This window comes from Pongo abelii, chromosome 12 (assembly GCF_028885655.2).
Source record: "Pongo abelii isolate AG06213 chromosome 12, NHGRI_mPonAbe1-v2.0_pri, whole genome shotgun sequence".
Taxonomy (NCBI): domain Eukaryota; kingdom Metazoa; phylum Chordata; class Mammalia; order Primates; family Hominidae; genus Pongo; species Pongo abelii.
Genome location: NC_071997.2, coordinates 25,970,526 through 26,086,194, shown reverse-complemented (window position 1 = coordinate 26,086,194; position 115,669 = coordinate 25,970,526). Strand labels below are relative to the sequence as shown.

The window sequence follows — 115,669 nt, the reverse complement described above, 5'->3', positions numbered from 1 at the left end:
ACAGGGAGGGGCTGGGAAGGGAAAGACATCCCAGGTGGGCGGCTTTGATAACTCTCCTTTGGAGGAAGTAGGGAGGGAGAGTCCTTTTCCTATGTCCCTAGTCACCTCGGTCCCCAGGCGCTCAGAAAGACCCTTGAAGGGTAGCTGACCCAAGCTTTCTCACTTCCCCATCTGTGGGATGACGGCAGTCCTGGCTGCCTTGGAAATCCACCAGGCAGTGTTCATCAGAGAACCCAGTGTCCACCCCGGGCCTCCCTCTGGCTGCCTCAGGAGAGCTGGCAGGCGAGTAGCTCAAATGAAGGGCAGTGTGGCCCACAACCAACATCAAGAGATGGCGGGGGGAGGGGCTTGCTTTTCAGGAAAGACTCTTTAAGTCATCTCCAGGGGCTGGCCTGAGCTGCTGGGTGATCTTTGAAGACCCTTGAGAGTCATTTAGCACAATTTCTGTGTCTTTCCTTGACACGACCACAAGCAGTTGTCAAGGCCTGAGTCCCAAAGTGTGGATACCTTCCATAGAATATGGTAGGCCCTAGGGAGACTAGCCAGGTATGTGCACCTCCCCCCACCCCTGGTACCTGTATTAGTAATTTTTTTGTTAATTGAAGACCCAGAAATCCTTTTTTTCTGTCAGTTGTACTTTCATTTAGAAGTATCAATCATGAGCAAGTAGTCATGCAGGAAACTGTATCCTCTGCCCACCCACCCACAGAAAGGGCCAGTGCTGGAATGGACAGAACACAGCAGGAGGTGCATGAAGGTGGAAAAGGGGAGGGAGCTGGGAGCTTATCTCCGAGAGCGTTTGAGAGGATAGGCGCGTGCAGTCTGTTAGCTGGAGGCCTCTACATTCCTGGGCCTCCAGAACCCAAACGCCTGCCCCTGCCGCTGCCCTGCCGGTGAAACCAAACCGGTTGCCTTTTGAAACTTTCCACTGAGGCCACCTTGGAGTCAAAGCCAAAGAACTCAGGTCTCTCCTGGTAACCTTCACACCTAGAGGTGGGGGGATGGGGGAGCAGTGTTGAAGGTGAGGAAAAACAGCATGAAATGGAGCATTGTCAGGATAGATGGTGACTTTGTGGAAAAACAGAATCGGGAGTCCCAAGACCTGATTTAAAAATCTGACCTTTCCAGTCTGAGCAATATAGCGAGACCCTGTCCCGTGTGTGATGGTGTGCACCCGTAGTCTTGGGAGGCTGACGTGGGAGGACCACTTGAGCCCAGGAGTCCGAGGTTACATTGAGCCATGACTGTGCCACTGCACTCCAGACTGGGCAACAGAGTAAGACCCCGTTTCTAAAAAAGAAATTCTGACCTTTTTATCTCCATGACTTGGGGCTAGTTGTATAATCTTTTTTAATTATCTCCATGACTTGAGGCTAGTTGTTTAATCTTGTTGACTCATCTCCAAAAGGGGAGCAACAATACTTATTTTTTTAATTTTGTTGAGGCAGGGTCTCGCTCTACAGGCTGGAGTGCAATGGCACAATCACGGCTCACTGCAGCCTCAACCTCCTGGGCTCAAGCGACCCTCCCACTTCAGCCTCTTGAGTAGCTGGGACTTACAGATGCATGCCACCACGCTCCGCTAGTTTGTTTGTTTGTTTTTGAGACAGAGGAGTCTCGCTCTGTCGCCCAGGCTGGAGTGCAGTGGAGTGATCTTGGCTCACTACAAGCTCTGCCTCCTGGGTTCACGCCATTCTCCTGTCTCAGCCTCCCGAGTAGCTGGGATTACAGGCGCCTGCCACCACGCCCGGCTAATTTTTTTGTATTTTTAGTAGAGACAGGGTTTCACCATGTTAGCCAGGATGGTCTGGATCTCTTGACCTTGTGATCCGCCTGCCTCAGCCTCCCAAAGTGCTGGGATTACAGGCATGAGCCACCCCTCCCGGCCACACCCCGCTATTTTTTTTTTTTTAATTTGGGGCTGGGCGTAGTGGCTAATCCCAGCACTTTGGGAGGCCTAAGCGGGTGGGCCACCTGAGGTCAGGAGTTCAAGCCCAGCCTGACCAACACGGTGAAGTCCCATCTCTACTAAAAATACAAAAAATAGCTGGGCATGGTGGCGCATGCCTGGTCAACATGGTGAAACCCCGTCTCTACTAAAAATACAAAAATTAGCTGGGTGTGGTGGCAGGCACCTGTAATCCCAGCTGCTTGGGAGGCTGAGGCAGGAGAATCGCTTGAACCCAGGAGGTGGAGGTTGCAGTGAGCCGAGATCGCGCTGCTGCACTCCCGCCTGGGTGACAGAGTGAGACTCTGTCTCAAAAAAAAATAATAATTTCTTTTGTAGAGACAGGGTCTCAGTATGTTGCCCTGGCTGGTCTTGAACTCCTGGGGTCAAGTGATCCTCCCATCTCAGCCTCCCAAATTACTTACTTTTTAAAGGGTGGTCATAAGTAAGAAAATGTACAATAAGACAAGTTGCAAAAATCTAAAGCACAGAACACAAGTGAGGGCACTTGCATCTCAGTTTATCCCCTGCTTGAATAGATACGGGGAATAAACTAAACACGAGGGTGACACATCTTCTTCCACCTTGTCAGCTGAAGCAGGAGGCCTTCCCTGCCCACCCCATGGTCATTATCTCCAGCATCTCCAAGGCCACAGCTTTTTTTCTTTTTCCTAGTGGAAAAGAGCTGGGAAACGTGGCTTTGGCCAGCAAGGGAGAAGGGGCCATTATGTGTACCAGCAAAGACCCGATTGTTACTGAAACCAAACTGGGCTGCTTTTCTCAATTATCTCCACCACTCTTCTGGTCTCCACTTTTCAGATGCCAAGTTTTAACCCAGAACAAAAGCTGCTGTCGGACTGATTTATAATCCAGATCTGCTGATGCAGCCTGAAGTGTTCCTTCCCTCCAGGACTGCACCCTGGCTTAAAGTTACCTCCAAACCTCAGGACGTCAAGTCCCTTCACCTCTGCACTTTGCCCCTAGCCAGGAGGTAGCATCTGTCTCCAGGTGCCCGTGGGGTGTCCTCCATGAGGACCACCTCTTCTAACCACCTGCCCAGCTCAGAGGACCAGCTGGCAGGAAAGACGCTGCACCGCCCATGAGGCCAGAGCTACAAGTTGCTTCTAGGAGTGGCTGTGGGCGGAGGCTGGTGGTTCTGAAGGTGGCGGTGGTTCTGCAGCGTGGCTCCCCCCAGCCTCTTTCATCTGAACAGTAGGGCTCATGCCACTTGTTAATCAGCCTTCCAGTGGCACCAGGAGTCATTTTCTGGGGATAGGCGCTTTGCCCAAAGCGTGAGAAGCAGGAGCAGGCCCTTTCTGTTGACTGAAGGGTCTTCCTGGCTGGTGAAGCCCTTTCCAGACGTGAGGGCAGGGACCAGTGGTCCTCGGGGCCTAGAAAGAGGCAGAATTGGGGGCCAAAAGGCAGACCCCTCTGGTCCGCCCCAAAAGACGCCTCGGTTTCCCCAGCGTGCCTCCCCCGGATACTCGCCTCGACGTGGCTCGCCCGCGGTCGTTCCTGCAACTGCAGCATCGGGAGTCCCTCTCCCCAGCCCAGCCCGCCCGGGGTCTTCGGGGGACACTTCAGAAAGATCGGGTGAGTGTGATTCCCCCGTGGCCATACCCGGAGTCCCTCCTCCGCCCCACCTCCCTCCGGGCGCTGTGGCGCAGCCCGCGACTCCCAGCCCCGGGGCGGCTGGACACCCGGAGGGGCTGAGGTCCGGGCACCCGGAGGGGCGGAGGTCCGAGCCCCCACGCGGAGAGCGGGCGAGTCCACAGGTCGCTGCGGGTCGCAGCCCCCTCCTGAGCGAGCCTTCGCGGCCCGCCCCCAGCCTCCGCTCGACCCCCCCAGGCTGACGTCAAGGGGAAGGGGGCGGAGAGCAGCGGCCGCGCTGGAGAAAGAGCCGGCGCCCGCCGTGGTGGCGCGGGGAGCCCGAGCCTAGGGGCGCGGAGCCGGGCGGGGACGGAGGGACGGTGGCAGAGGGGCCGCGGAGGGCTGGCTGGCGAGCGCGGGCAGGCGGCGACGCGGGGGCAGGGGCGGACGGCAGTCGGAGCCGAACGCGAGGGCGGCGCCCGGGAACTGGAGCTGCGCGCAATAGGTGAGCGAGGCCGGGCTTGCGTGAGGCTGGAGCCGCGGGGCCCCGGAGCCACCGCTTTGTCCCCTTGCTTGGGCAGGGGCTGCCGGACGCGGGAGGGACAGGGGCGGGGGCGCGGGGAGCCGCGGCGGCGGAGACGGCTGTACGCGGGGATCCTTCCTGCGACCCCCGCGGCTGCTTCGCAGGGTCTCGGGAGTGGGACGCACAGCGCCTGCAGCCCCGCAGCCCTGGGGCCGGAGGGGCGCGCCAGCGAGGGTTCCTCGCGCGGTCCGGTCCGCGGCCGGGATCTTCGCCAGGCTCCTGGACTGCCCTCGGCGCTCCCACCCCCGATGGAAAGTTTGGGGCGGGCTTGGATCGAGGCCGATGTTGTGGGATCGGATTTCCCTGCCGCGGCCCCCCCGCCCGCCCGCCCATTCTGCTGGGGAGGCGGGTTGTCCCGGAAAGCCAGGCCCCCGGGCCGAGCCGGGCCGCGCCGTCCCCGGCTGGAGCGCTCGCCCTGCAGGGAGGGCCGCGGTCCTCGGCTGGCCGCTCGGGGTGGGCGAGGGTGTGGGGCGCCCCGCCTGGATCCCGCACCCCTCCCCCCCAACCCCTCCTCCCGGCTGCCCGTTTCCTCGCCCTGGGGGGAGCTGCGGGTGGGAGCACGGCTGCCGGGTGGATCCTCGGAGCACGCCACGGGGTGCGGCCCGATCCTCGGGTAAGGAGCCGAGATGTGGCCGGGGGCGTTTTGGGGGGCTGGTCTGGGGCGCAGCCCCCGCCCCCCGCCCTCCCGCGCCGGGGCTCTGGGCCGACAGGGGGCGTCCGCAGGCCGGGCTCGCCACGCTCCCCGCGCCGCCGCTTTGTTTGCGTTCAAATCCCTGGAGCTGGGGGAGGGGAGAACCCGGGGGGGACCCGGGACGGGGTCTTGGCGGGGACCTTTTGTTTGGGGGTGAGCAGGTCCCCAGCTTCTGCGTCTCCGCCCCTGGCACGGGAAGGCTGGAGCGGGGGAAGGCAATCCCGCTGGCCCGCCCAGGCCAGGGTCCCTGGGGCGCAGTCCCCGAGTTGGAAAGGTTCGTCAGAGTCGCGGGAGCGCAGCGGGTGCCGGCCGTGCGCGGCGCGTTGCCAGCGGCCCGGGAGGAACCCCCTCGCGTCCCCGCCCCTACCTCCCCCCGTCGCCTGCCCGCGCCGCCGGAGTCCCCGACTCGACCCGAGCTCGGTCCCCCCACCGCCCCTCCGCCAGAGGGCTGGTATCTCGGAGGAGGCAGTGCGAGGAACAGGATGAAGCCCTGGTCATTTCCACGCCCATCCCACCCACTTCCTGCCTCCCTCTTGGGCAACAAAGGGGCCTCGGGAAGCTGGGCCCCTTCGCTCCCGGCCCTTCTCCCACTCCTGCCCTGCTGATGTGGAACGGGGTTTGGGGTTCTGCAGGGCTATTGTCTGCGCTGGGGAAGGGGACAGGCCGGGACCGGGACCTCCGCTCGCAGCCGGCCGCACCAGGTTCCCCCTGTGGGGTTTTCCCGACCGCCTGACCCACCGCATGCCCTTGTCGCCCTAAGGAGTCTTCCTCCCAGAATTAGGTGTTGGCGGGGTCCGGAGGCCCAGTGGCTGCAAGGCCTGTGGCCTGAGGTTCTTTCAAGAAACTCTCAAACCTCTTAGGCCTGAGTGTGTATGTTGGGAGGGGGTCCCTTTTTTATTTCTCAAATGACTTCCTGTTGCGCAGAGGTAGTGGTGGGTCTGGAGGCCAGGGAGGGCTTCCCGGAGCCTGTTTAGCCTTCAGCCAACTCAACTCCTCCCCGCTTCCCAGGGAGACCCGTGGTCTTTTAGGCAGAGGCCAAGTGTGGGGACTTAGGTCCACCTCCAAAGAGAAGGGGAAGGAGGGCACCGGGGCTCCTGGAAGTCCTGATGAGGAGTCCCGTGGCCTTTCCTGCTGCGGGCCACTCTGGTTTGCTTTCTCTGGCTATGATTTCTGACCATGTCTTTTCCCTCGGCAGGACAGCTGGCCTGAAGCTCAGAGCGGGGGCGTGCGCCATGGCCCCACACTGGGCTGTCTGGCTGCTGGCAGCAAGGCTGTGGGGCCTGGGCATTGGGGCTGAGGTGTGGTGGAACCTTGTGCCGCGTAAAACAGTGTCTTCTGGGGGTGAGTGCCTGGAGGGGTGAGGAGGAAGTCAGGGACAGGCTGCTGAGGAGTTGCCCCCATAGGGTGCTGGCTTTATTCTCATGTGTGTGGCACAGCTTTCTAAGAAACCCGAGTGACCCCAGGGACCACGAACGGGCAGTGCGGGTTGGGACCTGGGATTAGCCTCCTCTGGGGGAGCTCTGTCCAACTCCCCACCCCAGACTGCCTGCCCAGGTGTGCGAGGGAGAGCCTTCTGCCTCGCCCTCTCCACGCCTCGCTTCTTGAACTGTCACTGGTGCTGGGAGCCTAAAGAGAAACTGGAACCGGAATAAATATAAACTGGAGGCTCTCTCCCCTGGATCCCCAGGGCCCCCCTAAGACCTCCTACTGCCCTGTACACATCATACCCTCTGGTGGCCCTGGAAGTGTGTGTGTATGTGCACATGCTCGCATGGTTGCCGGGGCACAGCGGGGACCCAGCAGTGCCCCCTGTGCACACACCCGTGTGAAAGGTGATGTCAGGTGTTTGTATCAGCCGTGCGCTCTGGGGACCTGGGATGAGCTCACCTCCCACAGGCTCCACTCGGGTGCCAGTGAAGCCCTGCCTTGCCGGTCTGTGTCTGGATCCATTGTTGCCTGCAAAGACTAAGGCTGGTTTGGGGGGACCCTGAGGACAGGTCGGCAGCCATATTTGGCAGCTGATGTAGGAATCACATGACTGTATAAATGTCGGGGTGCCCTGCATGCCGGGTGGCAGCAAGACTTCCCAGGCCCCAGCCCCATCTCTGCTCTCTGAGCCTCTGGTTTCTCCAGACCTCCTTGGCCTGGCTCACAGCCCAGCTCCCCTCCTGCCATCCCCACCTGTCCTAGTGGCCTGCTGTGCTCGCATCTCTGGCAGCCTGGATTGGGGTCCTGTTGGAGTGAAGGGTTTCCTGAGGCAGGGAGTCCTCATAGCCGTGTGTGCCTCCTGCCCTGCTGGACTCTGATAGAGGCAGTGGGCAGCAGGGCAAAGAAGGAAGCAGCCGCCAAGGAAGCGAGGGTGGGGTAGGGGTGCCCAGCCCTGCGGCCGGAGGTGCCATTGACCCTGAGAGCAAGAGCCATCAGTCTGATGGCTTCCTCTGGCCGGAAGCTGTGGCTGAGATATCCTTCCTTCCTCCCAGCAGCCTGGATTTGCCTCCTCCCAGGCTGGGAAAGGCTAGGGAGGCCCGGGTGGGGCTGTCAGGGCCAAAGGCTGTTTCAAAAGTGTCCTTTATTGCCAATCAGGGGGTTTGGCTGGCATCTGCTTGTGGCATGGGGTGCTGGCTTTTGTGGAGGAAGACTGAGGGCTGTCGAGCCCCAGGGGTCCTGCCCATCAGCAGCCATGCTTACCCCTGCAGAGCTGGCCACGGTAGTACGGCGGTTCTCCCAGACGGGCATCCAGGACTTCCTGACGCTGACGCTGACGGAGCAGACTGGGCTGCTGTACGTGGGGGCCCGAGAGGCCCTGTTTGCCTTCAGTATGGAGGCCTTGGAGCTGCAAGGAGCGGTGAGAGGTGGGGCAGCGGGAGGCAGTCGGGCCTGCCAGAGGGCAAGGCCCAGAGGGGCTGTGCTTGGCCAGGTGGTCCCTCAGCCTGGCTGCCCCCACAGAAGTGCTGCTGGGCATCCGGGGCCTGCCCTCTGGTTGGGGTCAGCATGCGGCATTCCTCTCCTCTCTGGCACTTACTGAATTCTGTGTAGTGGGGTGGTTTGGGGCTTCCATTCTGTACTGAAGGAAGCCCCCAGAGAATAGGGACCATGCCTCTGCACTGGGCGTCCCTGTGTTGCTGCTGCAGGCTGTGCTTGTGACACGTGCTCAGTCCGTACCTGTAACATGGCTGACGTCCCCTTCCCTTTCCCCAGATCTCCTGGGAGGCCCCCGTGGAGAAGAAGACTGAGTGTATCCAGAAAGGGAAGAACAACCAGGTGGGTGCTTGGACGCTGCTCCTGGTGCTGCCTTCGCCCCAGGACATCTCCTCCCATTCTGGCCCTCGCACTCTCACTAACCGGACATCTTTCTGCCCCCAGACCGAGTGCTTCAACTTCATCCGCTTCCTGCAGCCCTACAATGCCTCCCACCTGTACGTCTGTGGCACCTACGCCTTCCAGCCCAAGTGCACCTACGTCGTGAGTGCTGCCCTCCTACCTCGGTGTCCCCAGCCCCCCACCCTCCTCACCCTTCTCTGGACTCGTGGATGTGGCCCACAGGGCCTGCCCTTAAGCATCTCCTCATCACCTCTGTCTCTGTCCCTAGAACATGCTCACCTTCACTTTGGAGCGTGGAGAGTTTGAAGATGGGAAGGGCAAGTGTCCCTATGACCCAGCTAAGGGCCACGCTGGCCTTCTTGTGGGTGAGTGGCTGCCCCCCATGCAGGCTGGGTGAGTCCTTTGGGCTTGGTTCCACTTGGGGCTGTGTTGGCCGGATGTGTCCATACCTCATGTGTGGCCTAGCTGACCTCTGTCTCCCATAGATGGTGAGCTGTACTCGGCCACACTCAACAACTTCCTGGGCACGGAACCCATTATCCTGCGTAACATGGGGCCCCACCACTCCATGAAGACAGAGTACCTGGCCTTTTGGCTCAATGGTGAGCCCCCGGGGGGCCTGTGGGAGCCATGGGTGGGAGGCCCCCCGGGGGCCAGCCCCTCCCTGCTGACCTCCTCCCCTTCCCACAGAACCTCACTTTGTAGGCTCTGCCTATGTACCTGAGAGTGTGGGCAGCTTCACGGGGGACGACGACAAGGTCTACTTCTTCTTCAGGGAGCGGGCAGTGGAGTCCGACTGCTATGCCGAGCAGGTGGTGGCTCGTGTGGCCCGCGTCTGCAAGGTACCGAGTCTCACAGCGGTGGGCCCTGGGAGCCCTGCTGGCCCAGCGGGGCTGACCGGTAGTGTCCCCTTGCCGTCTGCCAGGGCGATATGGGGGGCGCACGGACCCTGCAGAAGAAGTGGACCACGTTCCTGAAGGCGCGGCTGGCGTGCTCTGCCCCGAACTGGCAGCTCTACTTCAACCAGCTGCAGGCGATGCACACCCTGCAGGACACCTCCTGGCACAACACCACCTTCTTTGGGGTTTTTCAAGCACAGTGGTGAGTTGGCCAGGGCTCCCACAGAGTGGGGAGGAGCTAGGGTTCAGGTCAGGGACGGTACATGGGTGGGAGCCTGGACCGGGCCTCAGAGACAGTCCCGGAAGCCAGGTGTCCAGAAGCCAAGGAGAATGCTGGCACCTGCCCCTTTCAGAGCTGCCTGTGAAGGGGCAGGGCCCCATGCCAGGTGGCACTTGAGCTGCCAGGGCATTCTGGTACCCATGGCCAGTTTGTGCCGGGCCCTGCCTTCCTGCTGCTTGCCCTTAGCTGGGGTGGGAAGAGATAAGGTGGGTACCTGACCCTGGGCTCCCTCTCGCTGTGACAGGGGTGACATGTACCTGTCGGCCGTCTGTGAGTACCAGTTGGAAGAGATCCAGCGGGTGTTTGAGGGCCCCTATAAGGAGTACCATGAGGAAGCCCAGAAGTGGGACCGCTACACCGACCCTGTACCCAGCCCTCGGCCTGGCTCGGTGAGTGCTAAGGCAGGGATGCATCTCCCCACCCAGCTGCGGTGCCATCCCACCCTGCTGATGGCCTGCCCCCCACATCCTGCCCCCAGTGCATTAACAACTGGCATCGGCGCCACGGCTACACCAGCTCCCTGGAACTACCCGACAACATCCTCAACTTCGTCAAGAAGCACCCGCTGATGGAGGAGCAGGTGGGGCCTCGGTGGAGCCGCCCCCTGCTCGTGAAGAAGGGCACCAACTTCACCCACCTGGTGGCCGACCGGGTTACAGGACTTGATGGAGCCACCTATACAGTGCTGTTCATTGGCACAGGTGGGTGCTTGGGTATGCAGGCATGCTGCTCAAGGCTGGGCAGAAGCCCATGTGCCCAGGGCAGGGAGATTTGGAGCTGCCTCACGGCCTTGTGCCCTCTCATTTACACCTTCTCCTCTGCACCCCCCAGGAGACGGCTGGCTGCTCAAGGCCGTGAGCCTGGGGCCCTGGGTTCACCTGATTGAGGAGCTGCAGCTGTTTGACCAGGAGCCCATGAGAAGCCTGGTGCTGTCTCAGAGCAAGGTAGTAAGTTGGGTCCTATCTGCCACTGTCCCCAGCACTATCCCATCTCGCTCTCTCTGTCTGGCTGCTTCTCCCAGTTGGGCCTATGTGCTTGGCCAGTGCAGAGTTAGGAACACACACACATATGGATGCACACCTTACCTAACTTGGGGTGGGTTCCTGGAACGAGAATGAAAACAGAATGGAATCTGCACTGCACAGGGCCATTATATATAGCCAGGTCACGGGGCTGTGCTCTCAGCATCAAGCCTTGGCAACTGCTCCCATGTTTCTTTCAGACCCTCCAAGCTGTGCTGTGGTTCTGGCTCTGGTTTCCCTGACCATGCCCCTGTGATCAGACCTCCCAGGCTGTGAGATGTTTATGATGCCCTCACCGTGGTGGTTTCCTTCCAGCCCCCAGTTGCTCTCTGGTCCCAGCCCTCCATTTCCGTGACTGTTTCCCTGAAGTGCTTGCATTATACCCTTGTGCAATACTCTTTTTGGTTTTTTTTTGAGATGGAGTCTCACTCTGTCACCCAGGCTGGAGTGCAGTGATGCGATCTCAGCTCACTGCCACCGCCACCTCCCAGGTTGAAGCTATTCTCATGCTTCAGCCTCCTGAGTAGCTGGGATTACAAGTGCCTGCCACTATGCCCAGCTAAAGGTTTTTTGTTTTTGTTTTTGTGTTCTTTGAGATGGAATCTCTCACTCTGTCGCCCAGGCTGGAGTGCGGTGGCATGATCTCAGCTCACTGCAACCTCCACCTCCCGGGTTCAAGCAATTCTGCCTCAGCCTCCCAAGTAACTGGGACTACAGGCACGTGCCACCATGCCCAGCTAATTTTTTTTTTTTTTTTTGAGACGGAGTCTCGCTCTGTCACCCAGGCTGGAGTGCAGTGGTGCAATCTTGGCTCACTACAAGCTCTGCCTCGCGGGTTCACGCCATTCTCCTGCCTCAGCCTTCCAGGTAGCTGGGACTACCGGCTCCCACCACCACGCCAGCTAATTTTTTGTATTTTTAGTAGAGACGGGGTTTCACCGTGTTAGCCAGGATAGTCTCAATCTCCTGACCTCGTGATCCGCCCGCCTCGGCCTCCCAAAGTGCTGGGATTACAGGCATGAGCCACTGCGCCTGGCCAGCCAGCTAATTTTTGTATTTTTAGTAGAGACAAGGTTTTACCATGTTGGCCAGGCTGGTCTTGAACTCCTAACCTCAAGTGATTTGCCCACCTCAGCCTCCCAAAGTGCTGGGATTCCAGGCATGACCTGCTGTGCCTAGTTGCCTTGTGCAATACTCTTGTGGCATATTTGCTACACCTCCTGAACTTTGATTTGTTTGCCTTTTACCAGCTATTATGACTCAAAATTGTCCCCTAGAACATGGAATAATGGCAGAAAGAAAGTGTGTGGTTGAATAAACACACAGATTGGCATCCACCGTTGAAACAGGAAAACATGTTATGCTGCTGCTGTTGTGAGGGCTGATGGGCCTTGAGAGAAATGTATTTCCTGCACTATGTGTGTGTGAGTGTGTGTGATTATACTTTTTGGCCTCACAGCCCCATCATCCCTTTCTAATAAGGTCACGTCTATAAGGGGCTTAGGATTGCATCTGGCCTGTGTAAGCCCTCTGAGTTCTGCGGTTCTTAGAGTTCCCTTTTCAGCACTACAGCTCTGCCTTGTTCCCTTGTTCCTCCTTCTGGCGCCCCGTCCTGTGCCCCCTGCAGGAGTCCAAGCTGTCCCCGTGCTGCGTTCTGGTCCGGCCGCCCCTCCCGTGGTGTGGCCCTGGCTGACCCCCCTCCTGCACCCCGCTTCTCTCGCAGAAGCTGCTCTTTGCCGGCTCCCATTCTCAGCTGGTGCAGCTGCCCGTGGCCGACTGCATGAAGTATCGCTCCTGTGCAGACTGTGTCCTCGCCCGGGACCCCTATTGCGCCTGGAGCGTCAACACCAGCCGCTGTGTGGCCGTGGGTGGCCACTCTGGGTGAGTTGGGCTCTACATAGGCCAGGACCTCCAGGGACTCAGGGTGGTTGGAGCCAGGCTGCTGATGCACCCTACATCCCCTACCAGATCTCTACTGATCCAGCATGTGATGATCTCGGACACTTCAGGCATCTGCAACCTCCGTGGCGGTAAGAAAGGTGAGCTTTTTCATTCCCCTCGCATCAGGCTGAGCCCTGGACCAGAGCTGGAGTTTCTGTTCTCCTCTTCCCCAGCCCTGCTTTCCTGCACTAACATGCACTCTCTTTTCTCTGCCACTACAGTCAGGCCCACTCCCAAAAACATCACGGTGGTGGCGGGCACAGACCTGGTGCTGCCCTGCCACCTCTCCTCCAACTTGGCCCATGCCCGCTGGACCTTTGGGGGCCGGGACCTGCCTGCGGAACAGCCCGGGTCCTTCCTCTACGATGCCCGGCTCCAGGCCCTGGTTGTGATGGCCGCCCAGCCCCGCCACGCCGGGGCCTATCACTGCTTTTCAGAGGAGCAGGGGGCGCGGCTGGCTGCTGAAGGCTACCTTGTGGCTGTCGTGGCAGGCCCGTCGGTGACCTTGGAAGCCCGGGCCCCCCTGGAAAACCTGGGGCTGGTGTGGCTGGCGGTGGTGGCCCTGGGGGCCGTGTGCCTGGTGCTGCTGCTGCTGGTGCTGTCATTGCGCCGGCGGCTGCGGGAAGAGCTAGAGAAAGGGGCCAAGGCTACTGAGAGGACCTTGGTGTACCCCCTGGAGCTGCCCAAGGAGCCCACCAGTCCCCCCTTCCGGCCCTGTCCTGAACCAGATGAGAAACTTTGGGATCCTGTCGGCTACTACTATTCAGATGGCTCCCTTAAGATAGTACCTGGGCATGCCCGGTGCCAGCCCGGCGGGGGGCCCCCTTCGCCACCTCCAGGCATCCCAGGCCAGCCTCTGCCTTCTCCAACTCGGCTTCACCTGGGGGGTGGGCGGAACTCAAATGCCAATGGTTACGTGCGCTTACAACTAGGAGGGGAGGACCGGGGAGGGCTCGGGCACCCCCTGCCTGAGCTCGCGGATGAACTGAGACGCAAACTGCAGCAACGCCAGCCACTGCCCGACTCCAACCCCGAGGAGTCATCAGTATGAGGGGAACCCCCACCACGTCGGCGGGAAGCGTGGGAGGTATAGCTCCTACTTTTGCACAGGCACCAGCTACCTCAGGGACATGGCACGGGCACCTGCTCTGTCTGGGACAGATACTGCCCAGCACCCACCCGGCCATGAGGACCTGCTCTGCTCAGCACGGGCACTGCCACTTGGAGTGGCTCACCAGGGCACCAGCCTCGCAGAAGGCATCTTCCTCCTCTCTGTGAATCACAGACACGCGGGACCCCAGCTGCCAAAACTTTTAAAGGCAGAAGTTTCAAGATGTGTGTGTTTGTATTTGCACGTGTGTTTGTGTGTGTGTGTATGTGTGTGTGCACGCGCGTGTGCGCTTGTGGCATAGCCTTCCTGTTTCTGTCAAGTCTTCCCTTGGCCTGGGTCGTCCTGGTGAGTCATTGGAGCTATGAAGGGGAAGGGGTCGTATCACTTTGTCTCTCCAACCCCCACTGTCCCGAGTGTCGGGCAGCGATGTACATATGGGGGTGGGGTGGACAGGGTGCTGTGCCCCTTCAGGGGGAGTGCAGGGCTCGGGGTGGGCCTAGTCCTGCTCCTAGGGCTGTGAATGTTTTCAGGGTGGGGGGAGGGAGATGGAGCCTCCTGTGTGTTTTGGGGGAAGGGTGGGTGGGGCCTCCCACTTGGCCCTGGGGTTCGGTGGTATTTTATAGTTGCCTTCTTCCTGTACAGGGCTGGGAAAGGCTGTGTGAGGGGAGAGAAGGGAGAGAGGGTGGGCCTGTTGTGGACAATGGCATACTCTCTTCCAGCCCTAGGAGGAAGGCTCCTAACGGTGTAACTTATTGTGTCCCCGCGTATTTATTTGTTGTAAATATTTGAGTATTTTTATATTGACAAATAAAATGGAGAAAATGAAATGACTGCTCTGATGGGGCTAAGATGTTTGGGCTAAAGCCCTTCTGGGTACCAGGAGAGAAGGCTCTCTGGGTGGAGGGAGGCTGGACTGGGCCTTCCCTGCAATCCCAGGGCAGCCACAATGTTTGTGGTCCCTGCCTGCCTGTGGGAGGGGACAGCCCAGCTCTAGTGTTTTCCCACAGTGATGGCTGCGGGGCTGGGAACGAGACCATGGCCACAGCCCTTTGGGAGCCAGCCTTGGCTTCTGGCCAGAAGGAGAAGTCAGGGCACTGGGAGTCCAGGGGAGAAGCGGAGTGGGAGGGGGGGTGCCTTCCCAGAACTCAGGACGGGTAGTGGGAATGAGGGGCCAAAGGAGTGGAAGGTTGTGGAGATGAGATCGTTGTTTGTGTGAGGATGGGGTTCTCCACCAGCTTAGGCGAGGAGAAATGACTTCCAGCCCTCTACCCACCAGGAATGCTAGGGTCTTCAGTGCCCCAACTAGGGGGGGAAGGAGCTTACACCCAGTGTGCACCAGACCACTGTCTTGGAGAGGGACTGGCACAGAACCCAACCTGCATTCTGTCGTTCATGCACTCTTTCTAAGCCGATCAGGCGGTGGAAGTGAGGTTTCCCCAGTACACTTGATCGTGGCTTGAGCAGGCAGCTGCCTGGGTTTTAACTGGGAATTGAGAAGGCTGGGGTCCGCTGAGGAGCACGCTGCGCGGGTGCACGGTCCGCAGACGGCCGCCCGGAGGGTTTTGATCATGAAGACCGATTCCGTAAACTCAGCGCCCACTGTGGGGCCAGGGGGTTCTGCACAAACCAAGGCCCTGCCCCTGCCCTGAGGTGGAGCTACAAGCAGGACAAGTTGTGGCCACCTGCCCTTTGCTGGACTTGTAAGGAAGAGCAGGGTACGGGGAGGGGCATCTCGAGGCCTTTCCAGCCGTCACTTTGCCGCTGCCCCGGGGGCGGTCGACCTTGGTCCGGGGTGGTGCCAGGAAAAGGGGGTAAAGACCGTGGAGCGCGCCCCGGCCCAATGGCTCACGCCTGTAATCCCAGCACTTTGGGAGGCCAAGGCGAGAGCGGATCACGAGGTCAAAAGATCGAGACCATCCTGGCGAAACCCCGTCTCTACTAAAAAATACAAAAAATTAGCCGGGCGTGGTGGCGGGCGCCTGTGGTCCCAGCTACTCAGGAGTCTGACGCAGGAGAATCGCTTGAACCCGGGAGGCGGAGGTTGCAGTGATCCGAGATCGCACCACTGCACACAAGTCTGGGTGACAGCGAGACTCCATCTCAAAAAAAAAAAAAAAAAAAAAAGACCGTGGAGTGCGTGGCGCCTCCCTGCCCTAGGAGCCCGGCGGGACTAGGGGCGGTAAAGAGAGGAGCCTGCCAGGTGGCTGGAGGGCTGGGTCATGGCGAAGGTAACGGGAAAGCTCCCGACCGGACCCAGCCGCCTCATCCCCACAGCCTGCAAGGCCAGGCGGGCCCTGCGGCCTTCCAGCTGCGCGCGGCTCCCGGAACCCAGCGCCTCAGTCCTCTGCTTAGCCTTGGACGCCCTCGCGCGGCGGCCTCGGGGCATGGCCGGGCGCAACAATCCCCGCCCTACCGCTGCAATTGGTTCTCGAGCTAAGGCCTAGGGTTTGATTGGTCGGCTTTGGCGGGGAGGCGGGACTAGGACGACAGCCGCCGACGCCGAGCGGCCAGATCCCGGACGCGGGGCGGGCCCTGCGTCCGCCCCTCCCGCCGAGGCCGAGCCTGAGACCCGGGGCGGTTCGGCTGGCGCCGGGGCTGGGATGGCGACGCCGCGGCCCTGCGAGGATGGGCCCTGCTGCTCGCATCCCAGCGCGGTACTTGGCGTACAGCAGACGCTGGAGGAGATGGACTTCGAGAGGGGTGAGGCGGCCGCGCGGCCCTGGTGGCTCTCCCCAGGCCCCGGCCCAAGGAGGCGGCGTGGGGCCAAGGAGAGGCGGGTGAACTGGGTCCCGAGAGCCTGGGGCCTGGTGCGGGAGGGCGGGCGAGATTCGCGGTTCCCGCGTACTGAGAGCCTGCCAGGGCCCCGCACGAGCTCGGCCAGGAGACCCTGTCCCGCGGGCGGCGAGTAAGCCGAGGCACTGGTTTCCGTAACCCTCCCGAGTAGCGGGGGACGACCTCCCCTGGGAGACACAAGCCTGCTCAGGTGTCGGAGAGAGGGCCCGGGGAGCAGAATCTGCACCTGGGGCATTGCACCCAACCTTAGGGGCATGGAGCTGCAGGCCTGGGGGCTGCGCGGTGAAGGAGAGCAGTGGCCCTTGTTTGGCCCCGGGTGCCAGGCAGCCTGCATGCTTTAAAGATGGCAAGAGCTTCGCACGGGCAGCCTTCGAGGCAGGGCACAGTATCTCATCTGTGGGACCCAGAGAGGTAACACGTTTGACCCAGATTATACGGAGATTACGGTGCCAATAGCAACAGAGGAAGGCGGGAAACCAAGGTGCTTCTTGTGAGTATTGGGAACCACTGTGCTACTGTGCTGTGTCATCTGCCCTTGTGGATGCAGCCCTCGATTGCCACTGCTGTGTAAGCATTCTCATGGAACTCTTCCTTTACCATGGTTCTGGCACCTGCCTACTTCCCTCCGCCCCTCCTACCGCTGTCCTCTGCACTGCTGAAGTGGTTGCCTCAGAGGGTCTTTCCGCTTCCACGGTTACCTTCCTACAGGGTTTTCTACTCTCACATAGCAGCCGGAGCGGCTTTTTGAAAATTAGAAATCACATCATTCCCTGTTATGGCCTACAAAGCTCTGTAGACCCACCCCTGCCGGCTCTACTTCTCCTCATTTTATTTCTCATGCTTTTCTTCTCCCAGTCACTACGCCGCAGCCACACTGGTCTTGTTTTGGTGTCTCAAATGTGCAAGACCTTTTCCTGAGTTAAGGCCGTTGGACTTGCTGTCCCACCTCCTTAGAATGAACTTCCTACAACCGTTAAGCTAGCTGATGCTTTTCTTCAGATCCCAGCTCCAATGTCATCTCCTCAGAGACCCTCCCTAAACACCCCAGTTCTCAACTGGGGGCAGTTCTGCCCTTTAAGGGACTTTGGGAATATCTGGAGACATTTTGGGTTGTCACAATCGGGAGGGTGCTACAGGCGTGTAGTAGGTAGAGACGAGATGCTGTATACATGGTACAATGCACAGGACAGCTCGCTACAATAATCATCCGGCCCATAAGTGTCAATTGTGCTGTTAAGAAGTAAACATTGCCTTATCCAAAGTTAGGCCAGTTACTCTGATGTACCCATCATCTTGGTTTTTTGTTTTTTTTTTGAGACGGAGTCTCCCCCTTTTGTCCAGGCTGGGGTTCAGTAGCGCAATCTCGGCTCACTGCAACCTCCGCCTTCTGGGTTCAAGTGATTCTCCTATTCTCCTGAGTAGCTGGGATTACAGGCGCGTACCACCACAGCCGGCTAGTTTTTGTATTTTTAGTAGAGACCGGGGTTTCACCATATTGGTCAGGCTGGTCTCGGAACTCCTGACCTCATGATCCGCCCGCTTTGGCCTCCCAAAGTGCTGGGATTACAGGCATGAGCCACCGCACCTGGCATCTTGCTTTCATAAAAAACAATTTTTACCGCAAACAATTTCCTCATTTTTTTGTGCAAACAAATACATTCTTTAAAACATTAATGGCAAGAGTGTATTTGATAAGCCAATTTTAGCTACTGTTGTCACCAATAAAAGAAACTACGTGAGATTTGTTAATCTGCTTCACTATAGTAACCCTTTGTTGTTGTTGTTGTTGTTGTTGTTGAGTTGGAGTCTTGCTCTGTCCCCAGGCTGCAGGGGCGCAATCTCGGCTCATTGCAACTCCACCTCCCAGGTTCACGCCATTCTCCTGCCTCAGCCTCCCAAGCAGCTGGGACTACAGGCGCCCGCCACCACGCCCGGCTAATTTTGTTTTGTATTTTTAGTAGAGATGAGGTTTCACCATATCAGCCACGATGGTCTTGATCTCCTGACCTTGTGATCTGCCCGCCTCAGCCTCCCGAAGTGTTGGGATTACAGGCGTGAGCCACCCTCGCGCCCAGCCTATAGTACCCCTTTTACTACCTATATGTATCCCATAACATCGTGTTGTAAAACTCATATATATGCAATACAATTTATTTTTAAAGTAAAAACAAAAAACAAAAACTACCTTAACAAAAGAAAAGGTACATGTTCTTGGTTGGGAAGACTTAACATAGGAATATCACCTCTCTTACAAATAATATTAACTTTAATACATTAAAAAAAAACAATTTTTTTTTTTTTTTTTTTTTTTTTTTTTTTTTTTTTTTAGTATTTATTGATGATTCTTGGGTGTTTCTCAGGAGAGGGGGATATGGCAGGGTCATAGGATAATAGTGGAGAGAAGGTCAGGAGACAAACACATGAACAAAGGTCTCTGGTTTTCCTAGGCAGAGGTCCCTGCGGCCTTCTGCAGTGTTTGTGCCCCTGGGTACTTGAGATTAGGGAGTGGTGATGACTCTTAAAGAGCATGCTGCCTTCAAGCATCTGTTTAACAAAGCACATCTTGCACCGCCCTTAATCCATTTAACCCTGAGTTGACACAGCACATGTTTCAGAGAGCACGGGGCTGGGGGCAAGGCCATAGATCAACAGCATCCCAAGGCAGAAGAACTTCTCCTAGTCAGAACAAAATGGAGTCTCCTATGCCCACCTCTTTCTACACAGACAGAGCAACAATCTGATCTCTCTTTCCTTTCCCCACACTTCCCCCTCTTCTTTTCAACAAAACCGTCATCGTCCTCATGGCCCACTCCCGATGGTCGCTGTCCCGATGGTCGCTGTTGGGTACACCTCCCAGACAGGGCGGCCGGGCAGAGGCGCTCCTCACTTCCCAGAAGGGGCGGCCGGGCAGAGACACTCCTCACCTCCTAGACGGGGCGGCCGGGCAGAGGTGCTCCTCACTTCCTCCCAGCCGGGTGGCAGCCAGGCAGAGGCGCTCCTCACCTCCCAGACAGGGCGGTCGGGCAGAGGCGCTCCTCACCTCCCAGAGGGGGCAGCCGGGCAGAGGCGCTCCTCACTTCCCAGAGGGGGCGGCCGGGCAGAGGCGCTCCTCACTTCCCAGACCGGGCGGCCGGGCGGAGGCGCTCCTCACTTCCCAGACGGGGCGGCCGGGCAGAGGCGCTCCTCACTTCCTCCCAGACGGGGTGGCGGCCAGGCAGAGGCACTCCTCACTTCCCAGATGGGGCGGCTGGGCAGAGGGGCTCCTCACATCCCAGACGATGGGCGGCCAGGCAGAGACGCTCCTCACTTCCTAGACGGGGTGGCGGCGGGGCAGAGGCTGTAATCGTAGCAGTTTAAGAGGCCAAGGCAGGAGGCCGGTAGGTGGAGGTTGTAGCGAGCCGAGATCACGCCACTGCCCTCCAGCCTGAGCAACATTGAGCATTGAGTGAGCGAGACTCCGTCTGCAATCCCAGCACCTCGGGAGGCCGAGGCAGGCAGATCACTCGAGGCCAGGAGCTGGAGACCAGCCCGGTCAACACGGCAAAACCCTGTCTCCACCAAAAACACAAAAACCATCCAGGCGTGGTGGCGCGCGCCTGCAATCCCAGGCACCCGGCAGGCCAAGGCAGGAGTCACAGGAGCCCGAGGCAGGGAGGTTGCAGAGAGCCAAGATCACGGCAGCACAGTCCAGCTTCGGCAACAGAGGGAGGCCGAAAAAAGAAGGAGAGGGAGACCGAAGAAAGGGGAGAGGGGGAGGGGGAGGGGCAAAAAAAACCAATTTTTACTTTTTTTTTTGAGACTGAGTTTTGCTCTTGTCACCCAGGCTAGAGTGCAGTGGCGCAATCTCGGCTCACTGCAACCTCTGCCTCCCAGGTTCAGGTGATTCTCCTCCCTCGGCCTCCCCAGTAGCTGAGATTACAGGTGCCAGCCACCATGCCTGGCTAATTTCGTATTTTTAGTAGAGACGGGGTTTCACCATGTTGGCCAGGCTGGTCTCAAACTCCCGACCTCAGGTGATCCGCCCACCTTGGCCTCCCAAAGCGCTGGGATTTACAGGTGTGAGCCACCGTGCCCAGCCTTTATAATCTTACGTTATTTTGTTTGCTTACTCATTTATTATCTATTTCCTACACGTGGAAATGATCCTTATCTATTTTGTTTTGTGGGCTTTTTTTATTTTTAATTTTTTTGTAGAGACAAGGCCTCCCTATGTTGCTTAGGCTGGTCTTGGATTCCTGGTCTCAAGCGATCCTCCTTCCTCAGCTTTCCAAAATGCTGAGATGATAGGCATGAGCCACCATGCCCGGCCTGTTGTGTGGATTTTTTTTAAGTCATATCATCTTTCTGGGTTTATTGTCCCTCCCATTTTATTGTGCCTGTATTTATTGTGCTTCTTCTCCCACTGTATCCAGTTCCCCTCTCTCTTTTTTTTTGAACTTTTTTTTTTTTTGAGATGGAGTCTCAGAAAAAACCACCACTGCCTCCTGGGTTCAAGCAGTTCTCCTGCCTCAGCCTCCCAAGTAGCTGGGATTACAGGCACCCACCACCACGCCCGGGTAATTTTTTGCATATTTAGTAGAGACAGGGTTTTACCATGTTCGCCAGGCTTGTCTTGAACTCCTGACCTCAAGTGATCTGCCCGCTTCGGCCTCCCAAAGTGCCAGGATTACAGGCATGAGCCACCGTGCCCAGCCTTTTTTGAACTTCTATTAGACATATGTTGGTACATTGTCTTCCATGTTTCTTTACCACTCTTTAATATTTTTCTGTAACACAACAAAAAAACCCATAGGCCAATATCTCTAATGAACATAGATACAAAAATCCTCAGTAAAAATAGTATCAAACCAAATTTAGTGGCACATTAAAAATATCATTCACTGGCCGGGTGTGCTGGCTCACGCCTGTAATCCCAGCACTTTGGGAGGCCGAGGTAGATGGATCACTTGAGGTCAGGAGTTCAAGACCAGCCTGACCAACATGGTGAAACCCTGTCTCTACTAAAAATAGAAAAATTTGCCGGGCATGGTGGTGGGCACCTGTAATCGCAGCCCGAATTTCACTCTAGATCCAAACATTTTAAACATTACTTCATCCAGCACTTCTCTGTTTGAAGTGGGATGGAGATGTCTGTGTCCGCCCAGTTCTACTGTCCTGATGAGATGCGCCCCTGTCTGTCTTGTTCACAGCTAAGTCACCAGCATTCAGAACAAACCTTGACACAGAGGAGGTGCTCGGTTGATATTTGTTGAAGGAATGAATATTCTCCACTTTATAGACAAGAAAACTGAGGTCAAGAGGCAAAGCGAGCACTGAAACTGCCATTCAGCATCATTCAGTCCTTTGGTTGCCTTTCTGCAGGAATCTGGTCGGCAGCCCTGAATGGAGACCTGGGCCGAGTGAAGCATTTAATCCAGAAGGCCGAGGACCCAAGTCAGCCGGACTCGGCCGGCTACACTGCGCTGGTGAGCTAGGGAGGAGCACAGGGTCAGGAGACAGAAGCGTTAACTCAGGATACACCTGCTCTCTGAGGAGGGGGATTGATGGTTACCTTTTACCTCCTCCCTCCCTTTCTTCTCTTCCAGCAAAATTTCTCTTTTTAAGCATCATATGAAACTGGATTTTTTAAATTAGTGTGAGAGCTTTACATCAATAATTTAGGTTTTGTTTTGTTTTGAGATGAAGTCTTGCTCTGTTACCCAGGCTGGAGTGCAGTGATGCGATCTCAGCTCACTGCAACCTCCGCCTCCCAGGTTCAAGCGATTCTCCTGCTTCAGCCTCCCGAGTAGCTGAGACTACAGGCATGCGCCACCACACCCAGCTAATTTTTGTATTCTTAGTAGAGATGGGGTTTCACCATGTTGACCAGGCTGGTCTCGAACTCCTGACTTCAGGTGATCCGCCTGCCTCGGCCTCCCAAAGTGCTGGGATTACAGGCGTGAGCCACTGTGCCCAGCCGATGATTTAGGTTTATTTTCGTAACAATTCTGTGAGATACGAATGATCATTTTCCCCATTTTTCAGTTGAACAAACTCAAGTTAGTCATGCAGAAGCTTGCCCAGGTCACACGACTGCTGGGGTTGGCACCTGAGATGATTCCAGGCCCCTTGCTGCAGGGGGGCCATGCTCTCACCTCTCCACCACCCTTGTCGCCTGCCTGGCTTCTCCCATCTGACCTCGGTCTCTGTTCCCTGCAGCACTATGCCAGCCGCAATGGGCACTACGCTGTGTGCCAGTTCCTGCTGGAAAGCGGAGCTAAGTGTGATGCGCAGACCCACGGGGGTGCCACTGCTCTGCACCGAGCCAGCTACTGCGGGCACACTGAAATCGCACGGCTCCTGCTATCACATGGGTCCAACCCCAGGGTGGTGGATGACGACGGCATGACCAGTCTGCATAAGGTGGGCCCGTTCCCCCTTCCAAAAATGTCGTTTCCTTATTTTTAAAGTTATAGCATGTTCATGTAGAACATGGGGAAAACAGGAAATCAGAGAGAAGACAATTAAAATCATTTGTAATCCCCTTGCTCACCTGTCATCACTTTAGGACTAATGGCTAATTCTCCAGCCTTTTTTCTGAGCGTGTAAATTAAAATGTAGAGTGGCACTTTAGTTTCCTTTCCCTTAGAGACATGTCATGAAGCCTTTTCCATATAGTTTTCTGAAACTTATACATACTCTTGCCTGTCCCTGTAGTCCACTTGCTGTATGTTAGCCTGAGTGATCATTTAATTAAACTCTTTCTAGCTGGAAATATATGCACATGGTAAACAATCTGAAGAGTCTACAAGGGCATGCCATGAAAGCGAGTTTCCCTCCCACCCAGCTCCTCATCCCTCAGCCTTCTAGGCCTGTCCTTTGAGGCATTCACTTTACCGATTGCTTTTCCTTTTTTGTGGGGAATGGGGTCTCAATGTGTTGCCCAGGCTGGTCTCAAACTCCTGGGCTCAATTGATCCTCCTGCCTCTGCCTCCCTAAGTGCTGAGATTATGGGTGTGAGCTACCCTGCTCGGCCACTTTACTGAGTTTGCAAGCACCTTTGAGAGGCGGTCTATGCGTATGTGGCATATGTGTATAAATCATATATGTATGTAAATCATGTGTAAATCTAGTCCCCTCTTGCCCTTTTGATTTTCTCCAGAGTGATGGTTGAAAGCAGTTCTGATCATGCCACGCCCCCACTTGGAGTCCTTGAGGCTTGCTTTTTCCAGGTCCATGAGTTATTGTGAAGGTTTCCTGGGGTTTGCTCCTGCCCCCTTCTCCAGTTTTGTTTTGTTTTTTTTCTTTTTTTTCTTTTTTCCCCACCCCTCCAGTTTTCTCCTCAGCTCTTGTCCCCTGGTCTCTTACACTCAGAGGCCCTACTAATAATTTTTCTTTTTTCTTCTCTCTTTTTTTTTTTTTGAGACAGGGTCTCACTCTGTCACCCAGGTTGGAGTACAGTGGCATGATTACAGCTCACTGCAGCCCCGACTTCCTGGGCTTGAGTGATCCTCCCACCTCAGCCTCCTGAGTAGCTGGGACTATACATTCCTGCACCATCATGACCAGCTAATGTATTTTATTTTATTTTATTTTTGAGACAGGGTCTCACTTTTTCACCCAGGCTGGAGTACACTTGCACGATCACAGCTCACTTGTAGCCTCGACCTCCTGGGCTCAAGCAATACTCCTACCTCAGCCTCCCAAGTAGCTGGGACGACTACAGGTGCATGCCACCATGCCTGGCTAATTTTTGTAAAAACAGCTTCACCACATTGCCCAGGCTTTTAGAATTATTATTAGTAGTAGTAGAGACAGGGTTTCTCACTATCGTCTCGACTCCTGGGCCCAAGCAATCCTCCCACAAGTGCTGGGATTACAGGCATGAGCTACCACATCCAGCCATTTTAATTTTCTTGAACCTACTACTCTGTCCCCGCAGAGCCATATATAACAAGTTATCCCCTGTCTGGGTGCCTCTCCCCTCCCGTTTTTTATGTGGCTTGTTTCTACCCTTTCTTCTGGATCTCAGCTTACACATCACACCCCACAAGAGCCTTTCCTGATCCCTAGACATGGTTAGCTCACTTGGATATATGCCCAGCTGTATGCCATGGACTCAACTTTTCCTAATTCCTATACCCCTGGAAATTCCCTGTTTGGGGTCTGCGTGTCTCAGTAGAGACAGCTGGGGCTTTGTCCTGTTTAAATTGTTGCAGCATGGCTGGGCGCAAAGGCTCACACCTGTAATCCCAGCCCTTTGGGAGGCCAAGGCAGGCCAATTGCTTGAGTCCAGGAGTTCGAGACCAGGCTGGGCAACATGGCAAAACCCATCTCTACTAACAATACAAAAATTAGGCTGGGTGTGGTGGCTCACACCTGTAACCCCAGCACTTTGGGAGGCTGAGGTGGGCAGATCACCTGAGGTCAGGAGTTCAAGACCAGCCTGACCAACGTGGAGAAACCCCGTTTCTACTAAAAATACAAAATTAGGCGGGCGTGGTAGCACGTGCCTGTAATCACAGCTACTCGGGAGGCTGAGGCAGGAGAATCACTTGAACCTGGGAGGTAGAGGTTGCTGTGAGCCAAGACCGCGCCATTGCACTCCAGCCTGGGCAACAAGAGTGAAACTCCGTCTCAAAAAAAAAAAAAAACAAAAGCCAGGTGTGGTGGCACAGACCTGTAATTCCAGCTACTAGGGAGACTGAGGCACGAGAATTGCTTGAATCCACGAGGTGGAGGCTCCAGTGAACTGAGATTGTGCCACTGGGCTCTAGCCTGGGTGACACAGAGATATTCCGTCTCAAAAAAACCCAAAAAAACATTGCAGGCTTAGCATTTAGCACAGGTGCCCAGTGAATATGTGTTGAGTGAACAGCTGAATGTTGGGTTTTTAAATAAATCATTGCCAATTGGATAGACAGATTGTTTATTTTTAATGGTGTTGCTCAGACATTTTACTGCTACAACTCACATGACAGATATAAACAGCCAGGATGCTGTTGTGGGTATACCTGGCTGGTGTTACCCATAGTTAGGTGCATCTCCATCCCTTTTTCTCTCATGCAGATAATGCAAATGTGAGATATGTGAATTTTTCTTTATTGTGTATGTTTTTGTTTTTGTTTTGTTTTGTTTTTTTTAGATAGAGTCTCGCTCTGTTGCCCAGGCTGGAGTGCAGTGGCACGATCTCGGCTCACTGCAACCTCTGCCTCCTGGGTTCAGGCAATTCTCCTGCCTCAGCCTCCCAAGTAGCTGGGATTACAGGCATGCGCCACCATGCCCAGCTAATTTTTTATATTTTTAGTACAGACAGAGTTTCACCATGTTGGCTAGGCTGGTCTCGATCTCCTGACCTCAGGTGATCCCCCCCCTCCACCGCCTCAGCCTCCCAAAGTTCTGGGATTACAGGCGTGAGCCACCGCACCTGGCCTGTGTATGTGTCTTTTAAAACTATTTGCAAACATTGGTATTTTATTTTTTGTAAAAATTATTTGGGATGCATCTCACAACTGCTGACAATACCCCACTGCCTGAATTAAGGCAGTGGAATTGAGAGCTTTGTGTCTGTACTCATTAGGAGGACCAGCTGAGTAAAGATTTGGATTCAAATTTGGGATGGTGGTTGCCACTAGTGTTAATTTTGATACCTCTCAAAAGCCCCTGTAGTCTATCAATCTGTCTGTTGGGAGGAGTAGGAAATAATAGTGGTTCACAGAGTTGTTAAGAGTTCAGGCAAACCTGGTTTAGAATCCCAGGTGGACATGTTAGCCCTGTGACTTTGGGCAAGGCATTTATTAAGCCTACATTTCTTCATCTGTAAAGTGGGAATAATGATGATTCTTGCCTGTGAGAGCTATTTTGAAAATTAAATAAGATAGTCTATGTAAATCACTTAACTCTATTATTTTTTGGAGGAGGTAGGTTAGAAATTGACATCTGGATTGGGGTCTTCTACCTTAAAAGAGAAGAAGAGAACACAGGGAACTAGGCCCCAGCCTTTCCCTGACAGTCTAAAAGTTTCCTGGCCAGGCACTTTGGCTCATGCCTATAATCCCAGCACTTTGGGAGGCCAAGGTGGGAGGATAGCTTGAGTCCAGGAGCTCGAGACCAGCCTGGGCAACATGGCAAGACCCTGTCTCTATTTATTTTTATTTTTATTTTTTGAGATGGAGTCTCGCTCTGTCACCCAGGTTGGAGTGCAGTGGCATGATCTCAGCTCACTGCAACCTCTGCCTCCCAGGTTCAAGCGATTCTCGTGCCTCAGCCTCCCGAGTAGCTGGGATTACAAGCACATGCCACCACGCCTGGCTAATTTTTGTATCTTTAGTAGAGATGAGGTTTCACCATGTTGGCCAGGCTGGTTTTGAACTCCTGACCCCAAGTGATCTGTCCACCTCAGCCTCCCAAAGTGCTGGGATTACAGGCATAAGCCACTGCACCCAGCCCTGTCTCTATTTTTAAAAATTCAAAATAAATAATTTTTTTTTTAAAAAGTTTAGCCAAGTGTAGTGGTGCACACCTGTGATCTCAGCTACTTGAGAGACTGAGGCAGGAGGATCGCTTGAGCCCAGGAATTGCAGACTGCAGTGAGCTATAATTGCACTACTGAACTCCAGCCTGGGCAACAGAGTGAGACCCTGTCTCTAAAACGCAAAGATAAAAATTTAAAAATATAAGAAAATAAATAAAAGTTCCCAAAGGGTGGGGGCCATGTCTGGTGCCTCCAGTGCCCACAGTGCACAGCACCCTCTAGGTGATGTGTGCAGGTTTGTGAGAGATGCCTGGAGATACAAGGTGCTGTACTTGTTTTTAATGTGTAGGTCTGGCCAAAGACAGTTGGCAAAGGACACAAGAAAGAAAAACTCAGGCCAACTGCGAGAATGGCACTGGGATATTCCACAAATCAGAATAAAGTGATTGGGATTTGGTAGGAATTAGAAGAAATCTACTCAAACAGCTGTGTCTATTTCCATGAGGCCTCTTTTTTTTTTTGAGCTGGAGTCTTGCTCTGTCGCCCAGACTGGAGTGTAATGGCATGATCTCAGCTCACTGCAACCTCCGCCTCCCGGGTTCAAGCGATATTCCTGTCTCAGCCTCCTGAGTAGCTGGGATTATAGGCACGTGCCACCACACTTGGCTAATTTTTGTATTTTTAGTAGAGATGGGGTTTCACCATGTCAGGCTGGTCTTGAACTCCTGACCTTGTGATCCGCCTGCCTTGGCCTCCCAAAGTGCTGAGATTACAGGCGTGAGCCACTGCGCCCAGAGAGGCCTCTTTTTTAGAAGGAAGAACCCCTGAAAGTGGAACAAGAGAGAGCAGAGCCCAGTGGGGGGTATGCCCTTTGATTCCAGCCTCTCTCTCCGCAGGCTGCTGAGAGGGGTCACGGGGACATCTGCTCCCTCCTCCTGCAACACAGCCCAGCCCTGAAGGCCGTCCGGGACCGAAAGGCACGGCTAGCATGTGACCTGCTGCCTTGCAACAGTGACCTGCGGGAACTGCTATCCAGCTGAGCCGCCACCCTGTCTCCAGCTGCCTTTAAAGGGTACACAGACCAGTTCTCCAAGCCCCTGCCTTGGTCAGCATCCATGCTGCTGGGCAGGGAACTGAGGCCAGACCACTCAGGAAGAGCCCCAGTCTGGTCACTGTGGAAGCGAGGGAGTAGATTTGGTGTGGCTAAAAGTGTTTAAGACTGGACAGATGATCATATTCTAAATTAGTTCATATGAGACATCTATTCATTTGGAAAAAAATAAAGTTATATCCTTACTTCATCCCACACGCAAAGATAAATTGCAAGATTAAAGATCTAAATATAAAAACACAAAACTATGTAAGTATTAGAAGAAAGTAGGGACTATGTGAGAAGCTGCTTTCTAGCTGAATGCCCTTGGTAAAAGTCACTTTAGCTGTCTGCCCCTCCATTTCCTCTTCTGTAATGAGAGTGGTTATCATAGGGTCTGCCTCTGAGTCATTGTGGGACAAGGTGAGTGCGCACTGGGAGAGCCCTCGAAACAGTGCCTGGCACGTGGCAAGCAGCCTGAGGGAGGCCCACTTCCAGAGCTCCTCATCAGCACTTTGCGCATACCATGATTTCATTCATTGCAACAGCCCGATGGGAGAAAAATGCTGTTTCATTTTTCATTGCTGGTTACTAGTGTTACTAGTGAGGTTGAGCACCTGTATCTTCTGTGAGCTGCCTACCCATGCCAATTTTAGAAATGCTTATTGATTCATAGGAGTGTTTATGTTCTAGATCCTGATCCTTTGTTCTATATATGTACATTTAGTTTTTTCCCTTTTTTCTTTTATGCTGTCTCTTTCTTTTTTTTTTTTTTTTTTTTTTTTTTTTTTTTTGAGACGGAGTCTTGCTCTGTCACCCAGGCTGGAGTGCAGTGGCACGATCTTGGCTCACTGCAAGCTCCGCCTCCCAGGTTCACGCCATTCTTCTGCCTCAGCCTCCCAAGTAGCTGGGACTACAGGCGCCCGCCACCACGCCTGGCTAGTTTTTTGTATTTTTAGTAGAGACGGGATTTCACTGTGTTAGCCAGGATGGTCTCGATCTCCCGACCTCGTGATCCACCCGCCTCGGCCTCCCAAAGTGCTGTCTTTGTTTCTTGATATCCATTCGTGGGAATTGGTACAGCCACTGTAGATGGCAGTTTGACAGTATCTATTTAAATTTAAATGAGCAGAACCAATAATTTGATTTCTCCGTAGCTATGTGGAGAGATGTTCTTCCGTGGTTACAAAGATGTTTATTTACAGGAGCATTTACAAATATGTGCATTGGAGCATGGGGGGTAATGTTAAAAAAAAAAAGAACTGACTCCTCCCTGATAGGGAGTGGTTGAGTTCTGCAGATCCAAGTTCTCGGCTGCACAGCAGAGCGCAGCATGCTGACAGGATATTGCTGCTTGTGTCCACAGTGGGACTCCCTTCACACAGAACATGCCTGTAGAATGTGATTGCCTCTCAGCCTTTTGGCTAAGATCATGTATAAATGTATGGATCTATACGTGGATGTAGGCCAGGAGCAGTGGCTCACGCCTGTAAGCCCAGCACTTTGGGAGGCCAAGGTGGGAGGATCACCTAAGGTCAGGAGTTCGAGACCATCCTGGCCAACACAGTAAAACCCTGTCTCTACTAAAAATACAAAAATTAACCGGATGTGGTGGCAGGTGCCTCTAATCCCAGCTACTCTGGAGGCTGAGGCAGGGGAATCGCTTGAACCCGGGAGGTGGAGGTTGCAGTGAGCCGAGATTGCGCCATTACACTCCAGCCTGGGCAACAAGAGTGAGACCCTGTCTCAAAAGAAAAGAAAAACGTGGATGTGCATCCACAGAATGCACAGAGCGGAAGCAGGAGGGTGGCTGTTAAACTGCCTGGTTTCTCCTGGGCCATGTGGCAAGAGAGGTAGTCCAGGAGGTCCTGAGCCTTCTATTTATGTTTGAACTTTTAATAAGGAATCTTTTTTCCTTTCTTGTTCAACACACTGTTTCTGGCTTGATTTTTTTTTTTAAGTCAGAGTTAATACCAGTCATACGAGACAACTAACGGGTTTTCTATTGAGAAGTTCCCTGAAGCCTAGGGGTGCAAAACGCCCTCCTCCAGTGCCACGTGCTGAGGGGTGTTTGTGAGTTGGAGTGGACAGCGGTGGCCAGTCTTACTTTTTCTTGTTTCTTTGCACTCATTTTATTTTTTTTTTGAGACCGAGTCCCACTCTGTCATCTGGGCTGGAGTGCAGTGGTGCGATTTTGGCTCACCACAACCTCCACCTCCCGGGATCAAGTGATTCTTGTGCCTCAGCCTTCCAAGTAGCTGGGACTACAGGTGCCCGGCTAATTTTTATATTTTTAGTAGAGACGGGGTTTCACCATGTTGGCCAGGCTGGTCTTGAACTCTTGACCTCAGGTGATCTGCCCACCTCAGCCTCCCAAAGTACTGGGATTACAGGCGTGAGCCACCACGCCCGGCCCCTTTGCCCTCATTTTAGATGACTCTTTCCCTTCTCATAACCAAAAGCAAGGAACAGGCTGGGCGTCACCTGAGGTCGGGAGTTCAAGACCAGCCTGACCAACATGGAGAAACCCCATCTCTACTAAAAATACAAAATTAGCCAGGGTGGTGGCACGTGCCTGTAACCCCAGCTACTCGGGAGGCTGAGGCAGGAGAATCACTTGAACCGGGGAGGTGGAGGTTGCGGTGAGCCAAGATCGCGCCATTGCACTCCAGCCTGGGCAACAAGAGTGAAACTCCATCTCAAAAAGAAAAAAAAAAAAAGCAAGGAACACCTTTGTCTGAAAAAAGCACCCTAAATTTAGCCTAAGAACTAAGTTTTCAGCTGGGCGTGATAGCACAAGCCTGTAATCCCAGCACTCTGGGAGGCTGAGGCGGGTGAATCACAAGGTCAGGAGTTCAGGACCAGCCTGGCCAACATGGTGAAACACCGTCTCTACTAAAAATACAAAAAATTAGCTGAGCATAGTGGCAGGTGCCAGTAATCCCAGCTACTCGGGAGGCTGAGGCAGGAGAATCGCTTGAACCCGGGAGGTGGAGGTTGCAGTGAGCCGAGATCACGCCACTGCACTCTAGCCCAGGCCACAGAGCGAGATTCCGTCTCAAAAAAAAAAAAAAAAAAAAAGAGTTTTTTGTTTTTTTTTTAGACGGAGTCTCACTGTCGCCGGGCCAAGAGCTGAGTTTTCTAAGAAAGCTCTGTCTTTCCCTGAGTTCTCTGAAAATGTGGAAGCCCTTCCAAGAGGCCAGTTCTTTGGGAGCTGGGCAGCCATTTGGGGCCTGTGGCTGTCCTTGGCCACAGTTCTCCCTCCTTGTACCCTGGTCATGTCTGCTCAGGTTGCTCCGATTCTGGGGTCTTATTTACTGGCTGATTTCCTTGCAAAGGCCAAGGTGGAGTTCAAGGTCCAGCTGGGTGAAGGGCATGCCTGGCTTCCTGAGAATTAGGAAGGGTGACCGGTGGCTTGAGACACATTGCTCTGCAGCTGGATTTCATGGTTACTATTCCATCTCGGGACCTGACGAGGATCAGTCTCCCCTTTCCTGTGGCTGGAGGGGCACACTCCGTCCCTGGAGAGTGTCTGATAGGGGCCTGTGGAAGGGCGGGGAGGACTTCCAGAGGCCCGAGGACAGGGGCCAGGCTTGGCTCTGGGGCTGGGGCAGCTGCCATGTGCTCTCAGAGCACTGTGGGAGGAGCGGGGGAGCCCGGGGGCAAGAAACCCACAGCACAGGGAAGGGAAGGGCAGCCTTGAAACTGCAAGTTGGGAGATCACGGTTTCCTCGCATGGCCACCATGAGGGCTGAGGCTGTAGGCTGGCCGCTCCTGCCCCGCCCGACCACCCCCTCAGGTTTCCAGCCTCCCTGCTCAGCCACCTAGGCTGGGCTTTCAGGTTCGCAGGCAGCCGGCCCTACAGCATGGAGGCCCAGGCTGGGCTTTCTTCAGGAGTGGCATCTAATCTTAGGAGAGGGGAACACGTTTCACCCGAATCTGGGCTAGCAGTGTGTTGGTTAAATGGCCCCTGAGTGGGTGTGGGTCATGGCAGAGGTGCGGGAGTAGGTGTCCGAGGATATAGCCAACTCGACTCCAAACAGCTCCTTTTCCTTTCCCCAGTGGGCTGCATTCCCAGACTGGTATTTTGGTTGGTGTGACAGAGTCCCAGAGTCATCTGGCCCAGGTGCAAGCCCCTGGACCAGTCCTTCCCTGCTCACCCCTGCCTGCCCCCAGGCGCTCCTATAAAGGGCTGAGCAGTTCAGCTCTTCTCACTGGGGGGTGTGAGGAACAGGGGGGACCATGGACTTCATCAGCATTCGGCAGTTGGTAAGGATGTGGAACGGAGGTGGGAGGCACCCTAGGACCGGCTTGATAGGAGGAGGCTGGCTAGAGGAGGGCTGGCAGCTTCTTTCTGTGGTGTTAGGGTCAAGTCTTAGGTGCAAGGAAGCATGCAGTTCTTTTATAAAAATCTGTATTTTTTGAAACGGAGTCTTGCTATGTTGCCCAGCCTGGCCTTGAAGTCCCAGGCTCAAGCGATCCTCCCACCTGGGCCTCCTGAGTAGCTGGGACTCCAGGCGTCTACCACCACACCCGGCTGAGCGTGCAGTTCTTTCTGGTGTGTCTGCTCGGTTCTCACGTGAGGTGGTGAGGGGGTTAGGGAGCAAGAGAGGGAAGTCGAATGGGAAAGAAGACATGAAAATCCTTGAGTTCAGTGAGTTTTACCCTGGATAGTGATGGCGAAAGAGGAAGAGGAAATGGCAGGTTACTTTGGAAGATGCAAGTGTGGCTGTGGTGGTCGTAGTTCAGCTTAAGGACCATGATAGTTGTTGCTCTGGAAATGGCCAGAGGGCCTGGCTGCCTTGGGGGATGGGGAAGGGTGCTCTTGCGCTCCCTGTGCAGTGAGGGAAACAGTGACTCTTAGGGATGTCAGTTTGAGTGAGGAGGGGCCTGGAGGGTGTGAGGCCCAGCAAGCCCCTCTGTCGGCTGGTGGCCCCAGCGTGGTGCAGCCTCTGGCGGGAGGCAAATGGCAGGGAAGTGTTAGGTTGCTAGAGTTCTTTAGAAGGAATATGGTTCTACCTGGCTGGAAAGTCCTAGGATCTGTTACCCTATCATTCCAGCCTGTTATTTCCCCACAACATGCTGATTCCTCAGTGCTCCCCAGCTCCTGAACTCCTGAGGTGGGGCCCGGTGGGAGGAAGCATGGGTGTTTGCTACAGAGGCTTTGCCCCAGGCACAGGTTCCAATAACTCATAACCTCCACAACTCCTTTAGGCAAGTGCCTAAAGTGTTTGAGTTTACATGTAGCTTCAAAAGGAGCGGAGAACTGAACCCAGGCATTTAGAATTTTACTCCAGCAGGGACTTCTCCTCTGTCCCTCTGAGCTTGGTGTCAGGTGGCAGTCAGTATGATCTGGTAGGAATCTTAAGGACAACAACATGGGGGAAGCTAAGGTGTCATCTGCCCTGAGGCTACCTGGGCACATGCCCAGCAGTATAAATAGATTGTGGTCTCATGTCCTCCCAGCTGTGTTCCTGCTGACAGGAGCAGGGTAGGCGGGGATCGGTTGTCTCCCTGGGTGTCAGCCGATGACACAGTTGCAGAGCCCGCAGCACCCACGGGGTGAGGGAGCTTGTCAGCACTCTGGACTGCAGGAGCTTTGAGGCCAGCTCCCATCCCAGGCACCAGCCTTGTGACATCTGCCCTTGTAAGACAGCTCCCTGGTACTCCACAGCTCTGTTTTCTAAGGGTTCCTCCAATTTTCCCAACTCGGTACTCATATCCTGTTCCTACAGGTAAGTGGAGAAAGAGTTGAAGGGAAAGTGTTGGGATTTGGACATGGAGTTCCTGACCCTGGAGCCTGGCCTAGTGACTGGAGGAGGGGCCCCCAAGAGGCTGTGGCCCTGGAGAAGCTGAAATTGGAAGAAGAGAAGAAGAAGAAAGTGAGAGAGGGGCGGGGGCGGGGGTTGGGGGCAGTGGCTAATCCCTGAGGCCGGCTGAGCAGTGAGGCCTGGAGGGACTCTGGTGGGGCAGCCTGAGCAGCTGGTGTCTCCTGTTGGCAGGGAGAGAGATCTCTTGACCAGCGGCTGATGGCTGGCATGGTCTTGTCTTCTGCCCCAGCTTGAAAGATTTAACAGTTCCAGATTTAATCTGGATAACCTGGCTGACTTGGAAAACTTGGTTCAAAGACGGAAAAAGCGACTGAGACACAGAGTCCCCCCCAGGAAACCCGAGCCCCTGGTTAAGGTGAGTGGGAGGTCGGGGTTAGGGCAGTGCACATACCAGGGCCCCAGTTCCAGAGGAAGGGCTTGGGGCGGAGTGGGCACTGCAGGCCAGGACCACAGAGCCAGTGCCTGGGGAGCCCATGAAATCCACTCCAGAGCCCCCGTGGATGTGTCCGCCAGGGCTGCCATAACAAAGTCCCACAGCCTGGACAGCCTCAACAGCAGGTGTGTGTCACCTCGCAGTCCTGGGGGCTGGAAGGCTGAGAGGAAGGTGTTGGCGAGGCTGGTTCCCTCTGAGGGCAGTGAGGGAGAATCCCTTCATGCCTCTCCGGCTTCTGGTGGATGCTGGTGATCTTTGGCGTTCCTTGGCTTGTAGATGTATCACCAACTCTTGCCTTCATGTTTGCTGGGCGTTCTGCCTGTGTGCATGCCTGTGTCCACGTGTTCTCCCCGCTTTTTTTTTTTTTTTTTTTTTTGAGACGGAGTCTCACTCTGTCGCCCAGGCTGGAGGGCAGTGGCACGATCTCGGCTCACTGCAAGCTCTGCCTCCCGGGTTCACGCCATTCTCCTGCCTCAGCCTCCCCAGTAGCTGGGACCACAGGCACCCGCCACCACGCCCGGCTAATTTTTTTTTGTATTGTTAGTGGAGATGGGGTTTCACTGTGTTAGCCAGGATGGTCTCAATCTCCTGTCCTTGTGGTCCGCCCGCCTCGGCCTCCCAAAGTGCTGGGATTACAGGCATGAGCCACCGCACCCGGCCCACGTGTCCCCTTTCATAAGGACACCAGTCACACTGGATTAGAGCCCACTTTAACACAAGTTATATTGGTGAGGGACCCACCATACTCCGGTGTGACCTCATCTTAACTAATTACATCCTCAGTGACTCTGTTTCCAAATAAGGTCACATTCTGAGGTACCTGGGGTTAGGACTTCATATGCATCTTGGGGAGATACAAGTCAGTCCATAACACACACTCACACACACACAGTCTATTCAATCTCCTGGCGTGGGATTAGAATAAGAAACTGCATTAGTACGAGCCAGGAGTGTTCCTTGGTGGTCTGCGTGGGACCCGTGGGCCAGGCTGGTGAAGCTGTGACGTCTTGGACACCTGCGGCCTTCGGGAGTGATTTGGTCTTGTCTTCAACTGACCCAGCCACAGCCCCAGGCCCAGGCGGAGCCTGTGGGCCTGGAGATGTTCCTGAAGGCAGCTGCTGAGAACCAGGAGTACCTGATTGACAAGTACCTGACAGACGGAGGGGACCCCAATACCCATGACAAGGTAGCACAGGTTGGGTGAGTCGGCTGGCAGCAGCTGCAGCTGCAGGAGCGTTGCCTTCAGTGTGTTCAAGTCCTGGCCTAGGAGGCTGCAGGGATTTTCACTTTTATGGGCATGAATCCAGTGGTGCCTGCAGACGGAGGGGAGGGAGCGGCCCATCGCGTGGTGGGGGAAGCAGCAATTCCGTTCAGGGACCTGGCCCTGGGAAGGGGACCCCGTGGGGTTTCTAGGGGTGGCTGTACTCCCTCTGCCTAATCTTCCATCTCTGCCCCCAGCTCCACTGCACCGCCTTGCACTGGGCCTGTCTGAAGGGTCACAGCCGGCTGGTGAACAAGCTGCTGGTGGCAGGTGCCACAGTGGACGCGCGGGACTTGGTAAGGACAGCCTAAGGCCCAGCCTCTGGTCGACGCCCAGCTTCACATCCCAGCAGCTGAGTGCTTGGGTGCTTTTGTTTTGCAGCTGGACAGGACACCTGTGTTCTGGGCCTGCCGCGGAGGACATCTGGACATCCTCAAACAGCTGCTTAACCAGGGAGCCCAGGTCAATGCCCGGGACAAGGTGAGGGGCACGGTACTTTGGGGGCCTGTCGGGAACACAGGGGAGCAGACGCTGTTCCTGGAGAAGAGAGCACGTAGTCCCATGGGTTAGGGAGGCCTCACCAATCCAGACCCAGCACTGACCCCCACTTGCTCTCAGATCGGGAGCACCCCCCTGCACGTGGCAGTGCGCACCCGGCACCCCGACTGCCTGGAGCACCTCATCGAGTGTGGCGCCCACCTGAACGCACAGGATAAGGTAAGGCAGGCGCTTGGTCTTTTCCGTCTCGGGCAGCTCCAGAGGGGCAGGGACTGAGGAGCCCCAGGCAGGACCAGAGGTGCTGTCTGCTCTGCGACAGCAGCCCTGACCTTCCTGCATGAGGAGGGCAGCAGGCGGACGCAGAAGCTTGACTGCCTGCATTCTCAGCAGGAAGGGGACACGGCTCTGCACGAGGCCGTGCAGCACGGCAGCTACAAAGCCATGAAGCTACTGCTGCTCTATGGGGCCGAGCTGGGGGTGCGGAACGCGGTGAGTGTGGGCGCAGCCCTGGCTCCTGACCCGAGGGCGGGTGGAGCGCCTGCAAGGGACTGACCCACACCGTTGCTCCCAGGCCTCTGTGACTCCGGTGCAGCTGGCTCGAGACTGGCAGCGCGGCATCCGGGAGGCCCTGCAGGCCCACGTGGCGCATCCCCGCACCCGTTGCTGACCGCAGCCCCCGCCGCGCCTTGTGCACTGCCACCATTCCATCCTGTGCCCCGCCCCCGCGTCTGCACCTCTGTGGTTCCTGCCCTCGGCCCCAGTTCCTCCCTCTCCGGGCTGTGCCTCCTCAGCAGCCCTGGCAGAACTGAGGAGCAGCACCGGGCCCAACAGGCAGAGAGAGAGGCCTCCCTGGCTTCGAGTGTCAGGGGAGCCGCGTTCCCTCCCAGGGCTGGAGCAGAGGACCACGAGGCAGCAGAAAGCGCGGGTCCAGATGAGGGCCAGGAAGGAGAGGAGAGTGAGGGCCAAGAACGAGCCTGAAGGGAGCAGTCCCAAGCTGGAGCCACCCAGGGCTGGGTCTGGAAATCCTCAGTGTCCACTTGTCCCAGGTTAGGAGGCTTGCCTTGCTCTCCCCAGGGCCAGTCTCTGTGTGTGGGGACTCAGCCTGTGGCCGGCAGATGCCATCCAGGATGTACAAGGGACAGCCAAGGCAGGCCGTGCAGGGGCCGGGCCTGTCTGCAGCTGGTGGATGCCCGTGGGCACGGCTTTCTCCGGGGACCCCATTCCTGTCAGTAGCAACCCTGGCAGTGTCTGGAGCGGCTCTAGACAACTTTGGTCATAGGGACTCTGGAGGTGGGGTCTGGTCATCTGAGGTGGCTACTCAACAGGTTTGAGGCCCCACAGCAACAGAAGTCCAGGACCCACTAGGTTGCCTCAGAAGCCCTAAGATGATGAGCTGGAGCGCGTATTTGAGAGAAGCCTCGCACCCACTGTGTACTGGCCCCGCTCAGGCCGGCCTGGCACACTGTCACCTGCTGGCAGCTCTCATGTGTAAGTGCCTGGGCACTGGCGATTGCTTGTGGCCCACTCAACTCTTGGGGCGGTGGCCCGTAACCCTAGTTTGCCTGAGGCTCTTATGTCCCCTTATGTCCCTGGTACTGGAGCTTGAGCTCTTGCCTGGAACGCTGCAGCTGCGCCCACCCTGCCTGATCCCACCTGGGAGGCCAGGACACTGAGGGGCTCTGAACCCAGCCCACAGGGAAGCAGGGGAAGGTGAGCCCCCGCCGCCCGCCGGCCCTTCCCTGCTCCCTGGTGGTCTAAGGATCCAAGCTCCCTAGACTTCTTCCTCTTCCACTGTCTGTACGTTTCAAATTACACTGGTGTAGGCCTGTACTGCTGGCGGGGCTGGGCCCCTAAACGCCAGAAAGTGAATCTTAAGAAGCTCTGCCCTAAACTGAGAACCACATGCTAAGGGAAGGGCTGAAAGGTGAAGGCTCAGCCCCCCTCACATGGGTCCCGGGTTACATTAGGAACGGGGTGATAGGCATTTGGCCATGGTTCTTTTTCGTCTACCTTTGGTGGCCTTCTCAGGCCCAGAACAAGGCTGTTGTTACTATGTGGAAAAGCTCCACACTAGGGGCACACACCTTTCCATGAGCAGCTCCTGCCCTGTGGCGACAGCCAGCATGCATCCAGACGCTGGTGCCATGGCGAAGCAGGCGTTCAAGACCATGGAGAAGACAACTGCTCATCTAGAAAATGAGGACACCTCAGTGACAAACACACCTTTTTATACCAATCATCAGTATCCTCTGTTCATTAAAACTGGCTATCCATTACAGCCTAGCTGTCTTTCCTGGGCCGAGAGGAGCCCATGCTTCAGTCACCAGGGACTGTCTGGTAGGGCCCAGGCCTGTTAGCCATGCCGGCCGACAGCAAGATAGGCCGAGTGCAGAGTGGGCAGGATGCGGGGTCCTGGCACTAGGCTCTTGTGCTTAAAGCATCTCTGCTCACTGACGACAAGGTCAAAGAGCAGTGGTTCTCCACCTCAGCTGCTTATCAGAATCACCAGGAAGGTTTAAAAAGTCCTGATGTCCAGACCCTAAGTCAGAAGCTCTGAGGGGAGGATCCAGGTATTCTCATGCAGAGGCCATGCTTGTCTATGTGGGAAATCCTAGGAATCTATAGAAAGCAGACAACTAGGGAGTCCAGCAAAATCTCGGGTGCAAGATAAACACACAAAAACCTGTTTCTACCTCCTGGAAATGAACATGTAGACACAAAAGTTAAAAATATGTACTGTTTACAATTGCTGAAAAAGGCAAATACTTTGGTTTAAATCTAACAAAATATGCAAGGACTTGTATGCTGAAAATTATAAAACGTGATGAAATCAAAGATTTAAATAGACATGCCATGTTCATGGATTGTTAGACACAATAAAGATATCAATTCTCCTCAAATTAACATACAGGTTGAATACAGTTCCTATCAAAATCCTAGAAGATGTTTTGTAGATGTAGACAAGGTTATTCTAAAATTCACATAAAAATTTATAGCAAAAATATTTTGAAAAAGAATAGAGTGAGAGGAGGAATCAGTCCACCTGATTTCAAGATCTACTATATAGCTATGTGAACCAAGAGTACAATGCTGGCAGAGGGACAGACACACAGATCGACAGAGCCGAGATCATCACGGGAACAGGACCACACAAATATGCCCAGCTGACTTTAAGGTGCAAAAGTAATTCAATGGAGGAAGGACAGCCTTTCAACAAATGGTGCTGGGGCAGCTGGACCAGCTATAGGATTAAAAAAAAAAACTTTAGCCTAAGTCTTACACATTATACAAAAATTAATGTGGCTCACATACATACTTAAATGTAAAACTATAAAACTTTTAGGAAAAAACAGACAACCTTTGGGATCTAAGACTAGGTAGAGTTCTTAAATGCGACACTAAAAGCAACAGTCCATAAAGGAACAATCAGTAAAGTGGACTTTATCAAAACTGAAAATTTTTGATCTGTATAAAACCCTGTTAAGAGGGTGAAAACATGGCCGGGCACAGTGGCTCACACCTGTAATTGTAGTACTTTGGGAGGGTGAGGCAGGCAGATCACTTGAGCTCATGAGCTCGAGACCAGGTGTGGGCAACATGGTGAAACCCCATCTCTATAAAAAATTAGCTGGGCATAGACTGGGCATGGTGGCTCATGCCTGTAATTCCATCACTTTGGCAGGCTGAGGTGGGCAGATCACCTGAGTTAAGGAGTTTGAGACAAGCCTGACCAACATGGAGAAACCCCATCTCTACTGAAATTACAAAATTAGCCGGGCGTGGTGTCACATGCCTGTAATCCCAGCTACTCGGGAGGCTGAGGCAGGAGAATCGCTTGAACTCGGAGGCGGAGGTTGTGGTGAGCCGAGACCACACCATTGAACTCCAGCCTGGGCAACAAGAGTGAAACTACATCTCAAAAAAAAAAAAAAAAAAAAAAAAAAAAAAAATTAGCTGGGCATGGTGATAGTCCCATCTACTTGGGGAGCTGAAGAGGGAGAATTGCTTGAGTCCAGGAGTCAAGTATACAGTGAGCCAAGATTGTGCCACTGCACTCCACCGTGGGTGACAAAGTGAGACTCTCAGGGAAAAAAAAAAAAAAAAAAAAAAAGGTGAGGGGTAGGGGTGAAAAGATAAGCTACAGACCAATGCAAACCAAAAATCCCATAAAGGAATCTCAAACAACTCTCAAAACTCAACCGAAAAGACAATCCAATCAGAAAATGGATGAAAGACAGGGATATTCCACTGAAGCGAAACACAGGTGTCCACCACTGGGAAACGCAAATGAAAAACCACCGTGAGGCATCACAGCACACCTGTCAGAACGGCTGAAGTAAAAACATGACACCACTAAGTGCTGTGGAGGATTCAGGGAAGCTGATCATCCTAGGTTGCTGGTGAGAACATGAGTTTGACAGTTTGTGGCCAGGCGCGGTGGCTCATGCCTGTAATCCCAGAACTTTGGGAGGCTGAGGCAGGCGGATCACAAAGTCAGGAGATCGAGACCATCCTGGCTAACATGATGAAACCCCGTCTCTACTAAAAATACAAAAAATTAGCCGGGCGTGGTGGTAGGTGCCTGTAGTCCCAGCTACTCGGGAGGCTGAGGCAGGAGAATGGCGTGAACCCGGGAGGCGGAGCTTGCAGTGAGCCGAGATGGCGCCACTGCACTCCAGCCTGGGCAAAAGAGCGAGACTCCATCTCAAAAAAAAAAAAAAAAAAAAAAAAAAAAAAGAGTTTGATGGTTTAAAAAACGAAACACGCAACAACCCTATGACCAAGCATTTACACTCCTCGAAAACTAATCTTGACACAGAAACCTGTACGTGAATAGTCGTAGCAGCTTTATTTGGAATAGCCCCAAACTGGAAACATCCCAGGTGTCCTTCAGGGGGCCAATGCATACACCACGGAATACCACTCAGCAATAAAAAGGAGCAAACTGTTGACACATGCAACGCCTGATCTGCCGAGAATGATGCTGAGTGAAAAAAGACAATCCCGAATGCTTACACACTATGCTCCCATTTATACAACATTCTTGAAATGACAAAGTAAGAGATGAACGATTAGTGGTTACCAGGAGTTAGGGATGGTGGGGAGGGAGATCCTTGCGGGGATGGGACTTCTTTATCGTGATTGCAGTGGTAGTTACAGATGTACATGTGACAAATGATTTGGATTGTCCACCCACATTGCACCAGTGTCAAAGTCTTTGTTGGAATACTGCATTACAATCATATAAGATGTAACCATGGAGGGAAACTAGATGAAGGGTGTGTGGGGCCCTTTACAACTTCATATCATCTGAAATTATTTCAAAATATAAAGTTAGGAAAAAAGAAAGCAACAGCTCTAAGTGCAGTATGGCATCCTGGATTGGCTGCTGCAGCAGAAAAGGGACATTGGGAAAAATGGTAAAATCCAAATAAACTCTAGCTAATAGTATGATTGCACCTTTAGTTTTGATAAATGTGCCAAGGTTATATGTAAGATGTTAACATTAGGGGAACCTGGGTGAAAGGTGTATGAAACTCTTCTCTGAATCTGGGCACGGTGGCTCACGCCTGTAATCTCAACACTTTGGGAGGCCGAGGCAGGAGGATCGCTTGAGCCTAGGAGTTCGAGACTAGCCCAGGCAACATAATGAGACCCTCTCTCTACAAAAAAAATTAAAAGAATTAGCTGGGTGTGGTGGTGCCTACCTGTAGTCCCTACTACTCAGGAGGCAGGATGGCCTGAACCAGGGAGGTTGAGACTGCAGCAAGCTGTGATCACACCACTCCACTCCAGTCTGGGCGACAAAGCAAGATCTTGTCTCAAAAAATAATAATAAATAAATAAAATAAAAAATTGAAAACTCTGATGCCGACTCTGATTAAATCACAAGCTCTGTGATTTAATTTGTGGCGGGTCCACATATTTTTAATTTGCCAGGTGATTCTGGTGTGCAGCCAAGGTTAAGAATCCCTGATCTTAGCTCACACCTGTAATCCCAGCACTTTGGGAGGCCAAGGCAGGCAGATCACCTGAGGTCAGGAGTTCAAGATCAGCCTGGCCAACATGGTGAAACCTCGTTATCTACTAAAAATACAAAAATTAGCCGGGTGTGGTGGTGGGCACCTGTAATCCCAGCTACTCAGGGGGCTGAGACAGGAGAATGGCTTGAACCTGGGAGGTGGAGGTTGCAGTGAGCCAAGATCGCACCACTGCACTCCAGCCTGGGTGACAGAGTGAGACTCCGTCTCAAATAAACAAAAAAACCACTGCTCTGGAGAGAGGATTTTAAAGCATCTGTTTCCAACCTGGGCTTGCTCTGAGTTTATTCCTTGAGGACAATTTCTAAGCAAGGATACCACTGTTGTTTTGACCTTCAGTCCCATTTATAAAGGTCCAAATTCCTTTGAGAAAAGTTCCAGAAATCCTCCTCCCTCCCTACCCAATCTATGATCCTATGTCCTTGTGATGCCCCAGTTTCCACACAGCTGAAGAACTACGGAAGGAAAATGTAGTAAATTAGAAGAAAAAGACAAATGCCTTCATGTTCCCACTTTTCTAAAACCCCATAGCTAGGAACAGAAAAAAAGGAAAAGACTTGAAATGTTCTAGAGATATAACAAAAACGGATTTTTTTTTTTAAAGAGGATCCACCTGGTTCATAAACCCTCCCTCACTGTTCTCTGCACATCACGGCCACACAGCACCTGCAGGGCGGCTGTGGGGAGGTGTGGAGCAGGTGCAACAGGCAGCTACTCTCCCGGGGGCCACACAGCGGAGAGAGGATTCGATGCAGCATGACGATCCCTTCCTCCCAGGCATGACCTCTTCTCAGAACACAGGAACTGACAACGCTGCGAGTGGCAACTCAGCAGGTGGGCAGAGAAGCAGAAAGGGGCCCTCGGCACCACTAGGCCAGCTCTCAGAATCAGAAGAGCAGCCTCCAGGGAGGGAGCAGGGCTACAGGGACAGCCTACAGGCAGTGGAGCTTCTGGTTTGGCACATGGGAAAGGCTGGGGCGCATGCTCTGAAACATGACACCGTCAGGGAAGCCAGAAAGGAAACCATGGACAAGGCCATCGATTTGAACCCCCAGCCAAAATGGGTGCTCTCAGCTTGCTCAAAAAGTGCTGCCAGCAGCGATAGGTTGGCAAATTAAAAGCAAACGAATACAGGTCACGGCCACACAAAGGCAGTAACTGCACTCACAAGGTGGCTTGGCCCAAAGAGGTCTGAATCTGAGTATGCCGCACTGTCCCTGCCTCGGGGGAGAAGGGGAAGGCTGGGCCCTGGGGACTAGAGATGATGGCATTCCTTTTGTTCCTTCCTAACGCGGGCCTGGAGGGCTGTGCCCTAGTGACTCCTGTCTCCTAAAGGAGGGCAGGGCCGGCTGAAGGATCCAGGCATCGATGTCTAGTTCTGAGGACACCCAGGACCCGCATCTACAAGGGCCATCTAAAACGTGGCCTGGAGGGGATGGGGGCAGGCGGGCACGAAGCTTCTGCTCAGCTCACTCCAGCTCCCCACGTGCTCATCTGTTCCCCAGATCTGGGGCTGCCTAGTGAGCAGTTAAACGCCTGGGTTCCGCCCAGGGCTGCCTTCCACCGGGACGCCGGGCCTGCTGTGGCTGGACCCTACAGGAGACAAGGGAAGGAGAATTAACATCAAAGCTGGTAAAGGGTCCTGTCAAAACCAAGTGCCAAATCCTCTGTGGAACAGGAAGGGGCAGCTAAGACAGGGGCTTTGGGATGCCTTGGGAGGTATCAGAGCAGAAACAGGAGCGACTGGTTAGCAGATGGTCAGCCAACAGATGCCTTCCCTGGGAGATGGGGGAAGCTGGGGCTGTGGATTTCTGGCCCCGGGGGTCCCAGGTCATTATGCTGAACAAGAGGCACCTTCCCGGGACAATACAGCGCCCTGTGCTGGAAGGAAGCACCATTTTCCACAGTGGAGGAGTCTCATGACCCCTCCTGTCTGCCAGAAGGATGGAAGGGAGCGCCCACCCCGCACCCCTGGAGAAAAATGCCCCCCAGCCTGGGGAGCCGTGGGCGCTGCTCCTCCCTCAGCTGAAGGGCCAGGAAAGGGAAGTGAAGGGGCAGGGAGAGGGAAGATATTTACCTTGGGTGTGCTCTGAAAACAAAAAACGCGCACTAGTCCACAGTCATTTATCAACTGCAGTTTCCAACTGTGCCAAAGAGGGAAAGGTCTACTGGGAAGGCTAAAGAGAGCAGAGAGAGAAAGAAGAGGAGAAGCTATTGAGCAGAAATGGCTGTGCCTTTCAGCTCCGGGCAGCACCATGGAGAGGGCCGGTGCCCCGGGCAGGGGAAGCTGAGGGAGAGCCGGCAGCCGCAGTGCTGGCGCTGCGCTGCCCCACAGCCTGCGGCTCAGGATGGCAGAGGAAGCCAGGAGCACAGCATGGAGGGCTGCACAGTGTGGGGACTGCCTTTCCCTCGGCAATACAGTTCCATGAAGAACTGACGTGGAGGACCTACCCAGGATTTGAAATGGTAGGCCAGGGGTCAGACAACTTTTTCTGTAAAGGACCAATATTTTTAGTTTTTGTAGGTCATATGGTCTCTGTTACAGCTACTCAGCTCCACTGCTGTAACTCAAAGACAGCCATAGCAATCCACAAACAGATGTGTGGGTTCTCATAAAAGCTACATTCTCAAAAATAGGCTGCTAGCCAGATGTGGCCCTTGCACCACTATTTGCCAACTCCCGCTGAAGGCAATTTAAAATTATTGTGTCTTCCAGGTCTCAAAAAAGGCACTTCTCTGCTGGGAGTCTAGTGCCAAGGTCTCCAGAAACTGGCTCTCATCTGCACGATTTAAGCAATGCCCCACCAAAATCTCCAGGTGTGCAGCGGCCCTCTGCTCCTCCAGACAGTGAAGTGCCAAGCTCACGGGACAAAACCCAGGACAACCCGAGTTCACGCAAGAAACAGAAAGATGGCAGGCCAGCCTCACTGGAGCAACCGTCAGGTTGTACTTCGGTGAAAATAACCAACATTGTGTCTAGAGAATAATAACCCATTACAAAGAGGAAATGACCCACAAAGCCACTATAAACTGTTCTCTTACAGGATGGCCCAGTGATGACTGTTTAAAAATCTCTGGGTGTGCAACGACGGGAAGAGCATTATTCTGGGATTGGGTCTGTATCTTCAATACAACATGTGCAGTCTGAGTAGCAGTGAGCCAGAAAAAGGCTCACATGTGGGAAAACCAAAAGCAAAAGGCTCACATTTTGAAAACACAACACCTTGGCCCCTGAGACCCCAGTGTAATGTGACAATGTGAACTTCTGTAGAAGGGGCACCCCATATAATAAGAAACCATCACAGTGGGTAAGCACAGAAGCTTCAACAACCCTAAAAGGTGCGGCACTAGCTACTCGTCCAGGTACTTTGGAGGCTGAGGCAGGAGGATCACTTGAGCCCAGAGTATGAGGCCAGCCTGGGCACCATGGCAAGACCTTATCTCTTAAAAAAAAAGGGCCGCACCATCCTTAGAGAGATCTCTTTAGAAAGACATGCAACCCATCCCCAGATCCAAGACTTAAGCAGCACGACCTCACCTGCTGCCTTTTTGCCAACACCCAGATCTGGAGCCCACAGGGGCTGAAGCATCCACGTGGCCCAGGGTGGGATTTCTGTCTCTCGCACCTGCATGTCACCTCAATTCAGAAAGGACTATTAGAAAAACATGTTTGTGCTCTCAAGTGTGGGTATGAGTAGCCAGAGTGGCTCCACGGGAGGCCTACAGGAAGCAGGTCAGAGTCCCTGGGCCTCCTCTCTGGCTCTCATTCCTGCCCTGTAGAACAGGCAGAACAGCTAGCACCCCTCTGGCCACAGGGAGGTTAGCAGAGTTAGACATGGAAGCTTCTAGCGCAGTGCCTGGCAGAGGAAGCGCTGATAACAGCTGGGCAGGTGGGGGTGGGAGGAAGCAAGCCTGCAGCTCCCTCCACAGCCTCTCTGGAAGCCCCACCAGCTCTTCCAGGAATCTCAAGTTCAGGCATATCTCTGACCCCAACCTTAGGAACGCAATCAGAATTAAAGTATCTTCTTGAAAAACAAGAACAAGAAACCCTTCACCACTCCTACCCACAGCCTACACTTCAGACTCTTTCACCTCCCTCCTTGCAGTGCGGGGATGGGGTTCCATATCCCACAACCTTTAGTTCCATTTGCAAAATTTCTTCCAACACAATCTTCCTGCTCACAGTGGAGCACTGGATGGGCCACGCTTAAATATTAGTATGAACTGACCAAACTCTTCACAAATGCCCTTCTAGTGTCTAGGATGGTGTCTGCCAGCCACATACCCTCTAAGCCAGGGCCACTGCTGACTCCAAGTGACCTAAACGTAATCTTAAATGGCCAAAAGAGTGTCTGAACTAAAACTTATTCCCACTTCCCAACAATTATCTGATTAAGTCAATCCATTCTAAAAGGTCCTTGAGAGAAATACCGACTTACTATACTCTACTCTAAATACCAGTTAGTCTATAGTTTGGTGTCATCCATGCTATTAAAGACAGCAAGAAGTTCAAGTTGAATAATGAAGAATTAAAAAAAAAAAAAAAAAAGCAAGAAGGGGGTTGGGCACAGTGGCTCACGCCTGTAATCCCAGCACTTTGGGAAGCTGAGGCAGGCGGATCATCTGAGGTCAGGAGTTCAAGACCAGCCTGGTCAACGTGGTTCAAGACCAGCCTGGTCAACGTGGTGAAACCCCATCTCTACTAAAAATACAAAAATTGGCCAGGCATGGCGGTGGGCGCCTGTCATCCCAGCTACTCAGGAGTCTGAGACAGGAGAATTGCTTGAACCCAGGAGCTGGAGGTTGCAGTGAGCCGAGATCACACCATTGTACTCCAGCCTGGGCAACAGAGCAGCAGAGTAAGACTCCATCTCAAAAAAAAAAAATATATATATATATATACACACATATATATATATGGCAAGAAGGGAAAAGGATGGGGAGAAAAGAGAGAAAAAAGACAGAGGGCGGCGGGGGGGGCGGCGGCGAGAGTGCAAGTCTGTGTGTGTGAGCTCACGGCCCTCAGGTCCAGACACCACCTCGGCACTCACCTGCCGCTGTGGTGGTCTTCTCACCAAGGAGCCTGGTCTGGCTGCCTGGAATAACCTGCAGGTCAGTGTTCTCAGGGGACTGTGGCAGGTTCTGGGCTCGGGTAGCCAGGAGTGCGTTGAGGTACTGCAGCCGCGTAACCTGGAGGATGACAGCGTTACTGGAAGACCCAATTGGTGAAGCGAGACGCAGAAGGTAGGCAGGAAAGGTCACATCATGCCAGAAGAGGACAGAGGCACAACTTTAAGCTAGTTAAGGGCAGAGAAGAGCAACTGAGTCCAGTGTTTTTAAGACCTCGCATGGAAACTGGGTGCAAAGGTCTGTGTCCCTCAGGATGAGTGGAAGGCCTTGCTCTGGGCAGTCTCAGACCAGCTGGTCTAGCCACCTGTGACACAAAGTCGGCTAAAGCCAGCACCCACAAGCAGCCCAGGCAGTCACCTTGATGAGCTGCAGGTCAGAGAGCGCCCTCACGGTGTAGTCGGGACAATACGCAGATGAACGCGTGCCGTCACCTGGGTCGGGCTGCAGGTCATGGCGGATGGGCTGGAGCGAGGACACCGGGGACTGGTGAACTATCAAAGGAACAATCAGTGATGGCAGAAGCCAGTGCTGGCAGCTGGGAGCGCCCGCCCCTGGTGGGGACAACTGTACAGTTTCGAAGACCCACCCCACCAATCACTCTGGAGAGGTGATGTGCATGGGAAGCTGGGAGAGGAGGACAAACACAGCTGGGAGAGGTTTTTCAGGGCTGGAGTGGGCCACAAAGTTGAGCGATGAAGAATGCTGCCCTCCCTCCTGGAAGCCCAGGGGCCACACCACCTTGTGGGGTGGTGGGCTCAGGCGGAAGGAGAGGTGAGGAGGGGCACTGAGAGCCCAAGCGATGATGGGGGACAGGCTCTGCAGCCTCCACCCTGGCCCTCAGCACCAGCAGGGCCGTGGCTTACCCGAGGATGGCACAGTCAGGGCCGACACTCCATAGTACGTGAAGGCCCCATTCTCGAACTTCAGACCCTCCTTCCCGATCTCCACTTCAACCCTGCCCTGGGAGGAGTGGCAAGGAGAGAAACAGATGCGGCCAGATGACCCTTCCCGTCAGAAGACAGCGGAAAGAGAAACCCACCACCTCAACTGTTTGGGGCGGGAGGGTGCATATCCACATGCCCCTGCTCCCCTCTTCTCCTAGACCCTTCCCTGGCCTGAGGAAGCAGGAGGGACTCCAGGCCTGGGACCCACAGCTACCTGCAGGATGAGAATGAAGTAATCCACGGGCTGGCTGCGCTGGTACAGGTAGTGGTGTGTGGCCAGGCGGTTGCTCTCGTCAAACCTCACTTCCTGGTTGACGCTGGGATGCTTCAGCAGGTGCAGCAGGACCTTCTCAGAGATGCGCAGCGGGCTGAATACATCCACTTCTGCACGTGGTGGAAAAAAGGGACAGTGTCCACTGGGGCCTAGTGGCGGTGGAACCACACCCAACACTGTAGGCAATTTAAAGTTGTTGTGCCCACCAGGACTCTCCCAGGTGGCCTGTGAGCAGCTGCCCCTAACACCGCAACACAAGAGAACTGGACAGGGGCCAGGTGCGGCGGCTCACGCCTGTAATGCCAACACTTTGGGAGGCTGAGGCAGGTGGATCACCTGCAGTCAGGAGTTCGAGACCAGCCTGGCCAAGATACTAAAAATACAAAAATTAGCTGGGCGTGGTGATACACGCCTGTAATCCCAGCTACTTGGGAGGCTGAGGCAGGAGAATCGCTTGAACCCAGGAGGCGGAGGGTGCAGTGAGCCAACATCGTGCCACTGCACCACTCCAGCCTGGGTGACAGAGCGAGACCCTATCTTAAAAAAAAAAAAAAAAAAAAAAGAACTGGGCAGGGCTCCCCACACCCGCCCAACTGAGAGCTGAGGCCCCCTGGCTGTGGTGCACCAGGCGTGGCACTGGCCTGGCCCTGCTCTTGGTCATCTGGCAGAGAGGAGCTGTCTCTCCCATGACCCGAGATGCTGGCAGGGCTGCAGAGAACACAGAAGTCCTCAAGACGCACCCGCCTGCTAGGAGTGGGGAGCAGAGTCAGTGTTGGCCCTGGGCGGCCTCCTGGCCCACAGAACGGTGAGGAGAGCAGGGGGCATGGACCACCCTCCCGCCTCACCTCGGGACAGGAAGCGCTGGGTGGCCAAGAGCAGCTGAGGCGAGATTTTTACTTTATATTCATCATCAGACACCTTGAACAAGGAGAACTCCTCCTTCCGCATCAGAGGGGCCATCAGAGAAGCAGGCTTCCTCTTCACCACGGTGTCTCCTAAGATGGAAGAAGAGGGCGCGCTCAGACATCAGCCACCTGTCAGCCAACACGACCACACTAAGGGGCCGCGTCGCCTGCTACTTCCTCCTGAGGCCAGGGGGTCCTCGATGGAACAGCATCAGAGCCCCAGGGACGTGTCCTCAGCACCGCTCCCTCCACGGGGCCTGCTCCCACCCCAACCACACAGAGAGAGGGGTGGCTATCTGCCTTGGAGCTGGCTGAAGAGAATGCTGATATGATAACAAAGCAGCTTTTATAAAATAACAAGCATCCCTGATAGGTCACTGAATGTAGACTAAAAACTTTTTAAAATTTAGGCCAGATGTAGTGATTCACACCTGTAACCCCAGCACTTTAGGAGGCTGAGGCGGGAGGATCACTTAAGGCCAGAAGTTCAACACCAGCCTAGGCAACATAGAGAGACCATGTCTTTACAAAAAAATAAAATAATTAGACAGGGGTGGTGGCATGCGCCTGTAGTCCCAACTGCTCAGGAGGCTGAGGTGGGAGGAACACTTGAGCCTGGGAAGCTGAGGCTGCAGTGAGCCATGAATGCGCCACTGTACTCCAGCCTGGATGACAGAGCAAGACCGTCTCAAAAAAAAAAAAAAATTAAAAAATAATAATAACAGGCCTATCTGGCCACTGAAAAACTTCTCACTACAAAGCATGTATTCAAGGATTACCAATGCAAACGGGCAGCAATTAACCTGGAGACCCCATGCCTATGGCAGTCTCAGGAACGGAACTAGAAATGCTATGTTTGAAAATCGACGCATGAGTAAAGCGATACTTCTGGAAGCATGCAGGGCAGGCGGGCCGGCCATGACGCACAGGCTCTGTACAGCCCTGCGGTCCTCAGCCACCATCCTAACAGGCGGACACTTTTACCATGCAATCAAGGGCCCAGGATCAGCTGCTTTGGGAAGACTTATTTCCACCACCCCCAGTCTCTCAGGCTGGAGCGCAGTGGCGCGATCTCAACTCACTGCAACCTCTGCCTCCTAGGTTCAAGCGATTCTTCTGCCTCAGCCTCCTGAGTATGTGGGACTACAGGCGCGCACCACCACACCCAGCTAATGTTTGTATTTTTAGCAGAGATGGAGTTCCACCATATTGGCCAGGCTGGTCTCGAACTCCCGACCTCATGATCCGCCTGCCTGGGCCTCCCAAAGAGCTGGGATTACAGGCGTGAGCTACTGCATCCAGCCGGGAAGACTTCCTTCATGGCAAACAATGGGTTCTTTCAGGGGACATTTCTGTAATGTACAAAAGAACCTGCAAAAACAAAAGCACCTAGGGAGATAGGAGACTGGGAAAGGCCCATGAAGGGCAGAGCTCTCTCAGTAATGGAGGAAACTAATAGGACTGCTGCTAATGGAGCCCCAGGTGAGCCCTGGGATTGCAAGGCCACCGCTGGCACAGGCAACCATGCTTGTCTGGAGGTGCAGGCGTAAGCCCTCCTGCAAGGGGGCTCCCTGCCAGCGCCCATGCAGGGCTCAGAAGGGGGCCTGGATCTTGCTGGGTTCCAGCAGCACAGAGGCCCACTGGCCTCTGACGCAACATACGCCTGGGGAAGTGTGCGGGCCCAACGGAGACAGAACTGCCAAGAGTCTGGACTCACGGTAGTCTTCAGACTCGTCCAGGATCTCGGACCTGATGATCTCCTCGATCACGTCCTCCAGGGTGACCAGGCCCAGGACCTCGTAGAAGGGGTCGCCTTCACCCTCGTTGTTCACCTTCTGCACGATGGCCAGGTGGGACTTCCCTGTGGGGGGAGGACACTCATGGAACAGCTTGCTGGGTGCCTCCCAGTTTGATTCATCTCACCTGGTACAGGCCCACCAAAAGGACACGGCTAACGTTCACATTCCTACAACGTGCCAGGCACAGAGCCAGACTCTTTTCTAGGTTTTTACTTAAGACTCCCAGCATGATTATGAGAACTGGCCTTATTTTCACACAGGTTGAAAATGAAGCACTGGGCTCATGCTCATCTGCACAAGGCCCCCCAGGCAGAGGTGGCAGAGCTGGGATCCAGCTCCAGGTCCGTGCACCTCCATGCCATGGATGCAATTTAGACAAGGATGCATCCAGTGGAGAACACAAATGCCTCACGCAGCAGCCAGCCTGCATATGCAGGCTAACCAGGGCACTGACTCTGGAAACACAGGCTCTCCCGGGACAGTCCACACGGGGCAGCCGAGTGGGGCCACCCAGCCTGACTGTCCTTGGGAGGTTTTCCTAAGTCTTTTTTTTTTTTTTTTTTTTTACAGTAAATATATATGCTGTCCATCCTACATAAATGTGAACGGCTTCTTGTCCTTCTTTATGATAGAAATTAGAAAGAGATAGAAAGATAGACTGTGTGTGTGTCTATCTTTTGGTTTTCCTAATTCTTAAAGCTGCCCATTAGGGGCTGTCAGCCAGCAGATGAGATGAGTGGTAGCTGTGGCCACTCAGAAGCCAAGCTGTGCAGGGAGGAGGAGCACCAGGCTGAGATTTTCCACCTTACCCTATATGTCTTTCTCAGGTTAGCTTCCTATTTGGTTTGTTTGCTTAGTGAGGGAATGTAAGCTTGGAAAAAAGCCCAAGTCTTAGAGTGCTGGGGAATGCTGGGGAGGCTTCAGGAATTTACTATGTGTCAGATAAGTGCTTTTCATCCACACTACTTTAGACCCATCTGAAGAAAACAGAATGCAAGCCACCTAAGTAATTTAAAATCTGAATAGCTGCATTAAAAAAGTCAAAAGAAACACATAAAATTAAGTTTAATAATATATTGTAAGTAACCTAATATAGTCAAAATAGCATTTCAATACGTAATCAATACAAAAAATAGTCATAGACATTTTGTCTATTTTGCACTCTGAATCTGGTGTGTTTTATGCTCACAGCACATCTCAACTCAGACTCCACCTTTAGGTAGCACAGCCCCAGGTGGAGGGGGGCTGCCGGCCTGGGCGGCACAGGTCCAGGACACGGGGATGGGAGCAACTCATTCAACCAGGCCCTCGTTTGTCACTAGTGGAAACGCTGAGGGGAAACTGGCCTAATCCTGCCTGTGAGGGGGTACCTGCTTCAAGACTCTTTTGGGAAATCAAACAGTCAAGTTCGTGTTGCTGTGATTAAATAAAGCACAGTTCTCCAGGATGCTTGCATTGTCCCGGACAAAAAGCTGGAAATGGCCACATGAATCGTCTCCCCGCTTTCCGGGAGGAAAGCTAGGGCCCCTGGAGATTGCCACTCAGTCCTGCTGAACCGCATTTCTAGACACCTTCTAACCCTCAGTGCTTGTGCTGGGTGCCATCTCTACGTGGGCCACGGCTGCCCCACCAGAGTACAAACCTGTCAGGCCAGGCCAGGAAGGCCAAGCGCAACATGTGGTTTTGGTTAATGTCTTGGATTCCAGCACCAAAGCCCAGGATCTAAATGGCCACCTCAGCGCAGAGAGGCCTCATCTCGGCTCCCTTCTCCCAGGAAGCCAGCCCCTTTGGCAGGTTTCCTACAGAAAGGGACTCACTCCTTTGCTTTCAAACTTCTCTAGAACAAGGCACACAATTCTCCATGGCCTGCCACACTGGGATGATTCTATCACGAACAGAAGAAAGCAGGCCCTGGAAGATCTCCTGGAACAGTGGTCGTGTGACTGAATCCCAAGAAGAATGTCTGAGGGGTCTAGATGGCAGCCAAAGATGACAGCAGGGGGACAGAGCAAGAGCAGCTGGAGGGACTCAAGGTCACCTCTCATCTGCTGAGCCACCAGAGTGGAACCACTCACGCTGATGCCTGCCCACAGGCCAGCACCACGGAGCCACGAGCAGCTGACAGTGTGTCTTGCCAACGTCAGGCAGAAAGCCCTGGAAAAGCTTCAAGTTTAATTTTAGTTAGCAGGCTCCAGGGTACCCCAATTATTTGAATGCCAAAGTACCCTTTCATAATGCCCAATTTCTATGATGTTAATAACAGTTGGAAGTTGGAGGGTAAGTTCCTCTACCTTCTCTCTTCTGTTTCCTAAAGCACCTCGGTGAATGAATGAATACTGTGAGAAAGACAAAAGTAGTGTGCTGACGCTCCTCACCGCTGTTGGAGCTGGTCAGACTCTTTTCCGCATCATGGCAATCATCTGGCTCCCAGCAGACAGGAAACCAGAGCTGGGTTCCTTTAAAGCAGAGACTGCGGCCAGGCACTGTGGCGAACACCTGTAATCCTATCTCTTTCGGAAGCTGAGCTGGGAGGATCGCTTGAGGCCAGGAGTTTGAGACCAGCCTGGGCAACATAGGGAGACCCCAATCTCTACATAAAATTAAAAATTAGCTGGGCATGGTGGTGCTCACCTGTGGCCCCAGCTTACTCTGAGGTGGGAGTATCGCTTGAGCCCAGGAGGTAGAGGCTACAGTGAGCCACGATCACATCACTGCACTCCAACCCAGGTGACAGAGCCAAGACTCTGTCTCAAAAATAATAATAATAATGTTCTTGGCCAGGCGCAGTGGCTCACACCTGTAATCCCAGCACTTTGGGAGGCCGAGACGGGCGGATCATAAGGTCAAGAGATCAAGACTATCCTGGCCAACACTGTGAAACCCCGTCTCTCCTAAAAACACAAAAAAGTTAGCTGGGCGTGGTGGTGCACGCCTGTAGTCCCAGCTACTCAGGAGGCTGAGGCAGGAGAATCACTTGAACCTGGGAAGCAGAGGTTGCAGTGAGCCGAGATTGTGCCACTGCACTCCAGCCTGGCGACAGAGCAAGACTCCATCTCAAAAAAAAAAAAAAAAAAATAATAATAATAATAATAATATTCTTTTGTACATTAAGGTCCCTGACTTAACAATGGGTCAAATTACAATTTTTCAAATTTGATGGTTCAAAAGCAATATGCATTCAGTAGAAACCATACTTCAAACACATATAACCGTTCTGTTTTCACTTTCAGTACAGCAGTCAATAAATTACATGAGATATTCAACACTTTATTTTAAAACAGTTTTGTATTAGATGACTTTGCCCAACTGCAGGCTAAAGTAAGTGTTCTGAGCGTGTTTAAGGTGGGACAGGCTGAACTATTTGGTTTGGTAGGTTAGATGTATCAAACACATTTTTGACTTAAGGTATTTTCAACTTACAATGGGTTTATCAGGACATAACTCCATTTGTAAGTCAAGGAGCAGCTGTCCAAGTTATTTACTACGGCTCCAAAGCACTCACTCTTCCTGGTGACGTCTGCACAAAATAATCAGCACATCATCTCAAGTTGGCACTGATTGAGGGGCGCCTTGCTGGGGAGGTTACCTCGCCCCCAGACTACAAAGTTCCCTAGCAGACACAGCAAAAGAAACAAAACCTGGAATGAAAGCTGCCAAGATGGCAGGGACTCCAGCTCCACGAAATTCACAGGCTCATTAGCTTGGCAGAGAGATGGGAAGGGAATCGATTTTAAAAACCTCACGCGCCACAAAGACTGCAATATGCCCTTTGTTCCTAAGCGGAGGAATGCCTAAGAAGGTGAGGAAGGACAAAAAGGACTTTAACACGGAAAAAACAAAGATATTTGCCAAAGGACTGCACTGAACTAGAGAAGCAGAGAAAAAAGTTCTGGGATGTCACCAGAAAGACATGGCCAGTCTGCCCACGAATGGCCCTCACTCACCACAGGAGAGGGGAAGTCAAGCGGGATTAAAGAGCTCCCCATTTAACCTCCAGGTTCCAAAAACCTCCGCCACTGTCTTCCAAGGGGATCCGTTTCAGTGTGCTGTCATGCAGCTTTTAGAAAGGTCTGTTTCAAGCAGAGGCACTCATCCCCAAATCCTCCTGCATCGGGCTGCTTGTGACCTGCCTGGAGGCCACCCAGCCCAGAACAGGAGCAGCCTGGACCCTGGCCTCTCTAATTTCCTTCCTAGCTACATTTCAACCTGCATTTCAATCTGAACCTGCTGGACTCGCCCATCTTAAAACCAAACAGCAGAAGGCCTCCTCCCCTGTCCCACGTCCTCTGCCAGTCACTGCTCTCTGCAGTCACGCTCTGTGGAGGGCTGTCTACATTGGTTCTCGTACCTTTCCACACCTCATTCATTCCCCAAATGGCTCCCTTGCCGTGGCACCAAATCTGCTGTTGCAAAGGTCAACGGCATCCCGTTTGCTGGCCTCCTCTCCTGTCACTCACCTTCCCTGGGAAAGTGGTCTCTTCCCTTAGCTTCCAGGACGTTCCACATCTCGGGGTCTCCTCCTTCCTTAGTCTTGCCTCCTCCTGGCCAGCTTCTCCTGGGCTTCCCTTGCCCCTGACACACCTGTGCTCCTGGGAGGCTGAGGCTCTCTGCCTCCCTCCCATGACTTGAGAGACACTCCTATTCTGCCTCCCACTTGCATTTCACATCAACGGCCTGCTAGGAGTTTGCGTCTTGGGACGCTGCACAGACACAAATTCAATGGCCAAAACCTGCTCCCCACGCCCGGCCCTTAGTGAAGGTGCACCGCCACCACACAGCCAGAAATCTGGGCTTATCCTCAGCTGCTCCTCCTTGTTGCACAGCCCCACTGCCAGATACCCATCTTCCCAATTCCACCTCTGCTGCCCTCTTGGGGCTCCTCTCCAGGCCTGCCATGAACCTTGTTCAGGTTATCATCCCCTCTCACCTGGATCCCTCACACTGCTGGTCTCCCTGTGCTGGTGTCTACAATTGTTACTGATCTGTAAAAATAACTGATACTGCTGCTTGATACTCACGGCCCTGGTGATCAAGTCCAAGTTCCTTACACAGCACATAAGCCACCCCCCCCCAGGGGACATCCTGCCTCTGGGCTCCTTCCCAATGAACATGAACATTTTTTATTCTTCCCCAAGTGGAATCCCCAGCCACCCTGGACCAAGCTCATCCATCGCATCTGAAAGACAAGACCATGAAAGCGAAGATCCTGACACTAGCGATTTGGAAAATGAAAGACCACTTTCACCAACCACATCCTGAGCATCATGACCAACTACAAAAGTTGCCTTTAGTTCTGAACAGGACAACCCTTCCATTTCCGCTGCTCCAAATCTCTGCTTGGTGACTGCTCAACTGTTGAAAGCAGCAGCCGGCTGAAGCCAGACACCAGAGTGAGCTTTTTCTTAAAGAATCTAGAAACGTGAGTGCTTTGAACACCAAAAGGACAGCTACAGTCTTCCACATTTTCCCTAAAAAAAAGGAAGTCTGGTGACCTGCCTAGAAGAACGGAAATCTGCAATTCCAGGTTGACCCCTTGCTCCTGGATTGGCAAACAGCTCACCTACCAGCAGAGCCTGTCCTGGAGTAAGAACCACCTGCTAACGCCAAGCACACGGCACATGCATGCCAGGCACTGGCCAAAGTGCTTGATGAGTCTCCCCCAGCAGGTCCGTTTACCCACTCTTATCACTAACAGCAGAGGACCTTGCACTACAAGAGGCTGAGCAGCCTTCCAGGGCCTGGGAGCAGGCAAGGGCAGGATGGAACCTACTCCGCTGATTCCAGGGTTGCCCTGTTGGCCACCACACCAGGAGAACCACCCCTGCCTCAGGGGCTCCGGCAGCCCAGATGGAGTACTTACCACTGCAAGGCTCTGTCTGGACCCAAACCCAGGCTCCCTCCCCAGGGCAGGGTGGCATGGCCATGTTCTAGGGACACAGCCAGGAGCACCCAAGAGTCTAATAGTTAGAGCTGCCCACCCAAGCCTCCCACCCATTCCTGAGCTACAGTAGTAACAGTAACTTAGCACCCAAGCCTCCTGCAAGGAATGACAGACGAGATTACACAGAAAGTGCCCATCGGCTCCTGGCACACGGCAGTGCTCAGTCAGGAGTAGCAGTCATTACCACAAAGCCTGGCTTCCTGCACCGACAGGCCAGGGGCTCTCGACAGACGGTGCCAGAGACATCCTGCCACAAATACCAGGGGGCTTTGCCACTTCTTGGCCTTACAGCCGGCAGCCTTTAGGGTCAAGCCCATCCAGCACCCTGGGGTGCTCCCACCCTCACCCTACAGGAGTGCAGGTGTGAGAAGCATGGCTGTTGACCAGGGTCTGAGCACCAAACTCTGGGGAGCACCACTAAGGATGATGCTGGAGAGGATTGCAGAAGAAACCACACCTTCACATCTGGAAGGTACTGGTTTTACCTTCAACCTCCGAACTGCTCAGCTAAAACAGTGAAGGGAGGGATGAAAATGTGGAGTTACGGGAGAACTTGAGACCTCAGGGCTAGAAAAGAAGAGGTGAGGCTGGGTGTGGTGGCTCACGCCTGTAATCCCAACACTTTGGGAGACCAAGGTGGGAGGATCACTTGAGGTCAGGAGTTCGAGACCAGGCTGGGCAAAATAGTGAGACCCTGTTTCTACATAAAATTTTTAAAAACAGAAGATTAAAAAGCAAAAAAAAAAAAAAAAGGCCGGGCACAGTGGCTCACGCCTGCAATCCCAGCACTCTGGGAGAGCAAGGCAAGTAGATCACCTGGTCAGGAGTTCAAGACCAGCTTGGTCAACGTGGTGAAATCCCGTCTTTACTAAAAATACAAAAATTAGCCCAGAATGGTGGGGTGCATCTGTAGTCCCAGCTACTCGAAGGCTGAGGTAGGAGAACTGCTTGAACCTGGGAGGCGAAGGTTGCAGTGAGCTGAGATCGGCCACTGCACTCCAGCCTGCGCGACAGAGCCGGGAGAAAGGGAGACTAAGTCAACATAAATGGAGTTACTTTTGGTGAAAGCAAAGTGTAAGTTTCCCTGGCTTTACTGCAGATAAGGGATTGACACCTAAATACCCTTATCTGCAGTAAGGCCAGGGACCTTAAGAATGCTCTGAAGGAAACATTACAGGTCCAGTCAATTTGATATTACATGTGTGCAGACAACAATGTCCCAGATACCTGGAGACTACCTTCTTTTCTATGTTCTTCTAGTTTCTATCCAAAAATTTGGACCTGCTACTTTAAAGCCAAGCACACAGAAACACTCTGGGAGAGGGAAAGAGCTGGGGGATTAGAGGACAAGCGGACATACCCCTCCCTGCAAATGGGTGGGGGGGGGGCTATCCTGACGCCGGGGTTAAAGTGTTCGCTGTCTAAAGGATTCCTCCCACTCTGATCGATGGCCTTTAAGTATTTCAAAAGGTCATTCCAAGCTGCAAGGCCAATACCGTCTTGAAAAGGTACCTTAAAGGTCTCACTGCTCTCCACGGGGGTGGGACCCTTTCCTGAAGGCTTCCATAACTCTCCACCCCTTTTCAGGGAGAGGGCACTCGCACGGGCGTCCCCTGCACCATGCCCGGGCCGTTACCTCGCTTGAACTCCTCCAGGACAGCATCCAGCTTGGTGTCGTTGAAGACGAAGTGGAGCGGATGGTTGTAGAAACGAGTGATGGTGCTGAGCGGCGTGCAGTCTTCGGGATCCACGAAGGCCAAGTCCTTGAGGTACAGCATGTCCACGATGTTGGAGCGCTCCTCCTCGTACACGGGGATGCGCGTGTGGCCGCTCTGCATGATGCTGGCCAGGACGCCGAAGTCCAGCACGGTGCTGGCGTCCAGCATGAAGCAGTCTTCGAGGGGCGTGAGCACGTCCTCCACGGTCCGGCAGCGCAGCACGCCCTTGCTGAGATCGCTGTAGGGGTCGCCGCCGCCGCGCGCCAGCTCCAGCACCCGCTCCCGCAGCCGCCCGGGCCGCGCCGCCAGCTCCAGCAGCTGCCCCACGGGCAGCGCCACCGGCAGAGTGAGCAGAACGGCCAGGCGGCTGAGACCCAGCGCGCGCGGCGCCAGCGCCAGCGTCCAGCGCCCGCTCACGGCGGCCGGCACCACCTCTCCCACCAGGAACACGAGCCCCGCGCTGCCCAACACGGCGGGCACCGCACGCTGGCCGGCCGCGCGGTACAGCAGCACCGCCAGCGCCGCCTGCGCCAGGCTGGCCAGCAGCAGCAGCGCGCCCAAGGCGCAGCCGGCCCAGCGCCGCGCGGGCTCCAAACGCCGCGCCGCCGCACGCTCCGCCTCCGAGCCGCTCTCGCGCAGCACCTGCACCTCGGCAGGCGCCAGCGCCAGCGCGCTCAGCTGCAGGCCCCGCGCCAGCGCTGCCAGCGCCAGCAGCCCGGCCGCCCCCAAGCCCAGAGCCCAGGGCGGCGCCGCCTCCTCGGCCGCCCCGCCACCCGGCTCCACGCGCACCGCCAGCAGCGCCGAGTGCGGGCGCACGGCTTCGGCCCGCAGGCGCAAGCGCAGCAGCGCGCGCCACTCGCCCGCGGGGGCCGCCACCTCCTCCCGGCAGCCCGCCCCCTCCGGGGCCACCCAGGACCAAGAGCTGTTGGCGAAGCCCGGGCCGAAGAGGCGCAGGAGGAAGGTGGCGTCCGGCGTGTCCCGTGCCGCCCCTCCGCGTACCCACCCCGCGCCCGCCCCTCCATCCTCCTCCAGGCAGAAGCCCAGCACTCGCGGGCCCGGCGCGGCCTCCCCCGCGGCGTTGCCCAGGCAGAGCGCAGCGAACAACCAGCCTAACCGACCAGCCGCAGCTGCCGCCGCCGCCATCGCCTGCTGCCCCCTCTCGGCCTCTCGCGCAGCCTACCCCGCTCGCCCCGCGCCTCCCCGGGCCAATCGTTACGGCTCTTCGCGCCTCCTCGGCCAATAGGCGGTGGGCGGGGGCGGGCCCCAGGGTCGGACTAGGCTGCGCCGGGGAGTAAACAAGCGGCGGCCAGGGGCGGGCCGGGGGCGTGGGGCTCTGGGCCTCCCCGGGTCTGCCGCGGCTCCGGATGCGCTGGGTGGCAGTGGCCAGGAGGACGCGGGGCGGTGGGCAGGGCCTCCCAAGCCCGGCTGTCCTCGGCCCGTGCGCGGCGCCCAGAGTCCCACTCCTCCCGAGGCTGTCCCCCGCGCCCGGAGGCCGGGCCAATGCTCTGGGAAGTTCCTGGCTTGGGAGCGGAGCGGCCGCTCGGAAGAACCTCGGGTGCTGGCGCGCCTGAAGTTGCAGACCAGACTTAAATGTGCGAGACATGTGCCTTTTTCTTAGGAGAGGCCCCAGCTACCAGAAAGGTTTTCAGCGCGCCGACCTATGGGGCTAAGAGGGCTGAAATAAGAACCAGTGACTGAGCGCCCGGAGATTTACGGTTTATGGAAGATGTTCATCGCGCCGTACCCTACTAGAGGTCTGGGGACGTCGGACACAGCCCCTGCGTTCCCGCCGCGGACACCGTGATAAATACACAGACACACAAAATCACTACCGCCTTGAATCTGGACAGCTACCTCAGGTGGTTAATATCTTACAGGAGCAGAGTGGAGCTCAGAAAGACTCAGCATGGGTGCTGGGTTCCGGCGCGACCAGCCTGACACCTAGGTCAGCATCTCGGCCACACAAGGAGACGGGCAGTTCTGTCAGGAATTATTACATCTGGTGATTCCATTTCTCATAGCTCACCGCTGGGAGAATAATTCCTCAGGATTAACAAGATCTATTCCAGAGGATCCTCACTGCTGAAGCGATTTTAGAAGACAGTGTGGTCTGTTGACAGTATGGAATATTCTTTACCCATTAGATATGATCTGTATGTGATTGGAAGGAAATAGACCAGCTGCTAACAACACTTCTCTATAGATGTTCAGATTCAGTAATTTTTGTATTTTTCTCTACACTTTTGTTTTTTCAAATTTCCTAGCACAAGAAGACTTTGACTTACTGCACGTCATTTGAAATGACCTTTATAAAGACTCTATAGAAACAATTTGCTATGTCATTAAAGTAACAATCAAAAAAAGTGCAAACATTGTGGCCACAAAGTAAAACTTGTGTGGAAGGTAATGTGCAAAAAAATGAGTAAGCTGCTGGTGAATGACCAAAGGAAAAGGCTTTGTAAAAAACTTTTTTTTTTTTTTGTTTGAGACGGAGTCTCCCTCTGTCACCCAGGCTGGGGTGCAGCGGCGCAGTCTCGGCTCACTGCAAGCTCGGCCTCCCGGGTTCACGCCATTCTCCTGCCTCAGCCTCTCCGAGTAGCTGGGACTACAGGCGCCCGCCACCACGCCCGGCTAATTTTTTTGTATTTTTAGTAGAGACGGGGTTTCGATCGGTCTCCTGACCTCGTGATCCACTCGCCTCGGCCTCCCAAAGTGCTGGGATTACAAGCGTGAGCCACAGCGCCCGGCCTGTAAAAAACTTTTTAAAAGATGGTAATAGTGGGCCGGGCGCAGTGGCTCACGCCTGTAATTCCAGCACTTTGGGAGGCGGAGGCGGGCGGATCACGAGGTCAGGAGATCGAGACCATCCGGACTAACATGGTGAAACCCCGTCTGTACTAAAAATATAAAAAATTAGCCAGGTGTGGTGGCGTGCGCCTGTAGTCTCAGCTACACGGGAGGCTGAGGCAAGAGAATGGTGTGAACCCGGGAGGTGGAGCTTGCAGTGAGCTGAGACCACGCCACTGCACTCCAGCCTGGGCGACAGAGCGAGATTATGTCTCAAAAAAAAAAAAAAAATGGTAATAGTGGCCCGGCACGGTGGCTCATGCCTGTAATCCCAGCAGTTTGGGAGGCCAAGGCGGGCACATCACGAGGTCAGAAGATGGAGACCATCCTGGCTAACACGGTGAAACCCCGTCTCTACTAAAAATACAAAATACTAGCCGGGCGTGGTGGCGGGCGCCTGTAGTCCCAGCTACTGAGGAGGCTGAGACAGGAGAATCGCTTGAACCCGGGAGGCGGAGGTTGCAGTGAGCCAAGATCGTGCCACTGCACTCCAGCCTGGGTGACAGAGCGAGACTCCGTTTCAAAAAAAAAAAAAAGGTAATAGTGTATTTTTAAAAGATGGTAATAGTGTCTCTTCTGCATTGTAAACTCAAGAGCTGTGACTAGGCCAATGGGGCATCTCCGTGTTTTTTATTATCCAGATGATGTTCTGTGCCCTTTGAGTTTACCTTACTTTTGCAGATTACAGAGTAAGCCGCCAGCAGAAGCAATAAAGACATTACTGGGCCTTTCCACTGGAACATCATGCCTCTGAAGAAAAAAAAAGTGCAAACATTACAATAGATTCAGCTCCTTTAGTTCTCACTTCTGTCTCCAAGTCAAGATAAAATACTGACATTGAAATAGAGTGGATGACACGCTTGAAATGAGTCATGTGCCTGAAACGTCATTAACAAAAACAGTTCCAGAGGCAATCCAGGAAAAACTCCCCACGGACTTACAGACGGAGCTCTCACCTTTAACATGTTACTTTTTCCTTGTCTCAGGCTTCCTCGGAAAACAACCTATAACTAACTTTCTGGGAGTAAAGCTTCAGGTGGAAGAACAATTGGATCAAACTTGGAAAACATAAGTGGTCATTTAAATTGTCAGTACCCAAAGATACAAAAAAATCCAGTATGGGGCACGCAAAGCTGCTCCTGGAGTGGTTTCCTGTTTGCAGTAGAGGCCTCAACAGTCCTTGACCAGCTTCTCCTGTGGCTGTGCCATTCTTTACCCCACCCCTGGTTAGCATCAATGGAGACACAGCCACTTGACCTTCAGACCATTGTTGGCCCTCCCTGGGCCGTTTTCCTTACTGGTCTTTTGGATCAAGACATTTCCATGTTATATCTAAGTATTTATTCTTGAGTTTTAAACCCCCTTGCTAATTCCTGCTTATCTCTCAAGCCTTAGCTCATATGCTGCTCCCTCCGAGTGATCTTCCTTGACCCTCTTGACTAGGTTGGCTCAAGGTTATTGGAGCTATGTGCTCTCCCCATATCATCCAGTACATCCCCTGTTGTAACATGTATTCATTTATTCATTCAACAAGTATTTCCTGCATTGAGTCCCTGCAATGTACCAGGTACTGTTCTAGTGTTGGGACTGTAGTGGGAATAAAATTAAGTCCCTACCCTTGTGAGGCTAGATTCTAGCACAAGGACGATAGAAAATACCCAAGTCTATATTTCAATATCTGGTAGTAAGAGCTATGGAGGGAAAAAGGCAAGATAAAGAGACAGATGCTGGGGTGATGCTGATTGAGATGGGCTAATCGGAAGCCTTCTCAAGGAGATGGCATTTGAACTGAGGCTTAAATGAAATAAGGGGTGAGCCTCACCAAGACTTAGAGTTGTGTCCCAGGTCAGGGAGACTGCAAATGGAAAAGCTGTGTGTGACTGTCCCCCTTGGGGTGGTGGGAAGGTTCTTCACTAAATTCACAGAGGGCTTGGTAGTACCTGGCATGCGATAGGGGCTTAAACGTGTGGAACAGATAGATGAAGATAATTTACAAATCTTGCCCTAGACACAAACGTTGGCATGTGTACCTCTTTTATCTGGAATATCCTCTTTTCTTTGTTGCCTACCTAGATGCCCCCAGTTTGTCTACTCCATTGAACTTCGCATGCTTGGAGCCCCCGGCCTCAGCACACTCAATCACACAAGCCAGCCAGCAGCACCTATACAGCACCATGGGAGTCCCCTGCAGAGCTGCAACTTCGAGAGTGGGTATAGTGACGTAACTCAGTTTCTTCAACGGATGAACACTTCAACTTTGAAACCACTAGCCTGTAGGTGTGGACGAAAAGGCAGCTGCATGTTATAAAACAATATTACTCATACTTTTGGATCAAGCTACTTTCAGTCCCATGGGTAGGGAGGAGGGGCAATTTGCTGAAGCCCACTGCCCTTCCAGTGCTCACAAGCCAAGGGCCCTACGGGATCTGTTTCACAGGACTCATGCTTATGGCAGCTGAGCACATCTGTCCTGTATGTCTGCCAGCAGCCACGTCCCTCTCACTCCTGTGACGACAGCCTTGACTATATTTAGAAATTCCATTTCTGATTGCATTTCACTGCTGAATGGTCCTAGAATCCTTTATTGCCCCTAGCCCCATCACAAGAGACGGCCAGCCACAGCCATTTTTATCTCGACAACATACTGAATACTGACAGAACAAACAGGCAAGTTGTAGACTCACCAGGATTTATACATATTTGATTTTTTATTACCAATCAAAAATAAATTCCATATATCGTTTAGCAAATATTATCATTGTTTTGTGACAAAAGACACAAGAGTCATAACAACAAAACTCCCCGAGAGTCAAACTCATAACGCCAAAATAAATCACAAAAATATACAAATTAAAATATGCAAAATAAATACGGCGGCTGTCACCTGCCTACCCATTTGGATGCCATTTGCAAAGTTCTCCCTCACATGGAAGACACAGTGGGTGGGCCAGTTCCAGGGTATGGCTCATCCCAGGAACCAGAGGTTGAAATAGGAAGTGAAAAATTGCACTGGGAAGAGAAGTCATCAGACCAACAATATTTGGGAATAATGATGACCCTCTGTGAGAAGGGATGATCAGTGGGCCAGGGAAGAGGAGGAGGGCCAGCCAGTTGGTGGTAACCGTGTGCACAGAGGTCACTGTGGAGGTGTGTGCACCTGCCCCTTTTGCTTCACATACCCCCACCAATGTCTTTTGCTCCGCCTGGCAGTCAGGGCTGTCAGGAATATAGCTCTGCCAGCTTCCAAAAGGACTTGGGAGCAAGCTGCTCCTGTACAAGACTAAGGGCTTTCCTCCAATAGGGAACAAAAGTCTGGTGTCTTTTTTCCTTACAGTTGAGAACCCATGGGTGTCACCACCTCTCCAGGCTTCCAGGAGTCAGTTCTATGGCTAGGAGACCTCAGACTGGCCAGGGGTAGGCAAACTTGGTGCAAGACAATCCCTGGTCCTAAGAGTTAGGATTCTCTAGGCACCTGGAGAGCAGGGCACTTGGGGTGAGGAAAGGAGTGAATAAATAATACTCAGGCGGAAGGCCTGCAGAGTTTCACCTGCCAGGCTCTCGGGACCCAGCTCCTGCTGCACCCAGCGGAAGGACCAACGTGGACCTTGGTCCCACAGCCTCCCCAACTCTGGGAAGTCTGGAGTTTTGCAGCAGGGCCTGATTCAGCCCCAGGGAAGAGGCGCCAGGGCAGGAATTCACATGAGGGCAGAGCTCTTAGTACAGTACTACTAACTTCAGCAAGGGCAGGATGACCTCTCATGCTAGGATCACACGTGTGAGAAAGCGGGGTTGCAAGCTGCATGCCTTTAGGAGGACCCCTTCTCTCCTGAGGTTCTATAAGTGGGTGGATAAGGCCAGGTGAGCCTTGCCAGCCACAGAGGAAAGGACATAAAGAACCTGCTTCCGTGGTTTCCCACATGTCCTCTTGTCTCCACCCCCAAGAGGGACTGAAGCTTGGGGATTCGAAATAAGGGGTCTGGGAAAAAGGCTTCAGTCAACAAGTCAGCCTTGACTCTCATTGTGGGGCAGAGGTGGTACTGACTGCTAACAATGCAGATGCTGATGACTGACAGTTCCTTCTGGAACAAAAAGGAAGAACCCAGACAAATCACCTCCAACATAGATGCCCTCCCGCCGAGGGGGAACCTTTGGTAAAAGTGAGGGCAGGGCCTGGGGAGCAGGGGTGAGCAATCAAAGGCCTGAGACCCTGCCTAACGCTTGAGTCAGCCCTGTCACAAAGGGCCAGTTGTCCAAAGGGCCAGATGGGAGGCAGGGATGTGTCCTCAGCTGAGTCCCGACTCACCAGGAGAGGCTGTCGGCAGAGTTCTAGGAGATTTCTGGGTACAGCAGTTGACAGCAGATGTGCTCCTCTCCATAGCTCAGATTATCATGTCCCTGATCACAGCTACCCAGGAGCTCTTGGCCTCAGCATTGTCAGATAAGCTACAGCGCAGGTACCCAGGCAGCTGATCTCCATGCCATTTTGTTCTTTGCTTCTGTGAAGAGCTATCTTCCTCCCAAGAGATAAGCCTCCACTGGCAGGCTCTGGGATCCCACCTCCGGAGGAGGAGGAGGAGGAGGAGGAGGAGGAAGGGAGAGCTCCCTGAATCAGGGACATAAGCTGGAAGGCCATGGCTGGGAGAAGATTATGTCCATTGCTTCCCGGGACAAGAAACCCTTCCTCTTTTATAGTTTTTAGGAAAAAAAATTTTTTTTAAATAAAGTTCCTTAACCCTGTCTTCCCTTCCCAAAATGATATTTAAAAAAAAGAGCGATGAGCCTAGTTTAGAAATTCTCTCTGTAAAAAACAGCCTTTGCTTACAGTAGCTGGCCCACTGCCCCACCTATCCAGGGCTGGACAGTGCCACCTCAGAGCTACTCAGAGGTCCCTGGCAGAGGCCAGATCCCCCATAGGCTGGGGGCCATCTGGCTGTTCAGTCAGACAGGCTATCTATCTGCATCCTTTCTGGACTAATAGGTTCCCTCTCTTCATGTGGGCCCACTGGGGAGGCCCCCGCAGGGTGGGCGGGGGGCCCCGGGCCCTCCTGTCAGATGGCATTCTCGTGGGAGGCTTTGTGCAGCAAGGAGTTACGCTCGTTGAGAAGAGTTGTGGTCTCGTCCACCACGGGCAGCTCAGACTTCTCGGCCAAGTTCTCCATGTGGGTGGTGCACCCATCTATGGGAAACTGAGGGCTGTTCTCCATGCGCGAGGCCAGCAGCCCGTTCTGGTACTGCTGCCGAGTGATCTGCATGAGGAAGGGATGAGTTCATGGAGAGAGGGGCTGGGAGGCAGACCCTATCACCAGGCCTGGAGAAACAGGGCCAGGATTGAGGCTGTGAGTTGAGAGAGAACATGACCAGTCAGGGTCTCTGGAAGCCCTTACAAAGAACAAGGTGCACGAACAAGAGAAGAAAGCATCTCAGGGCTGGGCACGGTGGCTCACACCTGTAATCCCAGCACTTCGGGAGGCTGAGGCGGGCAGATCGCTTGAGCCCAGGAGTCTCAAGCCAACCCAGGCAACACAGTGAGACCCCATCTCTATAAGGGGAAAAAAAACAACCCGAAGCCACATGCACACCTGTAGTCCCAGCTACTCAGGAGGCTGAGGTGGGAGGAATCCTTGAGCCCAAGAGTTCAAGGCTGAAGTGGGCTATGATCACACCACTGCATTCCAGCCTGGACGACAGAGCAAGACCCTATCTCCAGAAGAAAAAGGCATCTCGGGTTTGGGCCCACCATGCTGGGTTTGGTGGATGAAAGAAGTAGCTGATTCCTGAGCAGAAGATGGCCCTGCCCAGACAGGGCGGTGAGGCACTCACCTTGATGTACTGCAAGTCCACGAGTGCCCGGACGCTGAAGTCAGAGATGTACTGGCCCAGGACAGAGCTGCCGAACTGGTTGCTGCTGCCTGCCAAGGTTGATGCAGTCGAGACGTCTGTGCGGTCTGGGTAACTGAGGGAGGCTGAGCGGCTGAGTGGGGTGGGGTGGGCTGGGGAACGGTCTGCAGGGAGAGCAGAGGTTGTCATGCCAGAGGCCACTCTGATGCCCACTCTCACCCTCATGTCCCACCTCATCCCATGGAAGCCCAGGGACACCCCACCCAGGAACAGGAAGTCATTCTTAGGGACAAACAGAAGCATGTAGAAGGTCTGGCTGCATAAGGTCTGACTTCGTTAAAACAAATGAATTAGTTTGTTTAGAACTATTGTGCAACAAGTACTAAAAAGTCTACCAAAACAAATCAACCAAACAGAAAATAAAAACCACAGACTCAGAAAGTTTATGGCTACAAAATCTCTCCCACAACAACCAATCAGTCAAGGGCAACACAATGATCATCTTAGCAGGACAGGCAAACTGCCATCCTTAGGCTGGGCACAGTGGTTCACATTTGTAATCCCAGCACTTTGGGAGGCCGAGGCAGGAGGATGACCTGAGGTCAGAGTTGGAGACCAGGCTGGCCAACATGGTGAAACCCCATCTCTACTAAAAATACAGAAATTAGCCAGGCGTGGTGGCAAACACCTGTAATCCCAGCTACTTGGGAGGCTGAGGCAGGAGAATCGCTTGAACCTGGGAGGTGGATGTTGCAGTGAGCCAAGCTCGCACACTGTACTCCAGCTTGGGTGACAGAGCGAGACTCTGTCTCGAAACAAACAAGCAAACTGCCATCCTTGTCTCAATACCAGCTTATATCAAGTGACATAAACTGCATACTTTTAAATAAAAAATATGCATTAAAAGGAAGAATGTATAGTTTGCACTCTCTCACTGTGAATACACACCCCACACATAAGATGCCCCGTCACACCTTTTTTTTGGAGACAGAGTCTTACTCTGTCACCCAGGCTGGAGTGCAGTGGCATGATTTTGGCTCACTGCAACCTCCGCCTCCCAGGTTTAAGCAATTCTGCTGCCTCAGCCTCCTGAGTAGCTGGGATTACAGGCGCCCAACACCACGCCCCAGATAATTTTTTTTCTTTTTCTTGTTTTTTTTTTTTTTTGAGACGGAGTCTCACTCTGTCGCCCAGGCACATTCCACCATGCCTGGCTAATTTTTTTTTTTTTGTATTTTTAGTAGAGACAGGGTTTCACTGTGTTAGCCAGGATGGTCTCGATCTTATGACTGCCGGTGATCCGCCTGCCTCAACCTCGCAAAGTGCTGGGATTACAGACAGGTGTGAGCCACTATGCCCTGCCAGCCCTGTCGCCTCTTAAAATGCTCTTATCGGGGGCTGGGCGAGGTGGCTCACACCTGTAAGCACCTTAGGAGGCCGATGCGGGCAGATTGCTTGAGCCGGAGTTCAAGACCAGCCTGGGCAACACAGCAAAACTGCATCTCTACAAAAAATACAAAAATTAGCCAGGCGTGGTGGCTCTTGGCCTGTGGCCCCAGCTCCTTGGGTGGCTGAGGTGGGAGGGTCACCTGAGCCTGGGGAGGCGGAGGTTGTAATGAGCCGAGATTGTACCACTACACTCTGTCCACCCACCGACCCCCCAAAAAAGAAAATGCTTTTATGGAGTCAAAAGTGTGTTTTGCACATAACCTACTCAGCATGAAACACAGTCCTACCCACTTCCACCTGCAACCCAGCCAGCCTGGCCGGGGCAGGTCAGGGTGACAGGCGCTTCTCCCCTCTCATGAGGCAGAGTTGTAACAATCTGGAATCTCCAATAAGAGTTGTAACAATCTTGAGTAAGGAAGAATGGGCTTCTTATTTCGAAAAAGAAACTGCTTTTTCAAATGATATACGTTACTGTATATCATTAACTTGTTTTTGAGAACACAGGAAACCATGAAATGCACAAAGAAGTTAATTGTGAAGGCATGCAGGATCGTTTTAAACAAACAGGAAGCGGACTAAGCTGATTTGCTTATTTAACTATTAAGTTACTAAGTTAGCCATTCTAACAAATTGCCAAGTGAAGAGAACAAACATACTGAATCTAGTGACTCAATGACCAATACAATTTCTAACTAAGTGCATGTGTGTGTGTGTGTGTGTGTTGGATAGCTAGGGAAGGAAGAAGAGTAGAGATGAAGAACAAAGGGGAAAATAAAAATTAAATGAGACAAAAGAGGGACCTGGTAAGGTCTTAGTGGGTCATGAACTGAGGATAATGATTAATTCAACTCTGAACCCAAGATCTAATTAAATAAAAAAAAAAAAGAGAGAGAAGTCTGAGTCCAAGTCTTTATGACTGACGTTATCAAAAGTGGTTTCATGTTTATGTAGCTCTGTATTTTGTAGATTTGAGAACATTTTAGCTGGAAAGCTAGTAATTTCATGCTCCCAAAACATCTAATTATTTTCATAAAACTGAAAAGGAGCCAGGGTATAACAATAGAGACTAAACTGAGTAATACTCTATCTTTGTGCTTAAGTAAAGCTTTGATTTTTATTTATAAAACTAGGAAACTATAGTTTCCTAGTTTACAGTTTATAGTTTATAGTTTCTCAGGAAACTGGCCATTCTATGATGAGGTTGTGGTAGTCCCATGCAAGAACAGGAAATATTTTAGAGGATCATTAGAGGATCAAGCGCAAGTATCTAATGAGTAACACCTCTGATTAAGTTCTAGGAAAAGCAGAAATACTAGGGGTATTACTTAATACTTCACATAGCTATCTGAATGATGGAATGCTTTTAATTAATGCTAACATTCTAGAAACAGGAACTGAATTTTATTTTTAAAATAAACAATTTTCTTTTTAAACTGAATTTATTTTATTATTATTATTATTTTTTAAAGGGTCTTGCTATGTTACCTCGGCTGGTCTCAAACTCCTGGGCTCAAGCAATCCTCCTGCCTCAGCCTCCCAAAGTGCTAGGATTACAGGAATGAGCCACCAAGCCTGGCCAAGAGACTGAATTTAAAACCAACACAAATTAGTGACATGGGCAGAGTGCGGTGGCTCACACCTGTAATCCCAGCACTTTGGGAGGCCAAGGCGGGCGGATCACCCAACATCAGGAGTTCAAGACCAGCCTGGCCAATATGGCAAAACCCTGTCTCTACTAAAAATACAAAATTTGGCCAGGCATGGTGGCTCACGCCTATAATCCCAGCACGTTGGGAGGCCGAGGCGGGTGGATCACAAGGTCAGGAGTTCAAGACCAGCCTGGCCAACATGGTGAAACCCTGTCTCTACTAAAGATACAAAAAATTAGCCAGGGGTGGTGGTGCATGCCTGTAATCCCAGCTACTCGGGAGGCTGAGGCAGGAAAGTCACTTGAACCTGGGAGGTGGAGGTTGCAGTGAGCCGAAATCGTGCCATTGCACTCCAGCCTGGGCGACAGGGCCAAGACTCCATCTCAAAAAAAAAAAAAAAAAAAAAAATTGATGACGTGACCTATTAAGATTAGAGGTCCGGCCAGGTGCAGTGGTTCATGCCTGTAATCCCAGTGCTTTGAGAGGCTGAGGTGTGGGGAGTCTAGGAGTTTGAGACCAGCCTGGATAACACAGTAAGACCCCCATCTCTACAAAAAGTTAAAAAAAAAAATTGCCCAGCATGGTGGCACCTGCCTGTAGTCCCAGCTACTTGGGAGGCTGAGGTGGGAGGGTCGCTTGAGCCCATGAGGTTGAGGCTGCAGTGAGCTATGATTGCACCACTGCTCTCTAGCCTGGGTGAGAGAAAAAGAACGTGTCTCTTAAAACAAACAAACAAAAAAAAGAGGTCCTAGAAAAAATTCACCAAAATCCATTTTGTCTCTGAGAGATGAAATTATGATGCTTTTTAATTTTTTCAATACTTTTTTCTATTTTCCCAATAAGCTACCTTACTTTTATGAGTAAAGCAAAAAATAAATAAAACAAAAACTGCAAGGTTTTTTTTTTTGTTTTCTTTTTTTTAAGACAGAGTTTCGCTCTTGCTGCCCAGGCTGGAGTGCAATGGCACGATCTCGGCTCACTGCAACCTCCGCCTCCTGGGTTCAAGCGATTCTCTTGCCTCAGCCTCCCAAGTAGCTGGGATTACAGGCACCTACCACCACGCCTGGCTAATTTTTGTATTTTTAGTAGAGATGGGGTTTCACCATGTTGGCCAAGCTGGTCTCGAACTCCTGACCTCAGGCAATCCACGCAAGCCTCGGCCTCCCAAAGTGCTGGGATTCCAGGCGTGAGCCACCGCGCCTGGCCAATTGCAAGGTTTTGACCTGGTAATTTTATGGCTGAAAGGATATCCTAAGGACATAACCTTAAACACAGGGAAAGTTTTTGCTTTTTTGCGTAAAAAAGTTTATATCATGGTATTGTTTATAATAAAGACCCCTATGAATATGCATAAAGCATAAAGCGGATAATTAATCAATGAGGGCACACCTGCTCTCAGGATTCAAACCACAGGTGCATCACCTCCCCACCATCCATGAAACCAGAGCGAGCCCAGAGGAGGGGAGGGAGGCTGAGGTCACACTGGGGAGGTTTGAAAGGGACAGGGAGTAACTGCTTCTAAGTCACCTTTTCATCTACTTATTTATTTATTAAACAGAGGGTCAAAATAGCAGAGTATACCTTGGAACAGTTCAGATGGAAGAAGGCCCAGCTGTACAAATGTAAAATGGAAATCCCCGGGCTGAGGTGACAGGTTTTTAGGGCAGTTGGGGTGTGAGGAGCTGAAAGATGCTGGTGCTGCTCCTGATGGGCACAGGCCACACCTGACGAGACCAGCACCGTCCTGTGCCCTCTGCGGCCTGGTTGCACACGGGAATCCCAGCAAGCCTCAAGCTGAATGAGTCTGACCCTATTCCCACCGACTCCCTGGACAGGCATCAGGAGCATGACACATCCAAGGCCAGAAGCAGCATATGGCACTGGCCTTTCCTGAAAGACTTTCTGGTTGGAACACCACATTTTCATTGTAATCAGGAAAAAATAGAAATAATAATAATTGAGACCTAACTCAACATTTTACATGAATTCTCCCACGTACTCTCCTGATAACTCTTATGAAGGGGGTACACACATTGTTCCCATTTCACAGAGGGGAAAGCAGAGACAAAGACTGTCGTTTAGCCAGCAACTGTGGAGGTGGCTCTTGAGTAGGCAGTCTGACCTGGGGCCATGCCCCTCACGGCCTCGCAGTTGCCTACCGGGCCAGCAGCTGAACGGGAAGCAAAGCTTGTGAAGAAAATTGGAAAGTCTTTTAGAGAAAGCTGATGAGATGACAAGTCACCCTGCCACGGTGTGTGGGTGGCCTGGAGCAGGAAGTGCTTACCCGCTGGGGTGCGTCTCGTCTTGGCCGCGGAGGGCAGCAGGCTGGCCGGCGCTCACTTGGCTGGGCCAGGAGCAACCCTCCACTCCCAGCCTATCCTCTATGTGTGCATGTGTGTGTGTGCATGTGTGTGTGTGCATGTGTGTATGTGTCTATGGATGTGTGTTTCGGTGTGTGGTATCTCTGTGTGTGTGTGTGTCTATGGGTGTATCTGTGTGCGTCTGTGTGTGGTATCTGTGTGTCTCTGTGTTTGTGTGTCTATGGGTGTATCTGTGTATATATACCTGTGTGTCTGTGTGTCTGTGTATGTGTCTATGGATGTGTATCTGTGTGTGTCTGTGTGTGTGCCTATGGGTGGGTGTTTCTGTGTGTGTCTGTGTGTGTCCATGGGTGTGTGTCTGTGTGTGTCTCTTTGTGTGTGTGCCTATGGGTGTGTGTGTGTCTATGACTGGTGTATCTGTGTGTGTATGTGTATCCCGGTATGTCTACGGGTGTGTGTTTCTCTGTGTGTGCCTCTGTGGCATCTGTGTGTCTACGGGTGTATCTGCGTGTGTGTTTCTGTGTGGTATCTCTGTCTATGGGTGTCTGTAGTATCTCTGTGTCTGTGTGTGTGCCTATGGGTGTGTGACTCTGTGTGTGGTATCTCTGTGTGTCTCTCTGGGTATGTGTATCCATGTGTGTCTCTGTGTGTATGTGTCTATGGATGGATGTATCTGTGTCTCTGTGTGTGTGGCCTCTCTGTGCGTGTGTGGTCTCTATGCGTGTGTGGTCTCTTTGTGCGTGTGTGGTCTGTGTGCTTGTGTGGTCTGTGTGTGTGGTCTCTCTGTGCGTGTGTGTTCTCTCTGCGTGTGTGGTCTCTCTGCGTGTGTGTGGTCTCTGTGTGTGTGGTCTCTGTGTGTGTGGTCTCTGCGTGTGTGTGGTCTCTGCGTGTGTGGTCTCTGCGTGTGTGTGGTCTCTCTGCGTGTGTGGTCTCTGTGTGTGTGTGGTCTGTCTCTGTGTGTGTGGTCTCTCTCTGTGTGTGTGGTCTCTGTGTGTGTGTTCTCTGTGTGTGTGTGGTATCTCTGTGTGGTCTCTCTGTGTGTGGTCTCTGTGTGTGTGGTCTCTGTGTGTATGGTCTCTCTGCGTGTGGTCTCTGTGTGTGTGGTATCTCACTATGTGTGTCTCTGCGTGTGTCTATGGCTATGTGTACCTGTGTGTGTATCTCTCTGTGTGTCTCTGTGTGTATGTGTCTATGATTGTGTGATCTCAAGGACTAAGAGATCTTTGGGGGCCCCTTCTAGAGCTGAGGCAGCAAAGCTGCCCAGAAATTGGGCCCCAGCCAAGCAGAGCCACTGAGGTCGGGCGGCCCACATTGAGCAGGGGGGCGTCCGGGTCCCTGTGGGGAGGTTAATGCAGCTGCAGTGTGCAGGCACAGGCAGCAGGTGGCAGCGTGACCCTCAGCTATGCCACGTTACCTGTGAGCCAGCAGAGCAGGGAGTTCCGCTTGCCAGGCGGACACCCGACCTGGACTGAAGGCACTGGAGCAAAAGAGAAGGTCAGTGATGGGCGCAGTCAGGAGACAGGACACGGAACCATAGGCACAGGACAGAGGCAGACCTGATGGGGCCAGGCTGCATTGGGCAGAGATGGGCCCAGTGGAGAAAGGGACATGGCTCTGCTGGGAAGGGTGCTCAGGGCATAGCGATGAGCCCTGTGCGGAGACAGGCAGAAGCTGGCTGAGCGTGCTCAGTCATCTCCCCTCCCTTCTGGCCACACCAAGTGGGAACAGAGAGACTATGGGTCGACGGACAGAGCCTGGGCCCTGACTGGGCCTCTGAGGCTTCACTGCACAAACAGCACCTGGGGGAAGCCTCCCGTGCCTGCCTGCCCTTCTGAATGAGATCTCCTCAAACTGAACAGAGAACAGCTGCTCTTGGAGGCACAGGAAGTCGTCCCCAGGCCTGAGGCATCTGGCAGGGTTAACCTGCCCAGAGCCCCGCTCTGGGGCCCTGTCTGTCCCCTGCCCAGGGAGCCTGCCATGCCCCACTCATCTGGTGGAGGGGCCGAGGACATGGTGGATAAGCCAAGCTGGGTGTCAATATTCATGGGTGCCCTACCCCCATTCCCCCTCGGGGTCCTTTTTGTCAAAGGACAGTGAGAGGCACAGCACAGAGGTTCTCTGGGAGCTGCAGCTCGTACCCCACTGGCGTGGCCTGTTCTCTAGCACCAAAGTGGACTTTCTCTCTCTACCCTGCAGCAACCTCGCCCCAGGACCGAAGGCTGGAGAGGAGCGAGGAGATGAGCTGGCAAGACCCGGTCCTGCGGGGCTTTGTCTGTGGGGCTCTGTGGGGAAAGCCTCAGCCACTCAGCACAGGAGAGGGCACTGGGGCGGCCAGAGCGGCGCATCCCCGGACTTTCCGTAACACCTCTCGGAGGGTGCCCAGTCTCCCTTTTGTCTGTCCCCAAGGCCCTTTATTCCATCGGAGCTGACCTCTAACCAAAACCCAGTAGCTGCGTCCTCCGAAAAGCCAAACCCATCTGCAGCCCGCCCTGGCCTGGCTCCTGACCCGGCTCCTGACCCCAGGCACTTTGGATGCTCAGACTCCCCTCCTGTCCTCAGGAGCAGGGCCCTGGGCCTTCCTCCCCACAGGCCTCCTCTCCAGGCAGGCTGGTCTTCTCACCTCTGGACATGCCCTCCGCTGCCTCCAGGCCTTTACTCTAAAATCCCTCACTCCTCTTTTCCCCTCCAGCTTCTGGACCCCATCCAAAGGGGCAGCTCCCTCTGCTCTTCCACACCACCCGCTCCGGGCCCTGGCGGCTCCCGCCTCACCAGCCTCCCTCTGCCCCAGCCAGCTGGCTATGAGCTCTCGGGCCCATGCTCAGTTCTGGTGTCGGTCCATGGCTCCCCAGCTGCAGGGGGGCCAGAGGGCAGCAAAGACCATGCCCAACCACTCACCGGAGGGGACCGAGGTCAGGGCCATAGTCCCATAGTAGGAGAAGGCGCCCGTCTCAAACTTCATGTTCTCCTTCCCTGCCTCCACCTCCACCTTCCCCTGAAAAAACACAGGGCTGGAGTTAGAGACAGAGTGAGGGAGGAAACAAAGGATGAGGCAGGATGGGGAGTGAGGAACAAGGGACGGTGGGGCAGGAGGAAGGGCCGGTACTGGAGCCCTGGAGAGCTCAGCGGCCTGACCTGCGAGATCAAGGGTGGCCTCTAAGGGAGAGGATGGCCACGTGGGGCAGGCGGGGCTCGAGGGCAGGCAGCAGGCTCCCCAGGCCGGGAAGCCACACACCTCCGCAGCAGGCGGGAGAGAGGGCCTGGGGGGTGCTGCAGTGCCAGGGGGAGCAGGTGGCAGGCCCAGGGCTGAGCGGGCTCACCTGCAGGATGAGGATGAAGTAGTCGGCCGGCTTATTTCGGGTGTACAGGTAATGGCGGGCGTAGTACTTATTGTGCTCGTCAAACTTGAGTTCCTGAATGACATCTGGGTACTTGAGTAGCCGCAGCAGGATCTTCTCTGATATCAGGGAGGGGCTAAACTGGGGGACCTCTGTAGGAGGAGAGAGAAGAGACCTCACACGGGGCTGGCCAGGTGGCCCTAAAGCTCGATCACTGCTGTGCCTCCACCCCAACCACAGCAGCCACGCTGTGCTCGGATGACTCCCACCCTGCTCGGCCGGCCCTCGGTTCTGCACCTCCCTGGGGAGGGAGCACGCTTGGCTTCTGACTGGTTGGATCCAAGGCTGCCTGCCTGCCTGGGCTTGAACAGTGGCTCCTGCAAGAACAGCACATGACCTTGGGCAAACTACTTAACCCATATCTCAGTTTCCTCATCTGTAATATGGGGGTAAAAGCTTCACAGGGTGGTTGTGAGGGCGAATGGGATAGCACATGGACAGTGCTTAGTATATGTGACTATAATTACTGCATCAGCATCAATATCCCACAGGAAAAATAATGGAGAGGGAATTACCACCCCTTAACAAGTAAGGGGTGGGAAGGAAGATGAATTGGGCTGGGGGAAGTGGGGGACAGAGCGGGCAGAGCAGAACCTGTCACCCAAGTCCCCAATGGAGCTTTGAATCAGGGCTGAAAAGAGAGAAATGTCTCTGAACTAGAGGTGAATTCCTGCGGGAACCAGCACACGTCTGCAGAAGGGAGGGCCGGAGAGATAAGAGCAGAGCTGGATACAAGCTCCTCAGAGTGGGTGAGCACACGAGGGGTCCAGCCGCACCCAGCAGGCCTGCAGAAGCGGAAGGGTCCCTTCTCCTTCCCATTCCTCAAGCCCTGATGGGCCTGGCCAGCCTAGGAGCCCACCTCAGTGGTTATTTTCTTCTTTGTTATTTTTGAGACAGAATCTTGTTCTGTGGCCCAGGCTGAGTGAAGTGGTGCATTCACAACTTACTGCAGCCTCAAACTCCTGGGCTCAAGCGGTCCTCCCACATCAGCCTCCTGAGTAGCTGGGACCACAGGCATGCAACTGTCCCACCTCACAGCCTCCCAAGTAGCTGGGACTACAGGAGGGCACCACGATGCCTGGCTTTTGTGTTTTTTGTAGAGATGGGGTCTCGCCATGTTGCTCAGGCTGGTCTCGAACTCCTGGGGTCATGCAATCCTCCTGCCTCGGCCTCCCAAAGTCCTGGGATTACAGGTGTGAACCATAGTGCCTACTCATTATTTCCCAAACTATTAAATATAGTAACTTGGATGCTTCCTAGAAGTTTGCAGTAGCCACCCATTAATGGCAAATGAATCGCAGGGAGATCCCCAGGGGTGGAGCAGACACCTGGCCCCTTCCAGGGGTGGCTGTGTTGTCTCTGCACCCCTCACCTGCTGCAGCCCTCATCCTATGGGGGGAAAGTAGCCGGAAACCCAGGACTTCTCCCCCTGTGACCATATTTCCACCAAGACCGGAAGGTCCTCCTCACGCTACCCGTGGCTAGGAAGCGATGAGCGGCCAGGAGGAGCTGCGGGGAGATTTTCACTTTGAGCTCATTGTCCGCATCCTTGAAGGCAGAGAAGTCACGCTTGTTCTTCTCAGACACCCGCTTCCGGCTTCGGTTGTCAGCTGCCAGAAGAAGAGCGTGGAATTGAGAACACAGACCCCTGAGGACTCAGGAAAAGACTGGAACCCACCCCACAGCTCCTGCTCTCCAGCCCCTAGTCCCACGCAGGAGCAGCGGGCTCTGGCTGGCAGGGTCCTGGGAGGACCCCGAGGCACAGAGGCCAAGGGTGAAGGCAGCCTCTGGGCACTGCTCTCAGCAACCTGCTTCCTGCTCACCCCGGCCAGTGCAGGGCACCCGGCCACTGGGCCTCCGGATGCTAGGCCTCCTGTGTCCCTGCACTATGGCCCTTCCAGCTAGGGACACCAGGTTTCGATCCAAGCAGGAAAGGGGTCCTGGGCCCTGTGGAAGGCTGGACTCACTGTACATGTCGGACTCGTCCAGGATCTCCGACTTGATGATCTCCTCGATCACGTCCTCCAGGGTGACCAGGCCCAGGACCTCGTAGAAGGGGTCACCCTCACCCTCGTTGTTTACCTTCTGCACGATGGCCAGGTGGGACTTCCCTGTGGGACAATGCAGCAGGTCAGACAAGAGCCCACAGGCCAGTCATGAGACTCCCTCAACCAAAACATTAACTCTAGACGTAGGGTCATAAGTCACCAGGATGGGGTCACGGTGGTTTTTATCTTTTCCATCTTTCCTGACGTTTCTACTGCAAACAGACATTGCTTTTATGAAAAGGAAAACTAAAAGCAATTTTTAAAAGCATGTCGTTAAGGACCGCTTTTTTGTTTTTCTCTTTTTTTGTGGGGGAAGGACAGGGTCTAGCTCTGTTACCCAGGCTGGAGTGCAGTGGCGCAATCATAGCTCACTGCAGCCTCCAACTTTTGGGCTCAAGAGATCCTCCCACCTCAGCCTCCCGAGTAGCTGAGACGACAGGCATGCTCCACCATGCCTGGTTAACTCTTTTATTTTTTGTAGAGATGGATCTCACTATGTTGCTCAAGCTGGTCTCAAACTCCTGGGCTCAAGCAGTCCTCCCATCTCAGCCTCCCAAAGTGCTGGGAATACAGGCATGAGCCACCACACCAGGCCAGGACTACTTGCTGAAATCGGATAAAAATGGCAATGCTGGGAGCAGTGGCTCACACCTGTAATTCCAGCACTTTGGAGGGGCTGAAGCGGGCAGATTGCTTGAGGCCAGGAGTTTGAGACCAGCCTGGCCAACACGGTAAAACCCCATCTCTACTAAAAATAAAAAATTAGCCAGTTGTGGTAGTACACACCTGTAGTCCCAGCTACTCAGGAGGCTGAGGCAGGAGAATTGCTTGAACCCGGGAGGCAGAGGTTGCAGTGAGCCAAGATCACGCCACTGCACTCCAGCCTGGGCAACAGAGCGAGACTCTCTCTCAAAAAAAAAAAAAAAAAAAAAAAAAACACCCTGCCTGGTATCACTTATCAGGGGCTTCTGGGACTCTTGGGGAGGGGAAAGACCCAAACTGACAAGGGCACAGAGAGGCCGAGCACTGTGATTAGGTGGGGCAGAGATTACAATTAGAGAGGGGCCACCCCCTCAACCCAAAGTGAGGGAAGGAGGCTGGGGTGGGGCAGGACCCTCCACAGAAACCCTGTGGGGTGGTGGGTCTTCCCAGACCCCTTTTTGAAGGCCACACCCTGCTCTTATGGCCCCAGCCCCAACGAGTGGCAAGAGGGGCCAGCCAAGAAGGGCCAGGTCCACAGTCTAGGCAGAATGAGTCCTGTGTGCTGTGCCCCACTCGCAGGAACACGGGTTTGGAGCAGCCTAGGAAGAAAGGCCCCCGGAGATCTGGGAAGGTCAGGTCAGGGTCTTCTGCATGGCTTCCCCTTCACAATCCAAGGGCCTCGCTCTAGGGACTGAAGAACTCATCCTAAATACGCTCGGTGGAGGATGTTTTCCAGGTCTTTAAGGCCACAGAAAATCCCCCAGCCCAAGATGGGCTGTTCAGAACTTCTAAGGGCCTCTTAGGGAGAGCAGAGAGAATGCGAGGTCTCATGACTAAAGTAAAAATTCTCACAATACACCCCATGTGATGGGGGGAGTACTGCATTGTGAAAATTTTTCACACACATGCCAGGGGCTATGATATATATATTTCCCACTACAGGTTCTGGTCAAAAAACATTTAGTGCCTTGCTAGACAGAGCCATGGCTGGACTCGATTGAAAACACCCCAGTATCTTCCTAGAGATGACCCAACAAGTTCAAGAGATCTGTGAGGCCCTCCAGCAGGGCGGCAGCGGGCCAGGCCAGGACCCTGGGGTCCGCCCCCAGGCCTCTGTGCCTGCTGGAGGCTGTCCGTACAGGAGTACCCTCAAGAAAGACAGTGCGCCTGGAAGGGCCTGGACATCTAGCTAAACAATGTCACCACATGGGGATGGGAATTAAAGCAAGGCAGCTTTGACAGGCTGAGTATCCCTTATTCCCCACTGGGGACCAGAAGTGTTTCAGATTTCAGATTTTTTTGGATTTTGGAATATTTGCAGAATACACGCCATTGAGCATCCCAAATCTGAAAATCTGAACTACAAAATGCTCCAATGAGCATTTCTTTTGAGCATCATGTTGGTACTCAAAAAGTTTTGGATTTTGAAGCATTTGGGATTTTGGATTTTTGGATTTGGGATGCCCAACCTGTACCCCCTTCCAGATGGGCACCCTCTAAAAAGCCTGGTAATGCCCAGTTATGGTGGAGGATGGGGAAGACAAACAGGCCCTCACATGTATCTGGTTGGTGGCCAGGTAAAAGGGTACAAAATTTCAGGGGGCCAGTTGGTCGGGATGTCACAAAATCAAGGGTTCCTAACCTTGGACTTAGAAGGTCCACTTCTAGGAACTCACCCTAGGGAGAGGCAACCTTCACAAAAAACACAAGAGAAGGGGGCTCTTGGCAACATTCTTTTTAACAGCCCCAAACCAGAAACAACCTAAAGCAATAGCAATAGGGCACAGGGACTCAAAAGGGGCCACAGCTACTCAAGGGAGAACACGGCAGAGGTGGATGAATAAAGCGCAGAACGAAATCCAAGATACACTATTAGTGAAAGAGCAAGTCACGGACAGAATGCATGGAGCCATCTGCCTGCACAGAAACAAAGGGGGTGTGTGGGCTTGAACTGCCCTGGAAGCGTCCGGAAGCAGTAAGAGTGGTCGCCTTTGGGGGTATTTGGAGTTTGGGGAGGAGGCTACTTTGCCTCTCTATATACCCTTCTATACTGTTATATTTGATGGGCATGTTTTACTTTTATAATTTAAAAACAAAACTGAGACAAAATTAAGGGGGAAAACAAAATTAAGGAGAACAAAGGGAAACTGGTGAGAGTCTCTAGGGTGGACAAGGGCCCTCTGTGCCTTCCACTGCCACAGATTGAGCCCCAGGGAATGGGGGTGTGTTCTTTGACAAGGTTCAGTGAGCAGAACCTTGTTCAGACCCCCAAAGTCAGAAAACAACCTCCCCACTACATTCACATCCCTAATTACTCCACAGGCTCAGACCAAATCCTGACCAACGAGAGGTTCCCTCACAGTGAAAGGCTGGTGGACTCTCTCTTTTTTTATTTTTTTTGAGACAAGTCTCGCTCTGTAGCCCAGGCTGGAGTGGTACAATCTCAGCTCACTGCAACCTTCACCTCCCAGGTTCAAGCGATTCTCCTGCCTCAGTCTCCTGTAGCTGGGTGCGCGCCACCATACCCAGCTAATTTTGCATTTTCAGTAGAGACGGGGTTTCGCCGGGTTAGCCAGGCTGGTCTTGAACTCCTGACCTCAAGTGATCCTTCTGCCTCAGCCTCCCAGGGTGCTGGGATTACAGATATTAGCCACCGCGCCCAGCCTGGCAGCCTCTCTTAAAGTGGAAACAGCCTTCCTGTGGAAGAAATCAGCTGATTCCCTGAGCAGGGTCTTGATACCATTCTCAGCCCCCGCCTCCTCTCTGAGACCCCCTGGCGGGATCCACTGCTGTGTGTGTGCACCCTCAGGTGGCAGCCAGCTGCATGACAGGCACCTTGTAGGTGTGCAGCCCTGGGCACCGTGTACACGTTCACCCCTCCTCTGCAAGCTGACCTTTGGGCACCATCCGGATGATGGCTGGCCAACTGGGGTTCCGTACAGAGGTTCCAGCCTAAGGGGCCAGTCAGTCACCCTCTGCAGAGTGAGCGTTGGGCCCCTGGACTGTTTTTCCTATTTTCTAATTTGTCTGTCCAGAGGGGACATCTTTTTGTCCTGGTAGAATCTTCCCCTCCCCGGGCCAGAGAGCCTCTGGTCAAGGTCACCAATGACCTTTCATGGTGGAGTGTTATTCTCAGATGACCTGCTGACCAACGGTCACTCCCTCCTTTCCCCTGGAAGCCCCTTCTGCACAGGGCTTCCAGGACACAGCCCTCCCAGTGCTCCTGACCTCAGGGGTCACTGCTTCTCCCTGACCACTTAATGCTGGAGAGACTCAGAACAGTCTGTACGCCGGGTCCCTTGCCTAGCAGCTTTAAATACAAGTGTACAAGTGTCCCAAATAAATCTCTGCAACCCTGTCCTCTCCCGTGCCCTCCAGATTCCTCTATCCAAGTGCTGCCTGACGTCACTAATACCTTGAAATTAACACAGCCAAAACCCAGCTCATGCCCCTCCCCCCAACACTCCTGTCTCCCTTCAGGGCAGCTCTGTCCCAGTTATCAGGCCCATGGGACAGTGAGCCCGACCTCCTCTCTTTTTTTTTGAGATGTAGTCTTGCTCTGTCGCCAGGCTGGAGTATAGTGGCGCGATCTCAGCTCACTGCAACTTCCGCCTAGCAGGTTCAAGCAATTCTCCTGCCTCAGCCTACCAAGTAGCTGGGATTACAGGCGCCCGCCACCACGCCCAGCTAATTTTTTGTATTTTTAGTAGAGATGGGGTTTCACCATGTTGGCCAGGCTGGTCACGAACTCCTGACCTCAGGTGATCCACCCTCCTCGGCCTCCCAGAGTGCCGGGATTACAGGTGTGAGCCACCGTGACCGGTCCCTCCTCCTGTCTTTCTTTGTGCCTCTACATCCATTTAGCAGGAGAAGAAAAGTAACCAGTGAGGGGAAGGGGAGCGGGGAAGGGGAAGGGAGGCTGAAGATGGAAAGAATTATTTTAGATTTTAGTAATTTAGAAGTTTCTATACTTCGGAAATTATTGCTAACTGATTTAACATCTAAAATAAGCAGATCAATTTAGGACATATTTAGGATTCTCATTGTATAAATTCTAACAAAATTGTATTTTTGTGTGTGTATGGTTTTTTTTTGAGCTGGAGTCTCACTCTGTCACCCAGGCTGGAGTGCAGTGACGCGATCTCAGCTCACTGCAATCTCCACCTCGCAGGTTCCAGTGATTCTCCCACCTCAGTCTCCTGAGTAGCTGGGATTACAGGCACCTGCCACCACACCCGGCTAATTTTTTGTATTTTTAGTAGAGATGGGGTTTCACCATGTTGGCCAGGCTAGTCTCGTGCTCCTGACCTCAAGCGTTCAGCCTGCCTCGGCCTCCCAAAGTGCTGAGATTTCAGGCACAGAACTGCTTGAACCCGGGAGGTGGAGGTTGTAGTGAGGCAAGATCGTGCCACTGCACTCCAGCCTGGGCAACAGAGCGAGTGACTCCATCTCAAAAAAAAAAAAAAAAAAAAAAGAAATTAATACTATTGACTATGAGAAATTTGGAATTTTTTATATAGGAAAGTATAAAAAGAAAACAGAAAATAGAAACCATCCTGAATCCCCCATATGTAGATTAAGCCACATGAATTGCTGGTTTTGGTAAAATATAATTGAATATCAGCAATTTTATATGGCTCAAGCAAATACTAACATTTTGCTATATTTCCTCAGTCACTTTTCATTGACTAAGGACTACTTTGAAAAATGTGGATTTTTAGCTGTAGATGTATTGTTTTAATTTCCATGCTTCTTTTTTTCTTTTTTGAGACGGAGTCTTTCTCTTTTGCCCAGGCTCAAGTGCAGTGGATTCTTCTGCCTCAGCCTCCTGACTAGCTGGGATTACAGGCGCCCGCCACCACACCCAGCTAATTTTTTGTATTTTTGTAGAGACGGGATTTCACCATGTTGGCCAGGCTGGTCTCGAGCTCCTGACCTCAGGTGATCCACCTGCCTCAGCCTCCCTAAGTGCCGGGATTACAGGCATGAGCCACTGCACCCAGCTGATGCCACCCCCAAAATCTAATCAGCTAATTGAATAGACACCAATAATAACATAAGGTAGCTCATTAAAATACAATTTTATGGGCTGGGCGCTGTGGCTCACACGTGAAATCCCAGCACTTTGGGAGGCCATGGCAGGTGGATCACCAGCCTCCTGAGTAGCTGGCATTATAGGCATGCGCCACCATGCCTGGCTAATTTTTGTATCTTAATTTTTTTTTTTTTTTGAGACAGAGCCTCACTCTGTTGTTCAGGCTGGAGTGCAATGGTGTGATCTCAGCTTACTGCACCCTCCACCTCTCCGGATCAAGCAATTATCCTCTCTCAGCCTCCCGAGTAGCTGGGACTACAGGCACAGGCCACCATGCCCAGCTAATTTTTGTATTTTTAATAGAGACAGGGTTTCACCATACTGGCCAGGCTGGTCTCGAACTTCTGACCTCAGGTGATCCACCCTCCTCAGCCTCCCAAAGTGCTGGGATTACAGGCATGAGCCACTGCGCCCGGCTGGATTTTTGTATTTTTAGTAGAGATGAGATTTTACCATGTTGCCCAGGCTGGTCTCTAACTCCTGACCTCAAGTGATCCATCTGCCCACCTCGGCCTCCCAAAGTGCTGGGATTACAGGCGTGAGCCACCATGCCCGGCCAATAGTATTAATTTCATAATCAGAAAAAAAAACACATCCATTAGGCCAGGTGCGGTGGCTCATGCCTGTAATCCCAGCACTTTGGGAGGCCGAGGCAGGCAGATCACCTGAGGTCGCGAGTTTGAGACCAGCCTGACCAACGCGGAGAAACTCCGTCTCTACTAAAAATACAAAATTAGCCTAGCGTGGTGGCGCATGCCTGTAATCCCAGCTACTCAGAAGGCTGAAGCAGGAGAATCACTTGAAGCTGGGAGATGGAGGTTGCAGTGTGCCGAGATCGTGCCATTGCACTCCAGCCTGGGCAACAAGAGTTAAACTCTGTCTCAAAAAACCAAACAAATAAACAAAAAAACACATCCATTAAATTAACTTTAAAAAAAAATTCTAGGCCGGGCATGTTAGCTCATGCCTGTAATCCCAACACTTTGGGAGGCCGGCGGGGGGTGGTGGTGTGGGGGGATCACGAGGTCAGGAGTTCGAGACCAGCCTGACCAACATGGTGAAACACCATCTCTACCAAAAATACAAAAATTAGCCAGGCGTGGTGGTGTGCGCCTGTAATCCCAGCTACTCAGGAGGCTGAGGCAGGAGAATCACTTGAACCTGGGAGGCGGAGGTTGCAGTGAGCTGAGATCGCACCACTGTACTCCAGCCTGGGCGACACAGTGAGACTCCGTCTCAAAAAAAAAAAATTAATTAATAAAATAAAATAAAATTCTCATACTGCTTCCTCTGGGACTTCAGGGTTCCCGAGCCTTCCCAAGCACTTTCCAAGCACTGCAAGAAAGGGGGTCCAGAAAGAAGGTTCCTGGCACCCTGGCTGTCCCCACTGTCTTCTCCAGGCTTTGCCTGGCGGCATGCTTGCCCACTCTGCCCTTCAGCGACCTCTGTCCAGCAGCAGCCAGGTGGGACCATGCCCTCCACAGTCGAAGAACACCATGTGAGGCCTCCAGAAACCCCGGAGGGCTGGGCAGACCACAGGTGCCAGCCTCAGCCTCCCTCACGGCTCCCTCACAGCGGACACAGGGGCAAGGAGTGAGGATCCCAGCCCTGCCTGAGTCCCTCACAGCTCCTCCTGTTCCCCAGCCTCCATATCCTTCTGCCCTGGGCTCAAACATTAGCCCTGGGTGCCCATGTTGGCTCTCAGGGCCCTGGACCCCGACCCATTTCTTCTCTTCACAGCTGTGCGCCATCGGCTGACCAGCGTCTATCTCCCACTGACTAGGCTGCAGCCCGGCGAGGCCTGAGTAGTGCCCTCGCTCCTCGCCATGCTACCCCAACCCCTCCCACTGTGCCTGGCACAGCAGGTGCTCCACACCCCTGCTGGATACAGAAAGGATGGCCCCGCCCTGCACAATGCCCATTTTAGCAAACTGCTGCGTCCTCCTTCCCCGCCCTCCATAAAAAAGACTTTACAGCCCCTTAAAGTCCTTAAGAAAAACGTATTATAGGTGCTGGGTTACAAAGTCCACAGGGGCCCTGAGAGGGCCCTGCTCACCAGCTCCAGCTGCTTTTTCTCATGGAGAAAAGCCAGGGGCCCCACAGCAGACCCGGGACTCCCACCACCCAAGAAGGAGTCCTCTGCATCTTACTCACTGAGTCTCCAGGAAGGTCCAGCCTCTGAGATCCCAGGGGCCCAGGATGTTCCCACACTCTCAGGCCCTCCCATGGGAGAGGTGCGGGCTGGACTGACTGGAAGCCACAGGCTTGGGCCCTGGGTCCACACCTGCAGATGGCTGAGCACCCTGATTTCTTGGCGATTCTCTGCTCTTTCCTCCCTTCACCCAAGCTCCCGCAGGATTAAGCTGGCTATTAATAGTGCTGACCTCAACCACCGGGATGAGTGGCGGCCAGCCCAGCAACAAGGCAGGGCCAGGGCAGGAGAGGAACCAGCCAGAGTGACAAGCCCCTGCCCTCTAGCCTCGGGGAGGGCAGCCGGGCTCATCCATAATTCTAAACAGGGCTCATCTATGTTGCTCCCTTCCTCCCAGAGACACAGCTGGCAGTCAGGGCGGGCAGTCAGTCCAGGCAAAGGCCAGAAGACCAGAAGGCTGCAGTGGCCCAGCAGGCAGGCCATACACTCTACATTTGCTAGGCTCTGAGACAGAGTGAGACCCTGTCTCCAGAAAAAAAAAAAAAAAGATTACAGTGATTAAAACAGTGTAGTACTGGGCTGGGCGCAGTGGCTCATGCCTGTAATCCCAGCACTTTGGGAGGCCAAAACGGGCGGATCACTTGAGGTCAGGAGTTCAAGACCAGCCTGGCCAATATGGTGAAGCCCCATCTCTACTAAAAATACAAAAATCAGTTAGGCTTGGTGGCACAGGCCCGTAATCCCAGCTACTCAGCAGGCTGAAGCAGGAGAATCACTTGAACCTGGGAGGCGAAAGTTGTAGTGAGTTGAGATCGAACCACTGCACTCCAGCCTGGGCAACACAGCAAGACTCTGTCTCAAAAACAGTGCAGTACTGGAGAGAACAATGGACAGAAATATTTATTTTACTTCAATTTTTTTTAGACAGGGTCTCACTCTGTCACCCGGGCTGCAGTACAGTGGCACAATCACAGCTCACTGCAACTTTGACTTCCTGGGCTCAAGTGAACCTCCTACCTCAGCCTCCCAAGTAGCTGGGACTACAGGGCATGCCACTAAGCTCAGCTAATTTTTAAAAAAATTTTTGTAGAGATGAGGTTTCACTATGTTGCCCAGGCTGATCTCGAACTCCTGGGCTCAAGCGATCCTCCCACCATAGCCTCCCCAAATGTTGGGACTGTAGGCGTGAGCCACCATGCCTGGCTTATGGACAGAAATAAACTCCAACAAATTGGGAATACTGTATATAATAAATCTGGTATATTAAATTGCAGGAGAAAAGAGAGATTATTCAATGAAAGTTACTGGGCTAACTGGTCCAAAGTCACTGTTGTATACCAGACTTATAAATCCATAAGAAAAACCACTAGCTTAATTTTAAATAGAAATACAATAAATACAAACAAAATCTAAGGAAATACAAATTTTCAAAATGAACTCATTTTTTACCTATCATATTAGTCAAGATTTCAGAGATTCGTACTCTCAGTGTTGGCAGGAGAACTACCCACCATTGGAAGTTCAATTTTTTCTTCAGAAATTTGGCAGTATGTGCCAAAATGTAAAATATGCAAGACCTTGGATGGACTCTGCCATTTCTCCCAATCCTAGGAAGTGACCTTAATACAAAGGAAACACCCAGGCCAGCATGCAAGGTGTGCCCAGGAGGGCCTGCCAATGTTATTTGTAACAATATTGCAGGGCTCTTAAAAAGGCTGACTCAGACATGACTTTATCTCAAGAGATGGTGATTCACTATTTGTGTAAAGTTAAAAGTTCCAAAACAGTAGAGTAGGAAAGACTGCTGGTTTCCTTCACTTTTGCTTAATGCATTTTATACTTCACGTGCTATTTTTTATTTTTACTCTTCTAATTAGAAACTATTTTCATATTGGGGGAGAAGCAATATGGTTTGTTGCTGACTTGGTAGAAGAAAATACACCAAAATATCCACATTTTGGATGATGGGATAAGAGTGACTTTTTTTTTTTTTTTTTTTTTTTTTGAGACAGAGTCTTGCTCTGTTACCCAGGATGGAGTGCAGTGGTGCGATCCCAGCTCACTGCAACCTCCGCCTCCCAAGTTCAAGCCATTCTCATGCCTCGGCCTCCCAAATAGCTGGGATTACAGGCGCCTGCCACCACGCTGAGCTAATTTTTTGTATTTTTTAGTAGAGACGGGGTTTCACCATGTTGGCCAGGTTGGTCTGGAACTCCTGACCTCAAGTGATCCGCCCACCTGGGCCTCCCAAAGTGCTGGGATTACAGGCATGAGCCACCGTACCTGGCCATGTGACTTTCATTTCTTAATCATTTTCCACTTTTCTAAGTTTCTCTAATACACTACTTTTTAAGAACTTTTTTTTTTTTTTTTTTGTTGAGATGGAGTCTTGCTCTGTCACCCAGGCTGGAGTGCAATAGCACGATCTCAGCTCACTGCAGCCTCCGCCTCCCAGGTTCAAGCAATTCTCCTGCCTCAGCATCTCAAGTAGCTGGGATTACAGGCGCTACCACCATGCCCGGCTAATTTTTGTGTTTTTAGTAGAGACGAGGTTTCACCATGTTGGCCAGGCTGGTTTCAAACTCCTTACCTCAGGTGATCCGCCCACCTCAGCTTCCCAAAGTGCTGGGATTACTTACAGACGTGAGCTGCCGCGCCAGGCCTATCTTTACTTTTCAAAAATTATTTTTATCTTTTTTTTTTTCTTTTTTTGAGACGGAGTCTCACTCTGTTGCCCAGGCTGGAGTGCAGTGGCGCAATCTCAGCTCATTGCAAGCTCCGCCTCCCGGGTTCACTCCATTCTCCTGCCTCAGCCTCCTGAGTAGCTAAGACTATAGGCGCCCGCCACCGCGCCCAGCTAATTTTTTGTATTTTTAGTAGAGATGGGGTTTCACCATGTTAGCCAGGATGGTCTCGATCTCCTGACCTCGTGATCCACCGCTTCAGCCTCCCAAAGTGCGTGAGCCACCGCGCCTGGTATTTTTATCTTTTTTTAGAGTCAGGGTCTCTCTCTGTTGCCCAGGCTGGACAACAGTGGTGCAATCATAGCTCACTGCAGCCTAGAGTTCCTGGGCTCAAATAATCCTCCCACCTCAGCCTACAGAATAGCTGGGACTACTGGCATGTGCTACCACGCCCAGCTAATTTTTTTATGTTTTCTTTTTTGAGACGAGGTCTCATTCTGTGGCCCAGGCTGGAGTGCAGAGTGACACGATCACAGCTCACTGCAGCTTCGGCCTCCTGGACTCCACTGATTCTCCCACCTCAGCCTCCCAAGTAGCCTGGATTACAGGCCATCATGCCTGGCCAACTTTCGTATTTTTTGTAGAGATGGGGTTTCGCCGTGTTGCCCAGGTTGGTCTCAAACTCTGGGGCTACAGGAATCCTCCTGCCTCAGCCTCCCAAAGTGCTAAGATTACAGGTATGAGCCACTGCGCCTGGACTTCGGTTTTACTTCTTTAAAATTTTTTATGTGTTCATTCTATAATACATGTACTAGTATAATAGCACATGTATATAATTTTTGAATGAATGGAGGCACAAACTAAAAAGAAAAAAAAAAGGTTTTAAAATAGGGGCAAGATGAAAAGCTTGAAGAGCTCCCTTTAGAATACCCCCGTAAATGCTGGGCTCAGTGGCTCTTGCCTGTAATCCCAGCACGTTGGGAGGCCGAGGCAGGAGGATCATCTGAGGTCAGAAGTTTGAGACCAGCCTGGCCAACATGGTGAAATCCTATCTCTACTAAAAACATAAAAATTAGCTGGGCATGGTGGTGCCCACCTATAATCCCAGCTGCTCAGGAGGCTGAGGCATGAGAATCGCTTGAACCCGGGAGGCAGAGGTTGCAGTGAGCCAAGACTGCACCACTGCACTCCTCCAGCCTGGGTGACAGAGCCAGACTCTATCTCAAAAAGAAAAAATAGCCCCATAAGGATAGCTATGCCTCAGTTGCCTCTTCACACAGGACATGGTCAACCTCCCCCTGCCACCAACCTGTCAGGGTGGCCATGTTCCCAGGAGAGGGTTGCCCTACATCCACTGCCAATCCCACTCTTCCTAGGAGGAAGCTAAGGCCCAGAGAAGTCATGCCCAGGGTCACACCACAAGGGGTGATCAGGCTGGGATACAGAAACGGGACTTCTGCTACAGATAGCCTTCTTCCTTTAACACAAGCCCATAGGGGGTGAAGCTATTGACAAACTGATGATGGGGACTCTAAGACTGGTCCCTCACCCTGGGGACAGGTCTTCATGCCTCTGATTTTCCATTTAGCTAGTAGTCTCTAGATTTTTAAGCTTTTACTATGGAAAATATCAAGCATCTACAAAAGTAGAGATAATAATCTAATTGCACCCTCACCTAACAATTAACAACTCCTCATGGCCAGCCTTTCTTCCTCGCTACTCCCACTTGCTCTACTCACTGATTTTGAAGCAAAGCCCAGATTTTATCTGTAAACATGTACACATTTTACCTGAAAATATTTAGTATTTCAATATGTATCTCTAAAAGATAAGGACTTTTTTTTTCCTTTTTTTTGAGACAAGGTCTTGCTGTCACCCAGGCTAGAGTGCAGTGGCACAATCCTAGCTCACTGCAGCCTCAACCTGCTGGGCTCAAGTGATTCTCCCGCCTCAGCCTCCTGAGCAGCTGAGGCAACAGGCATGAGCCACTGCACCCAGCTAATTTTATTTTATTTCATTTTATTTTATTTTCGTAGAGACAGTTTTTTTCTGATATCGGTAACAAAAGTGGAAGGAAGAAAATTAAGATCACTTATAATCCTGCCTTCCAAAGATAACTACTGCTAACTGTGTATTTTCTTTGATGTTTTAAAATGGATATATATAGATAAAATATTTCTACCCCAAATTGGATCACATATATTGTTTTGTACCCTGCTTTTAAAATTCTTTACATTCTTTGTATTTTCCCATGTCACTAAAAAGTTTTATAAAACACGGAATGACTTCATAATATGTCATTGTACAGATGCATACACAATCCCAGTCCCCATCGGGCTCTTAAATTGTGCCTTCTCCCCGTTTTTGCCATATGAATATCCTTGTGTACAAATATATGTAACTATATCTCCATGTCCTTAAGATAGGAGTCAAAGAAAGGGTTTTGTGTGTTTAAGTTTCTGAAGTTCCCTAATAAGTCAGTTCAGACTTAATGCTTCCTAGAAGACACAGTCAGGACAATTAGGAAATCAGGCAACAGGAGACCAAAAATGGCAGGTTTCAGAAGCTAGGGCTGTCAGAAAGCAAGGAGAAAAACAAGGAACTTGAGCCATCTGCTGAAGAAAAAGAACATGAAGTGGAGAGAGGAGTGAACTGTGTCCCGCCCAGACACTGGTCCCTGGGAGCAGGATCTCTCCGTGGCCAGGTGGTGCAGGGGGTCCCAGCAGTCCTACCAGCACCATCAGCCTCCTTTTGAGTTCAGACCCTTCCAGCAAACTGCTTCTTCCTTTCCACCCAGTCCGTATTCTCAGAAGCCCCTCTGGCCTTTTCTCCTGGAACTGCAGAGCTGGAAGCATGGCTCACAGCCATCTGGCCCCTGCCCCAGCATCCCCTACCAGAGGTGGCGGGGAACCCCTTCCCCACTGTACCTTTGCTCAATTGCTTACAGAGAGGCACAGCTCACTCATGGCCTTATGAGGCTCCATTCTTTGAACCTTTTTGGCAACCAGCTAATAATCCACAGGCAAATCAACCTAAAAGTGGGACCATTAATTTTTTTTTATTTATAATTTTTAATATAGAGACAGAGTCTCACTATGTTGACCAGGCTGGTCTTGAACTCCTGACCCCAAGAGATCCTCCCGTATTGACCTCCCAAAGTGGTAGGATTACACGTGTAAGCCCCATTCCCAGCCTGGACCACTATCCCAGCCCACAGGTCCCAGGTTGATCCTAAAGACTTAACCGAAATTCTGTTAAATACTTTGCTGAAATACATCTATTCTGGGACTAGCTTTCCATTGCACTAACCTAGTAATCCTACCCTCCCCAACACACACAAAAGAAATGAAAATAAGCTTTTTTCCCCCTTAGTAAACCCCAGTTGGTTCCTAGTAATCATATACTGTTTCCAAATGTTTACAAACTACTAAAATCATTCCAAGGAATCATTGATGTCAAACAGAGAGGAAAACTACAGCAACAGTTGAGGTGATGCCAGAGGCTGATACTGGTTGTTAGGTGTAGGAACAGAAGGGGAAGAAGAGGACAAGAATATTACTTGCTCACTATCAAACAATTATTTTTCCTGCCATTAAAGAAAAGAAAATGATATGGTGTCTTTCTTCTGTTTAACAGCCGGAAAACAATTATAGACTCATCTGTCTCATGAGCATAAATGCCAAAATTCTTTGTTTTTTGTTTTTTTTTTTTTTGAGACAATGTCTCACTCTGTCGCCCAGGCTAGAGTGCAATGGTGCAACCTCAGCTCACGGCAACCTCCACCTGCCAGGCTCAAACGATCCTCCCACCTCAGCCTCCCAAGTAGCTGGGACTACAGGCTCATGCCACCACACTCAGCTAATTTTTTTATTTTCAGTAAAGACAGGGTCTTCTGGGCTCAAGCAATCCACTTGTCTCAGCCTCCCAAAGTGCTGGGATTACAGGCATGAGCCACCGCACCTGGCCGATGCCAAAATCCTAAATAAAGATATTGGCAAATCAAATACAGTGGTGTGCAAACAGAATAATATCACTAAGTTAGTTCTACTCCAGTTATACAATAAATTTGGGATTAGCATTCAAAAATCAATCAGTGTATTTCAGAATAAAGAAAATAGGTTATTCAATCATCTCAACAGATACAAAAAGAGCATTTGGCAAAATTCAACATCTATTCATCATAAAAATTCTTAGCTAACTAAGGGGAGAAGGGAATTTCCTTGATCTGGTAAAGGAAATCTACAAAAAATCGTAGCAAAATCATACAAAATGATCAACTTTGAAAGCCTTCCCAGGAGTTCCAGAACAGCCTGGGCAACATGATGAAGACTAAGCAGGTGATTACCCAGTTTGGGCTTTGAATTGTCCTTCCTCCAGGGAAGGGAGGGGTCTAGAGATTGGGTTCAATCCTGTGGTGAATGACTTAATCAAACATGAGTATGTAATGAGGTCTGGATAAAAACTCCGGACCCCAAAGCTCACTGAGCTTCCTGGTTGGTGAATACATTAACATATCTAGACAGAGTGCCCTGACACCACAGGCAGAGGGCATGAAGCTCCTCTAGGACCGACCAAGCCTCATCCTATGTGTATCCTTCAAAATAAAACTATAATCAGGGCCGGGCATGGTGGCTCAAGCCTGTGATCTCAGCATTTTGGGAGGCCAAGGTAGAGGATCACTTAAGCCCAGGAGTTTGAGGCTGCAGCGAGCTATGATTGTGCCACTGCGCTCTAGCCTGGGCAACAGAACAAGACTCTGTCTCTTGGTTGGGCATGATGGCTCAAGTCTGTAATCTCAGCACTTCAGGAGGCCGAGGCAGGTGGATCACCTGAGGTCAAGAGTTCGAGATCAGGCCGGGCACGGTGGCTCACACCTGTAATCCCAGCACTTTGGGAGGCTGAGGCAGGTGGATCACGAGGTCAGGAGAGTGAGACCATCTTGGCTAACACAGTGAAACCCCGTCTCTACTAAAAAACACAAAAATTAGCTGGGCATGGTGGCAGGTGCCTGTAGTCCCAGCTACTCAGGAGGCTGAGGCAGGAGAATGGCATGAACCCGGGAGGCGGAGCTTGCAGTAAGCCGAGATTGTGCCACTGCATTCCAGCCTGGGCAACAGAGTGAGACTCCATCTCAAAAAAAAAAAAAAAAAAAAGAGTTCGAGATCAGCCTGGCCAACATGGCGAAACCTCGTCTCTATTAAAAATACAAAAAAAAAAAAAAAAAAAAAATTAGCGGGGTGTGGTGGTACGCGCCTGTAGTCCCAGCTACTTGGGGAGGCTGAGGCAGACGAATTGCTTGAACCCAGGAGGCAGAGGTTGCAGCGAGCCAAGATCATGCCACTGGACTCCAGCCTGGGCAATAGAGGGAGACTCCATCTCAAAAAAAAAACAAAAAACAAAAACAAACAAACAAAAAAAACCCTGTCTCTTAAAAAAACATAACAAACAAAACAAAAACCTGTAATCCTAAGTGTAGCACCGTCCTGAGTTCTGTGAGTTGTTCTAATGAATTACTGAACCTGAGGTCATGAGAACCCCCATACACAGAGTCGGTTGGTTAGCAGTGCACAAGTGAGGCCGGACATGGTGGCTCACACCTGTAATCCCAGCACTTTGGGAGGCCGAGGCGGGTGGATCACGAGGTCAGGAGATCGAGACCATCCTGGCTAACACGGTGAAAGTCCGTCTCTACTAAAAATACAAAAAAAAAATTAGCCAGGCGTGGTGGCGGGCGTCTGTAGTCCCAGCTACTCGGGAGGCTGAGGCAGGAGAATGGCGTGAACCCGGGAGGCGGAGCTTGCAGTGAGCCAAAATCGTACCACCGCACTCCAGCCTGGGCGACAGTGAGACTCCATCTCAAAAAAATAAATAAATAAAATAAATAAATCACCCAGTCTCACAAACCAGACTTAGACAGTATATAAGGTCACACACATATTAATTAGCTTGTTGTACACCACAACTATATATGGTTTTTGTCAATTAAATGTTTAAAATAAAAAAGCTATTTAAAGGCTAAAATCCTAAAACTTAGAGAGTGAAAAGGGAATCCGCAGAGTGGGAGAATATATTTGCAATACCTATGTCTGATAAAGGGTTCATAAAAATTAGCTGGGACAAGTGGCATGCACCTATAGTCCCAGCTACTGAGGAGGCTGAGGCAGGAGGATTACTTGAGCCCAGGAGTTCAAGACCAGCCTGGGCAACATAGTGAGACCCTCATATTAAAAAAAAAAAATGTTAAGGCAATCCCGCTTACAATAGCTACAAAAAAAAGATACGTATAAATAATTTTTTTTTTTTTTTTTTGAGACAGAGTTTTGCTCTGTCGCCTAGGCTGGAGTGCAGTGGTGCCATCTCGACTCACTGCAATCTCCACCTCCCGGGTTCAAGCAATTCTCTGTCTCAGCCTCCTTAGTAGCTGGGATTACAGGCGCCCGCCATCATGCCCAGCTAATTTTTTTGTATTTTTAGTAGAGCCAGGGTTTCACTATCTTGGCCAGGCTGGTCTTGAACTCCTGACCTTGTGATCTGCCTGCCTCGGCCTCCCAAAGTGCTGGGATTACAGGCGTGAGCCACTGCACCTGGCCCCTAGAAATAAATTTTTAAAGGGCCCAGATATACCTAACTATATAAAGAATATATAGAACAAATAATATATAAATAACTCCTAAACATGGTTAAGAAAAAGGCAGAGAGGGTAAGGCACGATGGCTCACACCTGTAATCCCAGCACTTTGGGAGGCCAAGGTGGGCAGATCACTTGAGTTCAAGAGTTCAAGACCCGCCTGGGCAACATGGTGAAACCCCGCCTCCACAAAATATACAAAAATTAGCCAGTCATGGTGGCATGTGCCTGTGATCCCAGCTACTTGGGGGGCTGAGGTGGGAGGATTTCTTGAGCCCAGGAAGTCGAGGCTTCAGTGAGCCAAGATTGCACTACTGTGCTCCAGCCTGGGTGACAAAGCAAGATCCTGTTTCAAAAAAAAAAAAAAGGCAGAGAGTTCAAGACCAGCCAGGGCAACATAGGGCAAACCGCCTCTCTACAAAAAATACACAAAGTTGGCTGGGCATGGTGGCTCACGCCTGTAATCCCAGCACTTTGGGAGGCCAAGGCAGGTGAATCACCTGAGGTCAGGAGTTCAAGACCAGCCTGGCCAACATGGTGAAACCCCATCTCTACCAAAAATATAAAAAATTAGCCAGGTGTGGTGGCATGCGCTTGTAATCCTAGCTACTCAGGAGGCGAAGGCAGGAGAATCACTTGAACCCAGTAGGTAGAGGTTGCAGTGAGCCAAGATCGTGCCACTGCACTCCAGACTGAGTAATAAAGTGAGACTCCGTCTCAAAGTAGCCAGGTGTGGTGGCGCACACCTGTGGTCGCAGCTACTCAGGAGGTTGTAAAGTTGAATACATTGCTTGAGCCTGGGAAGTTGAAGCTATAGTGAGCCATGATTGCATCACGGCATCCAGCCTACGTGACAGAGAGACTGTATCTCAAAAAAGAAATAAAAAGGCAAGGCAAACAACCTCCTAGAAAACAGGCAACAGGCCGGGCATGGTGGCTCATGCCTGTAATCCCGGCACTTTGGGAGGCTGAGGTGGGCAGATCACAAGGTCAAGAGATTGAGACCACCCTGGCCAACATGGTGAAACCCTGTTTCTACTAAAAATACAAAAATCAGCTGGGTGTGGTGGCAGGCTCCTGAAGTCCCAGCTACTCGGAAGGCTGAGGCAGGAGAATTGCTTGAATCCAGAAGGTCAGGGTTGTGGTGAGCCGAGATTGCGCCATTACACTCCAGCCGGGGCAACAAGAGTGAGACTCCGTCTCAAAAACAAAAAAAAGAAAACAGTTAACAGACACAAACAAAAAGAATAGTCAAATGGATAATAAGCATATAAAAATGTGCTCAATATCATAATTCACTAGGGAAATCTAAACTAAAATCACAATGAGGTGGGGCGCAGTGGCTCACGCCTGTAATCCCAGCACTTCGGGAGGTCAAGGTGAGAGGATCACAAGGTCAGGAGTTCGAGACCAGCCTGGCCAATATGGTGAAACCCCATCTCTACTAAAAATACAAAAAAATTAGCCTGGCATGGTGGCTCATGCCTGTAATTCCAGCTACTCAGGAGGCTAAGGCAGGAGAATTGCTTGAACCCATGAGGCAGAGGCTGCAGTGAGCCGAGACGCATCACTGCACTCCAGCCTGGGCAACAGAGCAAGACTCCATCTCAAAACCACAATGAGGGGGATGAAAAGAGGTTGATTAATGGGTACAAATATACACTTAGAAGAAATAAGACCTGGTGCTCCACAGATCAGTAGGTGATAATGGTTAACATTAGTCAATTTTACATTTCAAAATAACTAGGAGAGAATAATTCAAATGTTCCAAGCATAAAGAACACACAACTATTCAAGGTGATGAATATCCCAATTACCCTGATTTGATTACATGAATCTATCAAATTATCACATGTACTGTGAAAATAGCTATTATGTATCAATAAAAGTAAATTTAAAAAAAACACAATGGTGGCTGGGCGCGGTGGCTCACGCCTGTAATCCCAGCACTTTCAGAGGCTGAGGTAGGTGGATCATGAGGTCAGGAGATCGAGACCATCCTGATCAACACGGTGAAAGCCCGTCTCTACTAAAATATAAAAAATTAGCTGGGCGCGGTGGCGCGCGGCCTGTGGTCCCAGCTATTTGGGAGGCTGAGGCGGAGGAATCGCTTGAACCCGGGAGGTGAAGGTTGCGGTGAGCTGAGATCACACCACTCCACTCCAGCCTGGGCGACAAAGCGAGACTCCACCTCAAAAAAAAAAAAAAAAAACCACAATGGCACAGTGGCTCCGGCGTGTAATCCCAGCACTTTAGGAGGCCGAGGAGGGAGGATGGCTTGAGGCCAGGAGTTCAAGACCAGCCTGGACAACAAGGCAAGACCACATTCTCTACACAAATTAAAAAATTAGCCAGGCATGGTGGCCCACACCTGTGGTCCCAGCTACTTGGGAGGCTGAGGTGGGAGGACTGCTTGAGCCTGGGAGGTTGGGGCTGCAGTGAGCTGTGATCATGCTACTGCACTCCGGCCTGGATGACAGAGAGACCCTGCCTCAAAACAGAAACAAAACACAACGAGACACATGCACACACCTGAATGGCAAACATTAAACACATATACACATACTTAACAATACCAGAGTTGGTGGGGATAGGAGTGAACACTGATACAAGCACTTTGGAAAACTCTCATCTCTACTGTCCCTGTGCCTTAGCAATTCCATTCCCAGGCATATTCCCAACAGAAATGCCTTCATATGTTCAGCAAGAGACATGCACAAGAGTGTTCTTAGCAGCATCATTTGTAATAGTCCCAAACTGGAAACAATGCAATGTCCATCAACAATATTACTGGTTATATAAGGAAATATTATGACAGCAAACAAAAGGAATGAATGACAGCTACACACAAATGGATGAAGCTCAGACCCTTAACATTCAGCAGAAGCCAGACACAAAAGTGTATATATGATATGATTCACTTACAAAAGTTTAGAAACAGAAAAAATTTGACCCATGATGACTGAGGGAGCAGGGCAGGGACTGGGAGGGTGCATGGGGTCAGGGGTGGGCTTCCAGGGTGTGGGTAATGTTTTATTACTGGAGCTCAGTGGCAGTTAGGGGTGTTTGGTTTTGTGAAAAACTATCAGGCTGTACACTTATGATTTATGCACTTTTCTCTATATTATGCATCAGCAAAAAGTTTACCTAAAAAAATCTAAAACTGACAGTACATCTTTTAGCATTTTTTAGCCTGAACTTACTGGAATCTCCCAATCTTCTGGCTTTTTTTTTTTTTTTTGAGATGGAGTCTCACTCTGTCTCCCAGGCTAGAGTGCAGTGGGCACGATCTCTGCTCACTGCAACCTCCACCTCCTGGGTTCAAGCGAATCTCCTGCCTCAGCCTCCCAAGTAGCTGGGAGTACAGGCACACATCACACCCAGCTAATTTTTGTATTTTTAGTAGAGATGCAGTTTTGCCATGTTGGTCAGGCTGGTCTTGAACTCCTGACCTCAGGTATCCACCCGCCCTAGCCTCCCAAAGTGCTGGGATTACAGGCATGAGCCACTGCGCCCAGCCTGCTCTCTTTCTTAACAGCTACAATCTCACTGCAAGGAGACACTGCATAGTGCTTCAGAGCATGGCTGCTAGGGCCACACAGCCTGAGGTTGCCACTCAGCTGTCATGTGACTGGGAAAGACTGTTGGCCTCTCTGAGCCTCAGTTTCCCATCTACAGCACTTGGAGGATTAAATAATAATTTCATAAATGTTAACCACTAACACAGACACAGGCATTTCCTGTTCGTTCTTTTTTTTTAGCTTTTTAATTTTTTTAAAAATTTTAAACACAGGGTCTCGCTTTGCCACCCAGACTGAAGCGCAGTGGTACAATCATAGCTCATGTAACCTCAAACTCCTGGCCTCCAAGTGACCACAGGTCTTTGTTGCGGAGGCAAGATGGGGCTCCAGGGGAACAGAGACTCACCTGGTGCCCTCTTCCCTCCCTCCCTGAGACACCTGGGAGGCAGCAGAGGACCAGTGAAGCTGAAATGAAAACACGTGACCGGCAAATAGAGCTGTGCTTCTTCCTTCCCCTGCCCGCTCCCACAGGACAGTCCTCACATGACGCTCCTGCAGTCGGAACATGGATGCGCTGGCGGTCAGGACGGTGGGTTTAACTCTCCCCAATTTGGAAGGGGGGAAATCTAAGTAAATGAGGTGAATTTCCTGTTTCACTTTCATTTTTTTCCCTTGAGCTCTGCCTTCTGTTACCCTGACTATATACACTGGGGTTCAGATAAGATGGCATCTGAATTAGCATATAATTCTATAGAGGGTTCTTTTGAGCTCAGTTTATTTATTTATTTTTAATAAGCTTTCTATATTTATTTATTTTTTATTTAATTTTTTTAGATAGAGTCTCACTCTGTCACCCAGGCTGGAGTACAGTGGCATGATCTTGGCTCACTGCAACCTCCACCTCCTGGGTTCAAGTGATTCTCCAGTCTTAGCCTCCTGAGTAGGTGGGACTACAGGCACAGACCACCGCATCCGGCTAATTTTTGTACTTTTAGTAGAGACGGCGTTTCACCATGTTGGCCAGGCTGGTCTCAAACTCCTGACCTCAGGTGGTCTGTCCACCTCGACCTCCCAAAGTGCTGAGATTACAGGCGTGAGCCACCGCGCCTGGCCATTTCATTTAATTTTAAATTTTTGTGGGTACATAGTAGGTGTCAGTGTATTTATAATTCCAAAAATGGCACCACCCTGAACAGCAGGGCAGCCTGCCAACGGAGACAGTGTATGAGAACCGCTGTGGCCACAGGTTGGCATCGTGTCAACTGGGGCACCTTTTGGATAATAGCAATAATAATTTTAAAAATAACTAATATTTACCGCATGATTACACAGTGCTGGGCACAGGGCCCGGCACCTTGCACGCCTTACCTCACTTAGTCCTCACCATGAGGTCTGAGGGGGACACAGTCATCAATGTGGATGACCAGATCACTAGCAGCTGAAGAGAAAGTCACTATTTTGAGCATTTCATGAAATAAATCACACTGTACAAGCATTTACTAATTTTTGAAACTGACTTCTAACTCTTGGGAAAGTTTCATGAGAGATAGGTTTCAGTTTAAGGCAGGACTCCTGGTGACAGTCCATGTATGCATAAATGTGGGCGTTTGCAAGCCTGTGTGTGCACATGGGGGGTTAGCAGGTGGGTGTGAACATGTGTGAGTGGCCCTGCCTGTGCATCTGGGAGGTGGGAGTGTGTGTGTGTGCATGTGTGTGTGAGCACCTGCCTGTGCCTTTGTGGGGGGTATGAGTGTGTGTGTGTGCGTGCATGAGAGCGAGCCTGCCTGTGCCTTTGTGGGGAGTATGAGTGTGGGTGTGTGAGCATGGGTGGGAGTGAGCCTGCCTGTGCCTATGTCGGGGTATGAGTGTGTGTGTGTGATTGAGCATGTGTGTGACAGCGCCTGCCTGTGCCTTTGTGGGGGGTATGAGTGTGTGTGTGCGTGCATGGGTGACAGCGAGCCTGCCTGTGCCTATGTGGGGGTATGAGTGTGTGTGTGTATGCATGTGTGTGTGAGCGTCTGCCTGTGTCTATGTGGGGGTATGAGTGTGTGTGTGTGCATGTGTGTGTGAGCGCCTGCCTGTGTCTATGTGAGGGGTATGAGTGTGTGTGTGTGCATGTGTGTGTGAGCGCCTGCCTGTGTCTATGTGGGGGTATGAGTGTGTGTGTGTGCGCATGTGTGTGTGAGCGCCTGCCTGTGTCTATGTGAGGAGTATCAGTGTGTGTGTGTGCATGTGTGTGTGAGCGCCTGCCTGTGTCTATGTGAGGGGTATGAGTGTGTGTGTGTGTGCATGTGTGTGTGAGCGCCTGCCTGTGTCTATGTGAGGGGTATGAGTGTGTGTGTGCACATGTGTGAGCGCCTGCCTGTATATGTGAGGGGTATGAGTGTGTATGTGCGCATGGGTGGGAGTAGAGCCTGCCCGTGCCTATATGGGGGTATGAGTGTGTGTGTGCACATGTGTGTGTGAGTGCCTGCCTGTGCCTTTGTGGGGGGTATGAGTGTGTGTGTGAGCATAGGTGGGAGTGAGCCTGCCCATGCCTATGTGGGGGTATGAGTGTGTGTGTGCACATGTGTGTGTGAGCGCCTGCCTGTGCCTTTGTGGGGGGTATGAGTGTGTGTGTGAGCATAGGTGGGAGTGAGCCTGCCTGTGCCTATGTTGGGGGTATGAGTGTGTGTGTGCACATGTGTGTGTGAGCGCCTGCCTGTGTCTATGTGAGGGGTATGAGTGTGTGTGTGAGCATAGGTGGGAGTGAGCCTGCCTGTGTCTATGTGGGGGTATGAGTGTGTGTGTGCACGTGTGTGTGAGCGCCTGCCTGTGCCTTTGTGGGGGGTATGAGTGTGTGTGTGAGCATAGGTGGGAGTGAGCCTGCCTGTGCCTATGTGGGGGTATGAGTGTGTGTGTGAGCATAGGTGGGAGTGAGCCTGCCTGTGCCTATGTTGGGGGTATGAGTGTGTGTGTGCACATGTGTGTGTGAGCGCCTGCCTGTGTCTATGTGAGGGGTATGAGTGTGTGTGTGAGCATAGGTGGGAGTGAGCCTGCCTGTGTCTATGTGGGGGTATGAGTGTGTGTGTGTGTGCATGTGTGTGTGAGCGCCTGCCTGTGTCTATGTGAGGGGTATGAGTGTGTGTGTGTGCATGTGTGTGTGAGCGCCTGCCTGTGTCTATGTGAGGGGTATGAGTGTGTGTGTGCACATGTGTGAGCGCCTGCCTGTATATGTGAGGGGTATGAGTGTGTATGTGCGCATGGGTGGGAGTAGAGCCTGCCCGTGCCTATATGGGGGTATGAGTGTGTGTGTGCACATGTGTGTGTGAGTGCCTGCCTGTGCCTTTGTGGGGGGTATGAGTGTGTGTGTGAGCATAGGTGGGAGTGAGCCTGCCCATGCCTATGTGGGGGTATGAGTGTGTGTGTGCACATGTGTGTGTGAGCGCCTGCCTGTGCCTTTGTGGGGGGTATGAGTGTGTGTGTGAGCATAGGTGGGAGTGAGCCTGCCTGTGCCTATGTTGGGGGTATGAGTGTGTGTGTGCACATGTGTGTGTGAGCGCCTGCCTGTGTCTATGTGAGGGGTATGAGTGTGTGTGTGAGCATAGGTGGGAGTGAGCCTGCCTGTGTCTATGTGGGGGTATGAGTGTGTGTGTGCACGTGTGTGTGAGCGCCTGCCTGTGCCTTTGTGGGGGGTATGAGTGTGTGTGTGAGCATAGGTGGGAGTGAGCCTGCCTGTGCCTATGTGGGGGTATGAGTGTGTGTGTGAGCATAGGTGGGAGTGAGCCTGCCTGTGCCTATGTTGGGGGTATGAGTGTGTGTGTGCACATGTGTGTGTGAGCGCCTGCCTGTGTCTATGTGAGGGGTATGAGTGTGTGTGTGAGCATAGGTGGGAGTGAGCCTGCCTGTGTCTATGTGGGGGTATGAGTGTGTGTGTGTGTGCATGTGTGTGTGAGCGCCTGCCTGTGTCTATGTGAGGGGTATGAGTGTGTGTGTGTGCATGTGTGTGTGAGCGCCTGCCTGTGTCTATGTGAGGGGTATGAGTGTGTGTGTGCACATGTGTGAGCGCCTGCCTGTATATGTGAGGGGTATGAGTGTGTATGTGCGCATGGGTGGGAGTAGAGCCTGCCCGTGCCTATATGGGGGTATGAGTGTGTGTGTGCACATGTGTGTGTGAGTGCCTGCCTGTGCCTTTGTGGGGGGTATGAGTGTGTGTGTGAGCATAGGTGGGAGTGAGCCTGCCCATGCCTATGTGGGGGTATGAGTGTGTGTGTGCACATGTGTGTGTGAGCGCCTGCCTGTGCCTTTGTGGGGGGTATGAGTGTGTGTGTGAGCATAGGTGGGAGTGAGCCTGCCTGTGCCTATGTTGGGGGTATGAGTGTGTGTGTGCACATGTGTGTGTGAGCGCCTGCCTGTGTCTATGTGAGGGGTATGAGTGTGTGTGTGAGCATAGGTGGGAGTGAGCCTGCCTGTGTCTATGTGGGGGTATGAGTGTGTGTGTGCACGTGTGTGTGAGCGCCTGCCTGTGCCTTTGTGGGGGGTATGAGTGTGTGTGTGAGCATAGGTGGGAGTGAGCCTGCCTGTGCCTATGTGGGGGTATGAGTGTGTGTGCGCACGTGTGTGTGAGCGCCTGCCTGTGCCTTTGTGGGGGGTATGAGTGTGTGTGTGAGCATAGGTGGGAGTGAGCCTGCCTGTGCCTATGTTGGGGGTATGAGTGTGTGTGTGCACATGTGTGTGTGAGCGCCTGCCTGTGTCTATGTGAGGGGTATGAGTGTGTGTGTGAGCATAGGTGGGAGTGAGCCTGCCTGTGTCTATGTGGGGGTATGAGTGTGTGTGTGCACGTGTGTGTGAGCGCCTGCCTGTGCCTTTGTGGGGGGTATGAGTGTGTGTGTGAGCATAGGTGGGAGTGAGCCTGCCTGTGCCTATGTGGGGGTATGAGTGTGCGTGTGCACATGTGTGTGTGAGTGCCTGCCTGTGCCTTTGTGGGGGGTATGAGTGTGTGTGTGAGCATAGGTGGGAGTGAGCCTGCCTGTGCCTTTGTGGGGGGTATGAGTGTGTGTGTGAGCATAGGTGGGAGTGAGCCTGTCTGTGCCTATGTTGGGGGTATGAGTGTGTGTGTGCACATGTGTGTGTGAGCGCCTGCCTGTGTCTATGTGAGGGGTATGAGTGTGTGTGTGAGCATAGGTGGGAGTGAGCCTGCCTGTGCCTTTGTGGGGGGTATGAGTATGTGTGTGAGCATAAGTGGGAGTGAGCCTGCCTGTGCCTATGTGGGGGTATGAGTGTGGGTGTGCACATGGGTGGGAGTGGCCCTACTTGGGGTGGGGGAGGGATCCTCCTTGCACTGAGGCTCCAGGCTGCCTCCTGGCCAGAGACCAGGCGTTCCAGAGAGCCTGGGAAACCAGTCCTGCAACAACCCTACCCTTTCACAGTAAATCAGCCCTGCAGCATGGAAGCAACTCTGATCGTAACCTCTGGGGAATGCTCCAGCAACACCAAGTTTAACCCCCAGCAAAACAAACTAGGAGCTATACACCCAGCCTCTGGGCTCACCTTCCCGCAGAGGCGCACAGCACTGCCCAGCCCTTGTCCAGTTGCAGATTCTCTGAGAGACTCCCAAAGGATGACGGGGATAAGGATTTAATTTCTTATCAGCAGGAAATCTGAAGAACCCATCTAAACTGTGTTCCAAAAAGCATGCAGACAAAGTTTTCTTTTTTCTTTTTTCTTTTTTTTTTTTTTGAGATGGAGTCTGGCTCTGTCACCCCGGCTGGAGTGCAATAGCACGATCTTGGCTCACTGCAACCTCCACCTACTCGGTTCAAGCAATTCTCCTGCCTCAGCCTCCCAAGTAGTTGGGATTACAGGCATGCACCACCACGACCGGCTAAAATTTTTTGTATTTTTTTAGTAGAGACAGGTTTTCACCATGTTGGCCAGGCTGGTCTCGAACTCCTGACCTCAAGTGATCCACCCGCCTCGGCCTCCCAAAGTACTGGGATTATAGGTGTGAACCACTGCACCCAGCCATGCTGTTTGTTATAAGGTTTTCGTTTTGTTTTGTTTTGTTTTGTTTTGTTTTTAATAGAGACAAGTTCCAGCAATGAGATGTATCTTTTTTATGGCTACGGAAAAATAATAAACACTAATAAAAAAATTAAACAAAAAGAAAATCATCTAACAGTGGAATAGGCACAGAAGTAAGGAGTCCAGGCTCTAGCCTATGACATAAGCCAGGGGCCCTTTATGGAGCTTCCAGCCCTCTCCACGACAGTACTTCCTGGTGAGAGGAGAGGGGTAAGCGAGGTGCAGGGCAGGCGTGGCAGCAGACACAGGGGCTGAGAGCTGTACTGCAGCAGGTTGGAGCAAATGGCAGCTACCGGCCAGACAGCTGCTTCCCACCCGCTCAGCCGAGGGCCAGCTGGGTACCTCTGGAAATTCTAGCACCTTCACACATCTCAGAGTCAGTTCTGGTAAGGAGTTCCAAGAATCCCTAAGATCACAGGAAGGCTTCGAGACAGCCTGTCCATCTCCCACGGGCTGGGAAGAAGGAACCAGAAGGCTCTGCGAAAATCAGTCACCAAGGCAGCGACAGAGGCCTGGCCCAGGCTGCCTTTCCATACACACTCTCCATGGCTGCGCGGCCTTTCAGGAGCCAGCGCTCAGTGCAGGACAACCATGCTGGCCCCCGCCCTGAAAGACACTGGAGGCCTGTAGTAGCGACTCCTTCAGAGGAGCCAGGCTTCCTTCCCCTCAAAGATGTCCTTGCTGTTCAGTCAACCAGGTTCATGTGGGAGGGGTGCAGAGAGAAGGCACCCAGGGATCCGCACCCCCAAGTCCCTCTAGAAGAGGATGGGAAGCAGCCTGAGAGGCCTGAGCCACACCCCCAAAGCTGCTGCGGAGGATGGCAAGGCTCACCTCTCAGCCTTCAGGTCTTGTCCAAGCTCTCCCAGGGCAACACGTACTGGAGTGGAAAACGCCATGTCTACCCGCCCTAGCAAATTCCGCTGAAATGTCTTCCCAGACTTTTACTTATGAGACAGGCCTCCCCTTCCCAAGGGCCCCCTGCTGATCCTGTAGGGCCATTCCCTGATGTTGTGCTCCTGTGTATTCACCCATTTTCAAGGTTAAACATCTGCTCGGTGCTTCCCGTCCTGACCAGAGGTGAGCAGAAAAACACTGGAGCGGGATTTCCTAGTTAAAAATACGAGACCTTTGAAAAGTAAACACCTGAATAACTAAGAACCTATCAGGGCCTCGATGCACAGCATTGCCTTCCATTGCACAAACAAGAGCTCTGAGAAGAGAACTGTCAAGTGAAGACACGTGAGTGTCCTCTCAGTTCTGGCTCCTCTTTGGGAACCCGCCCATAGGCTGCACGGGGCCAGCCAGGAAGGAGGTGCAGCTGCCCGCCGGCTGGCACGCACCAGGCCCCTCCACGTGCTCATGTTCCCTTCCCACAGCACTGCACTAAAGGGAAAGTGAGAAGGAGCCTGGCCACAGTTCTGTCAGCTGTCCCTGCTGGGACCTCTGCCTGCACCCGGAGTATCAACCAGCTCCTGTCACTCTCAGATACACCTGCCCCCGGGCAGCTTCTTGAGATCAAATCACCATGTTGAGGCTATTACCAGGCAGGGCTGACGGAGAACCAGTGCACAGCTGCCTTCAGGCACCACTTGTCCGAGGCTGCTCTCACTGGGCACCCCACAGCCTAAGGTCCCATCCCACAGTTTGTGCATGGTCCTCACCCCATCTGACCCTCCAAGGAGGCTCCCGAATACCGTGCCCCCTAGGTTCTCTTCGTCTCCATCAAGGAGTCGCCTCAGCCCAGCTTTTACACACTGACACCCCCTGCACTGTCCTCTCCTCTCTCACACGTTCTTTTTTTTTTTTTTTCTTTTTGAGACAGTCTCATTCTGTCACCCAGGCTGGAGTGCAATGGCGCAGTCTCGGCTCACTGCAACCTCCGCCTCCTAATTCAAGCTATTCTCCTGCCTCAGCCTCCGCAGTAGCTGGGATTACAGGCACCCACCACCATGCCTAATTTTTGTATTTTTAGTAGAGACGGGGTTTCGCCATGTTGGTCAGGCTGGTCTTGAACTCCTGACCTCAGGTGATCCACCTGCCTCAGCCTCCCAAAGTGCTGGGATTACAAAGCCACTGTGCCCAGCAGCTCTCTCTCCATTCTGCCTGCTCTTGGCTGACTCCTTTTTTATTGAGACAGAGTCTCGCTCTGTTGCCCAGGCTGGAGTGCAGTGGCGCGATCTCTGCTCACTGCAAGCTCCGCCTCCCGGGTTCAACCATTCTCCTGCCTCAGCCTCCCGAGTAGCTGGGACTACAGGCGCCCACCACCACACCCAGCTAATTTTTTGTATTTTTAGTAGAGACAGGGTTTTACCGTGTTAGCCAGGATGGTCTCGATCTCCTGACCTCATGATCCGCCCGCCTCGGCCTCCCAAAGTGCTGGGATTACAGGCGTAAGCCACCGAACCCGGCCTCTTGGCCGACTCTTAAACCTTTTAGCGTTGTCCTGGCCTTGCTCCTCAGCCTCACGTGGGCATTTTCCCCTGCATGCCTGCCTAGATGTTACCGCACACTGGTGTGGTCCAGGGCCAGCAGCATGGGCATCATCTGAGAACCTGTCAGAAATGCAGACTTTCAGGCCCCACCCAGACCCACTGAGTTCAAGTCTGCATTTTAACAAAATGTCCAGGCAGTCGAGTGTGAGAAGCTCTAGTGTAAACAATGCTGAGCACGGAGAAGGAGCTCAGTAACAGGTCACACCATTATTATTACCACCACTTACCTCTCTCTGCCCTCACTAAACTGTCTCTTCATCCCCCTCTCCCGATTGCAGTTAAATGACATAATCAACCTGAATCCCAAGCTAGCAACCTCAGACTTTCACAACTACTTCCGGGCCCTGACTCCCAGATCTCCATAAGGATCAATGAGTCTAGTTACTCTCACTTCAGAAGCATCTCGCAGGCCTGCCCTCCCTCAGCCCCACGGCACCCTGTCTGTGAGCTCTGTGCAGCTAGGCGTTGTTCATGTGTCTCTCTCCTTGGTAGACTGTGAGTTCTGTGAACAGGGCAGTTTTATGCATCTCTGATTCCCAACAGCCTGCACAGTGTCTGACACACAGGCTTCAAAATGGTCACTGTTGATTGAACAAATGGATGAACAAGCAGGTGCGGATGGGAGGGTGGGGTGCGGAGGATAAGTTACTTAAGGTGTGTCAGATGAGAGGAACCAAAAGTGAATGCAAAAATCATGCAGTGTTTTTTCTCAACTTTATACAGTTGTTGCGGGAATAAAATTCAGTCAGTGGGAAAATCTGACACGGCCTAGATGAAAATATGGGTGTTTTGTTGTTTTTTGTTTTGTTTTGTTTTGTTTTTTGAGACAGAGTCTTGCTCTGTCGCTCAGGCTGGAGTGCAGTGGTGCAATCTCAGCTCACTGCAATCTCCGTTCAAGCGATTCTCCTACCTCAGCCACCCCAGTAGCTGGGATTATAGGCATGTGCCATCATACCCAGCTAATTTTTGCATTTTTTTAGTAAAGATGGGGTTTTGCCATGTTGGCCAGGCTGGTCTCGAACTCCTGGCCTCAAGTGACCCACCCAAAGAGCTCCCAAAGTGCTAGGATTACAGACGTGAGCCACAGCCAGGAGGATTTTTTAATGAAAATATTTCTAGCTTTTCCCCACCAATTTATACTGCACTACCTTGCTGAGAGGAGGAGTAACAGGTCCAAGGCCACCTCACAGGTCAGTGACCAGGCTGGCTGGAGTTACACCCAGGTCTATACAGGGTCTAGGTGGTTATAAGGTGGGTGGGGAAAGATAAGGTGTTTAAAGATGAGCTAAGTACCTGGGAGGGAAGGAGTGTCCCAGAGGGTGAGGCACAGCTAGAAGCTGGAAGGTGGGCTGCAAGCGGGGGTGCAGAGCTCTGCCCTCTTCCTTCATTACTTTGCTTCAGGGTCTGGGAGAGTGGTGAAGGCAAAACACAAACTGGGGCAGGAAGAGCTGGAGGTGCCTTTGTTCTGAGATTCCAAGGTGGACAAACCCACCCACAACATCTAGTACTGCAAACAGTTCTAGGCGAGGTTTAAGTGAAAGGGCCAAGGTTCAAATCACAGGAGACTCTCAGGCCTGAGGGCTTGTCTCACCAACTCGATGATCTTACTCCTGTGGTCCTGCAGCACCTAGCATCACGTCTTGCACGCAGCATGGGGTTCCACAGATATCTGGCACTAACTGCCGTGATCTGGGATACAGAAGTGCTGCAAGGCTGTACCCCTGCCTTACTCCTAGGGACACTCGGCCCCTACCTCTGCACCGAGCCCCTAGCCCGTCTCTAAGTGTGCGGGAGCACATTAATGACTCATCTAATGAGGGAAGCTGTGTAAACCCCCAGTGGCCAAAGACCGCTTATTGGTGGGGAAACTGAGGCACATGGAGAGGAACCATGCATCACACTCAAGGCCCCAAACTCTACTTCTCAGTCCCTGACATGTCATCCCAGGCGCTCCTCCTGTCTGTCCTGTGTGGCTGGAACTCTGAACCCGGTAAGTGCACAACACCCATTTTTCTTTGCACTCATCAGCTCCTCAGAATTCTAACACTATTAAAATGGGAACGATCCTCTGCCAAACCAGACAGGTATTCATTCACTCACTTACTCACTCAGTGCCATGGATGGAGGCCTTACTATGTGCCAAGAGCCATTCTAGGGGCTAGAGATACATTGACGAGCAAAACAGAGAGACCTGCCCTTTGAAACTTATATGCCAGTGGGAATAGACAGACAGTAGACAACACAGTAAATCAGCAAATTACATAGATGCTAGAGAGCGATGCGTGCTACGAGAAGAGGAGAAATCAGCACAGGGCAGCGGAGATTAGGAAGTTGGGGTGGGATGGTGGGTGCAGTTTTAAACAAGGTGGCAAGAAGGCCCCACTGAGAGGTGACCTGGGAAGACAGTGAGCCATGCTGACTTCTGGGGAAGAATATTCCAGCCCAAGGAAACAACCAGGGCAAAGGCCCCAGGGTGGGAGCATCCTGGTGTGTTTAAGAACAGCAAAAAGGGCCAGGCACAGTGGCTCACACCTGTAATCCCAGCACTTTGGGAGGCCGAGGTGGGCAGATCACTTGAGGTCAGGAGTTCAAGACTAGCCTAGCTAACATGGTGAAACCCCATCTCTACTAAAAATACAAAAATCAGCCAGATGTGGTAGTACGCACCTGTAATCCCTGCTACTTGGGAGGCTGAGGCACAAGAATAGCTTGAACCTGGCAGGCAGAGGTTGCAGTGAGCCGAGATCATGCCAGAGTGAAACTCTGTCTCAAAAAAAAAAAAAAAAAAAAAAAAAGCCAGGTGCGGTGGCTTACTCCTGTAATCCCAGCACTTTGGGAGGCTGAGGTGGGTGGATCACCTGAGGTCAGGAGTTCGCGACCAGCCTGGCCAACATGGTGAAACCCCATCTCTACTAAAAATACAAAAATTAGCTGGGCGTGGTGGCGGGCGCCTGTAATCCCAGCTACTCCAGACGCTGAGACAGGAGAATCAGAGGTGGAGGTTGTAGTGAGCCAAGATGGTGCCACTGCACTCCAGCTGGGGCAATGAGAGCGAAACTCCGTCTCAAAAAAAGAAAGAAAGAAAGAAAAAAAGAACAGCAAAAAGGCCAGTGGGGCTTGCCAGAGAGTCATCCATTGTTCATTCATTTGTCCAACACTTACTGGAGACCCGTCTCTTTACCAAGCACTGAGTGGTGAAAACACTAAGAAGGCATGGCCTCTACCCTCAAGGAGCTTATAATGCTGGAAAGGGGAAAGAAAGAATACAAAGGCCCTAAACGAGGATTACCTGTGGGGCAGAAGGACTCTGGCAAAGCTAGGCTCAGGACCCTCACCCAACCTGGGGTGGAGGAGGGTCCAGGACAGACCCTCAAGAGAGAGATGCTGGACTAGACAGTCGCCCCAGCTCTGACTCTGGTGCTGTTAACAATGCCAGCTGAAAGTCTGGGCGGGGTGGCTCACACCGGTAATCCCAGCACTTTGGGAGGCCAAGGCGGGTGGATCACCTGAGGTCGGGAGTTCAAGACCAGCCTGACCAACATGGCGAAACCCCGTCTCTACTAAAAATACAAAATTAGCCAGGGGTGGTGGCACATGCCTGTAACCCCAGCTACTTGGGAGGCTGAGGCAGAAGAATCGCTTTAACCCGGGAGGTAGAGGTTGCAGTGAGCCGAGATTGTGCCATTACACTCCAGCCTGGGCAACAAGAGCGAAACTCTGTCTCAAAAAAAAAAAGAACAACAACGAACAAACAAATAACAATGCCAGCTGTTCTAAATTTGCTCACTTGTTTCTCTTAGCAAAAAAAAAAAAAAAAAAAAAAAAAAGCATTCCCAACACCAGACTCCTAAACTCTTTTTTTTTTTGAGACAGAGTCTTGCTCAGTCGCCCAAGCTGGAGTACAGTGGTGCGATCTGGGCTCACTGCAACCTCTGCCTCCCGGGTTCAAGTGATTCTCCTGCCTCAACCTCCCGAGTAGCTGGGGATACAGGCATGTGCCACCACGTGCCACCACGGCCAGCCACTTTTTTGTATTTTTAGTAGAGACAGGGTTTCACCATGTTAGCCAGGATGGTCTCAATCTCCTGACTTCGTGATCTGTCCGCCTTGCCCTCCCAAAGTGCTGGGATTACAGGCATGAGCCACCGCGCCTGGCCAAGAAACTCTTAAATTGCAGATGTACACTAGGTGTGTGCTGTGTCCTGGGCAATCTCAGACTAAGAAGGTGGATGCCAGATTGGAAGGTCTGGAAGAGGCCACACTGCAGGGAACCCGGCGTGCAATGAGTTAAAACTGGTTTTCCAAGACCTCTGAGAATGGGGAAGTAAGTGATGGCATAAAGCCGCAGGGCCTGTTCATTTGTGGGGGGTGGGTAGAGAGGGGGGACTATCACCATCTCCAGGGTGGCCTGCTGTGCTGGGCAGCCTGTGTGCAGTTACCTGGGTTTACCAGCACTGCTCCAGGGCTTGGCCTCAGGCTATTGGCCTCTGTTAAGGAGAAGAGTTTCCCGGAGTAAACTGAACCTGGGGACTCTGGCGCAGCAGAGCTCTGCTCTGGCCTAAGAGATGCTAGCTCTGTTTTCCCAACTTAATGAAAGAGCACTTGACAAGACAGAGCCCAAAGACAGCCCTCTCAAGACCCAGGAGGCTCCCACCCAAGAGAACTCAGCCCTGCTGATCAAGACTGGGAGACTGGTCAGACCAATCCATACTGGTTGGATCCAGATTCCAAATGAACTGATGGGAAGGTGCTATTGGGTGTGTCACAAGCCATAGTCCCAAACACCACAGAGGCAGTGAGGAGGAAGTTGCCCTGGAGGGTCCTAATCAGGTTCCCAACTAAGCAATAGGAAAAGTCTTCAGGTCCCAAGGCTTAGGGTGGGGGTGGGGCACAGATTCTCACTGCTTGTCTTTCCCAGGCTCGGGCACCTGGCAAAACCTGATTCCTGGGTCTGCACTCCCAAAACCGCCCCCACCCCCGCCCCACCGCAGCCTCTGCCTTCACCACCAGGGTCTGTCTCTCCAGTCTCTGCAGGGAAGCCACCTTCCCTGGGGCTCTCCCAGACTCTGGCTTACTTTACTCAAGTGGTCCTCAGCTCCGATGCTAAGATTCAGTCTGTTGAACTTAGGAGGGTACCAACCCATCACCCTGGCCCTGACCCCAGCATCTTTTCAGACCAAACCTGGCAAAGCCAGCTCCTCCCTATCCCACTCCAAAGCTGTCCTCCACTCTCCGTTACAGAAACACCTGCTAGCTCACTCCCTGCTAGGATTCTGAAGTCCCTCCAAGCCCTAGGGCGGCCTGAGCAGCCTCAGCCAGTAGGAGCTCTCCTGTGGGAATGAAGGCTGGGAGCATGTTTAGAAAGCAAAGTCCCCAAGTTTAGGATGAGCCCCTCACCCTCATTCCTTTAAAAAGAGCTTCCCTTTCTGCCTCCTCACTTCCTTCAGCCCGGGAGGGTTCCACTCCATAATTGGCTTGTTTACTGCCACTTTGAGGGTTTCTGAATGGCAGAGGTGGGAGGAAAATTTTGCTGGAAGAAAAGGAGTGTGTACCTTGAGCTTTGAGGCTGAAGAGTAAACCCTCCAAATGCCTCTCTAACTACCTGCGAAATGGCCAAGAACCCAGGTGAGAAAAAAACACAAGGCAGTGCAAGGCAGCTGAGGATTTCCAGCAGACCACTGGAGGGAAGCTTACGTTGGCGCCACAATTACCAAAACTTAATCTGCTTGCTTCTGCTGAATAGTCGAAAGCGCTACTTGGCATTGTTCTGAGAAGCGAGCCAATTAGAAACCTCCCAGTTCTGCTTCTGTGGGCTAGCACCTCCAGTAACATCACTCCCCCGCTCAAAAACCTGTAGCTCCAAGCTGGGAGCAAACTTAGCGTCCACCACCGGGCCCCAAACTACTCCACCCATTGACCATTAAGCATCAGAGCCACTATGCCCACCAAACAGGACCACCTGCTGTACCACAAGCACACCTTTGCTTCTCCACTCCCGTTCTCTGCTTGCCGGGTTCCCTCTGCCTCAAGCAGCAAGCCTCTCTACCTTTTAAGATTCTCCTCAAATGCTCCTTCCCCTGTGAATTCCCCAATTTCCCAGCCCCTTCCTGACTCCACCCCATACTCTAAATCTCCATCGCCCTGGCCTCTTTTCAGGCATCTGTCTTAGTCTGTCTTGCTTCAATAGCTCCCTGAGGCCTTGCTCCAGCCCTCCAAGGGAGCGAGTGCGTCTTATTCAGCTTTGATTCATCAGGAGCACACAGCACACTACCTGGCAGACAGCAGACACTTGAGAATGGGTCTACTGCTCCAAAATCATTCACCTCAGAAGCATAGGAAGTGATAGGCAAAGGGACACAGAGTCACACAAACAGAACACTAAAGCCAGCAAACACAAAACACGCCAGGGGGAAAGAGGCGTCACGAGGAAATTGAACCAGTGGAACTACATCTGGCCTTACCCTTCTTGAACTCCTCCAGCATGGCATCCAACTTGGTGTCATGGAAGACAAAGTGCACCGGGTGGTTATAGAAGCGAGTGATAGTCTTGAGGGGGGTGCAGTCATCGGGGTCCACAAAGGCCAAGTCTTTGACGTAGAGAATATCTACAATATTGGACTGCTCCTCTTCGAACACCGGGATGCGGGTATAGCCGCTTTCCATAATCTCCGACATGGTGTTGAAGTCCAGGATGGCATCGCTGCGGATCATGAAGCAGTCCTGGAGCTGGGTCATGATATCCTCTACAGTTTTGGTCCGTAGTTCCAGGGCACCCTGGATCATATTGAGCTCCTCTTTCACGAGGTCATTATAGGGCTCCGTCACCTTCAACATTTCCATCAGCTTCTCCCGGTTGTAAACAGTGCGAATCTCCTGGCCCAGAAAAAAGTCCAGGAGCTTGCTGATGGGAAAACTGAGGGGGAAGGTGAATAGCATAAAGAATTTGGTGAGAAGGATGGTGTTGGCACCCACAGCCAGCCCATGTCGGGAGCACAGGGCCTGAGGTAGGATCTCCCCAAAGATGACAATGCCAATGGTGGAGGAGGCCACCGCCATGAGGCCGGACCCGATGAGGTTGTCTAGAAGGATGGTGAGGGAGGTGTTGACCAGCACGTTCCCTAGGAGCAACGAGCAGAGAAGGTAGTTGCCTTTGCGCCGGATGGGCTCAATCTTGCGGGCATAGCGCCTCTCCTTCTCGGTGCCACAGTTCTGCACGATGCGCAGCTCCATGGGGTCCAGGGCCATAAGCCCGAGGTTGAGGCCAGAAAATATGCCCGAGAGCACCAGCAGCACCGTAATTAGGAGAATGTGCAGCCAGAGAGGCAGGAACCTCCCAGGCTCCTCCACCATGAAGAGCAGTGAGTCCTTGTCCGTCCACTTCAGCCAGGGCCCGTCGGGCTGGGCCCGGGTGCACAGTGCATACAGCTTCATGCTCTCGCTCCTCCGGAGGAACTTGGTGAGCACCACCAGCACGCCGGACGTGTTCCCGCGGCTCACGTTGACCAGCTGCTGGACGACCAGGTCCTTGGTGAGCTCGAGGCAGCTGGTGGACTTGTGGAGGGTCTCGGCATCGTCCACCTCGGTGAAGGAGATCAGGTTGCTGGAGATGTTGCCCAGGCTGTAGCCGTACAGCCTCAGGTTCACGGTGCTGCCCTCGGACACGAAGATGATGCCATCCGGGTTCGTCCCACACGACTTGTTGCAGCTCGCCAGCCTCATGCCCACGATCGCGCCCTGCTGGGGGCTGCCCTGGCCCCGGGCCCCCAGCGCCCACAGCAGCACCAGCAGCACCGGCGCCGCCAGGAGGAGGCGCCCGCGGGCCGGCCCGCCGCCCGGGCGCCCGCCCCCGCCCACCGGCGCCATGTTGCTCTGGCTCTGCCGCTGCCGCCGCTCCCAGCGCCACGCCGCGCGGCCCCGTTCGGCACCGCCGCTCCGGCCGCTCTGGCCGCTCCGCTGCCGCCGAGCCAACTGCCCGGGCCGCGAGCCTGACGTCAGGTCAGCGCCCCGCCCGCCACGCCCCGCCGGCCCACGCCCCTCATTTGCATTGGAGGCCCCGCCCCCGGGGCTCGCTGCTTGAGCGCTCGCCCTTAAGGGGGTCCAGACGCTTAAGGTGGAGCAGCGCCGCAGCGCGAGAGCCGCCGGCGGGTACCCGCCCAGTGCTCCGCCTCCGCGCCCTTCCCCGCCTTTCTCTGCCAGTGGGGCCAGCTCTCCTTCTCCGGGACTTGGTCTCCTAGCCACGCCGTTCCTGTTCCTCGGCCTCGCCCGGCCGCACGTGGGAGGCTCCTCTC

General features: G+C 52.6%; 4 protein-coding genes and 1 long non-coding RNA gene across 25 annotated transcripts; 3 read left to right on the top strand and 2 right to left on the bottom strand.

The window, feature by feature from the left end:
- The first annotated feature begins 3,867 nt into the window (after nucleotides 1-3,867).
- SEMA4C (semaphorin 4C) lies at nucleotides 3,868-14,213 on the top strand. 6 transcript variants are annotated; one of them, XM_024242780.2, is made up of 15 exons: nucleotides 3,868-4,043; nucleotides 6,008-6,153; nucleotides 7,509-7,657; nucleotides 8,011-8,073; nucleotides 8,176-8,274; nucleotides 8,402-8,498; nucleotides 8,619-8,735; nucleotides 8,824-8,975; nucleotides 9,059-9,234; nucleotides 9,557-9,701; nucleotides 9,791-10,013; nucleotides 10,144-10,256; nucleotides 12,058-12,215; nucleotides 12,303-12,373; nucleotides 12,497-14,213. In XM_024242780.2, the coding sequence occupies exons 2-15, from the start codon at nucleotides 6,045-6,047 to the stop codon at nucleotides 13,324-13,326; spliced, it is 2,502 nt and encodes an 833-aa protein (XP_024098548.1). In that variant the 5' UTR covers nucleotides 3,868-4,043; nucleotides 6,008-6,044; the 3' UTR covers nucleotides 13,327-14,213. The 6 variants fall into 6 exon arrangements, with proteins under 6 accessions (XP_024098548.1, XP_063569585.1, XP_024098549.1 ...); XM_063713515.1 differs by having other exon boundaries at nucleotides 3,957-4,043; nucleotides 6,013-6,153; XM_024242781.3 differs by lacking the exon at nucleotides 3,868-4,043 and adding an exon at nucleotides 4,458-4,734.
- Nucleotides 14,214-15,887: 1,674 nt separating this feature from the next.
- LOC100443513 (ankyrin repeat domain-containing protein 39) lies at nucleotides 15,888-46,347 on the top strand. 11 transcript variants are annotated; one of them, XR_008522061.2, is made up of 12 exons: nucleotides 15,897-16,086; nucleotides 21,541-21,644; nucleotides 22,378-22,581; nucleotides 33,458-33,604; nucleotides 33,783-33,908; nucleotides 35,047-35,172; nucleotides 35,445-35,543; nucleotides 35,629-35,727; nucleotides 35,866-35,964; nucleotides 36,133-36,234; nucleotides 36,317-37,233; nucleotides 42,391-42,857. XR_008522061.2 is itself a non-coding variant. In XM_054547199.2 (11 exons), the coding sequence occupies exons 1-11, from the start codon at nucleotides 15,987-15,989 to the stop codon at nucleotides 36,410-36,412; spliced, it is 1,302 nt and encodes a 433-aa protein (XP_054403174.1). In that variant the 5' UTR covers nucleotides 15,897-15,986; the 3' UTR covers nucleotides 36,413-40,495. The 11 variants fall into 11 exon arrangements, 9 of the variants coding, with proteins under 9 accessions (XP_054403181.1, XP_054403180.1, XP_054403179.1 ...); XR_008522062.1 differs by having other exon boundaries at nucleotides 36,317-36,791; nucleotides 42,391-42,517; XM_054547199.2 differs by lacking the exon at nucleotides 42,391-42,857 and having other exon boundaries at nucleotides 36,317-40,495.
- CNNM3 (cyclin and CBS domain divalent metal cation transport mediator 3) lies at nucleotides 40,572-60,892 on the bottom strand. Of its 6 annotated transcripts, XR_008522060.2 has the most exons (10): nucleotides 58,416-60,892; nucleotides 50,757-50,900; nucleotides 48,980-49,129; nucleotides 48,075-48,244; nucleotides 47,780-47,876; nucleotides 47,274-47,407; nucleotides 46,838-46,976; nucleotides 45,325-45,423; nucleotides 43,864-43,963; nucleotides 40,572-43,379 (listed from the first exon to the last, which is right to left on the bottom strand). XR_008522060.2 is itself a non-coding variant. In XM_063713509.1 (9 exons), exons 1-9 carry the CDS (start codon nucleotides 59,638-59,640, stop codon nucleotides 43,315-43,317), a joined length of 2,223 nt encoding a protein of 740 aa, XP_063569579.1. In that variant the 5' UTR covers nucleotides 59,641-60,892; the 3' UTR covers nucleotides 40,572-43,314. The 6 variants fall into 6 exon arrangements, 4 of the variants coding, with proteins under 4 accessions (XP_063569579.1, XP_009233888.3, XP_063569580.1 ...); XR_010136246.1 differs by lacking the exon at nucleotides 45,325-45,423; XM_063713509.1 differs by lacking the exon at nucleotides 43,864-43,963.
- On the top strand, nucleotides 60,720-64,094 carry LOC134759685 (uncharacterized). The gene is made up of 2 exons (XR_010136247.1): nucleotides 60,720-60,900; nucleotides 63,418-64,094. It is a non-coding gene; the product is annotated as an uncharacterized LOC134759685 (long non-coding RNA).
- On the bottom strand, nucleotides 64,030-115,345 carry CNNM4 (cyclin and CBS domain divalent metal cation transport mediator 4). Its single transcript, NM_001374331.1, is given in 7 exon segments — nucleotides 64,030-66,590; nucleotides 67,165-67,346; nucleotides 75,497-75,593; nucleotides 75,919-76,088; nucleotides 77,472-77,606; nucleotides 77,964-78,107; nucleotides 113,843-115,345. Coding segments are annotated over 7 exon segments (2,328 nt in total). The 5' UTR covers nucleotides 115,245-115,345; the 3' UTR covers nucleotides 64,030-66,392.
- Nucleotides 115,346-115,669: the final 324 nt, after the last annotated feature.

Excerpts from the sequence above, each read along its gene's own strand:
- SEMA4C (XM_063713514.1), top strand. The coding sequence starts at position 5,417 with ATGTGGAACGGGGTTTGGGGTTCTGCAGGGCTATTGTCTGCGCTGGGG. Across the intron at positions 5,514-6,012 it reads CTCGCAGCCGGCCGCACCAG|CTGGCCTGAAGCTCAGAGCG; the intron begins GTTCCCCCTGTG and ends TCGGCAGGACAG. Across the intron at positions 10,257-12,057 it reads TGGTGCTGTCTCAGAGCAAG|AAGCTGCTCTTTGCCGGCTC; the intron begins GTAGTAAGTTGG and ends CTTCTCTCGCAG.
- LOC100443513 (XM_054547199.2), top strand. The coding sequence starts at position 15,987 with ATGGCGACGCCGCGGCCCTGCGAGGATGGGCCCTGCTGCTCGCATCCC. Across the intron at positions 16,087-21,540 it reads GGAGATGGACTTCGAGAGGG|GAATCTGGTCGGCAGCCCTG; the intron begins GTGAGGCGGCCG and ends GCCTTTCTGCAG. Across the intron at positions 35,173-35,444 it reads ACCCCAATACCCATGACAAG|CTCCACTGCACCGCCTTGCA; the intron begins GTAGCACAGGTT and ends CTCTGCCCCCAG.
- CNNM3 (XM_063713509.1), bottom strand. The coding sequence starts at position 59,640 with ATGGCGGCGGCGGCAGCTGCGGCTGGTCGGTTAGGCTGGTTGTTCGCT. Across the intron at positions 49,130-50,756 it reads GGACGAGTCTGAAGACTACC|GAGACACCGTGGTGAAGAGG; the intron begins GTGAGTCCAGAC and ends CTTCCATCTTAG. Across the intron at positions 43,380-45,324 it reads TGTTGGCAAAAAGGCAGCAG|GGTCCAGCCACAGCAGGCCC; the intron begins GTGAGGTCGTGC and ends TGTCTCCTGTAG.